At 39.1% G+C, this 141,905-nt stretch overlaps 10 protein-coding genes across 16 annotated transcripts in view; 2 read left to right on the forward strand and 8 right to left on the reverse strand.

The window, feature by feature from the left end:
- Positions 1–332: 332 nt before the first annotated feature.
- Positions 333–10,504, forward strand: LOC119784646 (plasma kallikrein-like). The gene is made up of 7 exons (XM_038286812.1): positions 333–383; positions 6,503–6,569; positions 6,687–6,837; positions 6,948–7,057; positions 7,988–8,150; positions 10,160–10,278; positions 10,356–10,504. Exons 1-7 carry the CDS (start codon positions 333–335, stop codon positions 10,502–10,504), a joined length of 810 nt encoding a protein of 269 aa, XP_038142740.1.
- Positions 10,505–14,610: 4,106 nt separating this feature from the next.
- On the forward strand, positions 14,611–28,239 carry LOC119784647 (coagulation factor XI-like). The gene is made up of 8 exons (XM_038286813.1): positions 14,611–14,644; positions 14,776–14,917; positions 15,041–15,150; positions 15,388–15,550; positions 17,666–17,799; positions 17,865–17,997; positions 18,148–18,254; positions 28,076–28,239. The coding sequence occupies exons 1-8, from the start codon at positions 14,611–14,613 to the stop codon at positions 28,237–28,239; spliced, it is 987 nt and encodes a 328-aa protein (XP_038142741.1).
- A 4,501-nt stretch (positions 28,240–32,740) lies between these two features.
- On the reverse strand, positions 32,741–33,897 carry LOC119784648 (DNA repair protein complementing XP-C cells-like). The gene is made up of 2 exons (XM_038286814.1): positions 33,537–33,897; positions 32,741–33,413 (listed from the first exon to the last, which is right to left on the reverse strand). Exons 1-2 carry the CDS (start codon positions 33,677–33,679, stop codon positions 32,741–32,743), a joined length of 816 nt encoding a protein of 271 aa, XP_038142742.1. The 5' UTR covers positions 33,680–33,897.
- A 12,540-nt stretch (positions 33,898–46,437) lies between these two features.
- On the reverse strand, positions 46,438–52,633 carry LOC119784643 (coagulation factor XI-like). The gene is made up of 9 exons (XM_038286808.1): positions 52,472–52,633; positions 52,186–52,342; positions 51,758–51,864; positions 50,772–50,934; positions 48,638–48,756; positions 48,277–48,409; positions 48,080–48,186; positions 46,727–46,886; positions 46,438–46,598 (listed from the first exon to the last, which is right to left on the reverse strand). Exons 1-9 carry the CDS (start codon positions 52,530–52,532, stop codon positions 46,484–46,486), a joined length of 1,122 nt encoding a protein of 373 aa, XP_038142736.1. The 5' UTR covers positions 52,533–52,633; the 3' UTR covers positions 46,438–46,483.
- Positions 52,634–60,907: 8,274 nt separating this feature from the next.
- LOC119784661 (glutathione S-transferase A-like) lies at positions 60,908–62,940 on the reverse strand. Its single transcript, XM_038286838.1, has 6 exons — positions 62,701–62,940; positions 62,519–62,584; positions 62,244–62,349; positions 61,534–61,649; positions 61,297–61,382; positions 60,908–61,215 (listed from the first exon to the last, which is right to left on the reverse strand). The coding sequence occupies exons 1-6, from the start codon at positions 62,866–62,868 to the stop codon at positions 61,086–61,088; spliced, it is 672 nt and encodes a 223-aa protein (XP_038142766.1). The 5' UTR covers positions 62,869–62,940; the 3' UTR covers positions 60,908–61,085.
- A 7,246-nt stretch (positions 62,941–70,186) lies between these two features.
- LOC119784662 (glutathione S-transferase A-like) lies at positions 70,187–73,894 on the reverse strand. The gene is made up of 6 exons (XM_038286839.1): positions 73,594–73,894; positions 72,594–72,659; positions 72,392–72,497; positions 70,741–70,859; positions 70,561–70,649; positions 70,187–70,465 (listed from the first exon to the last, which is right to left on the reverse strand). The coding sequence occupies exons 1-6, from the start codon at positions 73,759–73,761 to the stop codon at positions 70,333–70,335; spliced, it is 681 nt and encodes a 226-aa protein (XP_038142767.1). The 5' UTR covers positions 73,762–73,894; the 3' UTR covers positions 70,187–70,332.
- A 9,350-nt stretch (positions 73,895–83,244) lies between these two features.
- Positions 83,245–88,407, reverse strand: gstr (glutathione S-transferase rho). Its single transcript, XM_038286825.1, has 6 exons — positions 88,202–88,407; positions 84,886–84,951; positions 84,690–84,795; positions 84,428–84,546; positions 84,259–84,347; positions 83,245–84,037 (listed from the first exon to the last, which is right to left on the reverse strand). Exons 1-6 carry the CDS (start codon positions 88,367–88,369, stop codon positions 83,905–83,907), a joined length of 681 nt encoding a protein of 226 aa, XP_038142753.1. The 5' UTR covers positions 88,370–88,407; the 3' UTR covers positions 83,245–83,904.
- Positions 88,408–88,449: 42 nt separating this feature from the next.
- On the reverse strand, positions 88,450–91,663 carry LOC119784653 (glutathione S-transferase A-like). The gene is made up of 6 exons (XM_038286827.1): positions 91,380–91,663; positions 89,449–89,514; positions 89,252–89,357; positions 89,061–89,179; positions 88,885–88,970; positions 88,450–88,803 (listed from the first exon to the last, which is right to left on the reverse strand). The coding sequence occupies exons 1-6, from the start codon at positions 91,545–91,547 to the stop codon at positions 88,671–88,673; spliced, it is 678 nt and encodes a 225-aa protein (XP_038142755.1). The 5' UTR covers positions 91,548–91,663; the 3' UTR covers positions 88,450–88,670.
- A 10,933-nt stretch (positions 91,664–102,596) lies between these two features.
- On the reverse strand, positions 102,597–104,790 carry LOC119784654 (glutathione S-transferase A-like). Of its 2 annotated transcripts, XR_005280957.1 has the most exons (7): positions 104,573–104,790; positions 103,641–103,706; positions 103,445–103,550; positions 103,255–103,373; positions 103,075–103,160; positions 102,791–102,993; positions 102,597–102,749 (listed from the first exon to the last, which is right to left on the reverse strand). XR_005280957.1 is itself a non-coding variant. In XM_038286828.1 (6 exons), the coding sequence occupies exons 1-6, from the start codon at positions 104,738–104,740 to the stop codon at positions 102,861–102,863; spliced, it is 678 nt and encodes a 225-aa protein (XP_038142756.1). In that variant the 5' UTR covers positions 104,741–104,790; the 3' UTR covers positions 102,597–102,860. The 2 variants fall into 2 exon arrangements, 1 of the variants encoding a protein (XP_038142756.1); XM_038286828.1 differs by having other exon boundaries at positions 102,597–102,993.
- Positions 104,791–104,885: 95 nt separating this feature from the next.
- Positions 104,886–141,905, reverse strand: part of fhod3a (formin homology 2 domain containing 3a) — a 100,637-nt gene continuing 63,617 nt past the window's right edge. The window contains exons 9-29 of one of the 6 annotated variants that reach the window (XM_038286821.1): positions 141,193–141,336; positions 140,837–141,072; positions 138,660–138,764; positions 138,026–138,409; positions 136,474–136,530; positions 136,089–136,223; positions 132,621–132,671; positions 128,200–128,417; positions 125,356–125,667; positions 124,580–125,265; positions 124,120–124,260; positions 119,351–119,509; positions 119,070–119,252; positions 117,197–117,316; positions 115,246–115,407; positions 113,178–113,368; positions 111,429–111,633; positions 111,277–111,300; positions 110,887–111,094; positions 110,642–110,806; positions 104,886–106,075 (exon numbers count right to left, since the gene is read on the reverse strand). In XM_038286821.1, the coding sequence (XP_038142749.1) occupies positions 105,999–106,075; positions 110,642–110,806; positions 110,887–111,094; positions 111,277–111,300; positions 111,429–111,633; positions 113,178–113,368; positions 115,246–115,407; positions 117,197–117,316; positions 119,070–119,252; positions 119,351–119,509; positions 124,120–124,260; positions 124,580–125,265; positions 125,356–125,667; positions 128,200–128,417; positions 132,621–132,671; positions 136,089–136,223; positions 136,474–136,530; positions 138,026–138,409; positions 138,660–138,764; positions 140,837–141,072; positions 141,193–141,336 (3,963 nt within the window). In that variant the 3' untranslated portion in view covers positions 104,886–105,998. Of the gene's footprint in view, positions 106,076–110,641; positions 110,807–110,886; positions 111,095–111,276; positions 111,301–111,428; positions 111,634–113,177; positions 113,369–115,245; positions 115,408–117,196; positions 117,317–119,069; positions 119,253–119,350; positions 119,510–124,119; positions 124,261–124,579; positions 125,266–125,355; positions 125,668–128,199; positions 128,418–132,620; positions 132,672–136,088; positions 136,224–136,473; positions 136,531–138,025; positions 138,440–138,659; positions 138,765–140,836; positions 141,073–141,192; positions 141,337–141,905 lie in introns of all 6 variants that reach the window. The other 5 variants (XM_038286819.1, XM_038286820.1, XM_038286822.1 and 2 more) reach the window with 5 other exon arrangements.

Genomic DNA, 141,905 nt, shown 5'->3' on the forward strand with positions numbered 1-141,905 from the left:
ACTTTATTGCTATATCATTCTAGAATTTCCTGTCAGTCTGGGTTAGCTTTTAAAATTAATGTAGATTCCAGTGTGCTGTCATACAGTAACTGAGAGGTGGTATTGATCTTTAGCTTTTTATGTTTTATTGTTGCTTACTTATGTTTAAGCATCAACTGTTCTTTTTTATGAGTTTTTATGTCACATCAGCCTCTTTCAGATGCTCCTGTTTATTGGCAACCCCATCTGCCATGTGTTCCCTCACCTGATACACCCTTTTAATCACTTTAAATCACTTATACTCATAAAGCCAATGTGATATTATGAGAGTCTCTGGCTGGGGATCTTGCGCCATGCCTGGATCCCTTTTGGGATTTCTTCATCATCCTGGATACTACCTTCTGGTATGTGGGTCTGTGATCTCAAGACAAAATGATAAGAGAGATCCTTGCTGTACACTGCTGCACCACATGCAAGATGCAACTAAATAAGGGAAGCCTAGAGTCAATGTGGACTGAAAAGAAATATTTTTAAAGTACTTTCACATCTAACTTGCAAAATGGAGCTTAGTGAATCAGTCTTAACCATACTTATCTGATTTACAGCTGTGATCAAATAAATCTTAGATCTGCAAGAGTGGCATCTTGTGGTCAGAAAATAGCACTGCATTTATTATATTTTGAAACTTTGACAAACAAGGCAATGTTGCCCATCTTAAAGTATGTAAGGGCCAAGCAGCAAGCATCACTAGGTATGATTTTCTAATAACACAGAAAAAGTAGACTCTTAAGCATGGTGTGAATAAGCTGCACAAACCTTTGTACAGCCCGAATTAAACATTTTGAGTTTTATATGCACATGTAAGAGGAAACAACTTGCTTCACTCAAATTCTGAAAAGATCCATGTCTAATATTCTATTCAATGCTTTATTTCCCTCAAAAGTTGTGTTCCACTATATATTAAAGTTCAAGATTTAATAAGTGATGATTGTTTTTGCAACTTTGATATCAAATACTGCCTCACTCCCAAATATTTTTTTGTCCTGTTGTATATTTTCAGGAATACTTTAAGGAGAAGCTGATTGCCTACATGTGCAAGGGTAACTTTGCCCTGAAAAATAGATATCTCTTAACCAGGTAGTTCTGAAAAAGGAGATTTTTATTCTTCATAACATCTACCTGAATAAACATAGGTTATATATTGTACATCTGAAGATGGTACCCTAATTGCATGACTGGCTTTATTAAATGCAGAGTTTATCTTCATGTAATAGTAACCTGCATTTGTTGGACCTTGAACAATTTTAATTGGTTGTCACTTTACCAATAGAATAGAATAGAATAGAATAGAATAGAATAGACATATCCTGAATTTTCCTATAGTGGATAAAATATTAAATGAATGAAATTACATAAATTAAGAATATAAAAATCTACAATTATTAAAACCAAATTCTAGGGGTTAAAGAGATGTGCACGCACTTAGATTAAAACTTGAACAAAATATGTACATATTAGCAACAGAGTGTTTACAAGGAATAAAACTGCAGGAATTTTAAAGCGTATTGTGTTTGTTAGAAGCAGTGATAGTCATAAATTCTGTCTGCTGCTCTTTGTGCACCTAGGATACAACATTCTGTCACTAAATGAACTTTGCAGTTCTACAGCAGCTTTATACGTACGGTGGGTGGATATTATCTAAAAATGATTGTTATGGTGCTTTTGTCTCCTACCACTTACACTGAACTAGCTGGAGACCAGCTGTTTCTCCAATACATGATGTAATGAAATATGGATGATGTCAGTGAGCCTGAGGTATAAAACCTCCAACTAATATATCTCAGAGGACCTGGCATGAGGGGTTTAAAAGCACTGGAGAAATCAAAGGTTTAGTCCTAATTTACTATGGAAAAAAAAATCCATTGGACTGTGAAAGCAAACAGCACAGAAGCACCGATCATTGTAGCACAGGAGCAGGCCTGTGGCACTAGAGCAGTAGAGGCCCAGATCTACCATTGTCTGTTTGCATCTAAGGTCCCTCGGGATGTTAGCTCTCTCAATCTCCACCGCCTTGGAAGGTGGCTCCCAATTTGTGCTGGGGCTCTCCTGATTGTGTACTGCACAGATGTTTGTGTAACATTCTATGTATTCCTTTCCTGCCTGTATCTTACACCCTGCTGGATTGTCTCTGGGCCCCTTTGCATCTTTTGCCTTGGGATCTTTTAATCTATCCAGGTATGGTAGATCTGATATAATTGAGGATCATTGTCCATGCTGATATTAACTGATCATCAATCTCCAAGATGCTGCAAACCTCCTCTTCTCTCCCAGACACTCCCACAGCGGCAGGGGATTTTGCTCCCCATTATGCTTTGGGACAAAGAAATCAATTCAAAGTCTCTCTTTGAGGTCAGACACATTGAAGAGACCCCATGAATGAATGTTAGGTAGGCCACATGAACCAGAATCTGCAGGTTGCTCAAAGGCTAACTGGACCTGGTTGCTCATCTCAGAACTATATTGCTTTAAAGACAGATTGCTCTGCAACACTTCCCTTTGAGTTTACAAGAAACTTTAGATGTACGAGACTGGAGGAGTGGGGGATCTGAACAAAGGACATATTTTCCATGCTGCAGGCTTGACATGCTAAGATGCTGAAAACAGAAGAAAACTCAACCTTCTTCAATACAGGTCTGGCAAAAGGTAAGAAAATATGTTTTGAGCTTAACAATTTGGGTTTTTTGATAATGTGGATTATTTTGGATGTTTACGTTTGTTTACGGCTAGCAAAAAGCTGACGGTGACTGTTGTTTATAACAGCTCAAAACATGTCAGCAGCTGTTTATATGGCTAAAGAAATATTATTTCATTTAGAGTTTAATCACTAATATAACGTTTATCTGTTCCCTCATATGTTCATCACATCTTATTACCAAAAACTGGCCAAAGAGTAATTCAAGGTGAGTCACCTAATGTCTGCCAGCTATTAGTTCAATCACAGATGGTTAGAAATCCTACAACTAAAGGTCATTTATTTTTTATTAAGAAAATAATTCAATAAAATATTTTACCAAATGTTGTATTTAACCTTTTGGGTTTGCATTGTAAATAGATTTGAACACATTCAAATAACTCTGAAATAGTTAAAAGTTGATTCGACCTCATTCCAAGTTCTTCAAAATAAACATTGGTTGTCGAACATAAATTTAATACTGAACTTGGATCTAGTTGCATTATAATGCAGTAGCAGCTAGGTTTTAGTTTCACTAGTTGAATCATTGTTTTTTAACTGAAATATGTTTGACTTGGAGTTAATTTTCTTTTAATAAATTCCTATTTTTTGAATAGTAGTTGTGGTGAATTTATTCCAAATTAGAGGTGGGTATTGCCAAAGAAGTCACGATTCAATTCGAATCACGATTCGATTCGAATCACGATTCACAGGCCACGATGCGATTCTATCACGATGCATCACGATACTTGAATTATTGCGATGCATTGCAATATTTTCACTGAACTCTGTTAGAAAAAAATACAGCCATTACCAGTGGCTGAATGGCTGAGTATGATCTGGGTAGTGTCTTCCAATTGATAAATAACTGAAAGCAACTGCATTCATACATAGCTGTATTTATTGAAATTACTTTTGGAGGTGTTGCCATGAAAACAAATACTGGACAGAAATATTACTATTGTTGGAGTGGATACATTGACAAAAAAGTGCTTAGGATTTATAAAACTAAAAATAACAAAATAAAGATTATCATGGCGTCAGTGGTCCTTTAACTCAATAAAATGAAAACATCTTTGGCTCTTGATTTTCTGAAAGGGCGCCTCTCTGCATGTGTGTTTTTAGGTTCGTTGTGTTCCCACAGTATTTAATTCTGGTGTAGCAGTGTTTGCAAATTGCGTGCGTCATATCAACTTCATTTTTACCTTTTTTTTAAAAACCAAAATGCTTCCTAACATCGGATTTGAAATGTGATGGAGCCGGACGAAGTTTCTCAATCTCCTCCATCTTTTGTTCATGACTGACTCGCGGCCGGAAATGCTTGTGACACAAGGCAGCATGCGTCAACACATCCGCAGCGACATCTACTGGACTGGAAGTTGTATTACACTTGTTTTTGGCTGATGTTCGCTAACCATTCATGTAATTTTATTTATTAATTTTTTTAAATTAATAATCGATACTTGACGTCAAGAATCGATGCAGTAGATCACGAAAATTAGAATCACGATGCATCATCATGACGATTATTTTGCACACCCCTATTCCAAATGTGCAGCATTTTCTGTTTGACCATACATTGAGCTTAATTAACACTTTCAGTTGTTGTCCTAACAACAGTGAGTTTGCCATGTGTTCACAGAACAATCTATGGAAAGGTATTGAGAACTGCAGAGGTCAAACATAGTCTGGTCTGTAGAGAGTAATCCAATCATGAAAATGGGATCCAGATGGCATTGCCAAGCTGAGCAGAAGTGCCTTGACATTTGAGCATACATGGAGGAACTGGATCTGGAAAATACTTTCAGAGGATGAGAGAAAAAAGGTTGCTAAGTCCTCAACCCTCCAGACCACTCGGGTCTTCTGGCTCCAGCTTGCTCTGCATACCTAGAACCAGAACTAAACATGGAGAAGCAGCATTTAGTTCCTATGCTCCACTTATCTGGAACAAACTTCCAGAAAACTGTAAAAGTGTGGAAAGCCTGAGTTCCTTTAAATCAAGACTAAAAACACATTTGTTTAGGATTGCCTTCGACTGTTCTAGTTAAACAGTTCAACAGAAACATCATTAGTTCAACTTTTTTATTTTCTTTAGTCCAATTGTTTTTAATGTTCTTTTTTGTTTCTGCATTTTTTATTTTATTTTTTCTAATTGCTTTGATTCTGTTTTATTTTCCTATATTTTAATCATGTAAAGCACTTTGAATTGTCTTTGTACTGAATTGTGCTATACAAATACATTTGCCTTGCCTTGCCTAAGTTGCCTTGCCTCAGGTGAGATGATCTGGTTGATTCAGGAAAATAACCAGGAAAATGCTCAAAAGAATACTGGAGAGAAAGTTTGACATTTAGCAGTTGACAGTTAACACTGAGCGACTGGCTTCCTGCTCCTGTTATTCTGCCAGTTGATTCAGACTGATGCACTTGTTGAACCTTTGAGGAAGTGGTGGCATGCCCAGCCCAGCAGATGAAGCCCCCTGGTGGAGAATGTACAGAACTGGAACAGGCATTAACCAGGGCCAAAGCAACAGATTTCTCCTGACAGAAAATCTGTCAGAGAACCATTGGCATGACCAGAAATCACAATTTACAATGCAAAATCCTTCATAGAGTACACTACCCAGATCAACGGATGTGGAAGAAGGGTTTTGCACAGTCTGATATCTGCTTGCAATGTTCAAGTAATGCACCGGATGACTATATACCTGCACTATGGTTGTGCACGCCTGTACAGAATCTCTGGTGTCTGGTATGTGGGGATCTGTCAAAGTGTTAATATTCCACCCTCTCCATCAGTCCCTTTAGTGGGTAACTAGATGATGTCACCTTAGACAATGACTCTCGCCATGTCATCTTCACTGGCTTATGTATTACAAAGAAAACTATCCTCTTGACCTGGAAAAACAAAAACAGTCTAAATATTTACAGGTAAAAAGACATTCTGTTATATTTTATGAACCTGTTTCATCACTAAATCAATCTCTCTGGACACTTATGATCGGCTACCTTTCCTAGTAGGGTTGTGTGGCTTGTGGCTCGGTGAGAGTCAGATGTAAGGCAGGTTGCTCCAACTAGGGAAAGCATTGGGAGCCCCGGGATGGGACTTCTGGAGGCTGGGTGCATAGTCTTTCCTCTGGGGGGGTCTGGGGTCTATGGGGTGGCCTGCCCTTGGGTGGGGGTCCCTGCTTGGGGTTGAGGGTGAGCAGCTGTGCCAAGTCCTGCTGTTTTAAACCTGCATCTCAATAAAGCTTGTCAGCAAAGTGAAATATGATAAACAAATATTATTACTGGAAGCTTAGACACATCTGTATTGCAAAATAAAACTTTATTCCCATTGAGAAATGTATAATAAACCCTTAAATACATTTTCAAAGACTTTTTAAAATGCTTTCATTTGTTTTTTGGCTAATTCAGATACTTTTTGTAATCTGCACTGGATGTCACCCTGCCAATCGTTGTAGTGTCATGTCATCTTGTTAAAAAAAACAAGGATAATATGACCTGTAACTGAATATGTGGTCATATAAGTCAGCATTTTTTTAGCAGTACATGTTGGATGTATATATGATAGGTTAGATAGATTTATTATTATTGCACACTTTTACTTGGTTAGTTAGTTTTTCTTTTGAGTAATTTGCTGCACCTTGTGGAGCTTTTTTCTTTCTTTTTTTTTTACGTCCCAGTCAATGAGGGTTGCAAAACTGCCCTTTGATCAACCTGTATTTATTAAAGCTGTTATCTAACCATTGCTCAGATATAGCTGTCTGATTTTTTTCTCTTCACCATCTGCAGATGAAGATGGAGTCCAATTTTGTTTCAGTGTGCATGTTGTTAGTAAGCAGCCTTTACATCAGCCAAGGTAATATTACACACTGCATGTAGAAGTGCTTTTTATAGATATAAATTTTTCTCTTGAATGGTTTGTATTATTCGTCTTCGTTTTCTACTTGTAAGAATCCTTTCCCTATTCCCTCAGCATGTATTCGAGGTTTTCTAGAGAATGTGGATTTTCCTGGCTCCGACATAGCAAATCTGTATTCCCCATCTGCACAGCATTGTCAAGAGCTCTGCACCCAGCACCCATCGTGCCTCTTCTTCAGCTTCAATCGGCCAGACAAGTCTCTGGGGTATGAGGGAAAGACATCAATAATATTAATAATACTGATTATGGAGACACTGTACAAAATCTAATATTGAAATAGTGTTTATACATATGTTTTACTCCTCTGTTTTTCAGGACGTTTCAGTGCTTCCTTAAATCAAGCTCTTCTGGACACCCACGATCTCAAGTTTTGCTGCTGGGCGTTACTTCTGGATATTCTCTTAAACCCTGCAATCTGGACTCAAGTAGGTACACTCACATTTCTAGAGCTCACTTTTGCGATATTATAGTTGGAAATAGATTTGCCTGATATATAGCTTTTTTATGTTGCTGCTTTATATTATAGAAGCACTGTAGAATTTATCTCAAACATGCAAGAGAGAGAGGCACCTCAAAAATGCTGCTTCTTGATTTTATCGTCCACACGAAGTCAAAACGAACACGAAACGCTGATTTTTTCCAAAACGTTTGCCGTAAAGACGGAGACGTAAAATAAATGTGAGCGTCCACACGAATGCATGAAAACGCTGCAAAATGTATGCCAGGCCTGTAAGTGGCGCTGTGGTGCCAAAGCAAAAATAAGCGACGAAATGTTGGGCATGCGCACTAATATTTATACATGGTTGCTCTGCGGGTCTATTTTCGGGGTTAAGTCAAATTCAGGTGCTGAACTATGTCGTCGATATTGCTCTGTTCTTCCTGGAGATATTCCAGAAGAAGAAGATTCTGTTGTAAGCCCGACAGCAGGGTGAGTAGCATTAGCAGCAACGGCGCCATTGTTGTTGTGATACTGGTCGCGCATGCGTGTTTAGAGGCGACGCTATGACGCATGCGTGTAAAAAAAAAAATGCGGTTAGAGCGTAAAGATGGAAACGCGAAAACGGCGTTTCCAAATCTTCCCACTCTGAAGGCTGAATAAAAAAAAGATTGTTTACAGACCCCCGAAACGCCGGCTTCGTGTGGATGAGAGGCTGGTTTGGTGAAAAATTTGTGCGTTCTCCCTGTGCATGTCTGGGTTCTCTCTGGGTAACCTGGCTTCCTCCCACAGTCCAAAATTTTGTTCTTTTTTGTGTTACTGAACCTAAACCTAAATAGATTTATATTAGTTACAGAATCTTTACATGTCTACCTCTCTGAAATGTTCAGTGACCATGTTTTTGTTACCAATGTTCCAGAACCTTGCTTCCCACAGATCTTTGAGAATTTGGACTTCCATGGTGGAGATTACAGAACATTTTTCACTGTTAATTTTGAAGAATGTCAGAGAGTCTGCACAGAAGATCCAGTCTGTCAGTACTTTACTTTTGTAACCGGGAACTTTACAACCTTGGACATCAGGTAAATCACAAATGCTACTGACATTTTGTGTTACCTGGGTCTTTTCTCAGAACGTTACAAGTTTTTTCCTTAAGCATGTAAAAAATAACAGAGTCTGTAAATTGTGCCATAACTTCTTTTGAATATTCTTTTTGTATTTTATCGAGAACAAAACCTTGGAGTGTAATGTAAATTTCTTTACATTATAAAAAGTCTTTTTCAAAAGTGTTTTTAACTTTTACTCTTAACACACTTTCTTATAAAGAGATGGTTTTTGTTCCCTCTGTTTTCTCTTTTTTTTTTTTGTTCTAGTGACTCCAGTTAGAATGCATTTTATGAAAATTTCCTTGCATTGGAATTCTTTTAAAATTTTATATTTTATTGTTTTCCATCCATCCATCGATTTTCTGTCAGATGGAGGGATGCTGGTACTTATCTCTAGCTGTCTACGGACCTAAGGAGAATTTAGAGAATCCAATTAACCTTGCAGTCATGTTTATGGACTGTGGAGGAAGCCGGAGTATCCAGAGAGAACCCAAAAATGCACAAGGAGAACATGCAAACTCCATGAAGAAAGATCCCAGGCTGGGAACCAAACATGGAACGGTCTTGCTGCAAGGCAGCACTGCTATTCACTGCAACACTGAGCAGACCATTATTGTTTTCGATTGTTAAAATAACTTTTAATGTACTGTACCTCTAACTTTTTTTCTATATGAGAAGTTTTTTATGACTTTGCTCAAAAAATCTAAATGAAATATGAGTCCAGTTTCTGAATTTCCAATTCTCAGATAATGTTATTTTAAAGGTAAAAATAGATTTGTTAAAAATAAAAATCAAGTCAAGTTTAAAGCAATTGATTTATTATTTGTTGCATACAATATTGATTTTAGTGAATTTCAGTAGTTTTCTTTTATTTTATGATATAAAGACAGAGTGAAGAGAAAATACTTAGTGTAGAACAGCGTGCAACTCAATAAATACATGCCATAGTATGTTAAAGTATGTGGAAACAAGTGGAATTATATTTTTGTTGCTGGTTTTGAAAATATTGAAGCCAGGTCTATGGTTCAAACTGAAATAATTCAAAGGAAAGGGCAGAAACTTCTCTCCAAAGCTGACACGATACATGTGGACCAGACGACCAAACTCCCTTGACCGACCTTTTCAACGTTACCATAAGAGTGAAGATCGGATGTTCTATTCTATAGAGCCACCTTTTGTTTTTTTTCCCCCTAATTCTCTGTTAAACCTGGGGAGCACTTTAATCTCAGGCCCCGTCCACACGAAGACGAACCCTGGCCTAAACGCACAAATTTTTCACCAAACCAGCCTCTCATCCACACGAAGCCGGCGTTTCGGGGGTCTGTAAACAATCTTTTTTTTATTCAGCCTTCAGAGTGGGAAGATTTCGAAACGGCGTTTTCGCGTTTCCATCTTTACGCTCTAACCGCATTTTTTTTTTTACACGCATGCGTCATAGCGTCGCCTCTAAACACGCATGCGCGAGACAGTATCACAACAACAATGGCGCCGTTGCTGCTAATGCTACTCACCCTGCTGTCGGGCTTACAACAGAATCTTCTTCTTCTGGAATATCTCCAGGAAGAACAGAGCAATATCGACGACATAGTTCAGCACCTGAATTTGACTTAACCACGAAAATTGACCCGCAGGGCAACCATGTATAAATATTAGTGCGCATGCCCAACATTTCGTCGCTTATTTTTGCTTTGGCACCACAGCGCCACTTACAGGCCTGGCATACATTTTGCGGCGTTTTCATGCATTCGTGTGGACACTCACATTTATTTTACATCTCCGTCTTTACGGCAAACGTTTTGGAAAATATCAGCGTTTCGTGTTCGTTTTGACTTCGTGTGGACGGGGCCTCAGTGCTCCCCATTATTAGTTAGAGCTGAAGAAGCCTCTTGGATGATAGGAGAAACGTCTTCTAGAAAACTTCACGTCGATTTGCCTAAACTGAACTTTTCAAGGCTCTGTCTTTCTAAAACTTCCTTCTGTTCTAGGTATAAGTGCCACCTTAAATTCAGCTGGAATGTGCCAAGGCCCTCTGTTATAGTATTGAAGGCTGGAGTCATATCTGGATTCTCCAAAAAATCCCAACTGTCTCAACAGTTTGACACAGGTATGCAAACATCTGCAGCGTCTCAATGTGTTTGACGATTTTTGCTTCCTTTATAACCTTGTTTGTGTCTGATGCAGTATGTCAGAGCCAACTTTTTTCAGACACCGACTTCAGAGGAAGTGATTTTATGGAATTGAAGGCTGTTTCTCCAGAACATTGTCAGTTTCTCTGTTCTGTCCATCCACAGTGTACATACTTCTCTTTCAGCGGGTATGTCACTGTCTGAGTGCTAAACAATACATCTTGGTTTGTAAATGCATTATCATTAAAACTAAATGTTATTCAATCTTACATTTTTTTTTCATATTTCTACAGTCATGACTTCAGATGTTTTTTGAAGAACAATCCAAACAGCATGGTGGCCAAAACAAAAACTGGTGTCATATCAGGAATCCCGACACACCTGTGTCAGATTGATGAGAGTATGTATCACAACACAAAATCCGAAACACGGCACTCTTCCACTAGCAATACACTTCGAAAATAATCTAGAAATAAGCAAATAATTCCTAAATTAGGTGTATTTACCCTTAATCTGAGTACGTAAATAAGATATTTTGACAATGGAATGACCATTTTTACTCTTAGAATAAGATAATTAGATATCTACTTAAAATAAGACAATGCAAATTTTTTTTTTTCTTATATCTATTGAAAATTGTCTCATTCCATTGGCAAAGTGTCTCACTTAGCTCCGTAATTGAAGAAGAAATGCACTTATTGTTGAATGTATAGTGGAGGATTTTCGCAAATTTTTGAAGAGAGCCGCCCTCTCCACAAAAAATGCACATGTAAACCCTGTACCCGCTCCCGAGAGAGATTGCCTATTAAACGCGTGGTAGAGCCTGCACGAGCCCATTTCTCATCGTGCATGCTCTGTTTAAAATTTGCTGTTTGCAAAATATTTGCAAATTTTCCCCTCTGTCAGACTCACCACCCATAAGTGAAAATGGAGAAGAGCACATAGGATATGTAAACATAAATATAAGATTCTCAGTCATCCAGGTCATAGTCATTCCAAAAAAGTAAAAAAAAAAAAAAAAAAAGCCCACTTTAGAAACAAAGTCCAGTTGATTGTTCTTTTAACTTTTTTGGGAATATCACCAGAATGTTTACCAATTAGGAGGACCACTTATTTTTGATGCTAAACCAGAAAAAGAACATCCTCCAATATACCTTTAAGAAAAAATGACTTAGATTAATTTTTTTTAGTAGTTTACACTTTAAAAAAATAGTTGCCTTAGTTTTGTTGTATTTTCATTTAATTTAGTTGCAGTGGTGTTCAGCAAAACCAGCCTCCAGGTGCAGCTGTTTTTTTTTTTTTTTTTTATCAGGACCATAGGTTAGTTGAAAGGTTTATCAGATTAATCTAATTCATTTTATTGATATAGTGCTAATTCATATCACATGTCATCTCAAGGCAGTTTACAGAGACAATTCAGAGAGGAATATTTATCTGCTATCAGATTTTCAGCTTTTAGCAACATATTCAGAACAGGGTCATGGGGTAAGCAATCTTAGCAGTAATTTAAACAATGTCTTCAAGTTTCCTTTTAAGCAAAGTGAATTGCCTTGCATACAAATATTACAACAACAAAGCAAACCTCACCAGTTTGGTCTGACTTCCTTATGAGTTGCATTTTGGTGTCCGCTGATGTTTAGTTGACCTTGCCTCACCTTGAATTGGAAATTTTAGAAGTACAAAACATTTCAGTTCACATCACTTTCTTTTATTTCCTCATGTATATTTAATGTCCGTGCCAGGCTAGAGAAGGGGGTGAAGAAGGGAAAGTTCTTTGATATATGTTTACGGTGATATAATTTCAGAGAAACGAGATTTCAAATAAACGATTGTCTCAGTTCTTGGAAAAATAAATGTATTTTTGAGCATGTAGATTGCAGCAACTTGCAATAATTTGACCATAAACATTTTTGCTTACAGGTTGGGCGAAGCTGACTTACAAAGGAGTAGATTTTAGCGGATCTGACATTAGTTCGGAGGTGGTGAACTGTGCTGAACACTGTCAGGAGAAATGCACTGAGAACCCTAACTGCCAATTCTTCACCTACCACAATGGAAGCTTCTTTCATCCCAGCCATCGGTAACAACTTATTATTTCTACCTTCTTTAAAATATTTTTAATTAGAAAATGTGTTGAGACCTGGGTGATACACTGAAATCATGCAAATTCAACTGTCAGTAACGTTTATATCACTTGGCAACAGCAGTGAAATGTGATGTTTTTATGTTATAGGTACCGTTGCTACATGAAGAGAGTGATCACCATGCCAGCTCCTTCCAAAGTTAAAAAACTGGCCAATGTTGTGTCTGGTTTCACCTTAAGAAACTGTAGAAAAGCAGAAAAATCCCAAGATTAACCCATCAAAACATTTATATGTATGTGAAATAAATTGTCTGTTGACTTCAAACTAAAATTTGCTGATTTCTTTTTTTCTGTATGTAAGGAATAAAACAAACTATTATACTTTTAGTTTTTGTTTTTATTTTGTATAAGTTTTTGTCGGTTCATTATAAAAGAATATTCAATAGGGCCATGCACATTGTAACAACCTTTATATTTGAAAGTGACTCCGACTCCAGAAATTAAATTTGAAAAATCAAAAGTTATACAGCATAACAATACTACACCATAATAAACAATACAAAAAATGTAAGTTGATACATAATACAGTGAAAATGTGTTCTAGCCGTGCATTTCTTTAGTGTAAAATGGAGAATTAGAAATTCTGATTCACATTTTTCAGTGAGTCCCATGAAGAATAAATAACCGGAAACAGGATCTAACCTTTGCCATTTGGATCAGCCCCAATCTCAACTAAGTTAGAAAGTAACACTAGCAAATCATCTTGGAGTTTTAGATTTTACTATTATTTTTTATGGCACACTTTTCTGACAGGAAAGGGGTATCAGACATGCAGCAAAGGACCACAGGTCGGATTCGAACCTGGGTCTGCCACATCGAGGACTAAGGCCTCCATCCATCAGTCGTGCACACTATCCACTGCCCCACCTGCACGCCCATCTAGGAGTTAAAAAAAAACAACATTGTATTGTTTCATCAAGAAAAAAGAACATGGAAAATATGTTTTAGGCCTGATGGATTGGACTTTAAAAATGTATCTAGGAAAGAGATTTTAACTCAAGACCTTATTCTGGCAAACTAAAAGGCTTCGTTTCTTAGGAGACAACATATTACAGCACGCATGTGACTGAAGGGAATATCAGTAGAGTTAATATTCATTGTTGTCTTTAAGTTATCTTGTTTAGCATTGCTCTTTAAGTTTGTGACTGTATTATTGTTTCCCTATTTTATGCATTCATTATGTGTTAGTTTTAGACTGCGTAACTGTGAGGGATGTAGTTGGTAGACAGTGTGTGGGGATAAACTTTGGATAATCAAGGTTTTTTATAATAATAAATACTAACTAAATAGGGACTCACAAATATTTATCTTTGTGTCCCTATTTTCTTTATCACATAATATCAGCATTGGTGGATTTGACCAGATTTTCTTGCATATGGCTGTTTGTCTTGACTGTGTCACCACTTCATGTAGATTTATACTAACAGTTACCTTAGGCTCCAGCAGCATGGTGGGATTTTTACTTAGGTCTCACAAGAACAGCCGTTACTACAACAAAGGTTCCTTTCGTAACTTTAACTTTTGCTGTAATTAAAATGAGCTAACTTGGAATCCTTAGGTTCTCCCACTTTCACAGACTGCCACCCTGGGTCTCTGAGCAAAGACCCTTAACTCTGCACAATGGCAGCCCACTGCTCCCCTAAGGGATGGGTTAAATGCAGAGGTAAATTTCTCCAATGTGAGATCAATAAAGTTCAGCTATCAGTGATCAAATTTTATAAAACAGTATAATTGAATGAAGCTTCCCAATCTATCCTCCTCTACCTGCTTAAAAACTTGCAGCACCTCTCTGACATGTCATGTCATCCTGTCCTTTTCAAACTGATAACAGAGGTCATTGTCACACAGTGTTATTGGGTTTTGCCTACTGTAGAGCTGTTAAAAATGTGAAGCTTGTGAGCACATGATAGATTATTTACTATATTATAGTTAAACAAACTTTGTTTCCATTTGAAAATGATTACATAACATAAGTTTGGTTTTGATCTCATTGACTCACTATTAAACAAAAAAGGAATGGTTTAGACCTTTTGCAATACATGGCAGATTCTGTGATCTGCCCTTTGTCCTAATTGCATTTGACTATTTACCCCTGGCTCATATTTAGCAGTCTCATTTCTCTGAGGAACATCAGTGATACAATATGGTGAGCTATTTTTTAGCATACATGCTGTTGATAGGCCACCTTTCCTTCTGTCAAGGTAATACACACACATTGCTCTCTGTATGATCTGACGACATGCCTGGCACATTTAACAGCACAGGGATGTCCTTCTCTTTTCACCTGCGTGCCAATTTCTTTCTGCACATTTAAGAATCTTGATTTCCTTAGAATGCATTCCAGGGTTTTTGGAGAATGTGGATTTTCCTGGATCAGACATTACTTTCCTGTTCTCTCCATCTGTGGAGCACTGCCAGCAGCTGTGCACCCAGGAACCCTCGTGCCTCTTCTTCAGCTTCAATCGGGCAGACAGGTCCACAGGGTAGGAGAGATAGATACTGAAAACAAAACTATATATTTCATAGATAAAAAAAAAAAAGACTTATTAATTAAGATTTTTTTTCAATTAAATATGGTGAAAATTCCATCTTTTCAGCAACTTCCAATGCTACCTTAAATCAAGTTCTTCTGGTAAGCCTGAATCTCAAATACCACTGCAAGGTGTCACTTCTGGCTACTCTCTCAAACCCTGCAATCCAAACCCAAGTAGGTTGACACAGATATTTCTAATCGCTAATTGAATCATCTACTATTGTATTTTAAATAATATATCTTATATATTTATTGTATGTTTGACTTTGATTAAATTCTATCAAAGTAACTGTAAATTAATCAGTTTTAGCAACATGAAAACATTTCTACAGTTTCCCTTGGTTTTTTTCCTCCTGCTGCTTGAATTATTCAATGCTTTCTTTGACTATCATTCTGTTCTCTGTGTTTCAGCGCCTTGTCTTCGACAGGTGTTTAGGAATGTGGACTTCTTTGGAGCAGACTATACAAACCTATTCACAGCCAACCTGGAAGAGTGTCAAAGACTTTGCACTGGGGATCCCCGCTGTCAGTTCTATACCTTTATAACAGGAGACTTCCCGCAGTCAGATATCAGGTAATTGTGAATTATATGATGCTTTATTTTATAACAAAAACAAATGAAGTTTTAAGATTTTTGGTTCTAATTTTGATTCATATGAACAAAATAAATTTGCGGACTAAACAACATCAAGAGAAAATTCAGTTTTTTGTCAATGATGTAATCAGAGATGGCAAAAGTACTCACTTTCCATACTAGAGTTAAAGTACAGATACTTGTGTTAAAAAATACTCTGGTAAAAGTGGAAGTACTGATTAAACTTCTTTACTCAAGTAAAAGTAACAAAGTACAGGCTTGTAAATTTACTTAAAATATAAAAGTAAAAGTAGAAAAAACTTTTTTCATGCCGTTGCCTACATTTTAAATGGATGTCTGCCAATAGGACTAGATCTCCGTTGTGTTCATTTTCAATCATCTCGTCGTCCATGCTACTATGCTAACGCCACCGCCACCAAGCTGCAAGGATTTGCCGCCAATGAATACCGCCGAATCTGTCGAGTCATCTTGTAGTGGTGCGTCAAATGCAATGTAGATTCCCATCCAATTAGATTGAATTTGGTATTGATGACGTGAAAAATAATAACGGAAACTCCATTGAAATTATTCAAAACTAAAGTAACGAGCCAATTTTTTCAAATGTAAGGAGTAAAAAGTACAGATATTTGTGTAAAAATGTAAGGAGTAGAAGTAAAAAGTCACCATAAAAATAAGCAGTAAAGTAAAGTAAAAATATCAGAAAAATCTACTTGAGTACAGTAACGAAGTATTTGTACTTCATTACTTCCCATCTCTGGATGTAATCATTCACAAGTAATACAATTTTAAAAAATGAAAAAAATTTATTAAAAAGCATGCGCATATAAATAACTAGCAGAATGTGTTTAACCTAAACTGCAGCTCAGCACTAGGAAAGTATGAGACAGAAAGTTCTGAAGAACTCTGATGTGTTTGCTTTTGGCCAAATGGCAACAGAAAAGGAGAATTTGACTTTCTTCTACTTGGAAGAAATCCTGGACATATGCAAGTTAGAGCTCTACTTAATTTGGGCCCTAAAACTGGATTGGCAGTGGTGATTGACCAGCCACATCAATTGCGGGTTCGGGGCAATGCAGATGCAGTGGCAGACCAATTTTCATATTCAGCAGTTGCTGTTGGCTGGAAAATTTTGCCAGCTCTTTACACGTATGGAATTTCCAAGAGTTTTAAGGAAATTTCAAGCGTTGTTTGGTGATCATGAGACAAACTAAGGGGGTTTTAAGGCTTTATGATCCTGGTATGTCCAAAGAATAAGTGGCTTCTTTATTCTCATCAAAAAGTCAAAATTCTTTTGTGTTAATTATGTACATAATCTTTTTTTGGGTTTTAGATGTATTTCTTGCTCTTGGTTTGAGATTATCATTCACAACTGGGAAAAAAAGATTGCTCCCCTCATTAAGAATAAGTTCTTACTGTATTATGGTGTTTTAATAATAAGGGTTACTAAGATAGAGTAAGAGATCGATAGATGGGTGGGGTCCAGAGTAATTCAGGTGTCACTTTACTGCTGCTACAAAGGTCCACAAAACTACTCTTTTTTATGTGTTATATTTAAATTTTGTTTTCCTGGCAAAACATACAATTTATATAAAAGATAAACAGTGAAAAGATACATGCAACATTTGTTTCTTAGGGACATTAATTTATAAGACATGTTTAAATACAGTGGGCTGCTCAGTGGCGCAGTCAGTAGCACTGCTGCTTTGCAGCAAGAAGGTTCTGGGTTTGATTCCCTGCCTGGGGTCTTTCTGCATGGAGTTTGCATGTTCTCCCTGTGCATGTGTGGGTTCTCTCTGGGTAACCTGGCTTCCTCCCTCGGTCCAAAAACATGACATTTAGGTTCTTTGGCTTCTCTAAATTCTCCCTAGGTGTGTACGTGAAAAAGTTGTTTGTCCTGTTTGTCTCTGTGTTGCCCTGTGATTGACTTGCGACCGTTCAGGGAGTACCCTGCCCCTCACCCATTGAAAGCTGGAGATAGGCATCTAGCTGGGATATGCGTGATGGAGAATAGATGGCTGGATGTTTAAATACATGTGGCATGAAGCTATTAGCTCAAAAAGTGTAAAATTAAAAATTTAATCCATTCTATTCTAGGTACAAATGTTTCCTTAAATTCAGCTTTAATGTCCCAAGGATCCCAGCAATAGAAAGAAAGCCTGGAGTCATTTCTGGATTCTCCAGAAAACCGCAACTGACTCAACAAATTGGCTCTGGTAAATTTATAATTGGTGTCATAACTTAAATTCCCACCATCTTGCCTTTTTGCTTATCATTCTGTATATGTATTTTGCAGCATGTCAGACCCAACTGTTTCAAGACACCGACTTTCCAGGCAATGACTTCTTGGAGCTTAAGGCTGTTTCCCCTGAATACTGTCAATTCCTGTGTTCGGTCCAGCCTCTGTGCACTTACTTTTCCTTTAGCAGGTAATGCATATTGTGTATATTGTGTAAGGGACAGATTGATTTTTAGATGATACATTAGCGTTACTGTCTTAACTGGCTTGATTGGCAGAATGTGTTTATTCTGTTATGTTATCAAAAAATTATGTTTGCACATTCTTTTTGTTTCCACAGTAATAACTTTGGATGTATTTTGAAGAACAACCCAAACAGCCTTGTGGTCCAGTCAAAAAGAGGTGTCACATCAGGGATTCCATCACGTTTCTGTCGGATTGATGAGAGTATGTACCAGCAATCAACACGCAAACTGAACACACTGTTACAAGAATATCACAGATTAAAATATAACCTGACTAATTTTTCAGAAAAGCAATCTTAATAGCTGTTGATTTCAGTTTTCAAGTTTGTTAAACCCTTTCCCTATAATTTATTGGCAAGCTCTGACTGAAACTTACAATTTGCTGTTCTTACTGCATTATCATTTATTACATAATTTATTCTACAGGATATTACAGCACAATACATATATAACATTCCCATACTTAAAGCAATAGCATACTGTAAGTAGGGGATTTTAAGTATTTGGTTCTTGTTTATGAGTGATATGAATATCGAGAGATCAACAGATGAATTGGAGCCAATGCTACTGGGATGCAGATGCTGCAGTGATCACTTGGTAGAAAGGGAAAAAAAAAAAAAAATATATATATATATATATATATATATATATATATGTATATATATATATACGAAGATATGTGGAAATTTGAGCAGAACATCATTCCTGAAAGTTTTGTTTTGTGCACCTTGACAGACTATGAGAAGTGTAAGGAAAAACTGTCCCTTCCAAAGAAAGTCAACCCAATAGAAAAGAACCCTTTTTGCCATAAACATTCCTTATATGCACACTCTGTTAGTTATGAACACACACATACAAGTTCTCTTACATCCATCCTTGTGACACCTCCATCCACTCCAGACAAATACTCTTATCTGGTCATATCAAACTTTATGGTATTGATCCGAGGTTTGAATCCAAAGCTCAATACAGACAATCACTCTCTTCTTATATTACAAGTAAGCACAGAATGTAATAATGCTAACCTCATAGCATACGTTTGATCACAGCTGCAATTTAAGAAATGGAAATGTCATGAGAGCAGTACAAAACGAAATGTCCTTTTGGCAAAAAAGATTATAAAGATTGTCTAAGTCTAAGTCTAGAACAGGAAACAAGGAATAATCTCAACCCATGGGGGCTATCAAGTCATGTTTTAGTAGATCAGGATCTGCTTTGTATAGCATTGATACTTTCTAGGCATGATACATGGCAAAATTATGAGAATCAATATCGTTGACAGGCTGGCTCAGACTGACTTATGAAGGAGTGGATTTCTTTGGTTCTGATTTTCGCTCTGAGGTTGTACGTAATGCAGATGACTGCCAACAGACATGCACTCAAAACCCTAACTGCCAGTTCTACACTTACATCACTGAAAGCTTCCCTTTTCCTGACGTTTGGTACAGTATTCTATGAGCTCTATACAGATACTCACATGTAATAACTTCAACATTAATTGATTTTAACACTGAATGGTGATAACAAATTTACAAACTGTGTTTGTGTTGCAGGCGGCGGTGCTTTTTGAAACGAGTTATCACCATTCCATCTCCTCCAGAAGTGAAAAAATTGGCAAATGCAGTGTCTGGTTTTGCCCTGAAGAACTGTTAAAAAAATAGCACGTCATGTGAGGTGAAATTTGCCTTGCTTCCCCACAAAGGAATATCAAAATAATCCTAATAATTAAAGAAACTATGAACCTGATTAAAGCATTATCAGCCAACATTATAAGTGACTGCCTGGAGCAGAAAGAGGACGTGATATTGATAGTTTGGAACAGCTATATTTGTGGGTTCTATAAAATAAAATAGGTCTTTTAAAGGTTCACTATAGCTAAAACCTAACCCACTGAGCAAAAATTGGTTGAAAAGACATAAAAAAGACGAGATTATTTACGTCAAAATGATGTCTACATTTGGTTGAAAAGTGAAAGGTGTAAAGCTGTAATTTTCAGATAATTGAAAAGATGTAAAAATCCCAGCTTTCAATGTCTTTTCAACTTCTATTATTGGATTAAAGTGGGATAAAATCAAACTTACCAAAAACAGCCCAGATTTCAACAACTATTTCTTGCCTAAATTAAGACTATGACAGACCGACCAGATTTCTCATGAAAACCAACGTCCTAAATGAAGTTTGGCGTTCGGGGGGACACATATGCCCCATTTACACTACCCCTCCGTGCAGAGCTGGGACCGAACTTGGATCAGTTAACCTTGCCAAGCTTTGTTATCATGACCAATCACACCTCACCCTTGCACAGGCTCTCACCTCCTATCCACGATACTACAGCTCTCAAGGCAGAAATTATGCAAACAAAAATGCAGCACCCACAACATTCAGGAGCTTATGTGCCTGGATAGCGTCCTCAGCCCAAATTTCAATGGGAGTCTCAGTCTCTGCATCATCCCTGGTCGCACCATGCTCTTTTGGTGTAATTCATTATTAATAGGCTGAGAAGAAGTTCTTGTTGTGAACAGGTGAAGAGATCTGTGAAAATGAGTCAGTTGACTGTAAATAGGAGATAACGCGGTCTGCTCATGCACTCTTTGTTATTAGTGAACTGAGCCACAGATGAACCGTGCCGAGTCCTATGGTTGAACTAGTACTAGATTGAGCAAGATTCGGTTGTGTCAGGCACAGTCCAGTTCAATTGCGTTACATTTACGCTTAACAGTTATCTCGGTTACTGTGCTCGGTTTGGTCTCGGCACGGTTTATAAAGGGTAGTGTAAATGCGGTAACCATCCTAGGGACCTGAACAGTCACTACACATAATAGACCACACGGCTGACATGAATTCAAGATCACAGGAAAATAAAGAATGATGTTGGCTGCTTGGTGATCCGCCTGTCTGTTGCGAGAGGATGGGACCAGGGGAGTGAAAACAGGTAGCATGCCATCATGTCTGGTCCCCCATCATATAGCGATCTCTAAGAATGCAATGTTGAATAATATTCTATAGGCTTCATAGGTGTCAAGTGACGAAGTACAAATACTTCGTTACTGTACTTAAGTACTCATTTTACTTATTTTCCTCCTACTTCTACTCATTACATTTTCACACAAGTATCTGTAATTTGTATTCCTTACAGTTTCAACGTTACTCGTTACTGGCTTCGGTTTAATGCAGAGGTCATGGATTAGCGGACCCCGGTCCGGTGTTATGCCGAAAAGTGAATGCCTGCTGACATGTGAATCCCCAGTCGCAGGATCGCGCCTTGCTCTGTACAAATGCGATAAAATGGATTAAAATATGACCAGTGGAGCTACTTGTTGTTATATTAATGATATAAAAACATTTAAATAGTCCTCTTGTGGGGAAAAAAAATATGGTTATTTGGCAGATTCATTCACAAAAGTATGGGTTTTATGAGCAACATTAAATCCAAAGATTTTGTCAGAACTATATACGGCTGATTTATTTGTTGTAGTCTTGTTATTCATACATAACAATACACAGTGATAGCCGATGGGAGTTTTGAAACTGCAAAGCTTTGTCTTAAGCAGAAAATCAAATGCGCATCTACTGTACACAGCACAGCGTTCACAGACCAGCGCGATGCGTTCACATTTATAGCGTCAGTTAGCTATGGGGCATTCAGGAGCATCGGACATTTCACACTTACAAGGAAAGAGACATAAACGAAACAGAACTTAACTCATACAATAATGTATTTATTCAGAAACAGTGTGGGCTTTCTTACAATACTGAATGCTCTATAACTGTATTTCTGTTATTTTTTGATTATGCACATCTGCTAGCTTTTTATTCTAAAAAATCTGTAATATTATTTCAATTCATATAGTGGCATCTGGCTGTTTTTTTAAAGGTTACTTTATACTTTTATACTTTAAGTAGTTTTTGGAGCACATACTTTTTCACCTTTACTTGAGTAAAGAGGTCAAGTTGATACTTCAAATTTTACGAGTGTTTTTAAACTGCAGTACCTATACCTCTACTTACGTAACAAATTTGTGTACTTTTGACACCACTGATAGGTTTAGACATAACAGAGCTGTGTGGATTATGTCAGCTGAGGCCAGGAAGGATGTAGGGGGACTCAGGAGGCATTCAGGAATTAACGCCCTTTAAAAAGAAAAAAAATACAACGGACAAAGAATCTGGAATGCTGTTTTTGTGTACATTACGTACATCAAAGATGTGCAGTTTTTTGTATGCATGCTTGTTTGTTACATATTTTGGACAGTATTCACTATAATGGCTCCTGGTAGAATGTTCAGTATTTTCAACCCTGAAGTCAAATTCATGGCTGCAATTTCAGCTATAAAATTTTAAAACTGGTGATCAATCTTACTCCTTAAAAGAAGACGACGGGAAAATGTTAGTCATTTGAGAATTCCATCTATCATTAATGCCAGAATGTATGTGTCACAAGGCTTTAGAGTAGAGGACTCAAATACAGACTGCAACACAGTTGGTTTAGGTTCATGGTACTTTTGATACAGTCCTGGGGCCAAAAATATAATCAAATCAGAAGTATCAAGAAACGGAGACAGGTCCAAATTGAAGCTGCGTTTAAAAACACTTGTCTGGCACAAAGGAGAAAGGACAAAGATGAACTGGCAAATGGAAGCTGCATCACTAAGGACTACATAGACCGACAAACAAAGGAGGTGCAGAGGGCTGTACCATGAAGCAGGATGGTAATTACCATGGTAACATAAAAAAATTTGCTCCAAGGTGGGCTGGCTTTCCGGATTGATCTGAATCTTAGAAAATGCCCCACCCATCAGCCAATCTATTCAGGAAATAATAACGGCCCTTTCTTGGGTGCGGGAAGTGGGGTTGTTGGGGGTGCTGCAGCACCCCCTAGTGGCAAGAGGGAGATTTTAAAGTAATGTATTAAAATACTTTGCAGAATTTATTATTTTCTTATGAATATTTTGGGAAATTATTTGGACTTTTTTATTACACTATTATGTGTATTTGAATTTTTATTGAATTATTTTGAGGCCTAATCAACACAAGTAAAGAGGTACCCCACTCACGACAGCCGACTAGTAAATTTGCATAGTCTAATGACAAGAAAAGAGAAGTAAATATGGCACAGAAATGCATTTCTCCTCAACCTCAGAGCGCACATGAACATTTGGACACCTTTAACCAGGGCAACCTGCCTATAGCTCAAAGTAAGAGCATGGTGCTGACACCCAGTTTCATATCTTTTTGTGCAGTTTAATATAACCATAGTATTTTAGAAGGTTATTTTGATCTTCTGTTCTTTTTGTGATGGATGTGAAGGACTGTTCAATATTGTATAGTATAATAATATAATTATTTCCTTTTGGTTTGCATGAAAGGATTTTGGAGCTAATAGAATCATGTGTGACTTGGGTTCCTGCCAGCTGACCAAATCTACATTATTTTAGTGTTATTGTGAAGTTTAATTTATAGTGCAGCATATATTCACCTAAGAAGTGCTGATGTTTGAGTGTTACAGACCCTGGTTGAGTGCACTGAGGTGTATATAACAATAAAGTAGTGAATCTCTATTTACAAATGTTTTTTAAATTGTATTTTAAATAGGACTGTAGGCTCCTAGGTCTTTTGTCCAAAAAAGCACCAAAATAAATTTCACAGCACCCCCTGTTCAAAATTACTTCCAGCGGCCCAGTGCCCTTTCATTAACGATACAATCCAATTCAATGTCCAAAAAGACAATAAAACAATGTCGCAATAAAAGCACCAAAAAGCAGTTAAGACAAAGTATGATCTTAACAAATGTAATTTATTCATTTTTTTCCACTCCTTTTTTAAATACCAACCTTTTACTACTCTATCTTTGTTTTCTCCTATATAATGTCCTTAAACACCCCTGGCATTCAGTGGTTTCTTGAATATTTGATATTTGAAACTAAATACAAAAATATAATAAAATAAAAATCAGAGGACAAATTGTGAGAAGATCCAATGGATCGGCATGACAGTATGAGTGAGACAGGTTTTGACAGGCCAGGCTCACATATATAAATCCTAGAACCATGTGTTGGCTGTGTGACCTGCAGGAGATCATCGCTCACTGTATCACAGACTGTATGTATGGTCATGGGATATTACGCTATCTTCGGCTTCATACAACTCTAACCATTCTTCTCGTGTAAATGAGAACACTGGAGCTGCACCGATGGGGAAATAATGGTAAAGCCAATTTTAAAAAGCCCTACGAAGAAGGCCTAATGTTTCTGTGAAATGATTCTGCACGAGCCTGTATGAGACTAAACAAGAATCTTACAATTTTTCATATAAGTAGAAAAGACAGTAAGTTATTTCTGTACATTTAGGACTGCATTTGAAGACTTTCACTATTTTAAAAGCAGAGTAGATTTTTACCATTTACCCCCGCTGAGTACTGACACAGCTAAAAAAAAATTTCTTCCTCCTCACCCTGCGGACGGTCTCCCTTTTTTCCTCCAAGCTCGGGTCCTCTACCTGAGGCCTGGGAGCTTGAGGGTTCTGCACAGTTTCTTTGCTGTTCCTAGAACTGCACTTTTCTTGACCAAGATGTCTGATGTATTTCCAGGGATCTGGTGTAACCTCTCCTCCAGTTTGGGGTCACTTCCCCAAGTGCCCCAGTGACCACGGGTACCACTGATGCCTTGACCTTCCAGGTTTTCTTCAGCTCTTCTCTGAGCCCCTGGTATTTCCCTAGTTTTTATCATGTTCCTTTTTCCTGATGTTGCAGTCACTTGGTATTGCTATGTCAACCCCTTTCCTCTGCTTTTTGTCCACCACCACAACGTCCCGTTGGTTTGCCATTACCATTCTGTCCGTCTGTATCTGGAAGTCCCAGGGGATCTTGGCTTGGTCATCCATAACGTTATAGAACACATTAATTAACTGAAAAATGTTGCATAGTGTGCCTTTAAATTCCAGATTCCCCGCACCCACAAGCATACTATTTCAGCCACTTGGTCATGGCACAGTATATATGTATACACAGTATATATATATATATATATATATATATACTGTGCCATGACCAAGTGGCTGAAATAGTATGCTTGTGGGTGCAGGGAATCTGGAATTTAAAGGCACACTATGCAACATTTTTCAGTTAATTAATGTGTTCTATAACGTTATGGATGATTAAATGATTCATTTCAGGTTGAACAAAGGTATTCTCGGCCGCCCTGGTGGTCTGTGGGGGAAATACTGCACCTGCAATTGCAGGAGCACCGACCCGCACCCACAGGCTCAGAAGTCTCGTGAGAGTCAGTCTTGCTTTACGGCCGAGAACTGCTACACCCCCCAGTTAAAAGCATTCTCGTTGCTAGCACAGTGGCGATCCTTGTGCAGTTATGCTACGTTCACGCAGCAAAAGCAGCAAAATCGTGTCTGCTGCTTCATTTTTGCTGCTTGAACCAGTTAGTTCTGACGCGCAGCTGAAGCAGCTTTGCTGCTCTGGCTGTGCGGTGCAAAAGTGTGTCTGACGCGCGTTGGGCGGAGCTTCACTATCCTTTCTCTGCCTTGCAGCTATATTTGCTGTGATCATTTGGAATAAAGTAGTTTTAATATGTGTTTAAATGAGAAAATACACCTGAAAACGTAATCAGTGCCGTCAGTTCATTCAGATTATTATCCTGCCTTCAATATTTTTTCTGTCGGAGCCGCTCAGACCCCCACATACCAGCGGTGCGCCGACAGAAGGAACCCCTTCATCAGCAGCCTCTGGCCAGGTCACGTCCTCGCGGTTCACCGCGGCAGCTGGTAGGTGTTTTTGATCTAAATAATCCAAACTGCATATTCTGCTGGCAGATTTCTGCATTTTAAGTTAATTTAGGCGTCAATAAACTGTTTAAGAGGAGAGATCATAGCCTCTGATCATCAGCGCTGTGTCTCTCTCCCTGCTTCAGCTGTTCAGACGCGCTGGGCCTGCTGCTCAAAACGCGCCGCAGGACCTTTTGCTGCGCCATGTAAACTCGCTGCTTCTGTCGTGCCAGCTGCGGTGTGAACGCAGCATTAGTCATTCGTTGCGTTCGCCTGTCTGCTAAGCTCAAAACAACCGCGCCTGGCTTGACGGAGAAACCAGGAGAACAGCTGTGCATATTTACGACAGTGCACTTTTACTTTCGCCCTCTGGGGGGAGTCTCGCTGGAAAATCAACACCGGTTGCATAGTGTACCTTTAACACGCTTAAAAGAGGAGATGGAAACCAGAATATAAGGTATGGGCGTTCCCATTTATTGAAGTATGTTTGTATACGAACAAACTTTCTAAACAATCCGAGTGGCGGTCTTTACAACAAGTGAGATGGACAGGTAACTATGGAGAATGTGAAAATAACAGAATTTAACCGGAGGACGCAGGCTATTGTGTGCCAAAGAAAGCGGTAAAAACCGTATGACCTCCCGTCACCCAAAACCCTTTCTGCCCTCTCACGTCTTACCTATAAAGCCTTCCCCTCCACACCGCCACCAGTGGTAGAGCAGAATATAGGCCACCACCACCCAAAACAAATAACCCAGAAACAAACCATACCTAAACACCAACAACTATAAATGGCTCCTACACACTGGCCCCAATTGTGTAGACAGCACAATTCAACAAACATCAAAACAGGCCCAAGCACTTTTTTTTTTTTTTTTTTTTTATACTGGTTCAAATGGCTTCTTGAAGAAGAAATATTTTGGAGATGGGTCTTTCCAGTTGTCCTGTTTGTGTCTTCAACTGTACAGCACGCACAAGTTCATGTTTATCTGGGTAAGTATTTGTAACTCTTCCGAGGATCCAAGAACCACGAGGAGCAGAACGATCCACAACCACCACGATATCGTCAACAGCAAAACTTCACCGAGGTCTGGACCATTTCTGTCTTTCTTGCAGCAAAGGTAGATATTCCTTTGTCCATCTTTTCCAGAACAGGTCGGAGAGGTACTGCACTTGCCTCCAACGTTTCCTGAGGTAAACATCACTTTCTTGAAAAACACCAGGAGCAACAGTAGGCTTTCCTTTGAGCAGCAAAATATGATTTGGAGTTAGAGCTTCCAAATCATTTACATCATCCGAAACCTTTGTAATGGGGCGATCATTAAGGATAGCTTCCACTTCACATAGAATGGTTTGAAGACTTTCGTCATCCAAGGTCTGCTGGTGAAGAACAGAAAGTAACACCCTTTTGACCATTCTGATGAGCCGTTCCCACACTCCTCCATGATGGGACGCACCAGGTGTGTTAAAAATCCAGTCAATCTCTTTCAACAACAGGGCTTGATGGATTTTTGTATGATCTAAAGCTCCCAAAGCCTCCCTTAACTCACGCTCTGCACCTATAAAATTGGTGCCATTATCCGATCTCATTTGGCGTACTGGACCTCTGCGACATACAAAACGCCTGATGGCATTGATGCAGGAGTCAGTTGTTAATGAATGAGCCACCTACAGATGTATGGCTCGACTGGCCATGCATGTAAAGATAACACCGTATCTTTTAACCATAACACGCCCTCTCTTGACCTCAATGGGCCCAAAGTAGTCCACATCTACATTAGTAAACGGTGGGAATTCTGGACAGACTCGCTCCTGTGGCATATCAGCCATTTTCTGCTCTGCTGGTTGTCCTCTGTGGCGTCTACATACAACACATTCAGATAATATCTTTCTGCAAGCTGAGTTGGCGCAAGTAATCCAGTATCTTTCTCTGAGAGCTGACAGCATATGATTTCTACCTGCATGACCAAGCTGCTGGTGCAGGTCTCTCAGAATTAGTTTGGATACATGCTGGTCTTTAGAGAGGATCAAAGGATGTTTCTGCTCCTCAGGTAGGACTGAGCGACTAAGCCTACCCCCCACTCTCAATAAACCTTGATGTAGTACTGGATCAAGCCTGTAAATGTTGCTTGTGTTCTTAACAACAGATGCTCCACTTTGCAGATCTTTAATTTCCTCTCTGAAGCTGGCATGCTGGCTGTGTGTCAATGGCATTTATCAGTATATCCCTTTTCACCTCTGGGTCCTCAGAACAAACAGGCTGGGGTTCAAAGGGCTCTGGCCAATCCTGCTCAGGCCTTCGGAGGAAATCCGGGCCATTTATCCACCTCTTGTATGACATAAAGCTGTCTGCAGAAAGACCTCTGGAGGCCTCATCTGCTGGATTGGACTTGGAACTGATGTACCTCCACTGAAACACATTGGTAGCCTCTCTTATTGCAGCCACTCTATTTGCAACGAAGGTGTGAAATCGTTTGGTATCATTACTGATGTATCTCAACACCGTTTGACTGACTGTCCAGAAGAATGAGCTATTCAGCTGGATAGAGAGCTCCCTTTTCAACATTCTGTCCACCTTGACAGCCAACACAGCGGCAGTGAGTTCAAGGCGGGGAATTGTTGTCTGCTTTAATGGAGCTACTCTAGCCTTTCCAAGCATGAATGCCAAATGCACATTTCCTCCTTCATCTTGTACCCTCAAATAAGACACTGTCCAATATCCATGGTCACTACCATCTGCAAAATGATGCAACTGGACAAGTAAACATCCTTTAAAACTACTTGGCTTGATGCAACGCCTCACTTTAAACCCTGCTATTTTCTTCAGGTCCTGATACCATGATGACCAAAACTGTAACATAGACTGGGGAATAGGATCATAAATTTTGTCTACATGCTTCCTGTAACAACTTAGGTAGCAAAGTGTAAGGTGCCAAGAAGCCAAGAGGGTCATAGATTGAACTGACCATTGAGAGAATTCCACGCCAAGTGTGAGGCTTTTTTTCCACAGCAAGTTCAAAGCAAAATGTATCACTCTCTGCACTCCAGCTGATGCCCAGTGCTTTCTCCACAGGCAGCCTGTCTCGTTCCAGGTGAAGTTGTCTTGTTGGTTTGGAGCGCTTTTCTTTTAGAATGGTTTACAACACTGCTCGGCTGTTGCTTGTCTATTTCAACAGCTGAAATCCTCCCTTTGAGCACAAATCAGTGAGGTGCACCACCAACTGTACTGCCTCTTGCTCTGTGGCCACAGACTTCAAACAGTTGTCAACATAAAGATTTTTGTAAATGGTGTCAGTCACATACTTGTTGTAGCTGTTTGTATTATCTGCTGCTGTCTTTCTTAGAGCATAATTGGCACAGCTTGGTGATGAGACAGCTCCAAAGATATGCACTTTCATCCTGTGTTCGACTGGTTTGACTGATGTATCTCCTAATGGCCACCACAAGAAGCGGAGAAAATCCATATGTTTCTCTGACACCTTCACTTGATGAAACATAGCCTGGATGTCTGTCATCAATGCAATGTTCTCCTCTCGGAATCGGGTGAGCACACCGAACAGGGAATTTCTAAAATCCGGCCCCTGTAGCAGCTGGCTATTCAACGAGGTGCCTTTATAGCTTTCTCCACAATCGAACACCACTCGCAATGTCCTCTTCTTTGGGTGGTAAACTCCGTGGTGGGGCAGGTACCACACACCTCCATCCTTAGGTTCCAGCTGGTCATGAGGAACAACCTCAGCATAGCCTTTGTCAATTAGGTTAGTAACAAATGCTGTATATTCTTCCTTATAGGCCTTGTTCCTGTCAAATTTTCTTTTGAGACTTTGAATGCGTTGCTCCACAATAAATCGGTTATTGGGCATGATTGTTTCATCCTTATTAAAGGGCAAATCCATGCAGTAATGTCCATCTTGGATACAAGCTGATTGCTCCAATATTTTCATGAACTTCTTGTCCTCAATTGACATTTCATGCTCCTCTTGCAGTGTCTTCTCACTGAACTCCATATTGTATTGAGACACCAACAGCTCCTCCAATTTGACAATGGAAATCCGATTAGTGTAAGCAGTAGGACAGCCTTTCTGACCACCATTTCCACTCCTTAAAGGTCCGTTTATGACCCATCCTAATAGGGTTCTCACGGCATAGGGTCCATCACCTTTGCTGTTTATGATCTCCCATGGCTCCAGGAGCTTTGGTGCGTTTGTCCCAATCAAAAATTCCAACATCAGCATCCAATTCTGTGATCTTAATTTTTTTTTAAATATTCCCATTTCTCAACATCTTGCTGACGGGGAATGTTGGTCTTTGAAACAGGAATAGTTTCTTGGGTGTAGACCTCTGGAAGCTCTATGAAGTTGTTTTCTTCCAGCTCAGAAATTTCCAGTCCAGAAACACAGTGGCTAGGCACCAGTTTTTCTTGACCCATGGTGCACAGCAGAATGTTAGTCCTTTTACTTTGTAGATTTAGATGGTTCATTAGCCTACTGGTGATAAAAGTGACTGTACTCCCAGGATCTAAGAAGGCATAAGTCTTCAACACTGTATCTCCCCTCTTAGACCTAACTTTAACTGGAACAATAGACAAAGTACAGTCGTGGTCCCGGCCCCAGTACAAGAACCAACCTGGTGAGACACAAATGCACTACTTACTGATGGTTCTTCATTGTCTAAATGCAGAATAGTGGGGTGTTTTAGATAACATTTGTCGCAGGTGAGCCGACTCTTACACTCCTTACTGATGTGGCCAACTTTTAAGCATCCAAAACGTACTCCTTTACCTCTCAGGGATTCAATTTTCTCCTTGTGAGAAATTCTTTGCAGTTCTTGACACTTTGATATTAGATGAGGCTGTTCGTAGTAAAGACAGGAGAATGAAGGAGGATTGTTTTGGACAATTGGCTGCTTGTAAAATGTTGGTGCAGAGGCACTATCCAGTGCTGAAACTGATGTTACAAAGCTGCTGTCTTTGATGTTGTCCTTTAATAAGGATTTAGACTTAAATGGTCCCCTAATTACAGGGCTTGGCTTGGTGTCAGAGATGTCTCCAAACAGTGGATGGGACAGGATCTTTACTTGTTGTTCAAGAAAGTTGACCAAATCATTAAATGTGGCTCGGAAGCCTTGCCGCTCTTGTAGTTTACAAGCTGTTATTCTCCATCTTTCACAGAGCTTATAGGGCAACTTTATGATTACTTGTCTCATATGAAATAGAATGTTCAACTCCTCCATGTACTGTATTTCTAACATGGCATTACAGCAGCCACGTAAAAACAAGGCGAATTCCTGCAATGCTTCAACATCCTCAGATTTTATGACTGGCCAGGCAAACACCTTCTCCATATATGCAGAAGCAATGTGATGTTCATTTCCAAAATGCTCCATTATGAGTTCCTTTGCTCGCTGGTAGCCCTGCTGTGATGACATGTGCATGCAGCTCCTGACCAGCTCCCTTGGCTGCTCTCTGGTATATTGCTCTAAAAAGTATAGACAATCCTGATAATTGTTTGTTCTTTCTTCCACACAATGTTCAAAAGCTCTTAGGAAAGATGTGCACTCCAAAGGATTGCCATCAAAAACTGGGATCTCACGCTGAGGAAGAGTAGCTGATAACTGCTGCTGAACAAGCATTGATGTGATTTCATTCTGTTTTTGCATAATGGTACAGATTACATTATCATTTGGAATTGATGGATTATTTAATTGTTGTTGCATTTGTGCCTTGTGTGTTACTCGTAATTGTAGATCTGATGGTTGAAAGGGAAAAGTGTTTAGTATGGGGTTGACGTTTATAGAAGGTAATCCATCCAACTTTGAATCTGGTTTAACAGCGCCATACAGTGGTTGTTTTGGGTAGTGCGGCTGATCTTCTGGTTTTATACTGCTATAACCCCTTGCTCACACAGACTCCGGTGCGGTTACCGAGCCGACGGAGACCGCAACTTCCGCACACCCCCTCTCACACCGCCCTTTTGACTACGATGCGGTGCGGCTCCGCGGCTCCGGCAACAGGTCCGGAGATTGACTCGTGAGAACTGGAGTTCACGTAACTTCACGCGATAACACCACCCAAATAAGGAAGTGTCCAGTAAAGAAAGATCGCATTTGGATTTATCACGCGTGTCAGCACACTTCTCCGCATTTTTCGGCGACTTTTTTGACTTTCTACTATGAGTAAGTATGATATAGTAAAATAAAAGTAATACGTTTGTTTTTTTGAAAGTACTATTGTAATAGATGTGGCGGAAATTCCATACAAATGAATGATCAGAATTTCCTTAAGACTAGTTTTTCAACACCGCAATACATGTACTGCATGTTGTACTTATGCATGCTATCACTGTTTGTACATCTGTAGACCTTATTTAAGTGATAAATATATATGTATTTGTTTACTGCATCTTTCAGCTAGCAGAAGAAAGGTGCTTGCTGCCTGTGCTCTTCTTGCACTGCAAGAAGAGGATGAGCAGAGAGGCAGAAGTACCCGAAGACATTCATGGGTCCATCCAATAAATCTTCAAAGACAGGAGCAAGGAGATTTTCATAATCTTGTTGCAGAGCTTCAGCTCGACAGCCAGCGGCACCACCGATACTTCAGGATGAGTGCAGAGCAGATGGAGCACATACTTTCCATCATTGGAACTGAACTAACAAGGCAGGACCAACTACAGAGCTGCCATAGAGCCCAAACAACGTCTGGCGGTTGCACTGAGGTAAATATACAGATAAACCAGATGTGAGCATAACAAATATTTTTTATTCACACAAAAATACACAGCAAACGTTTAAATAGGAGATTTGTATTTATAAAAAAAAAAAAAAAAAAATCTAAATACACTCAAAATTTTAAAAGGTTATACACAAAATAAAATAAAGACAACAAAGTAAAACTATTTACAAACACACAAAGTAAACTTAAAATTGAAGATAGTCCTCGCATTCACTACTTTGAGGCATTTGGCTTGTGTCCTGCAGCATTTGAGTGAATGAGCCAAATGCCCTTTGATCCTGTGGGGACTGAAAATGTGGCTGCACTCTTGGAGTTGAGGGGGCCGTGGGGGGTGGGGGAGGGCAAAACAGAGGTGTTGGCCTCCTGATGGCTTGAGCAGCTTTTTCCTGATCCTCTATTTGGTGGAGAGTGGTCAGGATTTCCATTTTTGCCTTTCTTAGGCCATCAGAACTGAGCCTCAGCATCACTGGGACCAAACTTAAGGCAAAAAAATATGCCTCAACTTTGGGGCCTTCAGGTCTTGCAGGGGGCTCTTGCAGAACCTCCAGCAATCTGTCCTGAAAATCACCACGTGCAGCTGGACTCCTTCTCCTCCTCCCCCTGTCCTGTGCTGCACTTTGCTGTGTGGAAACGGGCTGTGGTCTTTCCCTGGGGCTTCTTGACCTTTCCACATCCCTGGAGGTTGATGGTCCGGGAATAGGGGGCACTGGAGAAGGGGCAGAGCGGGATGAAGTGGGTCGGGGTTCCGCTTCCTCATCAACTTCAAATGTGGCAGATGCTGTGGAGATAGATGGGGAGGGCGTAGTGGTGCGAGCTGGGGTGCTGGCTGGGTTTGAAAGCCGCACATTACTTTTTTGGCTATACAAGAAGATATCAGAAGAAGATAAAAATTAAAAGACAAGTACTTTAATTTACTCTACAATCAATAAAAATACAATGTTGACAACATTAATTTTACTTGAATAATATAATATTACTGACCGTCTGTGTTGGATGTGAGGCCGGAGGAACGTCAGCAAATCCGTATATTTATGCTGTGGAGGGACAGAGTCAGCATCAGCCCCGCTTGAAATTTTCTTTTCTGCCTTGACGAAGCTGTCTCGTATTAGCCTCCATCTGTTCATGCAAGTGGTCACTAGAAGGACATAACACAAATGTTAACAACAAGTAAATAACAAATGTTTTCATTTTGTGTTCCACAGATATTTGGCTTCTGGTGACTCCCTAATGAGCCTGGCGTTCAGCTATCGACTCGGCCACTCGACTGTTGTGAATTCTGTTCACATGGTCTACGCAGCGATCGAGAGCAAGATGATGGAAGAGTTCCTGCCCAGCCCAACTGAAGATATGTGGACTAAAGTGGGACGTGGCTTCTGGAGAAAATGGAACTTTCCCAACTGCCTTGGTGCAATTGATGACAAACATGTCAACATACAAGCACCAGCTCGTTCAGGGTCACAGTACTTTAACTACAAGAAAAGTTTTTCCATAGTGCTTTTGGCTGTTGTGGACCATGAGTACAGGTTCAGGGCAATTCAAGTTGGGGACTTTGGAAGGATGAGTGATGGAGGTGTTTTTTCAGCATCAAATCTGGGAAAGGGACTAGAGAGGGGAGACCTGAATGTACCGCCAAGTGCACCTTTGCCTGGTGCACCAGAACTCGGACCGCTGCCCCATGTCTTGGTGGGAGATGCTGCCTTCCCACTTAAAACCTACCTGCTGAGGCCCTACCCTGCTACTGATCTGGACCACGACAACCGTATTTTTAATTATAGACTTTCAAGAGCACGCATGGTCGTGGAAAGTGCGTTTGGAATCCTCACTGCAAGGTGGAGAATTATTCTCAGAGACATAAATTACATCCAAACCACGTGGACACACTGGTTGTGGCTGCCATCATCCTCCACAACTACTTGCTTGCCCCGTCAGAGAACCAAAGATACTTAGATGAGGCTGAAGAGCGAGGACTACGTTTGCCACAAGCTCTGAACATTGGTGGGCGCAGAGCTGCCAGACAAGCTTACTGTAGAAGCGAATTGTGTTGCCTCAGGTCATCGTGACCTTAAGCTCACAATAATTGATAACACAGAGCAAGCAGTCTGGAAGCCACGTACACATCTTGGCAATAACAAGTGTTCACAGGCTGGAAGCCACGTACATATTGGCAGTAACAGTGTGTTCACAGGCTGGAAGTCAAGTACACGTCTTGGCGGAAACAAAGTCTTTAAAGCCCACTCGCACGCAATCCGGTCACAGGCCAAGAACTTCCAGGAAATTCTTCAGAGCGTCCAGTCGTGCACATACATCCACACAGTGCAATGTTGAAACTATATAAACGCCCAGATTTGAATGAGAGTTGAGAAAAGCCAGATGTGTTCTGTTGAAATGTTCAGCGCTGTGTTACGTGTACTGAGGACAGCATGTCAATTTGATCTTTGAAATAAACGCTTCTTCTCCCGTCCTGGGGCAATCAGATGATCGACTGAAGGTGTCCTGATTTTTGACATTCTACCATTGAAAGCCACCACATTTGGTGCATTGGCCGGGAATGTGCATTGGCCGGGAATTCAAGTTTTTCCCTTTTCTTCTCTCCTCTTATAAGCCTGTCTGTGTGTGCGCTGACACACACACACACACACATGCTGGAAGCTTAAAAATGCCACGACATTCTGTATCTGTTAAATAGGACTATATATTATTATAAACGAAACTATGTTAGAAGCCGGCATGTGTCTGTCTGTCTGTGTGTCTTTATGTTCTTTGTCTGTCTGTCTGTTCTATGTTGTTTGTTCAATGTCAACTGTCTTTCTGGGGTGTAAAATATTAGTTCTATTATGTTTCAGTATAAACAGATCAATAGGAGAATTAAACAGCAGATAATTAGATTACAGTTATGTTAAAACATAGATTAATATGGCAATAAACATAAAATCCCATGAAGAACTGGATTCTCTCTATGCATCCACGTCCGGACATATGATAAGAAAGGTATGCAGGAAACCTGTTGCTGAAAAAGTCGAATTTCTGCACGTTCTTACTATTTGGATGCGTTTTGAGCAATTCAGTAATGAGTGGGACCAAAGTCATCAGAAAATACTACAAGACAAACAATGACAAAACTTTCTAAAAAGAAAATACAAATAATGAGCACAAGAAATATGATCTGGTCTAGACAATTTGTATTATAAAGTGTTTGGTTTTAGTTATATTTTGTTTATGTTGTTTTGCAAATGCTATCGATGTTTCTGTGATTTCTGGAGGTGAACCTTGAGAGAAGCTGAAATTTATGCAAAGTGTTGATCTTCTTTTTCAAATGTTTATAAATAGTGAAAAACTATGGTCGATTTTATAAGAAATATATTGAATAATACTTTTACATCTTACTATGTCTTGAAATTAACATGTTAAAGGTTAGAAAATCAATTTGTACTAAAAGTGCTGTAAACTCCCCCCCTCCCACCTCCCGCCCAAAAGTAAGGTCCAAAAATGGTTCTGAGTTCTGTCCCGAGGCAAACGAAAACTCAACACACACATTTTCTACACACACACATTATGCCTGACACACACACAGCTGCTTGTTTTCGCTGAGAGGCAGAAGGAGGAGCACAGTTAGCAGAGTGCACACAGGGGCGATCATCATAGAAATGGGGCCCAAGGATTTAGAAGCATTTTTAACTGAAAACAATGTACAGATCGTTACACTAGAATGATATTGTGTACGGCATGTAAAGTGACTGATTCTGCAGCTTATATTTGATTATGATAAACCCCACATGATTAGACGAATCCTTTCTTTGCACATAGATGACAGAATTAGATTACTCCTGAGTTAAGTTGGTCTTACTGTAGCAAAGTGAATAAATGAAACACTAATTATTCAGAATATTTAAAGGTGAATTTTCAAAAAGAGCAAGTTACATTTATGCTAAGGATTTCTTAATGTAATTAACTTTTGATGAAACTTGATAGAACAAATAAAACTCAACAATTATTAGAGGTAAGAGATAAATAAAATGAAGTCCTTTTAACACCTTGAAGCAAAAGCTGGAAAGTGGTTTTGCTATGGGAAGATTATGATTTATAAATTGTTCTTTCATAAAACAATTAACAAGGCAAATTATTTACATGGAGAATTTAATTAAACTTAAAACAGTATTGTGGTTGTCTTAAACATGGGATTTTGGAGGACGTGCATTATTATTTACATAGTAATGAAATAATCTGAAAAATGGTATGTAGACATAGGAGTTGGATGAGTTTGGCTGAAAGGTTAGGATACGGTGCCCTGAGCCCAGGGGGGCTCGGAGCGGCACGAGAGTCCTCAGACTTGTGACCAGCTGATCAATAAATGCCGAGGTGAGCCTGTTGAACTGAAGCCGTGCAGCCGAGACCGAATGAGGCGGAGACTGGAGGAATCACGGTCATCTAGCCGAAGCGGCTCGAGCAAAGAACACTGGCAGAACTAGAAAGTGCTGCGGCTGACATGAAAAGCTTGGAGGGAAGTGCTGGCCTTGTGGTTAGGGCATAGAGCTTGGAATCCTGAGGTTGCGAGTTCGAAACCCTTTTCCACAGACTGCCACTCTGGGTCTCTGAGCAAGACCCTTAACCCTGATTCCTCTCTGGTGCCCAACGATGGCAGCCACTGCTGAGATCAATAAAAACTTCAATTAATTATTAAGCTCGGCCAAAATTGGAGATGGTTTCTGTCGCTGGTTGCTGGACGTGAAGAAAACACTGCAAAAAGCCAGACACATCAGATACTCAAATTAACACAGCTTTTTGGTCAGAGTAAGTGAAATATGGTTTATTTATGTACAACAGCAGATAGCAGCTAAACATTTACATTTACATGGTGTCTAAAATAACATCTATTCTGTCTTACAAAACAACCTATAGGTTTAACTGTACTTCTAATTCTAAAGCCTGTATTGCAAACTAAATACAATCAAAATTTGTAATCAACGCCTTAGAGTAGTCGTGATTATCTTAATATAAACTTGCATTCCAAACCTTTGAATGTCATGATTTTCTTTATAGCAAAACTATTTTGTAACATCATAATGCATTACGTTCTGGTTCAGATACTTCCTAAAACAAATGCTTAACAAAATATGGTCAGTATTTAATATAGAGTGATGTGAAGTTTGCTAAGCACATTATGAGACTTAGAACCAGCATGAGGAAGAATATCTCATATCACACTTAGTAGAGACATTTTAGGACTTAGAGAAAACATGCTGATCAGTTCATGCAATTAGAATTAAGTAACACTGAGATTTAGATAAGTTAATAACATTAGAGTAAGATTTTGTCCTTTCTTTTCTTTTCTTTTTTCTGTTCATCTTAGAAAAGCTTGTTTCCAGCTTTGGGGGACAGAACTCACACTGACATTCTGTGTAAACCTGCTGATGTTTACTTTACAAAGACTGAATTAGTATTGGGAAAATTATAAGCAGTAATTAATAAGCTTCAAAATGTTCAGAATATGTTACTAATTGCCACTATGTAAATCATTACAAAGGTTACATCCTGAATCCTATGGGATGTTGTTTTAACCTTTTTTTTTTACTTTTAGTTTGTTTTTGGAACAATTAAGTTGAAAAACCACCAGCTATGATTTGTAAAGATTCAGCCAACAGTGAATCTACAGATGTTATTTCAAATATTAGAAATCAGTTTCCTTTATTATGACTATATTCTCTGTTAAGGTTGATAAACATGATGTATTAATTGATCAAAGGTTTGAATGGAAAAGATCAAACATTTCCAGATAAGTTTTATTTTAAGTACAAAGGATCAGCCTCCTTAGTGTATGACACAATGCGGACCAGGTTTTAAATGCACATTCTGCATTAACAACGTACTAATTATTCTGCTTTAAGTTTCTCTTCACAGACGCTGCTAAACCTGAAACCTTTTCTGAAGGAAGACTCACGGTTTGTGCCAAATGTTATAGTAAGGTAGGAAAACTATTAATGGATATTACATAGAGCTCAGCTGCTAATACGTTGGACCTGTTCCCAAATTCAGTGATTTAAAACAAACAGTCTATAGTATTAAGAACTAAATCAGAAGATAGAGACGTGAAAATTATGTGACTATGTTAGAAAAGGTCAGGATTCAAATTAATTAAATAGAAACATTTAACAAGAACCTCCTACTGATTATCTAGGCACAAAGTACAATGTAAGATTAACATGTTTACCTGTAATTATATGGAATATAAATATTAGAGAATGCAAAAGAAGCTGCTAAAAGTAAATAAATCCGGAAAACTAAAATTAAGACTGTTTACAACATAAAAATAAGATAAAAATTAAAGCAGCAGAAGCCTATGCAGTATTTAAAGACAATACATTTCCATGAATTAGAGATTCTATGAATCCTTAAATAATGCACTAGATGTACCTCTGAAAAACTTTAAGTAAAACTAAGAAATCAACATTCAGAGTAGTTTCACAATAATAATCCAGGATGTTTATTTAAGTTAGACTTTCTCTGCCCCAGCATCAGGACTAGCTGTTTACTCAATAAGATACAGAAATAGAGAATAATGTTTGAAAGGTTTTGTAAAAATGTTACTTGGATTTTAAATAAAACTCTTACATCCTAAAGGTAAAGAGCAACATGTATTTACTTCAATATATGAGGGAGTTATCCTTTTGAGGAAACTAACAAATAATGCTTGAAACAGAACAAAGAAGCAGATCTGGTTCAAGAAGTGAAGAACCGATTATATTAAGAGACCTAAGAAGTTAGTTATGCTTTAGATTGTATTAGATGATTCTATGTGAAGCGTATAATGAAAACTGTTTACTGCACTAAAAGATTAATAGAGACAGATCAGAATCCTAAATGCAGATGACAAAAGACCTAAAACAGATTATAGGCTAAAACAGACTAAATACAGTTCTAGCTCAAAGCCGAATAAAGTATGTTAATACTTACTCAAATATCTTTGTGTTTCGAAAGACATTTTTTCTGTCTGCCTCTCTCTTGGTTGTTTCATGGAGAGAGGAAAAAGTCACTCCACATTCCAGTCTGATTAAACAACCTCTGTGCAGTGCCGCACACACTCATTCAAAGTCCACAGGAAGACAACCTTTTATTTTTTCTAGCTTGGCAGAGAGCTACAGGAATGATTAAGGTTAAAGTGGACACACTAACTTGTTTATGAATATCCAAGACGAAACGTCTTAAAAAGGTTACATTCCTGGTTATCTGCACCGAGCCAACTAATATTTAAATAAACATTATAATTATAGCTCAAATGTATCTATGCAGGGTTTGCAAGATCTAGGATTAGTTTAATTTAGAAATCAGACTACACAAATAAGTTGAAAAGTTAATCATAATTTCTGTCTCCAATACGTAACGCAGATTGTCACACATGTTCTTAATACTTTTCTAACAGTAAAACACTGAATAAAAACAGGCTTTACAACTGGAAAAGCACCTTAAGATTTGAATTCAGGAATATTATGTAAGTGTGAGATTATGTGATCCAAGTGTATAAACTGTCCAATAAATCCTAGATCTAGATGTCTTTACAAAAGTTGTTATAAAGCACAGAAAGTCAGAATGCGGATTGTATTTACAAATAATGTAGGATGGCACTCAACTTGCTTCCAGAGGAAAAAGGATCTTGCTTTTATTCTCATTATTACTATGCTGCTAAAATCTTTAGTACTTCTTACTACTCTTGTGCATGAAAACCCTGGTTAACAAAATTGGAACAGAAGACTAAGATAATAAGAGAAAATATTTTCAGTGTTTATATTTTTAGGGCAAAGGTCACCAAATTGCCCCCAGATGATGCCTCCACCCCTTGACAAAATGGCTGAGCCTCGGTACGCTATGGAGCCTGAGAAGAACACCTGAGAGCTGAGAGCGGTTTGACTATATTATTTCTTGTCTTTTCTTTTATAATCAAATTCCCATGTAAGAGGAACCTGTTTAAGGGCTGCATTGTAAATTCAAATTATTATTTTACTGATGTTTTTCTTTCCTTGTGTCATTAACATATAATTGGGGATTGATGCATTTCGAGGAAAAGGACCCAGGAACTCTGTGATGAGAAGGACCTTACAGAGGAATAGAAAAGGTGATGAAGTTTGACTGTATTTATCTCATACTTAGCTGTGTTAATAAGTATTTAAATTACAAGATTCCTGAAATAATTGTGGAGCGATTTGAAGATGTAACACCGATTGCACAGTAGGATTGGATTGCCATTTTCTTTGAGTAAAGGTTTCTCCTGTTTTTGTTATCTTAGGAAGGTAAGACGATTGTAATTCATTTCATGTTTCTTTAAACAGGTAAGATGATTCAACAAAAGTTAGACTTTTTATTTGTTGTTTTGGCCTGAGGTCCAATCTGAAGTCCTACAATCGTGTTACATGACTTATTTCATTATTATCATAAAGGATAATTCTCTGGGATTTAAATTTTACAGTTTATTGGAGGATATTTGGAAATATTAATAATTGCAGATAAGAGAGAAGATACACCAAGAGACAATGGGACATTACTGCAACAATCAAAAGTTCTCTTATTTTAATTTGAACATTAATTACAGAAACTGGACTCATGACGAACAGGATGTGTTACATCTCTAGATTTAGTTTCAAGATACTGGTCAGTTTTTTTTTCTTTCCTCTCAGGATCACATCTGATAGTGAGATTTAAGGACACTGGGACAAGGACTGCCCTCACTCTGGATCAGCATCAGCCATGGACACATGAACGATATGCTCGGCCCAGGGGACCAGGACAACCAAGGAGTAGACTGACTGAACTCAAATATTAAGGGAGGTACATCAAAGAGTAATGAAAGGACAAGAGGACCAGCGAACTCTAGCTACACGTCAGAAAAATGCAACACCAAGGAGCCACCAGGAGATGGACGACCGACAGGATCAGATGTGATGAAAGCATCACAGGAGGGAATGGGATCGTTCTCCAATTGAATTAGATAAGTCAAACACTATGTACTACAATAGGATTGGAATAATATGAATATTATGTTCTATGATTAGTTGATATTTGCTGATAAGAACACTAATTGTGGTTTTTCTGTCTTACTCAGTTTGAGGGGATGGATTGTAAAGACCGGTGACTCCAGGCATAAGACTGCAAACCTTCAACTTCTGCCTGCAAAATACTAAGGCGGGAACCGGTGATCCTGTGTTCATGCCTTTAAAAGCCAAGGACAGAGCCCTGAAGTGAAAGAACTATATTTTTTATTTTTTCAACAGGAAAGAAGACAACACAAGTATCGATTATTCTTGTATTCTGTAAATATAAACCTGATGATTGTAACATGCCATTGCTTTGCATTATAACCTGTATTACTGTTTTATTATTTCACATTGTGAACCATCCATAGCAGGCTGTTTAGAGGACTGGGGACTCAGACTACTGACTGACTGACCTACTTAATTTTTCCTTTTCTTTCATTTACCTAGCCTTATATACTACGATACACTATAACTAAGTTCAAGTTATTTGAAAGGTTGTGAATAGTTATCTTTCACATATTAAGTAATATCAAGATTGGGTTGTAGGGTTCAAACAGTGTTGGTTTCACAGATCATCATGAGTAGCATGGTCAAGATGCGATTTGTGCTACAGCCGACGCCGGAGGAAGGATGGATGTTTGGGGGATGCTTGGGTCTATGGGATAGTTTCCTCTTACATGAGTATGAAATGAAAGAGTAAGATGCCCACAGGACGAAAAAGGGGTTTTCGATCCCATACTAATCGAATCATGGCCATGTGGAAAATGATGATCTTTCTTTGAAGGTTCAGTAATATTCACTTTGTTTTGATATTCACTTTGGTTTTGTTATTAATCATGACACTTTAATTTTCATTTAATTTGTTTTTCTCAACTTGCATCCGTACTGGGCTGCGTCGGTAACACTTAGATACCGTTTCATTTAAACTTCACATACACGTAAGTGCACTTAGTTGCGTAATATTACCATCACTATGCAAATTCTCATTGGTACTTCATTTTCAATGAACTACAGGAGGGAATGTAGAAGCGAATTGTGTTGCCTTAGGTCATCGTGACCTTAAGCTCACAATAATTGATAACACAGAGCAAGCAGTCTGGAAGCCACGTACACATCTTGGCAATAACAAGTGTTCACAGGCTGGAAGCCACGTACATATTGGCAGTAACAGTGTGTTCACAGGCTGGAAGTCAAGTACAAGTATTGAAAAACAGGGTCTTTAAGGCCCACTCGCACGCAATCCGGTCACAGGCCAAGAACTTCCAGGAAATTCTTCAGAGCGTCCAGTCGTGCACATACATCCACACAGTGCAATGTTGAAACTATATAAACGCCCAGATTTGAATGAGAGTTGAGAAAAGCTAGATGTGTTCTGTTGAAATGTTCAGCGCTGTGTTACGTGTACTGAGGACAGCATGTCAATTTGATCTATAAAATAAATGCTTCTTCTCCCGTCCTGGGGCAATCAGATGATCGACTGAAGGTGTCCTGATTTTTGACATTCTACCATTGAAAGCCACCACATTACGAGAACAGGAGGGCCTACACTACATTTTTTAACAGTCCAGCAGGTAGTGTGTCTTGGCAGGAAAAAATGATCTAGGCTGATGTGATAGGTGTTAACCTATGAAACCCAAAGACTTCTTTTTAACTGCTGTGTATGTTTTCCTTTCTTTTGACTTAAAATGCATGTGGTTAATAAAAAAGTTTTAAACAGTATGTGTTCTCTCCAGTCTCTGTAATACAAGAGTAGCTACTTGCATTCATTCACACTAACTTGTGAATGGCTGTGAGGCACACCACATTTACATAACAACACAGAGGTGTAGGTATGGCCCCTCTCCCATCCCAAGTGCACTGACTCAACACAAAACAAAATGGGACTGAATACTTTTATTATATTTGAATATAAGCTAATATTTCAATATCCTTATTAGTTTTGGTAGTGCTGTTGCTACAAACAGTACATGTATGTTTATGCCATGTAATAGCTGTAAGAACACATCAAAAACAGTACAGGGAGAGCTGGGGCCTTACATAAGACTACAAAATTTGCCTTTTGACTACACAGAAAACAAGGAATTAATGATGATTAAACATAATACCATGTAATGTGTTTTTATATATATATATATTTAAATATATATATATATATATATATAGAGATAAAAAGAACCCTAAACAAGATGGGACCGAATACTTTTATATATTATATTTGAATATAAGCTAATATTTGAATATCCTTGTAATTAATTATGATTAAACATAGTATCATGTAATGTGTTTTTTTATTTTTATATTGATAAAAAGAAATAAAACACTTTCCCAACAGTTTATGACAGTATTATTGACAAATACTTACTATCCTCTTCCATGGCAGCAGCTATTTCTTTCCACGCATTTTCTTTTTTTTGTGTTATCCTTGTAAAAAGGATTTGAAGTGTCATAAATGATGGGATGGTTTTCAACCTCGTGAATGAGCCTCTCGTCGTCCATTGCTGTAAATCAAGTGATGGGGCACAAAGTTTTGACCCCGTCTTTACCAGCAGGCGGCAGTGACGTCATATGGGTTGTACAGAGGGAAGGCGGAGAGAAAGGACAGACAATACATGCAAACGAACGTGTTTTATTTTGAAAAAAACAGGAAATCTTTTATTTTCATTGGAAAACTTCCAGTTTGTGCCGTGGTATTTGCGAGAGCTTGTTGCGGATGCCTCCGGAACGCCGCAAGGATAGCTTTCTTGCGGAATTTTCTGCAGCGCCGGAGTGTCTCGGTAACCGCAGCCGGACAGCTCAGCAGCCGGTGAGAGAGGTTTACGTCTTTTTAATGACTTGGAATCCTTGCGGCGCCGCACACACCGCACCGCAACGGTAAGACAGGAGTCTGTGTGAGCCTGGGGTAAACCTTTTTCCTCACAGCTGGCGCAGAGGGAGCAGTTGCTGTAAAACCCATCGGGTTGTTTGTGACAGCATTGGGCACAAATTCTGTCGCCCGTGGGTTGAATTCAGCGCGTCTTTGCTCTTTAAGTCCCTTATTGACATAAGAGTTCATTCCATCGGACATCGATTTAGATTTTCCTCCAACGCTACTGCTTTCCAACACAGAAAGGCGTGCTGCTGCAGCTGCTAATTGCGCATCCAGTTCCAGTTGTTCCTTTTTCTTTCTTATCTTGTCGGCTTCCAGTCTGTGTCTCTGCTCTAATTCCTCCAATTCATGTTTCCTTTTCAAAGCATCTGCCTTTGCCAGTAAAGCTGCTTGATCAGCCAGGGCTCGTTTACGAGCAGAGGATGTGCTGGACGCATGACTGCGCTTAGAAGGCTTACTTGAGACGTTTGAAGCACTATCCTCAGGGTTTATGTTATCTTCGACCGCACCACAACAGTTCTCCACTTGAACATTAGCAGCATCAAGTTCATTACAGACCTTCAAATTTTCTTTCAACCAGGTGTTCACTTTATTCATAAACTCATTATTTGCGCTTTCTTTCTCCTGAAACCAGGCATTTTGTCTTTGTTGCTCAACCTAGGGCAAATTAAAATTATTTAACAAGCTGTCGTGGGGAGATGATGCCTTTTCACACAACGTATTGAACTCTTGTATGTATTGTTTAACCTCAGAAACATTTTTATTTGACAACCACAGCTCTGTTATTTTCGACTTTATTTTACTTGCATTTTTAAACACTTCACTTCTTTCCTTTTGCACCTTTTCAAATGCAAATACAGTACCCTTTAGCGAAAGTTTCCTTTGTCTTTTTTGAGCTTGTGTGCCCATAGGCTCAGTTTCATCATTAATATCACTCATTTTCCACTGTGGCTTAATAAAGACAGTAACGTGCTGCGTTACGTTGCTCCTGCTTTACGTTGCCAGAAACGTTCCAAACTGCAGAACACCAGCGCATTTACATAAGTGGCTGTTGAATATTCACACTTTGAAACATGAATGAATGAAAGCCATCACATTAGTCCTTGGCAATAAAGAGCATTAACTCCAGAAGACGGCCCGACGCCGTTGCGCATCAAAATCCAATCCAACACGCCCAGCTTTATATTTAATAAGGATGACTTCACTCACCGGAGATGTCTTGATGGTATTCGTGCCTCATACCTTATTGTTTGATTGATCTTATTTAAGATGATAGCGATGGATGGCTGGATAAATCCTTCCTTTGTTGTGCAGGTGAGCTAGGACGGTGCGACATGACGTGCGCCCAACTTATCCAGGTGAGTCGTCCTCTTAATCCAAAAAGGTAGCGGTTTTTACTTTGTGTAGCGACTATCAACCACCTTTTTGTCGCTTGTGGGTGCGGGAAATCTGGAATTTAACACGCTTAAAAGAGGAGATGGAAACCAGGATATAAGGTATGGGCGTTCCCATTTATTGAAGTATGTTTGTAGCCTATATGAACAAACTTTCCAAACAATCTGAGTGGCGGTCTTTACAACAAGTGAGATGGACAGGTAACTATGGAGAATGTGAAGATAACAGAATTTAACCGGAGGACGCAAGCTATTGTGTGCCAAAGAAAGCGGTAAAAACCGTATGACCTCCCGTCACCCAAAACCCTTTCTGCCCTCTCACGTCTTACCTATAAAGCCTTCCCCTCCACACCACCACCAGTGGTAGAGCAGAATATAGGCCACCACCACCCAAAACAAATAACCCAGAAACAAACCATGCCTAAACACCAACAACTATAAATGGCTCCTACAATATATATATATATATATATATATATATATATATATATATATATATATATATATATATATATATATATATATATATATATATATATATATATATATATATATATATAAAATTTCACGTTCAGTGTTTTTTTTGTTTCACAAACAAGACATTTTTCTTTGTCAAACATAAGTTTATTTTCAAACCTTTTGTATTTTTCAAACAAATACTCTTTGGCAATCCCTCAGGTTGAAGCCAGACACAACTTTGTCCAATTTGTTGACTCTAGGAGGCGCTGGCATGGTGATGACTCTCTTGAGATAGCAGCGCCGCCTGCAGCCGTAAGAGCAGAAAAAACTGGTTTAGTTACAACATGACAACATTAGCGAGTGTTACATTTTCCACTCTTCTTCAAAGGTTTGATAGAATTTGTGTTATAGCATTTTAGAAAAGCAGTGTACCAATATTCACTGTCAGAGAAGGTTTGATCTACGTAGGTGAAGAACTGACAGTTGGTGTCTTCATCACATTTCCTCTGACAGAGCTCTGCATCATCCATCAACTCTTTTTCAATGTCAGAGCCCTGGAAATCAACACCTTGGTAAAGCTGCTTGACCCAGTCTGTTAGGAAAGATGTCAAATAAATGTTGAAGTTACTTTCCCCACATAAGTCTACAGCTCAAGCATAAAGTCCACAGAATGTTGGCCATTCCCATGGGGCTGCAGAATAAAGTCGTTATAGGTACCAGATCTTTTCGGGGCCCTGTCCCTGCAGATGATGTCACAATATGACAACAGCACTCGAGCAGACTGAATTGGTCCCGTTTCATATGAATCAAATCTATTCTGAGGTCTCTGTTTATCATTACCTTTATTGAAGACTAAGACTAAAGGGCTGGTTATACTCCCTGCAGCAGCGCGACACAGTGAGTTTGTCGCAGATATTTTTTGATATATGCCCAATATTGAAGGGTGGTCTTTACTATGTTATTCCACGCCACAAAGCAAGAGGGGTAATCATGAACTAGCTACGGGTCTAGATACGGCTGAGGTGGTGAGAAAGTAGAGGCAAGTTAGTCCAACAACGGAGGGACATGAGGGCGAAAAAGAGCAGGGATCCAGGTGGAAAAAGGGTCCCAGCGTTCTCACGCACCTCGCTCTTGTAGCTTGTCCAGCTTCATGAGTCGTTTTCCACAATGGTGGTCATACAAACAAAGTAAGCTGGTAAGGTACCAAACAGGAAATATGCAAAGTGTAAAGCGGATGTAGATTTAACCAATCAGAGGCCTCCTGTCTGCAGCACTGTCTGTGGTCACCTACAATTTTGGAGAGGTGCAGCAGAGTGTCTGCGGAAGGGGACATGTAGATTACCTGGTTTCTGAGTATAAACCAGCCTTAATACTAAATCTGGCTATCAAAAGCCACACTGGTTCACTAGCTCCCAACTCAGCACATGGACACTTCGTTATGTTGTTATAAATGTCAGGGCCAACAACAACAGGTTTTATGTAATTGTGGCAACGTTCAGACAATGATAGAGTGCAACATCACCGAGATGCGCAGGGCCTCAGCAGATCTTACCAACTAAGCAGATCTGGTACCTACACCATCAGCGATGGTTTGTGGATTTTACTTCAGTGCCTCTAGTCGCAGTAAAGATATGAAAAGATCCTTTCAGGGCCTCTGTAGGTAAGACATCTAGCTCACATGACTGATAATTATTTAAACCAGAAAACAAAACAGGGTGTTAAACATTTTTAATCCTCTTACAAAATTTGTTCTTGTAAGCTTTTGTGTTAATCAGTGATACCTACTATCATCAAGCTGACAGAAGCGTGCAGGTATTCCTGATGTGGTTCCTTTTTTTGGTTTAGCTGTCAAGCCGCTTTGATTATTCTTTAAATAACAACTAAAGTCGTCACTGTAGAAATACAAAGAAACAAAGAAAGAAAAACAAATTTCTTTTTAAATAATCAATTGGGACAGCTAAGATAAAAGTATGATCTATTACCTGCTGAAAGAGAAGTAGGTGCACTGTGGGTTAGCAGAACACAGGACTTGACAGTGTTCAGGAGAAACAGACTTCAGCTCCTCAAGGTCGCTTCCTGGGATATCAGTGTTTGGAAAGAGCTGTTGCTGACATGCTGTAAAAGACACATACAAAACAATTACAAAAGAAAGATGGAAACTTCAACATTACACAATTCCTGAAGGGCCTTTTCTAAAACTGGCTTAGTTTTTAAATCAAAGTAACTGTGACTGACACATTATACCTGGGTTGAATCAGAATTTGGAGTCTAAATCTGATTTCCCATTATCAGAGCAAGTTTTATGAAATACCAACCAGAAATCTACTTGCTTGATTTGCTTACTTGTGGGGAATTCTTGAGTCTGTTGAGTTTTTTGGGCAAATCCAGATGTTACTCCAGTCTTTTTTTCTACGATAGGAGTCCTTGGGATGTTCCAGCTGAATTTAAGGTGACACTTGTACCTATAAGATATAGATAATATATATATATTTTTGGTAGAGCCAAGATCTTCAGTGTCATGAGCTTAAAAAGCATGCAGAAAAATAGCTTCCTAGGATAAATCCAGAGTTTATCTTTTGCTAACTACATTCCCTATGGCAAAAAGAGTCTAAGACAAGGACACAGGGCAGTCTAAGACAAGCTAAGACTGTCATGATCTTGGTGATGATGGCTGACTAAATTACTCCTTTAATTCACCTGTCTAGCTCTGCCCTGTTTGTCATCCCTGCTAATCTAATCCACCTGCTCCTGCTACTATTTAACCCCCTTGGCCCCAGCCATCAGTGCCATCTTGAGCCTTGTGTAAGAGTTCTCTTGTGTACCCAGTTGTGTTTCTGATAACCTGATCCTGACTAGTTTTTGCCTCTGGACTCCTGAGTTTTGCCTGCCCCTGTTTGATCTATTTGCCTGGCCTGTCTTAGGACTCCTGTTGGATTCTTCTGTGGACTGAACTTAGATTTGCCTCTTGACTTTGCCCCCTGGATTATTCATAATCTTTCACAATCACCCTCCTACAGATTATCGTGGTCATTAACCAGTGCTTTTCTCCTATGGACATTCCTACTTTAGACTTCCTAGCCGCTGATACCACAGATCCATAGGCCGTCGTTTGACTAAAAGCTTTTTAAGTTATTCCACTGTCTATCTTGCCTGAATTCTCGGTCCTACTTTCTGAGCTCTTACAAAGACTTCTAAACTATTGAGTGAAGCCAATCTTAAAAACAATGTGGCTGTTTTACTAACATTTAATCCACCATCACAGCTGGATTGGTCAGCTATTTACATAAAAGCCAAGGGTTTGGCTTTTAATTTGAAAATTTTAAAAGATCACCCTCAGGTAGTCCTGAGTCCAGACTTTTTATGTCTTTAAATCAGGGTTCCTCAATCCTGGCCTTAAGCGTCCTGCTTCCTGTACCTTTTGAATATTGAAACTGAGACAAATCTAAAAGAAGCAAGACATCAGACCTCTGGGACAGGAATGAATAAACCATGCCACAGATCTTCACCTGTAAATATGGTACGAGCATTAGACTGTTCCAAGCTTTTAAAAAACACTTAAGTTGGCTAACTTGCATCCAACCACTTATGATGAAACAGCTTCAAGTTCCAATTCAGATTATTTATGGGTACTTCAGACAGGTTACAACAGCAAGTGGTCAGCGTTCTCATAGCATAGTGTTTTGTATCTTATCATTTAATTTTATTTTCAGACCTACACTCTGCCCCAAGATTGAAAGGTTCTGTTTAGGAAACTGGACCTGAAGTTTTCTAGAAGTTGTTTCGCATCTCAAAAAGGAAGCTTCTTCAGTTCTTTAAATTAATATACTATAGGTGTAAAAAAAAACAAAAAAACATTATCCACTGTTGTGAGAAAATTTATATCTTTCTCTCATTATATATTAATATTCATATTTACTCACTATAAAAGTTTTCACTCAGTCTGTTTCTCTCTCAAGGCCACACCATTCCCTGCAGAATGTTGTTTGTAGACCAGACATAGCTTCTTCCCATAACAATCCAGATTCTTTCTCAAGGTTTATTCATAACATGTTACTGTTAAGCAAAGTGTGTGTAATTTGTTATGACTCTGACTGCTTTCGATTGTTGTAACTAGGCGGGGGACGAACCCTGCCCAGATCAGAACAGAGCAGAATGCTGTGCCATGATGACTGTTCTCTCTTTGCAAAGATGATTAATAAATGTGCCGACTGAGTGAAATCCATCGATCTCCGTTTATTTAACTAGGATGAATAGTTGAATACTTTTTTCCCACGACACCCCCTTGGGGACCTCCTTGCCCAATCCAGTAGGAGGGATCATAACCACCTTTTTAGAACTGAAGAAGCCTCTTGGATGAGAGGAGAGAGACTTCCAGTGGCCTTGATGGAACCTTTGAAGCCTGACCATGACCTGGATGACTGAGAATATTCACAGATATCTGCACCAAGAATATCAAGAAACAGATAGTAGAATTTACCTGTAATCCTGGTCGGGGAAATCCTCGCTTAGAAAAGTAAAGAACTGACAGCCAGGGTCCTTTGTGCAGACTCTCTGACACTCCTGATAATCAGGCGTGAACAAGGCTCTGTAGTCTGCCCCAAGAAAGTCCACATTTTGGAACACCTGAGAAAAACAAGGCCCTGGTTCGCCATGAGCAGAAACCAAATCAAAGAAAATATTAGACGGACCATGGAAAGCACGGAGAAAAAAATAAGTTTAGTTGAATAGAAACCAAAATAACAAATTGCCATTTATAACAAAGTCACAGCTAGTTGTTTTTTTTTTTTGTTTGATGGTTTATTTAATTTTTTCTTATTAAGTTATTGCTGTTTTATAGAGAATTAACGTTGAAAAAACAAATTTTCATTTTTACAGGAATTCTGCCATCCAACACAGACATAAAACAAAGGGGCAGTTTAAACAACCAAATTTCCCATGACGGAATCACCTGGATAAATGATTAACTCTTAAAGTATCTTACGTTACAGTAGTGTAATATTTAAAGTTTGTATTACCACAAACAGCCAATTGGCCAATCAAATAGCCGCACTTTCATGCATTTATTGTTCAGACGTTGATGATGATCTAAAATTCAAAGCTTGCTAAAAAAAAAAAAATAGTTAAGCAATTAAATGTGATTTTGGTTTTGAAACTACTGATCCACTAAATTTTCTACCCACAATCATCTTGCTTGTTTGAATTGATAGTAAGAATAACTGGGGCAAAAAGAGGTCCAACCTGATACTGAGAGGACTGACAAGAAGAATATCCAGGATGCTATATCAGATTTTTAAAAAACACACACAACTATATATACATTACTGTCTTGTGAGAAACATCTTTATAAGCCTTTAAGCCTAAGTCTTTTTCTCTGACTTTACTTCTTATTTTGAAAGATATCTTTAATTTTTTTTTCTGCAATGTAAATACATTTTATTTTGACTTCTTTGATTGTTGACCTACTTGCTGGAAAAATGCAGTTCTTTAGAGAAAATCCAGAGGTGACGCCCAGAAGAGGAATTTGGGTTGCTGGATCTCCAGACGGGGTTTTAAGGTAGCAGTAAAAGTGCCTGAAGAGAAGAAGGGGATGTCATTGTTGAGAATATTTACAATCTTTAAGGAAGTTAATTCAAAAATAGACAAAGAATTGCATGACATCACATATTTTCTCATTCATTGAAATCATTATCTTATTTTATGAGTGATTTGTCTTACATAAAATTCTTGTTTTATCCATCTTTAATCCCTACATTTAATTTGCATTGTTATGTTTCAGTCATTTTAAATCAGTTCTGTATTTACTTTAAGAGTATTCATTTCAGGGATTATTTTCAATGAAAAAAAAATAAATAACTGCGTTGCTCAATCCTTTATGTATAAGTGTTTCATACCTGTTGTCTCTGGTCCAGTCGGGTCGGATAAAAGTGAAGAAGAGGCATGAGTGGTGCTCTGTGCACAGCCTCTGACAGTGCTCAACAGAAGGAGAGTAAAGGAAGGTTATGTCTGTCCCAGGAAAATCTATGTTCTCCAGAAGTCCATCCCTGCATCCTAAAGGAAAAAAGTTTGAGAGAAGAAAAGTGTAAAATTACCTTCTTAGATGTTACAAAAAGGAAACATATTAAGCAAACAAAACATTTCCATGTAAATCCAAAAACACAGAGTGTTATAGTGAATTACCTTTAATGAAGGAAAAGCTGCTGGCTATTAGCAGGCCAACTAGAATAGAATACTTTTCCATCTTTTACTGCAGATACCTTCAGAGCTCCCTCAGCTTTTAAAAGAACCAGTTCTGCAAATATATAGCAGTCTAAGGGCAATTTACCACTGCTGTTTACGTACTCTGATTGCATCAAGTCCAAAGTTTTCAGTCATGTGGCCAGCTGTTTGTATAGAAGGGGGATGCCATCCCCCCTTAACATGAGTACTGCATGATAAGTGTCATGCAGTGTCAGGGTTTACCCAGATTGCGGTTTTCCCTTGAGGAAAACCGCAATCTGGGTAAACCCTGTCCTCCCTCCAACGAGCAAGTCATTCACTGGTACAACCCACACCGACTGGCAAACATGTTCACAAGTCATTTTTTGCAAGTCCAAGTCAAGTCTCAGGTCTTGAGAGCCTAAGTCCAAGTCAAGTCTCAAGTCTTGAGAAGGCCTGTCACAATTATCAATTAATCGCACAATAAATTCTAATCACTCGATTAATTAAAATAAGTGCAATAATTTGCCTGCTTGCTTGTTTCTCCTTGTGTTTTCATCTCCGTCACTGAGACGGTATAGCTTAAAGGTCGCTATTATATCTATGGAATGATCATTATCTTGAACTGGTAAATGAAAAATACAATTTAAAAAAGCACACACGCAATTTTTTTTCCAGTTAAATTTTGCATATTTATTTTTTTCTTTCAAAAACAACAATTTTCTCACAGTATTTACCTGACATTTGTGGTTACAACTTTTTCTAGTTTTAGGAGTAAATGTCTGCTCTTTTATTTTTATGTGAAAATGAGGGCTGTGGAAAAAAAAAACAATCACAATCCTGCTTTTTATTAATACATGTGAAGTTAGCAACTACAACAGATAAAGAAAAACCCTAAATAAATACCAGGACAATAACAATTCTTTCTTAAAAGAAACATTGTGGCAATAACTTTTTGTAACTTAATGCCCTGGAACAGACAGAACCGACTTGGCGGGCAGTATTTTAAGTTCAATTCAGTTTATTTATTTAGTGCCAATTCACAACATTATTCACAACATATTTCTCCTCTACAACTGCCATGAAGTTTTTGAAGCTTGGCTTGTCGATCATGCAAGCATGGGCACGGGCGTGACGTCAGTGCTACGTGACAGTTTGACAGCCCCTCTGCCGTTTTTTTTTTTTACCTCTGCTGTGTGTGGGTAAGGCGAGCGGCGATCAGTCAAGTTAGTAAAACAAAAAACGCTTAAAAATAAAATATTGTTCACAAGTCAGAAATCACGAGTCTCAGTCGAGTCTGAAGTCCTTTAAATGCAAGTCTAAGTCGAGTCTAAAGTCATTTAATATGCGACTTAAGTGCGACTCGAGTACGAGTCACAAACTCGAGTCCCCATCTCTGCTGACTGGATTCAACAAGAGACACCTTTTTCTGGAAACGTGAGTCCGTTGCCTTAATTCCCTTCTTTAAATCTAAGACACGAATTTCCCACTGAGCCTGAACTAACCACAGAATCTTCCCCTCAACTTTTCAGTCCCGGTTCGACAGTGTCCTGAGTAGGGGTGTAAATAATAATCGTTTTGTATCGATGCATCGATCCAACAGCCGACGATCCGATGCATCGATACGTCCGCAAGAATACCGATGCATGTTTTTTTTTTTCCTCTGGTCTATTTTTATCCATTTGCTCCTGGATGTAATTCTCCCTCCCGTGCTGCGGCGGCGCTAAACCTATTTTACCATCCTACCTCACTTCCTGGTTATACTCTTACAGCAATTTGTTGCAGTGAGCTTGACACTGACATTTTTTATTTATGCTCAATATTGAAGCGTGGTCTGCTTTATACACTGTGGGTCTAGATACGGCCGAGGCGGTGAGGAAGTGGGGGCGAGTTTAGTCCGACGACGGAGGGACATGAGGGCCAAAAGGAGCGGGGATCCAGGTGGAAAAAGGGTCCCAGCGTTTTCGTGCACCTCTTCTTCTAGCGGGTCAAATTTCACAAGTTGTTTTCCGCAATTTCGCTCATAAAAACAAAGCAAGCTGGCCTCCTGTCTGCGGCACTGTTTGCGGTCAGCTACAATTTGGGAGGGGTGCAGCGGAGCGTCTGTGGGGGGGGGGGGGGGGGGGGGGGGGGGGCGTCGACACTCTGGAGCCGAGGTATTGAATTGCACTCATTGCACTGATTTTGTGCAGTATTTTTGGATGCAAGGCCTTTAAGAATCTATAACACAGGGGTATTATTATTTTTCTGTGAATGAGGTTTCAATAGGAATAGGTGGAGTACAACTTTTCTACTTCTGTTATTTGCTGTTGTTTCTAAAAAAAAAAATGCATAACGATATTACAGCTTTCATTGATTTATTTCAAATTTGAAACATTGTCTAGCCTGTAAGGTGTAAAAAAAAAAAAAAAAAAAACCATTAATCGAATCGAATGGTATCGCAGTGTTTTTTTGAGTATCTAAAATAATCGAATCGTTGGGTCAGGAAATCGATACTGAATCGAATCGCTATGATGGATGTGATTTACACCCCTAGTTCTGAGCAGCACTGGACTCCTCTCAACCAACTCTCCATAAACTCTGTTAAACTTTTCCCTGGTCTCTCTGTTTGATCTTCTGCATGTGGGTCAGAGCTTTAGATAAAATCATGACAGAACACTCTGGCCAAACCGTTGACCCCGCAGAAGCCATTCAGAGAGCCATTAACCAGCAGCAAGCTGCTTTGTCCAGACACGACAACACCCTGGTTGATCTGGTCAATCAGCAGACTGAATTGAATCGCTGTGTTACCGACCTAACCAAGGCTGTCCGTTTTTCCTTCCAGGCTTCGGGCCGAGCCGGCGAGCTAGCCCCGCAGCAAGCTAACCAAGCCGTTTTTCCTTCCCCCCATTCTGAGTGTCAGCTGGCTAATCCTCTCAGGTTTGTAAAATTGTTTGTAGAACTCTGTGAACATTAAGACTGTCAGTGTGAGGGATGGCTTTAAACTTGAAAGTGATTGTGAATATAGTCAGATACTGTTTGCAGCTGCAGATCAAAATGAACAACATAACGCCCTCTGGCTTGAGGATTCTTGCGATGATAAAGGAAGGTTTAAGAGGGGAGGATGGTTGGCCAATGTGTTTGTGAACTCTGTATCTTGAAAATAAAGAGGTATCCCAGAATGCTTCAGACTGCTTCTAAACATTTTGAGGGAAAGAGAGCGCCAGGTTTAGGCATTGCAAATTCAGAACCTCGAAGTTCAAACTTAGAAGGCTCCGGACTACTGGGGGGGGGGGGGGGTTGATTGAAAGAACAAATGTCTCATCATCGGGATTTGCTCCGTGATCAGAGGAAATATTACTTGGCGCAGAACAGTGGTGAAAATTGGAAGTTCAGCTTAATATAATACAACTATGTGAATAGTTCCGTCTGAAATGAATAAAAAACAGTTGTTTTAATGGTTATTGAGTCAGATATGTGGCGGTAGTGTTTGATTTATCTAAAGGTTTTTATCTGTTACTGTGTAAATGAGTTTGGCTGGAATTTAAGGACAGATTCTAATATATCTGCAGCGTGGGAACTATAAATCTGATAGGAGTTTAATTTTTTTATTCTTGTTTTGCACAATATGCTTAACTAAGTATTTTTTGTTGTTGAATATTAGAGATTTAGCAGATATATTTTTATACATACATTGTTTAGATTTACTTATGTATTTCTAACCCTTTTACAGTATAGAAAATCCCTTTATTGTCCCACAATGGGCAAATTTACAGCAGCAGAAAGATTATTGAAAATAGTCACACAAATGAGGACCTTAGAAAAATGTATAAGAATAACATAATAGGGAAGACTTAAAATATAAACAATAAAATACTGTAAAGTGTTTTAACAATATAAAACTGGAGAATTAATAACCAATATGCAGCTATGGACATTTTTACAGTAATGGATATTTGAAAATAGCAGCAACATCAGAGTATGCAAAATGACAGCAGCAGGTTATTTAACTGACTAAGGTTTCTATCATTACATTTGATTTGATTTGTTCCTGCTCCCGCCGGTTGGAATCTTTATTCCACTCTGGATTCTTGTGAGTGTAGTCTTTGTTCGCTTTAATTTTATTTAAAATAAATAAATAAACAAACAGTTTTGAAAACCTCGGTATTGATTCTTTTCCTGCTTTGTGTTTCAACTTTCACGGTTGCTAAGCAACAAACCATACGGCGGTAGAACCCGCCGAAGGGTAGACCTCTTCGATTTTACAGCCAAAACTTTTCCGGCCTCCTTATTTTCAAAGACTTCGAAGGATCCAGTCTAGGTAGACCGCGTCCTTGGAGGATGCAGCCCAGGTTTTCGAACAGAGCCTCTGATTAAGAACAGGGCTGCCCGCACTGATGCGGCTCAGGGATTACGTCACACGGAGCGTCGTGCGCAGTGAAATCAGGACATTTCCTCACTTTCTAAAAAAAACCCGGGACGCCCAGGACAGGACGTGAAATACGGATATGTCCCGGGAAATACGGACGTTTGGTCACCCTATATAAAACCTCACTTAACCTCTGGTGTTGAGGTGAGCAAACAATCCTCTACCTCAAATGATCTGTCTGTGGTGTAACTGCCAACGTCACTCTGTTTACTTTCCATGATTCAATATATCTAAGCCAGGCAGAGGTGGGGAGAGTACCCAAAAATTATACTGAAGTCAAAGTAGTGCTACTTCACTATATTTTTATATATTTTTTTAAAATAGCCTTTAAAGTAATTAATTATCTAAGAGTAAAACATTATTTGATAGAAAGATTTTTTTTTTAAAAACATTATTGCATCTTAGCCCTTGTAGCGGCAGCTAGAAGCAACCGTTAAGGGATTTTTATACCAGCTTTTAAAAATGCAAACAGATTTCTTAACTGAATGTAGTTGGAGGTTATTCTGCAGATAGTATTCAGATTTGTCTCTGCTTTTAACAGAACTAGTTCTACAAACACAAAATGGCCAAAAGGCGATCCACCTCTGACTCTATTTACATAGTCTGATTTCTAACAAGTCCAAAATATTTTTTTAAAGCAACAGTTTTGGGACATCTCTAGCAGCTTCAGTGAAAGGCTTATTCTATTATTTGAGGATACCCTTAAACCTGAACTGCTTTTATGCTTTCAAATAATGCCTTTTAAATTGAAAAGTGTAAAAAGGGATGTAAACACATTTTTAGTTAATTAAAAAAAGACAGCAATATCCAGCAGAGGGAGACACTGGATAATGGTTTTGTGAGAAACCATCAATCGGAAATATTACTTTTTCAGTATTACAGCCTTTTAGGTGAACTAAGCTGTTATATGATTATCAATTTGTTTGAGTGAAATAGATCATAGCTTAATGTAATTATTAATGGGCCATATTGGCATTGCCTGAAAAATGCAGGACCTTAGTGACTAAGTCCAAAGTAACTAATTAATATGGTAACATTATTGTGTAATTCATATTCATTCATATAATTCATTTATATTATTCTAAAGACCTCTCTTGTCCACTGACCTTATTGATATAGTTTCATAGCATTTTAACAGTGATTCTGAAAATACAAAATAATTATTTATCTTTCCAACAGATCTCTGAAAGTTTGGTTCAGGACTAATTGGTGTTTGGAATGTTTACCTTTTCTGTACTTAAACTGCATGAATTTTTATCATAATGTTAAAAATGTATATATAAAATTACATGCTACTGATTGGAGGGGAATTTAAAATTCATGTAGACCTTGTATAGATTAGTACAACGAAAAACAAACCTATTAGATTAAACACAAAAACAAAAGGTGTGGGGTATCTGTAAACAGTTAAATATAAAACATTAACAGTGTAATTATTTCTCATCTGATTCTATATATCTTGGATTAGTCTATGCACTAGGATTTGGTTTCTTTCATAACTAATAATTAAAAAATTTGTATTTTATTTTTCAAGGTTTCATTATTTTAACCCATGACTACATTTTCAACCTGTGTCTTATCTGGATCTCTATCTGTTGTTTTTATTGTGTTTTTATAATGTTTTTTTGTTGTTTGCATTCATGTAAATGTACAGTTGTGATAACTAAGGATAGGTTTTTGGTATATGTTTATTTTGAATTTGAAATTTCTTTTGCCCCAGATGACAAATCTGCTTGGAAAACCGTCTTCATCCCAACAGGACTTTCCTAAGAAAAAGTAATTTATTCAATCCAGGGATGTCTGGTCCTCAGATCCATTGGCAAGGTTAAACTACACTAGAGTAACAAGCTGTCTTGATCCACAGAACATCAAATTGAGGAATGAACAGTTTGTACTTCTACTAAGTGTATTCATTTTAAGTGTATTTTAAAACATGAACACAGTAAAACCCTTTGTTTTTCTTAGTGGTAAAGACTGACATTTAAAACTAATTATTTTTATTCACAACTTCCCAGAGTAAAACCCCATCTGTGCACACGTAGGATTTTATTCTTTGGTTTCTCACTTTTAACATAAACCTCCTTTCCTTCAATGCCTGAACACCGGCAATGGTCAGATCTTGTTTTATAAACCTTATAAAAATTTCTGGACTTGGGTTCCTAGACTAGGCCTCAGAAACACATTACCTCAGAACCTTAGGTGAAAACCTTTTTGGAATCATATCTTCAGTTCCTCAGAACCTCAACTTTCACTTCTTGGGATTCCTGAACTAACATTGAAAACTATCACTCTTCAACCCCTTTTTTCCCCAACCATCTTGGGTCTTCCTCTTTAACCTGCAGAACCACTGACCAAGTTTAAAACGACACTAAAGTACAATGCTGTCTTGATCCGTCATCTGTTGACTTTTAGACCGAAGAGCAACAAGAACTGGAACTTCAGCTTCGACTCTCTCATTTCAGGGAATTTCTTCTGTCTTGGTGCAGTTTCCAATCCTGGCCTGTTCCTCCTTCCGAGGATGAAAAGTTAAGCAATTTGAGGAAGGACCCAGAGATATTTATCCATTCCCAAAATGCACGCCTCTTTTTCTACTTTAACCAGTCCAAGGGGGAAACTTCATCAGGGTGTGTTAAGATTCTTTCTAACCAATCAGAAGCTTTGGTTCACTGCTGTCTGATACAAGTACTTGTGCTTGCGCTTCACAAATGTAACCAGTCTGGAACCTTCTATGACAACAATTTCCCAACCCTATTATGTACAAAGCTACTTCCCTTTTTGGAACAGAGCACCTCTGACCTTTGCATTACTCCACTGATTTTTTTTGCGAAAACTTTCAAAATGCTGATGGCCAGTTACTCTTAGATCATACTTATATAATGGGAAAACAGTTCGTTTTGAATGCCATGCCTCTTGAAACAGAAAAAAAGTCATATATTACTGATTACAGCCCTTATTACAGTAAAAAGCATGTTTATTTGGCTTATCCAATGCTGTTTAAAGTCAGGAGACTCCAAAGCACATAACCCCAAATCCAGTCATTCACTCAATCGCACACTGATTGAGGGAAACTATGTTGTAGCCACCATCTGACCACCTTTAATATGGTGAAGTGCCTTGCCCAAGTACACAACAACAAAGACAGATAGGTGAGGTTTGAAGTTGGGTTGTAGGTCAAACTTTTGTATCCTACGCTACTGTCACCCCATTGACTGAAGCTTTTCAATTAAAAAAAACATATCATAGTATGTAGATTTGCATGTGTTACACTGAGTACATGTCACAAAATTATGTATTTTTGATCATGTCTTGTGAAGTGCGCTTTGCCAGTACACTGCCTCATGTCAAGCAAAGGATTGTGGGTTTCTGTATCGCTTCTCACAGTATCTATGAACGTAACATTCTAATGTCAACTGAACAGGCAAACAAAAGCATCCTGCTTCCTCCTCCTAGCTCCGTTCTTATTTCTAGCACTACTAAGATACGGTTTATCATGGCGAGCACTGATGCACTTTGACTTTGGTATAGGTGTCCTACCAATTTCGCCATTCAGAAGGAGACAGAGACTTTCTTTTAAAAAAAATCAGTCCGTTAACATTCAAGGTCTTCCAATATCTTGATCCCTCATAGCTCTCAGATCTCCTACAGATTGCTGATCCTCCCATACTCTCAGATCTTCCTCCTCCATTCACCTTATTGAGCCTCCCACCTACCTTGTCACCATGGGAAGAAAAGCTTTCTCCTGCTCTGCTCCCAAACTCTGTAGTTCACTCCCTCCTTATAATTGTAATATTGATACTTTAGCTCTGTTTAAATCATATAAAACTCAACTATTAAATAGAGCGTATCTAATTTCCTGTCCTTTTTTAATGTCCGGTATTGTTGAGCTTCTTGTACAGTACACTTCAGTGTAATGGAAGATGCTTTAAATAAAATGTGTTATTATTATTATTATTATTGTTATATTTGGATTGATTTGTGACATGCAATTAAAATGATAAAACAAAAACAGCTGATTTTTTCTATTTATTTAATTCACATCACAAAAGACATCTTTAAAGGAAATTAGGGGAGCACTTTACAGTAAAAACTAAGTATTTGCCTTTAAAACAATATTAAACCTCTACAGTAGCGCAGCAGAGGATAAAGGGTTAATAATTCAACACAAAGAGAGCTTTTTTTGCGTGAGACTTAGAAGTCCTTCAGAGCATTTTGTCCTGGAGTGTCCTTCCAGGTAGGAGGCCAGGAGTTCTTGATGCTTGGTCTGTCCTTCACAGTGTTGTAGTAAGCTGCCAGTTTAGGGAAGTGCTCCTCATTCAAGCTGCAGACAGAAGAGGATGTTGTATCATCTTTCCTGCTATTATTCTATTCATTTTGAAGTGATTTGAAAAGATTTAGTTACCCAAAGCGGAAGAGAAAAGCGATGACTGGGAAGACGATGACGTCAGCCAGAGTAAAGCTTTTCCCTGCAAGGTATGGACCGGTTTTCTACAAGAGCACAACACAACAAAAGATATTTAAGAGTATGCATAACAGCAGTGGCTGTTAAATCATTGCAATCTTTACCATACCAGGAGTGAAAATAAAAAGATTACAAAGAATGGCAAGATCAGAGATTTTTGCAGAGGATCTTGTTTACCTGCAGGTATCCCTCCCACAGTTTGACCTCAGCCTTGAGCTCCTCTGTGTTCCTCTTCTGGGCTGAGTCATGCCTCTCGTTTTCTGGGACGAACCGAGTGTAGAAGAGTGATTGTGCTAACGAGAGAAAAAAAAAACAGTGAGCTTCAGTGAATACCTGGTATGACAAATATCAGCTCATGCAAGCTGATTGCAGCCATTTCCTCTTAAGCAACACAGATAGGGATCGGGGAGGTCAATCAAGGAAGGAGGCCAAGAATGGGGGCAAACTTAACTTTTCTTTCCTTGACCCATGACCCAGTGAAATGGGATCAAATATCTCATGATTTTAACCTTGCTTACTTTAGCTGAACTGATCATGAGAGTCGTGAGGGATTAAAATTTAACCCGGTAACATTGTGATTGTGGCATGACCTGGTTTGCTCTTAAAATCGTACAAGGCATGTGTTTTGAACAAGCTGGATCCTCACGAGGAAGGAAGGAACAGCTGATGTAACGCTGCCCCCCCAAGGATGCAGAATAAAAATCCCACTTGATTTAAGGTTGCAGGCGCAATATTTGGTGTTGCTTTAGTAACCCAGACCTAAGGGAACCAGAGCTAAATGTTTATCCATAAGAGGCATGCTTATGGACAAACATGGAACAAAATTTAAGCTTCTGCTGCACAGAAGTCAAATACCTTTAATACTTTTCACTTCAAGCTGGGCTTACCGATTTTCTGGAAAAGTGTAAGCCCCTCAAACATGCGCTGGTACATCAGTGCGCTCTCAGCTTTGTTGTCAGGCGCCAGCTTGTTTCCTTGGGACTTGAACTGCTCCTGTTATTGGAGAAAAAGAACAACAAGTTATGATAGAGGCTCTGGTTTCAGCTCCCTCCGTGGTGTATGGTTTCTCTTTGTTTGCTTCTGAATGCAAACAAGAAACACACTCCACACCACTGTCTTGTTTGTGGCATATGGCTGCATAAAACTTTAACAAGGTTCTCACCTCCAGGTAAATACAAGCACCATATGACTCGTTCAGGACAACGTCTCCATGTTTGAAGGCTGGAAGCTTCAAGACAGAAAGGATAAGGTTTAAAATCAGAGGATTGTTTCTGCAAACTTATCTGGATCCTAAATGTGTGCATTAAAGAAATTAAATTTAATTTCTGGTTCAAATAAACCTACCTGAGCCCTGGGATTGATGGCAGTGACTTCCTTCGACTTGTGCTCCCCTTTTTCAAAGGACAGCATTTTGCTGTTGTAGCCCTGCAGATTCTTCTCCTCCAGTGCGATCATGACCCTCCAGCAGGGAGGAGAGCCGGAGCCCCACAAAAGAGTCATGTCCTTGGCCATAGTTGCAGAGTGAGCAGTGAATTCCCAGCAGTAACAAAAGGGGGAGAGTGAGGAGTGAGTCTGAAAGGCTTTGCACGTCTGCTTATATAACAGCCTCCAACCCTCAAAAACCGGATTGGTGGAAGTAAGTCCCATCCCATGTTTGTGATATCATCAAAGATTAGTTACTCTAGGAAGTTAAGATAGTTCAAAATCCATTTAAACATGTTTAAGTGCTCTACTTTGTAGCGTTAGGCTGTAAGTTACACTAACTATGTCTATTTGAATTTTATTTAAATATCAAATGGGCTAAAACACGCAGGATGTTTCTAAAAGCAAGTGAGCAGGAGGGAATTATCTTGCTTTGTGTTGCAGATCATTATTTCTTATTTAAGAAGAACATTTTAAATTGAAAAGAAAAAGAACAAATATTTAAGGGTGCCAAGAATGTCACAGCATGATGTAATGACAAATGTAGGCAAATGACCATGCCTGGTGTGTTTTTTTCCATGCTGCTGCAGCAGCTGCTTTTCTGTTGCAAGGGTGTTCCCTTCTGGAACTATTACTACTTCTGAAGGCTCATTGTGACTCAGCACTTTTCATTCACCTTTGCACAGAGTGGAAATTAGCCAAATTCACAACTACATTCCTTCTGAGCGCAGCCTGCGCTAATAAAACAACTGTGTTATCCAGATAAAAACATTTGCATTCATTTTAATTGGGTAAATTTTAATCGATACTGTCAAGTAAACTTTTGTCAAATAAAAAGTGGAAGGACGCATGAAATTTTGGTTAAATGCCAATTAATTTCTCTAATATTCTTTATAAAATTAGCTGTGATTTTAATCAATAATTGTTATAATGCAGTTTTTCTGGGCTGTCTCAGTTCTTTAAAAATAAGCATTGATTTGGATTTTTAAAAAAAATTCAATCTTTCATTAAAAGTGGGATGTAAAAATTTGTCCGTTTCTAATTGTTAATTAGAGCAAAGACAATATTCATGAATCAGGAATGACTGCTTTTAAGCAAAACAGCTCAGTTTGATATAAGTTTAAGATAATAAGTTTTAATGAATTTTTTAATGAGTTTTTCAGTCTTCATAAACTACCCAAGGTTAGATATAACATTAAACTCTTGATCCAACTCCAAGAACCCCAAACCAGGAGAGACGCTCTGGATCCTTTTAAGCAAATACAACAAAATCTAAATCTCAAAATAAGACGTTCCGAATCTTCTGATAAGATGTTCTGGTCTGAGAAGCTAACTGGCAAAGAAAACTTTATTGTTTAAACCCTAATTTATCGTTTCGTCCTCTTTTTTCTCAAATAAGAAATATAACTTATAGCTATGAAGTGATGCTTTTCTATTTACTGCAGAGTGAGGTCTAAAAATATGATTTTCATATACCAGAAAAGAAACAATAAGGGAATAATAATTATCATAACCTGCATGCTACAAAGTCTGGCTGAATTGTAGCATTAGCAATGTTAAAACTGAGCTTGTTAAAACTGAAATGGCCTGCTTGTCACTCAATATAGAAAATGTCTGTATTTTCTTGTAATATTTTACAGGTGCTGGTCATAAAATTAGAATATCATGAAAAAGTAGATTGATTTCAGTAATTCCATTTAAAAAGTGAAACTTGTATATTATATTCATACATTACATACAAACTCATATATTTCAGATGTTTATTTTGTTTAACTTTGATGATTACAAATGACAACAAATGAAAATCTCAAATTTATCATATCAGAAAATTAGAATATTACTGAAGACCAATAAAAACAAAGGATTTATAGAAATGTTGGCCAACTGAAAAGTATGAACATTAAAAGTATGAGCATGTACAGCACTCAGTATTTAGTTGGGCCTCCTTTGGCCTGTATTACTGCAGCAATGCGGCGTGGCATGGAGTCGATCAGTCTGTGGCACTGCTCAGGTGTTATGATAGCCCAGGTTGCTCTAATAGTGGCTTTTAGCTCTTCTGAATTGTTGGGTCTGGTGTATTGCATCTTCTTCTTCACAATACCCCATAGATTTTCTATGGGGTTAAGGTCAGGAGAGTTTGCTGGCCAATTAAGAACAGGGATACCATGGTCCTTCAACCAGGTACTGGTAGCTTTGGCACTGTGTGCAGGTGCCAAGTCCTGTTGGAAAATGAAATCTGCATCTCCAAGAAGTTGGTCAGCTGCAGGAAGCATGAAGTGCTCTAAAACTTCCTGGTATGTGGCTGCGTTGACCCTGGACCTCAGAAAACACAATGGACCAACACCAGCAGATGACATGGCACCCCAAACCATCACTGACTGTGGAAACTTTACACTGGACTTCAAGCAACGTGGATGAAGTGCCTCTCTTCTTTTCCTCCAGACTCTGGGACCTTGATTTCCAAAGGAAATGCAAAATTTACTTTCATCAGAGAACATGACTTTGGACCACTCACCAGCAGTCCAGTCCTGTTTCTCTTTAGCCCAGGCAAGACGCTTCTGACGCTGTCTGTGGTTCAAGAGTGGCTTGACACAAGGAATGCGACAGCAGAAACCCATGTCTTTCATACGTCTGTGTGTGGTGGTTCTTGAAGCACTCACTCCAGCTGCAGTCCACTCTTTGTGAATCTCCCCCACATTTTTGAATGGGTTTTGTTTCACAATCCTCTCCAGGGTGCGGTTATCTCTCTTGCTTGTACACTTTTTTCGACCACATCTTTTCCTTCCCTTCGCCTCTCTATTAATGTGCTTGGACACTGAGCTCTGTGAACAGCCAGCCTCTTTAGCGATGACCTTTTGTGTCTTGCCCTCCTTGTGCAAGGTGTCGATGGTCGTCTTTTGGACAACTGTCAAGTCAGCAGTCTTCCCCATGATTGTGTAGCCTATAGAACTAGACTGAAAGACCATTTAAAGGCTTTTGCAGGTGGTTTGAGTTAATTAGCTGATTAGAGTGTGGCACCAGGGGCCATCAATTTTGAACCTTTTCACAATATTCTAATTTTCTGATATGATGAATTTGAGATTTTCATTTGTTGTCATTTGTCATCATCAAAATTAAACAAAATAAACATCTGAAATATATGAGTTTGTATGTAATGTATGAATATAATATACAAGTTTCACTTTTTAAATGGAATTACTGAAATCAATCTACTTTTTCATGATATTCTAATTTTATGACCAGCACCTGTAGTTTGCTTAAATAGTTTTACTTGCGTGCAAATTCCTGGGAATTGCATGCCAAAGGAAATAAACAACATTCACATTCTTTGTTCACCAGTTACTGGTTGCAGAAAGCAATGTGTGGATCAGGAAAAGAGAAATTTATCACCAATTTAACAGAGTCGGTTTTTCTAATCACTTACCCTGCTTTTTTATTTTGGTCTAACAGAGGCTGAAAATGTGAAAGAAAAACACAGGAGCGCTCACAAGACAAAAATGATTTCCTGAATTCCTTTTTTTTTCAGCAAAGCTGCCAGAGGGAGATTTCTGCTTAATCATCTACTTTAAATCTAAGAAGGTTAAAGAAAACCTGAACCTATGTGGACTTATTTTGTCTGAGAATTTTTCCCCGCCACATCTCCTGACATTTTTCCCTTTGTTACTAGGAGACAATCTGTGACTTCATCATATGCTGACTCTACCTACCAAGCCCTCTGAGAATTTGCTATGAGTGCATGACAAGGCTTTTTCTTATTTTGTTCTTCTTTTTCATTCTTTCTTGCTAAACAAAACAGGCAACATGAAGCATGTATATATTTTGTAAAAAAATAAATAAAAAAACCACATATGTAAAGTCCAAATATTATTTATGACCCTTATTTGTTTTCAGTAAGTTTGATTAATCGATGTGTAATTCAAGGCTTTTATCGTTTTATGAACAAAGTGCAGCCATAAACAGGGAGATGGAGGGTTTTGTGCACCACCCTGTTCAAATAAAAGCTGAATGAATGGGAGAATAGAGTTCATAATGTTGGTTTGTTCTCCTGTGCACACAGTAAACCTTGGCATTATTTATTTTAACCACTGAATCATGAGATTCAACAAAGTTGGAGATTAGAACGTATTTGAAAAATAAAGCTTTTGCTTAAGTGCATCACCAGAGCCAACCCAAGGTTGGTTGGAATGGATTTAGGGACGTACTTACTGATAAGCCCATTTAGGAACCAAAAGCCCACTTGACCTCCCTTTTTATTATGCATTTAACAAAACTTATAATGGACTTAAGTATAAAATAACAATTGATTAAATTTTTTTATTTAATGCAATTTTTCTGTGCTCAACAATCACACCAATCATTTGGCAAAACTAAGGAAAGAACATCTGACTCAGATATTGAGTGCAGGCTATACGTTCCCTTCTATCCACCATAGATATGGCATTAGTTTGATGTCAATATTTAGTGCAAAACATCTTAGTTTACCATTGATGTATCCATTGAGTGCTGTGAAATTTTTTTTTTTAAATAAAAAGCTTCATTACTATCAAGTGGTTATTTACTGTCAGGTGTGATTTATGGAATGAATCTCTATGTGTAGAAAACCAGACGTCTATCTTCTGTCATCTTTGGAATAATTATGTCGGTCAGAAGTGGAAATGTGAAGTCTTCCTGAAAAGCCGACTGAGTTTTAGTTTTATTTAACAGCAATTTTAATGCAAATTTTTAGCCATCACTGTGGTGAATTGCTGGAAAAGTTTCAAATCATAGGTTATTTTTCCAATTTTCTTTATAGCGCCAAATATTTTTTGGAAACACTGTTCTGTAATTCAGAATAAATGTTTAATGTCATTATTCTTCTACAACTTTTTGCTGTATCACTTACTCTACTATTTTACCCTGTTTGAGGTATTGCCTCAATTTAGGAATATAAAAGTGCGTAGTTATCATGAGTTACAAGCTCAGAAAAGGTTATAAAAGGTTTCACCTTTGCACTTCAAGTTACAAAATGCATAAAGATAAAAGTAATTAAAACTGACAGATGTACATCTGACCATAATAAACTTTAGAATTAAATAGTCATACTATCAGCATAACTTCCAAACTATGTAAGCTTTTTTTCTGTTTTTGTTTCAAAACTGAACTTGGTATGTATATGAGTCCCTTTGCGTGCTCTTAGCTGGTAGGTGGCTCTAAGCAGCTGCACATTTGGCCACCATTTAATCCTTAAGTACATATCTAGCCAACACCAATGGATCCCTGCAGGCTAAACTGTTGGGGAAATGCACTGATTAATGAGGGCAGTCTATATCATTGTGAAGAGAGGCAGAAACCAAACTATTAAAGCCAGCTTATTTCTCAAAGTGACACAGAATAAAGTGCATCAAACAGATTGACTGGAAAAAAGCAACTCATTGAACATTACATGCAAAAAAGAAAAAAACCCTCTGAGATTTATGCAAAGTCATGACAACACATGAGATTGGAGCAAACTAATGGGCCCTGCCATTTAGGTCAACGCCCACTTTCTAACCTGTCTGACCAGAAATATCACTGTTCCTCACACGCAACAGTCTCTGGGCGCACCTTACACTGCATTACTGATTGTTTTATTGCAGCAGGATGGACCAGTTTGATAAATTGATTGCCAGATAGAAAAATAAATGTAGAATACAACTTAATAACTTCTTCTTTAAATATAAGCTGATGGAGTACTGTATGATATATTTATTTAATTAGCAGAAATTACTAAGTAACACGAATAGTATGATTACACACACGCTAATATTCCTATCCATTCAAAAGGGATGCAAAACACAGATTTATCTTCACAAAGCCTCAGAAGGGCAAGATTTACGTACAAAATGTAAAGCTGTTCATGAAATTCTGTTTTGTTTTTTGTTGTTGGCATTCATATAAATATACTTGTGTGATAACTTAGTATACCAGTCAAACTACTGGTTTTTGGTGTATGTCTATTTTGAATTTATAGCCCCCCTGGAGAAAACTCCACCAACCGCCACTTGGTTAGGTGTTTCGATCAAGAACCCAGAGGGCAGGCTGTGGGGATCAAACCGAGTATTTGCAACCTTCTCAGAGCACAGCTGCATTGCTCTAACCCACCAGGCCAACACTCCCCAGGTAACCTAAGACACTGCATTTGTGTTATTGTTTTTTTGTTTTGTTTTTTTTTTAAGGTAGATGCTCTAAGTGTTGTATTATGTTCCTCGTTTGAGTCATCTTTGTGGGGTTTTTTTTTACATTAATCTCAAATTGGTTCAGAACCTGCCTTTATTATCAACACATTGACCTTTGTCGGATCATTGCTTATCTTCCAGCTGCTGATGCAATAATGACTTCACTCCTCAAAACCAACATAAAGAAGATCTGACACATTCTGCTGTTGTACGTACAGTAGGGTCTGCTGTCAAGGCAGACACTTAGGTGCTGCACATCTTTTACTGAATACCCTTTTCTTATTATCCAATGATCATTTTTTAAACTATCCAATTTTTCCTGAAAACAATTTTCTTTGGTAACATTTAAGATTAGAAAGACAATACTGTATCTGTTGCTTACCTTATAACTGTCTCAATGTCAAATAATATGAAACTTCTTCAGATAGTTAGACAAAACATAGGTTGGTTTGACACTTAACCTGCACTCCAATTTCAAATTGTTGATTGGTAAAGCTTAGATTATGATTACATAAACTCATAACCCTTCATAATGTTTGTGTTTAACAACCAGCTAATATACTGAAGAGAGAACATCCACAGATAGAGTATGCATTATAGTCTAAGTTCCGAAATGGCTAAAGGAGTCACATGCATCTTCTCAAAAGCTTTTAAACTGGTTTAATTCTATGCGAATATCCGACCAACATACCATTCTAGAAATGAATGTTTTCAGATTTTATTCTGATTGTAATATTAATCCTACAAGTTGTGGTTTATTTTTATACCAGTGACTCCGTTTGAAATGTCGATAATCCACCCATTTTCTGTCATGCTTATCCCAAGTGGGGTTGCTGGTGCCGTTTTCGAGCTGTCTATGGACGAGAGGTGGGGTACATCCTGGAAAGGTTGCCGGTCTATCACAGGGCAACACAGAGACAAACACCTAAGGAGAATTTAGAGAAGCCAATTAACCTAACAGTCACATTTTTTGGACTGTGGTAGGAAGCCGGAGTACCCGGAGAGAACCCACGCATGCACAGGGAGAACATGCAAACTCCATGCAGATAAACCCCAACCCGGGAATCAAACCCAGAACCTTCTTGCTGCAAGGCAGCAGTGCTACCCACAAATGTTTTTGTTTGTGTCTGAGTAATTGCTGTTTAGAGGGCATTTCTCCCAAATCTTAATGTTTGTTATCCTGCAATGTGTTAAAAAATCCAAATATCACGCTGATCAGAAAAGTGCATAGATTTTATTAGGAGAAACATCTAATCATGTTTGAGATGTACTTCACAAGCTCATAGAGATAAAAAATTTAGATCATCAAGGATGAGAAGCCAAAAAAATGCAACCACAACATGACTCAAGTTTCTATTTTTCAGACATCCTTCAGGGTGTCTAGTCCCTTGGTGTTCTCCAGCCAGTGAGGAGGCCAACTGGCCTTGATACTCGGCCTCTCTCTCAGCAGAGCGTAGTACTCGCCCAGTTTAGGGTAACGCTTTTCAGACAACCTGGGGAATTTAAATGGAAAGACGAAAAAAAGTTGAAAAAATTGTTGATAAATAAAAAAAGCATGATGGGATCGTCACTTGTTTGTCTCACTGACCCAAATCTAAAAAGAGTCCCTATAGTTGGAAAAACAACCACATCAGCCAGCGTAAACGACTTCCCTGCCAGATTAGAGCCAGAACCCATCTAGAGAAGAAAGAAGAGAATCACAGAAGTGTTAAAAACCGGTCATGGCTCTATTGGTTAGACTGTTTTGGTCGATGCACGCTTTACACACGTTGAACAGGTAACCCTCCCAGAGTTTGAGCTCCATGGTCAGGGCATCTTTATGTCTCTTCAGAGCTGAGTCGAGCCTCTCGCCTTCAGGGACGAAGTATTCATAGAAAATCACTGCAGCTGGAATAAAGAGGGATGATCCAATTTCAATCAAATACATGCAAATATCAATTTAAAAAAAATATGTCACAAATGCTGATATATGGAAATGTGTACCAAAATAGAATAACCTGAAACCTGAAATAAAATAAATCAGTCTTTCTTTTTTCTCAAGCCTTTAATTTGAATTGTTTGTCAGTCAGTGTTTCACACAGACAAATTAAAGGATACCCACCACCAACAACCTCTATTTCCTGTTTATTTGTCCAACGCAAATGGGACAATAGCTTAAAATAAGGGTCAGCAGTCTGTGAATTCGGAGCTCAAAGCGGCTCTAGGGAGCCTCTACATTTGCTCATAAATACTTTGACATAAAATGATGAAGAACCACCTAATGATTTGAAAAATGGGTATTATAATAAATAGGGGAATGTGAGAAAATTAATTTGGTGATATATTGCCATTTTTGGTCACTTGATATAGCATTGATCGTTCAGCTCCTGATATTAATTAAAGGAAAAATATTCCTTAAAAGAATGGGGGGAATGTGTTACTTCTGCACTGCCGCTTTGGTAGACGGGCCCTTAAGCTGTGCAGCACAGTTCCATTTCTGTACAAGAGGCAGTCACAGGGGCAAGACGTGGACTGATTCAAACCCCAAACAAGATGGCTACCAAAATAACAAAATAACTGAATGATCAACTTCATTTTTATCTTTGCATTTCATTTTGATACTAGCTGGATAGAATGTCGGCTGCACCCTGGATCAGTGGGTAGCATTGTGGCCTTGCAGCAAGAAGGTTCAGGGGTCTTTCTGCATGGAGTTTGCATGTTATCTCTGTGCATGTGTGGGTTCTCTCCGGGTACTCCAGCTTCCTCCCACATCCAAAAAAACTTGAGTGTTAGGTTAATTGGTGTTGATGGATGGATGGATGGATGGATGGATGGATGGATGGATGGATGGATGGATGGATGGATGGATGGATGGATGGATGGATGGATGGATGGATGGATGGATGGATGGATGGATGGATGGATGGATGGATGGATGGATGGATGGATGGATGGATGGATGGAATACAACAATTTATCATGATACTACAATATTTTGATAATATCACATTGTGACCCAAGAATCGTAATGCGTATCGTATCGCAACATCCTTGCCAAAACCCCTGATCATAAATGAAGGTTTTGGGCAACTTCCATTTTTTTCTCCTGAAATAATAGTAGATATTTTCCATAGCTGATTAAGACTATAAGTACCAGTAATTTTGTCTCAGGTTTAACTGTTCTTGTACCATGTATTGAATATTGTTTTGTTTTTTGTTTTTTTCTTTCTTATTTGTTTGTCTGTTTTTTAATAAGCACTGCCTCATGTTCAACTGCTACAGGAAGTTAAAAACATACATTTTGTCACTCTTCATCACACAAGCTAATTGCAATCAGAAATTGAAAGATATGTAGAAAAATGCATTTCAATGATCCAGTTTCGACGGTTTCAAAGGTAAAAACTGTGCAGCAGAAATACACCGACTTTTGATTGCCTTACTTAGTTTATCATAGAAAGCGAGGCCCTCAAACATGCGTTGGTACATCAGCGCCTGTTCTTCTTTGCTGTCTGGGATCAGTTTTGTTCCTTGAGACTTAAACTGGCTCTGGGAAACATAGAGAGAGAGAAATAAAGTCCTACAGGCAGCATGTGTATTTGTATTTGTATCAAAAAAAAATGTTTTAATAATTTTTTCCCTCACCTCCAGGTAAAAGCAGGCTGCATAAGATTCATTGACAATAATGTCTCCGTGTTTAAAAGACGGCACCTAAAAAGGAACAAATATCAAGACATTGTAAGAAAACAACAACAGCAAAGGCATTATCTGCTTCCGGTTTTAATAGCTTTTCTGTCCTTTTGTTAATTGTTTTAACCCCTTTTTTCCAGTTCATGCAGTCCTTTTAAAAAAAATGTTTTCCTTTTTACAGATTTATTTAGTTTTTCTTCACAACGATCACACAAATGTTTCATATAGTCATTTATAATACTTTTGGCATCCAGCAAAACACAGTCAGGGCTATTATCCATAAATAAGTCTGCAGGACTGCTTCTTGAGTTTTATACTCCTCATCAAGCCTTAATCACCCAAGGTCAGTGTTCTGCTGTTTGAAGTGGCCTAGTCAAAGTCTGGGCCCTGAATCCTTTAAATTGCTGAAGCAGGACCTGCACTTAATTAAAAGTCTTTGCAAAGATAAGTGGGTTAGAATTATGCAGTGTTTACTCTTTGTTTACTCAAGCTATGTTTGGCTGATATCAAAAGTTGTTTGATGGTCTGAAACTTGTTAAATAAGACAAAAACTGTCCAAATTAGAAAATGGGAAAAAAAAAAATGTAATTGCATTGTTGTGGAAAATTGTTTACCATTGTGATCCATAACTGCCGCAAACAAATCAATATATTCAGTATTTTATCTCACAGCATATTACCTGATATTGAGTTAAAATAAGCTAAGAATTGAAAGCATCAGGGTTTGTAAACAGCCATAAATTGAGGCGTTTTTTTAACAGAAGGACCTTAAAGGACTCCTGCCCCCTGAAATCATTAACACATACTGTGCTTTTATCTTCCTGACCTTTACACGCTGCATTAGCTTAGGCACTCATCCAGCTGCATACACAGTAATCTGCTACTGGCTGGTAAATCTCCATGTTTTTTGGTATGAATGTGTATTTTAGTTGTGATGTTGTTTGCTCTCTCCTCACCTGACCCCTGGGATTGATATTAAACACCTCCGTGGACTTGTGCTCCTCTTTATCAAAGGATAACAGTCTGCTGTTGTAGCCCTGCAGCTTCTTCTCCTCCAAGGCGATCATGACCCTCCAGCAGGGAGGAGAGCCGGAGCCCCAAAGCAGAGTCATGTTCCTGGCCATGGTTCCAGGGAGACCTGTTACACCAGACAACAGAAGTTGGGAAAGTGAAGCCTGTGTGTTGAGTGGTCTGCGTTTAAGTCCGGCAGCAGCCACCAGTCGGATTGGAGGGTTTCAAAAAGTCCCATCCAATCATCAATGATTAGTGATGCAACAGAGGATTAAAAAGAAGAACAAGCCCTCAGTTTGTTAAATGATAACACCAGCAGCTTTGTCTCGAAGTTCTTTGATATTCGGTGAACTTTGAACAAAAAGGCAACATAAAGTCGGTAATAAAGGTTTATTGTGGTGTACACAATGACAAAGACAGTTTTGTTCCAGCCATGCAAAAAAATATACTATTATCACTCTGCAGTTTCTCACTCTGGTTGTCTCTAAATTTTATTTTTTAGATTTTTTATGTCTAAATAAACACATTCAAGAAATGTGTTGAGAAAACTTGGAAAAAGAGAAAACAAGGGAGCTGAGTATGCAGCTGAACACAGAGCAATAATCTATGGCATTATTGTATTAATGGCCAAACCAGACAGACGAAGTGAGAACTGAAAACTTTCCACCTCAAATTTGAGCTCATTGGGCAACGTTTTACTCAACAAGTGCACAAAGCTTGAAGAAATGTTACCTGACACATTTCAAAACATTCCTTTGGTTAGCTAAACTTACCTGTAACTCATGGTAGTAGGCTGCTTGTAACAAAACTGCTATCAGAATTAAAGGTACAGCAGGAATAAGGTAGAGGTTGTAATTTATTCCTGTGTTCTGATCCTGACAGTCTAATGTCCACTTTTAGATGCATTAAACACTGCAGCAGTGAATGGAAGCAGCTGAATCAGAATCAATTTTAAAGGCCAAATAAATGGACAAGGAATTTGATTTTGATTTTCCATGGTTAACATCATAATCAAACACTCCAAATAATATCTATGGCATGTTAAAGGTATAGTGGAGTATTTTTGTACATTTTTGAAAAGACCCGCCCCTTCACTTTAAAAAAAGATAAAAATGCACATGCACAACCCTGTACCTGTTCCCAAGAGCAAATGTCTATTAAACGAGTGTGAGAGCGTGCACAAGTCTGTTTCTCCTCATGCACGCTCTGTTTAAAGGTTGCTGTTTGCATTGATCATACAAGCTTACTTTCCAAAAGAAGATTTGCAATTTTTCCAATATGTCAGACTCACTACTGGCAAGTGAAAAGGGGGATGAGCACAAAGGAAGGCCTTACATAAACATATCACCAGAATGATTGACAATTAGGAGGACAACTTATTAGGATGATCCACCAGAAAAAAGAACATCCTCCACTATACTTTTAACTCTAAAAATCCCAGAGATATGAGACTTTTCGTCAGCCTTCAGTCCCCCCAACAGTACTTCACAACTCATGAATCCCTTTTAGGGATATTTAGGAATGAAATGACAAGATAAAACTAGTACAACAGCAGCCTTCACAAGTGTGAATGTAGCCTATTTAACTTTTTTTTTTGTCTTAATATTAAAAAAAGGAAGGCAGGCTGTAATAACAAAAGAAAATACTTATTTTTTTAATGAAAGATAGGAATACTCTTGCTCTAAGGTGTTAATGTAAAAGACTGGAGAAAAAAAACAGCCTCTTTGTTGGTCAAATTTTGCCATTAGAGAAACGCTGATTAAATGCCAGCTAACTATCATTTTATGTGATGTTAGCGCATGTTATCTGCCACTGACTTGAATACATCAATTACATGGAAACATGACCAAATATAGCAACATTGTGGAGATATATATATATATAGATCTATCTATCTATCTATCTATCTATCTATCTATCTATCTATCTATCTATCTATCTATCTATCTATCTATCTATCTATCTATCTATCTATCTATCTATCTATATGTATAGATATACTGTATATATCTATATATCTCAACATCAGGTTATCTCAACATCATTTTCATTTCATTAATGTTAAGTTGTTGAATTTCTTGTTTATCCAACATGATTTTATCACATTTTTCTTTAAAACATAAAATTAATATGTTAAAAGTACATGAAATTATTTTGCTAACGTAATAATAACCCCCAAAGTTAATTGTTTTGAGTATATGATGACTTGGATGATTTAAAATATCAAAAAGTCTGTCTTGTGATTTGATTTACAGTATCCAATTGACAGGATGCCACATCAAAAAGAGTGTAAGCGTCAATATGTGCAATTGTTGCAAATTGCCCTGAAAAACCATTTAATATATCTCAAATTAAGCTTATACTTTGGTCAAACGTTACCCAGTGTTTTAACTGCTCTACAGTGATGTATCTAATGAAGTGATGTTCAAAGCAGACTGTCCTCTGTGTTGGGATCCTCAGGCTTGCCCACCAGAGGGCGCCGAGGATCCTCTTCTGCTCTCTTTTGTCTCTTTCTCTTAGGGCTGGAGTCACTGTCAGGTTCTGGAGATTACCCTCTGCCTCCAGCAGAGTGCGCCGTGGGTCCTCCTGAGCTGAGCCTCTCACACACCTGTGGCTGATCTACTAATCAGGAGGACCACAGTATTTAAGCTACCTTCAGACCTGGATTCCACGCCGCAGTGTTGATCTTAGTTGGTTAGCTTCCTGAGCCTCAGCTACTGAAGAATCTTTGTTATCTCTAGTGTGAGATCAGATTCTAATTCTTCGTTGTCTCTGTCTCACAGGAATCCTGCCTCTTCGTGAAAGCTCTGGATGAGCTTAACCTCCTGTCTCTTCGTGAAAGCTCTGGATGAGCTAATCTCCTGTCTCTTCGTGAAAGCTCTGGATGAGCTTAACCTCCTGTCTCCTTGTGAATCTCTGGATGAGCTCCACCACCCGTCTCTACGTGAAGCTCTGGAAGAGCTGTCTCTCTGGCAACCTGTCTCTGGCCTGCAACTCTGGGAGAGTTGCATCACAGGAAAACAGTTTCAAGCCTGAAACTCAAAGGAGAACTAACCAGCTAATCTGCCCTGGTGAGCCCAACCCAAGATTCCTACGTGGTAGAAACCCAAAGACTACTATGTGGAGTTTCCCTGGAGGTTCCTACATAGAATCTGTTTCCTAGAGTCCTTTGTGTATTGCCTTGTTCTCTGCAGTGAGCTGGAAGCTCAAATCAAGAACTGCCACGCTAGCCCTAGCTAGGAGCTTAGCCTCTCATGAACTCTACCTACCAACAGTCTCCAGTCCCTGTTCCATCTCCAGTGAACCCGCTCACCTGTCTGAACCAATTCCCGTACTTTAATAAACTCTTTTGGACTTTTACCCAGTTTTTCCCGTGTGTGTTCTGCATTTTGGGCTTTACTCCCAGAACCCATCATGACAGAACACTGCGGCCAAACACAAAGCCCAGCAGATCACCTCCGTCGGTGGATTGAGGAACGGGACGCTTAGCCCCAAGGACAGATACTAACCCTCCGTGAGTTTAACTCCAGTTTTTGATTGTTTAAGCTACGTTTCTGGATTCTACGGATTTTGAGTGAATCGCAAGATGGCGCCTGTTCAACTTCCGGTTCCGGGTCCGTCACTTCGGGAATTCCGCCCGTCACTTCCTGAAAGGTTTTCTGGCATTCCTAGTAGATTAAACGGTTTTCTTTTTCAGTGCAAAATATTTCTTGAGCTCTCCTCCTCTAGTTTTTCTGATGACAGGGAAAAAATAGACTTTATTATTTCACGATTACCCGGAAAAGCCCGCAAATGGGCAAAGACCTGTTTTTCTCCTGAAACCAGTATTTCTTCTACCTTTGAACGTTTTTTAAAGGAATTCTCTCTAGCCTTTTCTGATTCAACCAAATCTCAGGGTTTTGCTTACTTAAAACAGGGGAATAGAACTGTCAAAGAATTTTTAATTGATTTCGGGGTCAGAGCCGCCTCTTCCGGTTGGACAAATGCCATGCTTAAAAGTATTTTCGTCAATGCCTTAAATGTTGAGATTAAGGATGAGCTGGCAAAGGTCGATGAACCTGCAACATTGGAGGAACTCTTCAGTTTAGCAAGCTATCTGGATTACAGACTTCGAGCCAGAGTTAGGTACACATCTAGGAGTCCAGTCCAGTCCAGCTTAGCTCAGTCCGGTCCTTTCCGTTCCAGTCCAGTACAGCCCAGTTCTGTCCAGTCCAGCCCCATACAGTCTTGTACAGCCCTGTTCAGTAAACTTCCGTACTGTGCTATCCAGTTCAGCCATCACCTACATGACCATCAGTTTGTGCCGTCCACTAAGAAACTTAAAATTATACCACAGTCAGAGCACCTGAAATCCAAGAATCAGATCTCTGGAATTTTTTCTATGGGGACAGAGATGATCTCTTCTCTTTCTTGCCACCTCATTCTTCTCCCAACCAACCAGCTAGTTTCGCGTCTGAATCCACTAGCACACCTGCTTACCTTTTGTCTCAGTCAGTCTCCGAATCTATTGGTCCTGTTTCCATTACTTCTCGACGTAAGAAACGGCGTCGCTTTAAGCCAGCTCTGAGCCATCTAGAAACCCCCGAGCCAGTTCTTAGCCGTCCAGAGACCCCTGAGTTAGCTTTGTGTCGTCCAGAGACCCCTGAGTTAGCTTTGTGTCGTCCAGAGACCCCTGAGTTAGACCCGTGCCGTCCAGAGACCCCTGAGTTAGCCCTGTGCCGTCCAGAGACCCCTGAGTTAGCCCTGTGCTGTCCAGAGACCCCTGAGCCTGCCCTGTGCCGTCTTGAGACCCCTGAGCTAAAAGTTAGAAGAGTTTCAGAATTTAGTGTTGGTGAAAATGTGCCTCCAAGAGTCCCTCAGCGGAGGCCACTAATCACCAAGAACCCTCCACCGACGCCTCAAGCCACCTCAGAGACTGAACTTGAGCCTCCATGGGTGGTCCCTCCGTTTCCAGAGGTGGAACCACAGTCGGTGGTCCCACCTGCTCCTGAGGCTGAACCGCAGTCGGTGGAGTTGCCTGCCCCAGAGGTGGAACCACAGTCGGTGGTCCCACCTGCTCCTGAGGCTGAACCGCAGTCGGTGGAGTCGCCTGCCCCAGAGGTGGAACCACAGTCGGTGGCCTCCCCAGTTCCTGAGGCTGAACTACAGTCGGTGGTGTCGCCTGCTCCTGAGACGGGACCACAGTCGGTGGTCCCGCATGTTCCTGTGGTGAAGCCATTGTTGGTGGTCTCGCCTGTTCCAGAGCCGCAATCGGCGGGCTCTCCTGCTCCTGATCGGGAGCCGCAATCGGCGGGCTCTCCTGCTCCTGATCGGGAGCCGCAATCGGCGGGCTCTCCTGCTCCTGATCGGGAGCCGCAATCGGCGGGCTCCCCTGTTCCTGATCGGGAGCCGCAATCGGCGGGCTCCCCTGTTCCTGATCGGGAGCCGCAATCAGCGGGCTCCCCTGTTCCAGACCTGGAGCCGCAGTCGGCGGTCTCCCCTGGGCCTCCTCCAGAGCCGCAGTCGGCGGTCTCCCCTGGGCCTCCTCCAGAGCCGCAGTCGGCGGTCTCCCCTGGGCCTCCTCCTGAGCCGCAGTCGGCGGTCTCCCCTGGGCCTCCTCCTGAGCCGCAGTCGGCGGTCTCCCCTGGGCCTCCTCCTGAGCCGCAGTCGGCGGTCTCCTCAGAGCCACCTCCTGAGCCGCAGTCGGCGGCCGCTTCTGAGACTGTTCCTGAGCTACCGAGGAGGGGACGGGGTACCCCGTGGGGGTACTTGCTGAAGCTTGGGCGTCATCCTCCTGATAAGCTGCTTCGCCTACGGCCCCGCGGCAGACCCCCGGAGCGTCATCTTTATCGCCGATCCCGTGGCAGACCCCCAGAGTGTCAGCGTCGCCTTCGACCCCGCAGCCGGCCACCTAAGACTCTGCTCCGTAGCCGGATCCTAGGCCGGTCTTCTGAACCTCAACCGTGCCTCCGACCCAGCAGTGGTCCTCCCAAGACGCTGCTGTCGTCTGAACCAATTCCCGTGTCATATCCATGTTTGTACTTTAATAAACTCTTTTGGACTTTTACCCAGTTTTCCCCGTGTGTGTTCTGCATTTTGGGCTTTACTCCCAGAACCCATCATGACACTCTGTAACTCAAAGGTCGTAATTCATTGGTTTTATAATGAGCAGTTTGGCCTTGAAAGTAACGTTAAGCTACTGCAATATTTTGGACAGTAGGAGTTAAAATAGTGAAATAAAATGTGTAGATCATTGAACGCAGAAGAGGACGTGCAGTAGCAGCATTTTGGGTGTGGCTTTGTGTATGTTGGGTATTGGTTTTTAAAGCCAATCATTGGTAGAATACATATACTGACAAGAGGACATATAAACAGTACAAACAAAAAAACAATACCAATGCTTAAAGGACAATAAGAGTCAACAGTAATATTAAGTCCGTTACCATCTATAAAACATTACTAAAATAAAAAAAACATAGTGTCTAAACCAAACTTGGAGAGATTAATCCATGCATTTGTCTTCAGCAGGTTAGACGATTGTTAAAGCCTCTTCACTGGCCTTTCCAAACAAGCAGTTTATCCAAAATGCTGCTGCTTGAATCCTGAGCAGAACCAGGAAATATGACCATATTAGTCCTGTGCTCTAATCTCTGCACTGGCTTCCTGTGGCTCAGAGAAAAGACTTTAAAACAGATCTACTTGAGTACAAGTCTTCTAGTGTTTTAGCACCAAAGTACATCTCTGACATGTTAGAGCTGTATCAACTACCTCAGGCCATGAGATCCTGGTGGTCCCTAGAGTCACCACTAAACATGGTGAGGCTGCTTTTCACTTTCATGCTGCCAAAGTCTGGAACAGCCTCAGTGAGGAGATAAAACAAGCCTCAAACCTAACCATGTATATAACTACACATACATATATATGCATATAACTATACATAACTATGTATAAGTCCAGGTTAAAATCATTAAATTATTGTTGCCTATGGCGATTGGTTTTATTTTAACTACTTTTAATATATAATTTGTATCTTCCATACATTCGTATTGATTGAACTTGTTTTATTGTGTTCGTATGGTTGCCGTTCCTGTGCGTAATTAATAAATTTGCCTTGCCCTAAGAAAAGAAGTGTACAGTGGAGAATGTGCTTGTGTTTAAATGGTGAGCAGAAATTTGGAAAATCTCATCACTTCTTAATAATAGCTGTTATTGAGCCAGTCACCAACTTTCCCCTTCTCCAGCTCTATAAATCAGGTTGCAGATACACTATATTGCCAAAAGTATTTGCTCACCCATCCAAATTATTGGAATCAGGTGTTCCAATCACTTCCATGGCCACAGGTGTATAAATTCAAGCACCTAGGCATGCAGACTGTTTTTACAAACATTTGTGAAAGAATGGGTCGCTCTCAGGAGCTCAGTGAATTCCAGCGTGGAACTGTGATAGGATGCCACCTGTGCAACAAATCCAGTCGTGAAATTTCCTCGCTCCTAAATATTCCACAGTCAACTGTCAGCTGTATTATAAGAAAATGGAAGTGTTTGGGAACGACAGCAACTCAGCCACGAAGTGGTAGGCCACGTAAACTGACGGAGCGGGGTCAGCGGATGCTGACGCGCATAGTGCGAAGAGGTCGCCAACTTTCTGCAGAGTCAATCACTACAGACCTCCAAACTTCATGTGGCCTTCAGATTAGCTCAAGAACAGTGCGCAGAGAGCTTCATGGAATGGGTTTCCATGGTCGAGCAGCTGCATCCAAGCCATACATCACCAAGTGCAATGCAAAGCGTCGGATGCGGTGGTGTAAAGCACGCCGCCACTGGACTCTAGAGCAGTGGAGACGCGTTCTCTGGAGTGACGAATCGCGCTTCTCCATCTGGCAATCTGATGGACGGGTCTGGGTTTGGCGGTTGCCAGGAGAACGGTACTTGTCTGACTGCATTGTGCCAAGTGTAAAGTTTGGTGGAGGGGGGATTATGGTGTGAGGTTGTTTTTCAGGAGCTGGGCTTGGCCCCTTAGTTCCAGTGAAAGGAACTCTGAATGCTTCAGCATACCAAGACATTTTGGACAATTCCATGCTCCCAACTTTGTGGGAACAGTTTGGAGCTGGCCCCTTCCTCTTCCAACATGACTGTGCACCAGTGCACAAAGCAAGGTCCATAAAGACATGGATGACAGAGTCTGGTGTGGATGAACTTGACTGGCCTGCACAGAGTCCTGACCTCAACCCGATAGAACACCTTTGGGATGAATTAGAGCGGAGACTGAGAGCCAGGCCTTCTCGTCCAACATCAGTGTGCGACCTCACAAATGCGCTTCTGGAAGAATGGTCAAAAATTCCCATAAACACACTCCTAAACCTTGTGGACAGCCTTCCCAGAAGAGTTGAAGCTGTTCTAGCTGCAAAGGGTGGACCGACGTCATATTGAACCCTATGGATTAGGAACGGGATGTCACTTAAGCTCATATGTGAGTCAAGGCAGGTGAGCAAATACTTTTGGCAATATAGTGTATTTCACAGCGAAACAGAGACATGAAGGGCAAATAATCATGCACACTGGAGGAGGGCACATTAGAGAGACCAATTGATGCATCAGTCGGCGTTTGGATTCTATGAGAAGTTTGAGCATTCCAAAGAATCCAAGCAATAGCCAGGCCAGGATTCAAACCAACATGATGTTCATATGGTAGGTACCACAGCCGAAGTCTTAGTCTAATACATTAATCTAATACATTTACTGTTTAATACATCAAGAAAAGGTTTTTGAAGACTGAAACAAATATGAAAAAATTGGGTAATGTGTTCATTTTATTCATGTTTATATGGTCAATCATTGATACAGGCATCATCATCTATTAATTTAGAGACTCATTTACGTCACTAACCAAGAGATCATAGTTTGTTGATACCATGATTTTATTCTCTGGGATGATTTTTGCACTGATAAATGCAGTTTTTGCATTATTGTTTTTTTATAAACAAGATGAAGGATTTTGAATCATTCATATTATAACCAGACAATCAAACAAATAATTCAAATTGTCGCTTTAAATTACAGATGATAATGGACAGCCTTGCCAAAAAACTATCAGGTCATCAGCATACGGGGCCAGTCTATGCTCTAGATCTCATAACTGGATAAGTTAATGTTCTAATCAACACTGCCAAGGGTTGTACTGCATAGCCAGGATGAAGAACATTGGGAATAACTGGCAAATGGAACGTTCCAATGCAAAAGGCTTAGAAACAAATGTGTTTGTTAAAACACTGGCCTTGGAGTTTGTATACCGACTCATTTTAGAAAAACTATTTCTCAAGGAGTATTTAAGGCTATTATGCTGTGAAATCCTTGACATTTCTGCACAAAACCATTTTGTTACGGACAATTACACATTTCAATAGAGCGCAAACTCTTTCATTAGTGAATTTTAGGCATTGGGAATTATTTTCCTCTTTCGGAACATATTGTTAAAATAATGCACTCCATCTCCTTTTATTGCTTACCAACAAAAGCAAAGCAACAAGGGACGTCCTAAAAACATGCTAACGTGTTCATGTTCTCTTTAATATGTGCAAGATTTTAATGTTTGCAGTGGAAAAAAAAGACAATGAAGGTGATAGACACTCATTTTTAATGAGATAAACACTGACCTACATACAGCACACAGCTGGGTCTGACAGAGGCTGAGCTCAACATGAAATGCAAAATTAAACAAAGTACACAATTTAAGAACTGTAAATGTATGCAAAGACGGGACACCGCAACATTTGAGTTCCGCCTGGGAAGTGCAAACCTGTTTCAACAATCATTTTCAGATGATAAACCAGATATTTGATAACATGGATTTTCTCCATCGGGATCATTTATCTCTTAAAGTCAGACTTTGAACACATTTAGACACGCTGACCTTAGATACACTCAGTTATGGCCCCAAATTTATTTTATAGTGCAGCATTTGTGTAGCGAGCCTCTAGAAAAACCTTCTGCAGTAAACTGGAGGGAAAACTGACCTATTAGATGAAGGAAGCATTTTTATATAAGCTTCAATTGTTAGATATAAATTGTTAGTAGAAAGTCATAAGCAAAGAAAGTGCATTTTCAGTCATTTCAACATTGCATTAGAAACTAAACCATCTTCTGTCACAATGCTTCAGAAGACACCATTTGGAAATGTTACAACAGTGCAAGCTGAATTTGGTTATTTTTGATTATCAGATCTGCTTTACAGAAGGAGAGTTGCAAGGCTTCTAATGTGGGACTGGAACTGGTCCATTTCAGATGTCCTTCAGGGTGTCTTGTCCCTTGGGATTCTCCAGCCAATGAGGAGGCCAGCTGGCTTTGACGCTGGGCCTTTCCTTCATCAGAGCGTGGTACTCTCCTAGTTTGGGGTAACGCTCAGCAGACAGCCTTCAGAGAGACACAGGAGACCAATACTGAGCCATAACTGATGTTTACAAGTAAAAAATAAAATACACACACACATACATATATATATATATATATGTATATATATATGTATATATATATATATATATATATATATATATATATATATATATATATATATATATATATATATATATATATATATATATATATATATATATATATATGTTGGTTGTTCTTACCCAAATCTGAAGAGAGTAGCAACAGTTGGAAAAACGACCACGTCTGTCAGAGTGACAGACTTTCCTGCCAGGTAAGAGCCAGAGCCCAGCTGGATGGGGGACACATTTATCATGTTGGATTGCAGGAAGAAAAAAAAAAAGCTACTTTATATTCATTAATTCACCAAACCTTCTCTAGGTAACCCTCCCAGAGTTTGAGCTCAGTGACCAGGGCCTCTTTGTTCCTCTTCAGAGCTGAATCGAGCCGCTCTCCTTCAGGAACATAGTAGTCATAGAAAATAACTGCACCTGGAAAACAAAGGATTTAACAGGCTGTTAAAAGCTGTCGCCAGGAGCTGCACAGAATAAAACATACTGGAATCCAGAATTTGAAATTATAGCACTTGAAGTGTCATATTCGAACCCAGTACTCCAACTAAAGTTGATCTTACAGAGTTTATCGTAGAAGGCGAGGCCTTCAAACATGCGTTGGTACATCAGGGCTTGCTCCTCGGCTCCGTCTGGGATCAGTTTGGTGCCCTGGGATTTAAACTGACTCTGCAAAACAAAATGATCCTGACATCAGTTTTTTTTTTTTGTGGTCTTATGAAACTATTCAGAGTGTTGCTTTGACGCTGACTTCCTTACCTCAAGGTAAAAGCAGGCAGCATAGGATTCATTAACAACAATGTCTCCATGTTTGAATGATGGAACCTGGAAAATAAAGAAATATTATGAGCAACACAAAGGGTTCACAGCTTTATTTTATTGATCTAAAAGTTAGTCAAGCTTCTTAATAGATCAGTTTATCCAGGTTTGGGGAGATTTTGTTTTTGCTCTGGATTTTGACTGGGCTATTTGTTTGTTAAGCCTTTCAAATATTCTATGCTTACAATCATTGTTAATGGTCACTGTCCTACTGTGGAATTACAGCTATTCTAAAGAAAACCTGGATAGTTTCTCTTTTAGATGCACAATCTATTTCTAAAGAAATTTAAGATTAACCAAACTTTTTCTAATATTTTTTTAGGCCTAAAACATTTTTCACTAGGATGTCCAGCAGCCTTTGGAACATTAGTAACCGTTTTCAGTAAATCTCATAAAAAAATTAAACTTTATTGATCTTACATTAGAGAAATTAACTCTGCATTTAACCCATCCCCTTGGGGAGCAGTGGGCTGCCATTGTGCGGCGCCCAGGGAGCAGTGTGTGGGGATCAAACCAGGTACTTGCAACCTCCTCAGAGGAAAGGCGCACTGCTCTAATCCACCAGGCCCTGAATGTAAATATTCTCATGTTCAGATATTTTTCCCTTATTTCTCTTATTAAAAACAAAGTGGAACCTTTAATGCAGCCTCATATACTTACTGTTAGAGCTAATTTGACATAGTTTACATACTTTTGAATTAAATAGGAGCAGGAACAGCTCAAGAAATCTTATCCATATCCTCAGCTGATAACTTGCTAATAAATGTTGCCCTTGGCGACCCGTTCCTCTGCATCTCCTCCCTAAACAGTCTCTAGCTGGTTGAATGATAAGGCTCATCTATATGCTGCAATTTTTTATACTTTTTTCTGGCCCATGGTTGCCCTGATGCCTCCTCCCAGAAAATACAAAAACCTGTATTTTTTATATATATTTTTTTTTGTAAAGACAGTTCTATTAATTTTCCTGTTTGATCTTGAACACCATGTGCATGTTAACCATTTAATGTACCTTAAAGTTTAAACTCGCAATGCTCAAGTGCAGCTAAGATTGGAAACGGTGCTTATGATGTCCCTCTGATCATGACACCCTGGGCACTGAGCCATAAAGTGAATTCCAGTAGATTCCTCCTTCCTTTTTTAAAACCATTCACTGGACCCCAGATCCTGCTGATAACCAGACAGTCAGCTTAGAAATGTCCAGATAACATCTATTTAACCACTTCCTTGAAGCCCTACACCTGACAGAGGCGTAGCTAGACATTTTTTCTAAGGGTGGCCAGGCACTAACCAATGTAAACTGAGGGACAGCCGAAAGCAGATAGGCGCCAGATCCTCAGGGCCAATCTACAACAGGAAAATTAATGGGCATAACATCCATATTTTCTAAATAAAGACCAACTATACTTTTCTACAACCTTTGCTGACAAGTAGACATATAAATATTTAAACATCTGTGCTTTCTAGATAAAAGGTATAGTGGATACAATTCTTTGAGGTTGGAGTTTTGGGCGAACTTCTTTTCCATCGCCATTCTGCATAAAATTGATATTTATAAGTATTAATATCTACATAAATTGAAATATTTAATATATTTTATTAAAATAGCTATTTATCAATAATTTTACTAAAGACTCTTAGATGACTTGCAGAGATGCATCATTTTCTCATATAACACAAAATCTAGTTCTGAAAAAAGCATGAATTCTGTACTTATCTTTAATGTCAGTATATTGATGTGTATAATTTAACCTGTGTTTTTGTTGTCAAGTAAATGTTAATATATGAAAAAATTAAATGTTTTAAATATTCCACTTCACCGTATTACTGTTGCCACCATCTGTATTAGAGGGGAAAAATAGGTAGGGTAAGCCCCATCTAGCTCCGCCCCTGACAACTGACACTTATCAGCACCGTGACCAGACAAAACTGATTAGAGCAAAATGGAAGTAAAAATGCTTTACTATCAGTGGCAGTGCTAGACTAAATGTATCAGGAGGCCAGGAAGGGGCCAGCATTGTTTTCATGGGGGCCCAGAAAAGCATGAAATAAAAAACAGGTCAGGGATTCAAATATATTAAGATAGCTACATGAAGAGAATTTGTTTCTATTCAATTAGGTTTAATTAAAATGTTCTGTCTTATTAGGTCAATATACATTCATAATTTAGGAATTTTACATATTTTTGACTTAATTTAAGCAAAAATTATGTTTTCTGTAAAATTTGAATTACAACTCAAGAAAAACTGATAAATTCAGCTGCAAAAATTATTATTAATTTTTTGTGTTGTGGCCCAGCTTTGATGACAGAAAAAATTGGAAATCCACAAAGGCCACAGATGCACCATGGACTTCTATAACGCAGGCAAAAATAAAAAAATTTCCAGGTACTCCTTTAGATTTCTCTGTTTATTTTCTCCTCCGGCCAGGAAAAAAAAAAAAAAAAGACAAACATTTCCTCCAGGTTTCTCTTGCACTGGTAAAAAAACATACTCCCACCCAGATGCATGCTGGTCCTACCATTGACTGCCTATTTATAAAAAATAATTAACCTAAATTAATCATAACTAACCAAAAACAAAGGAACATGACTAAATAACCAAAAAACATAATCTCATAACAGATATCAAAAAATAAAGTAAAATAAACTTAGCTAGATTATGCACAAAATACAAAAAAACATTTTTAATTATTAACAAAAAATTATTGGCTCCTAAATTTTGTTTCAAAAAAATCATTTAGCAGATGACAACTGGGGTTCTATTTCCATATCACTGAAGCAATCACCTAATTGTTTTTAAATAATTAGCAAAACAGAAAAAAATAAATAGATCCAAAGGACCCATCAGTAACCATGTTTGTTCCAGAGCAGATCCAGTACTATGTCTTTGGTACAGGGGCCATAACAGTGGCACTGCCCCCTGTTGACCCCCGTCTAGAACCGCCCATGTTTACTATTATCAAGCTCCGAGCAAAAAACTAGAGCAATAGTAGATTTTAAACAATAAGAACATTTGACAAACATAACTGATGCTTATATTTTAGGCCCGAAACATGTTAAAAATTTATTTAATTGATATGTTTTCTATGGGTGCAGAAACCACTGCTGAAACTGATCCATTTTCTTTATTTTGTGAGAAATGTAACCTTAAAACTGATGCTCTGCAGCAGGGCCCTCGTGCACTGTTTCATTAACTTTACTCTCCATATAACAGCTTGTCCCTTTGCTATTCTTTATATATATTAAACCGATACCCACCTGTCCCCTTGGATTGATATCTAACACTTGCTGGGACTTGTGCTCCATTTTGTCAAAGGAGAGCAGTTTACTGTTGTAACCCTGCAGATTCTTCTCCTCCAGAGCGATCATCACTCTCCAGCAGGGAGGAGAGCCGGAGCCCCACAGCAGAGTCATGTCTTTAGCCATGGTTTTAGATTCAACTGCTTCAAAATATCAGCCTTTAACAAGTTTTAAGTCTGACAAAAACGCTCACGCAGCAGGATAGATTTCTTCTTGATTTTTTTATTTATACGATTCCAGAGAAATGTGATATCTGTTGCCCCCAAGTGGCTGGAGAAGGCAACTACACGACAAAAGCTTCATTTACATTGAGTAGCCTGTGCTGCAGTTTTTATTCTATATATATATGTATGTATATGTTTTTTCCGAGTTTGAAATTACAAAGAATAAACAAATGTAGAAAAGATCATGGAAATTTTTTTGTTCTTTAGATTCCCTTCAGCATCTCAGCTCTTTGTTCGTGTTGGAACCACTTTTGGGGCCAAGTAGTTTTAATGCTGGGTCTGTCCTTCAGAAGGTTCAAGTACTTGGCAATTTTGGGGTAACGTTCCGCAGACAGCCTGGAAAACAGAAAAATATATAAAGTTATAATGTTGAGAAGAAATATTTGTCCTTCAGTAAACACCAGGTTCCTTACATACCCATACTGGAAGGCATAAGCAAAGTTTGGATAGACAACCACATCAGCTAAGGAGAAGGCCCCTGCTAGGTAGGAACCTGCAGCCACCTTTATGCACAAAACAATAGAAAAAAACAGTCATCACCGAAACAAGTAACCTTTTCAACATGTTAGGTTCTGTAGTGTTCCTAAACATACATTTTCCAGGTATTTCTCCCAGAGTTGAAGTTCAGTGGTCAGATTCTCCCTGTTTCTCTTCACAGCAGAGTCGTGGCGCTCTCCTTCCGGGACAAGCATGTGGTAATACAAAACCGTAGCTGAAAAAAAAAGTGTTGATATTAGTGTTTCTTGTATGGAGATGGATGTTCAACTGCATTAGTCAAATTTACCTATTTTCTGCATGAGAGTGTTACCCTCCATCATACGCTGGTACATCAGAGCTTGCTCTGCAGGACTGTCAGGAATCAGCTTGGTGCCCTGAGACTTGTACTGATTCTTTTAACGAAGGAGACAAAAACAATAAAATCATCACAATTTTTTTTTTCAAACTCTTTATGTATTATAATCACAGTGCTCCATACTTTACCTCCAGGTATAAACATGCTCCGATGGACTCATTGATTATTTTGTCTCCATCTTTGAAGGAAGGAAGCTGGTGGAAAAATATAAATATAATGGCTTTATGTTTAACTGTTCATTTTTTAGGATTGATACCTGATCAAATGTAGACCATGATCATCAAACCGGTAATTATGGAGTACTTGTTTCCTCAGTACCACATAGTTCTAAAATAACCAATTTGCTCAGCCCTGTGCTAAAGGGATTGGGGGAGTTCAACGGCTCTCAGAGCATATTTCGAAGCATTTTTTAGATGTAAAGTTAAAAACAAATGTAGCCAAACAGGAAAAATTGCTAAATAACAAACAGAATGTGAACTGGATTATATCCAACCCAAATAAATCATAATCTAGTTAGAAGTCTGAAAACCAAAAAACATGTCCTAAATATTGCATGATCAAGGAAATGTATATTGGGTTGGTAGTATGCATATCTTTGCATTATATGCACTAAATAAGGGGTCGGCAACCCAAACTGATCAAAGAAAAGCCATATTGGACCGAAAAAAACAAAAAATAAATCTGTCTGGAGCCAAAAAAATATAAAAGTCTTATATATGCCTCGTATGGCAACACGGGCTCTAGTGTATTAGCCCACTATAGAAAAGGTGGTCGGCTGCATATTTAGCTTGCCTTCTCCATATATTGGAGATGCCTTTTATAAAATTTTCTTTTCATTTTTTGACAACCTCTTATTACAAAGCAAATATGCAGGTAAGCAAAGGATTTGCTCCATTCTTTAAATCCTCATTTCTCATCAGTTATCTTCCTTTTTTCCCTTTGGGTTCCATGGTCCAAGACAATCCTGCAGCTTTGTTTGCCTGGCACTGCGCTGCTCTGGTTGCAAGTTATGACTACGGATCTCTATGGCTATGACGCAAATTATTGTTTAAATGTATTTATTATACAAATGTTTACAGCATTGGAAAACATTATTTATTTTGTTTGACCTCCTTGATTTTTTTTATTATCAAAAAAAAGAAATAAATTTTCATAAAAAATTTTTTTAAAAGCTCCAGGCAGCCTTTAAAGGCTCCGGAGCCGCAGGTTGCCGAGCCCCGCACTAAAGGCTTATTTATACTTCGAAACTAGGTCGTCTGCGTAGGTGTCACAGTGAACAAAAAGCAGTCCCGCCCCCTCTGCAAACACTCTGCTGCACCTCTCCGGACCGCCGACAGCCCCGCAGACAGGAGGCTAGTTTTGGTTTTAACACCGAAATTGCGGAAAACGACTCGTGAAGAAGGACCAGCTAGAAGAGCGAGGTATGCGAGAACGCCGGGACGCTTTTTCCACCTGGATCCCCGCCATTTTTCGCCGCCATGTCCTTCCGTTGTCGGACAAACTAACCCCCACTTCATCACCGCCTTGGCCGTATCTAGACCCACAGCGTAAAGCGCAGACCACGCTTCAAAATTGAGCATAAATAAAAAAATGTCTGTGTCAAGCTCACTGCGATACACTGTAACCAGCCCTTAAGGGAATATATATTTGCAGCAAATTTAAGTAGTTAACCAATCAAGTTTACTTTGCAATAATCGAATGTAGCTACGATTTCAACAAACAAAAGTGAAATTACCAGAGCGTTTAAGGCGCCCCATAGGATTTGGCTCCCTGGGCAGTGTGCCATAATGTCTATAGGCTGCCCTGCACACAAGATTTCTCCTTTTCTATAACCTGGCTGCTGTTTTAGGCGTTTAATATATCTTTTTGTTCATAATGATGTGCTCAAACAGATACGTTTCTTAAACCAATCCTTGGAATTCAGATTCAGCTAATATCTACAGCTTAAACAGATCCAATAGTCTCTTCCCCTTTTTTTTTTTTACATGCAACTACCTCCGCGTGATTGAGGAAATGTTACTCTATATGGAACCGTTTGTTTTGGTTTGTTTATACCCACCTGTCCCCTTGGATTGATATCTAACACTTGCTGGGACTTGTGCTCCATTTTCTCAAAGGAGAGCAGTTTACTGTTGTAACCCTGCAGATTCTTCTCCTCCAGGACGATTATCACTCTCCAGCAGGGAGGAGAGCCGGAGCCCCACAGCAGAGTCATATCCTTAGCCATGGTTTTAGATTCAATTACTTCAAAAAAGACAGCTTTAGAAAGTTAACGGACTGAAAGAAACAACCGAGCAGCAGCAGAGTTGCGAAGTTCTGGAACGATTCGCCCCTTTTGGCGGTGCCTTCACGGTGAACGATGAGAATCGATTCGCCGCTGCGAGTTGTTCGTTAGCAGCCTATTTAATTAATATGCAAACTACCTACTCTTTCTCTGTCACCAGATGCGAGCTTGTGCACACATTTACATTATTCATGTATGTCTATGTTTTTTGTTGTTGTTTTTTACACGTATGTTTGTCTGTGCTCCACGGTTCAACGTTGTATTTCCCATGCATCTTGCGTGCACTGAAGGCAGCACGCTGATCATGTGATCGCAGACACAGAGGCTACTAGGTTGAGAGTTTGTTTTTCTTGGCGCAGAACCTGTTTTTCCAACTTTTTATCGATGGAGGCAAAAGAAACAAGAACAAAAGAGAACAAAACTAAACATCCACGGTCACGCAATGGACCAGTTGAAACGGTGTAGCATTTGGATGCACTTTCAGTACAAAGACAATTAAAAGTGATTTACATTTATTACACAATGCGAGATAAGGAGAATAAAAGCAGGAAAAATCAAATGAAGATAAAAAAAAATAAATGAATAAATAAAACATGTTAAAAGCGAGTAGTAAAGCAAATAAAACATTTGGACCATAAAGGTAACAAAAGTTCAACAGTTAAAGGCAGCTATAAACCGATGGGTTTTAACAAACTCAGGATTTCAGCTTTTTGGTCTTCTGGGAGTTATAGATCCTCCATGACTAAGTCTCCCTAACCGTTATAACCAAAAACAAGGCAAGCAATGGCGTAACTATCGGTTAGCAGAGCCTGCAATTGCTTAGGGGCCTCCGACCTCTTAGGGGCGCTGACACCTGGTTGGCCCCTATGCAATTGTGGACCAGGACGTCTCTTTGCAGATATATGGTGTGAAAAATTCTTCTTAACCCACCTGATACAAGATTAACTGACCGGACCTTATTTATACCTCAACACATGGCAGATTTCAACATGATGGTGAGCCGTTTAATCACGACACCAATAGCAAAGCAGACAGTGGTACTTTTAATTACTATGATAATAACTGTGTGTAGTTCATTAGAGGGTTATTTAAAAAATACACTCATATAATATATTTCAAACCGCAATAAATATCTTAAAAGAACAATGTATTCAAGCATTTTATTACGGCTACAACTTGGAATTATGGGTAATCCAGAGTGTTGATTAAAACCATAACCGTTACGTACAATGTGTTAGCGACGATGGATACCAAAAAGAGGTACTTAAGCGGATTCCACAAAAGAAAAAGCAAAGAAGAGCTTTTGGAAGAACTATACTTCATATTGGGCCCACCCAGATAATGTTGCTTACGGGCCTATTTTTGTGTTGTTACGCCATAGGATCAGAGGTTGTGGCCTTGCAGTAAGAAGGTTCAGGGGTCTTTCTGCATGGAGTTTGCATGTTCTCTCTGTGCATATGTGGGTTCTCTCCGGGTACTCCGGCTTCCTCCCACAATCCAAAAACTTCAGTGTTAGATTAACTGGTGTCTCTAAATCATCATAGGTGTGAGTGTGTGTGTGTGTGTGTGTGTGTGTGTGTGTGTGTGTGTGTGTGTGTGTGTGTGTGTGTGTGTGTGTGTGTGTGTATGGTTGTATCAGGTCTCTGTGTTGCCCTGCAACAGATTTGGGTTTTTGCCAGAGATAGGCATCAGCCAACCGCTGGCTGGCTGGGTGGGTGGGTGGATGGATGGATGCATGGATGGGTATACTAAAATATATCCAAAGTATATCCATGTCTAGTGAAGATGAAAAACTATGAAGTGTATATGTATGGGGCACGTTTCAGGTCGGTTGTCTATAGCAGCGGCAGGGGGGGTGGGGGGATTGTTGTACTTCATATGGGGCCCACCCAGATAAAGTTGCTTAGGGGTATATTGTTGTTTTGTTACCCTGCTGAAGGCAGGGCAACTTTTTTCATATAGCACAATTCATTATAAAGACAGTTCAAAGTATTTTGTATTAATCAAACAATACAATAAAAGTAAAGTAAAAGTATAATAAATGCAAGTAAAGATAAAAAGGTGATCAATTAATTGGTATAGCAAATGAAGCTAAGGCGGAAATTCAACTGAAGAAACTCTGATTACTTCCATTCAATCTGAGGCTGATCCGCCTCCGATGCAGCCAACCCGCTTCAAGCTTTCCTCGATGCCCAATCATCTTCCAGCACTCTACTTAAAGCCACTCCAAATCATCTCTAGGCCTGCTCTTCAACAAGCGCAAGATCCATCGCTCCTATGTCGGACTTTGATTCAGACAACCCACCTCCATCCCCTTCTCCACCATTGTAGTAAGCTCATCCGACTCCTCCTCGATGCTTCTTCAACCTCACCTCCAGTGTGTACTCCCTCCAGACTTTCATGGAGTTCCCTGTCACTTTAAACGGTCCGGCAGAGACCGCCACGTTGAGCCTGGTTCTGCCAGAGATTTCTTCCCAAAGTGGAGTTTTTTCTCTCCACAGTCGCTTCATGCTTTCTCTTCATGGACAGTTCATGGACAGTTTATGCAAACTTTGTTCATTCAGTGACATCTAACTCAAGCATCACCCTGTATACCAGCCTCCATGAATTAACCAAACTTCATCTATCTAAACTCCACCACCAGTTTCAGGCCCGGGGGGAATATCCTTATTCTCATACATCAGTTTATCTGCATTAAAGTATAAATCAGCGTTTATGTTTCCTGCCGAGGCCTGAGCGGCAAAGTTCAAACTATTGTATCAATAAACTCTTCTAATTGCATCTTTCTCTCTCTGTGAGTTTTTCAGATTGAAATAGTTGGATAACAAACTTAGATGATACCTGAGTTCAGAGTTTAACTTAAACAGTTACAGAGAGTTCTAAACAAGTGGGTTAATCTTAACTTTCGGCTTTCAGGACTTTTACAGTCTTCTGGGAGTTTGAGCCATACTGCCTGGTAGTAAAGTGCGGAATTTATCGTCTGCCTGTGAAGACGAACCACGGCCGCCGTAGGCCGAGTGGCACTGAGCTGGGGCTTTAATTTGACATTGCATTTTATAACACACAAGTAGATTCTCTTGTAGGGAAAAATTTCAAGATTTTTGTTTTGTTTCTTTTAATGACTTGCAAATTGGCTTTAAAAAAATATTTAACTGTTAATATTTTAATTATTCTGAACCATATTTTGTGTTGTATTCTCACTTAATAAAAAGCGGCACTTTTAGAGGAGCAGCTCCTTAAGATCCGGCTCCCATAGTCTCGATCTAAACACCTCAAATCGTTTAGGACACTAAACTATGGCAGAAATGTATCCGGGTCACGATAATAAGTGCTAAATCTCAGTAGTGCTGGCAGTGATGAAGGAATCAAGAAAAGGAAGAAGTATGCTTCCTACAGCCAATGCAGTTATCTTAGGGATTGCCTGACTCAGACAATCCCTAAGATCCAGGATTCTCCACAATCCTTTGTGTGACAGCACATATATGCACAAACTTCTTGAAGGGAAGTTTCAAGAGATATACTACATCTCAGGGGTACATTAAAGGAGACTTATTCTTGAAAAAGAAAACTGAAAAAAAATACAAAGGTGAGATTCAACTCAAAATGTAGGGATATGTATTGAATAATTGTGCACCAAATTTAAGATTTCAAAGTTAAATTTAAACCTAAAAATGTAGGTTGAAGTATTTGCCATCTGTCAGCGATTTTTTTTTTTTATTAAGTCAGCAAATGTCAAGAGTATTAAATAACTAACTTCTTGTTGCTACACCCAAATAAAATCAATTTCTCAAGAAGAAAAAATAGATACAACTGTCAATGTTTGAATTTCATTAACTTTAAACTTAATACATTTCTGATTATAGATGCTTAAATAGAACAGAGACCAGATGTGTTCAAAGCAACGTAAAACCATGCTTTAAACTCCAAAGGTTTTCTTCACTTTTGCTGGATTTGGAGACTGGTTAGGCTGGTTAGGCTCAATTTAATTCCGTTTATTTATATAGCATCCATTTACAATACATGTCATCTAGAGGCACTTTACAAAGACAATTCAACCAGATCATACAGTAAAACTGATTCAAAGATTTATATCTATGGAAAACCAGTTAATTGCATTGAATCATTGGCAATGTAACTTTGCAAAGCAACTCAAACAATATAAACCTTTGAAAGTTCATAATGGTAATAGTATATTCTAATGATTACCAGTATGTACTGTTAACCTGATTATTATCTGATATCTAGAATTAAGATATCAGTCATACGATAGCTAACACCATGATACAGGCTATAGGCTTAAAAAAAATCAAAAACACATTATGTCCCTATTGAAAGGAAATTAAGAAGTGATAATAAAAAAATAAGTCACTGAATCAGTTAAGGAAGGGTCAGAACGATTGTCATCATAATATGATTTATAAAGTGCTTTACTATTCAATAGAATTAATATTATAAAATTGATAAAGAATACAATGATAGTGATCTACCTACTTTGGTCTATCTATCTACAGGTTTTTAGAGTAAAATAAGTTATTTTTGTGATGAGTGGATGATTTAACATTCTAAGATATTTGGTAAAAGGAAATTTCAATGATAGTAATACTTAGATAAGCTTGCAATTATAAAGAAAACAGCAAGCTTAGAAAAGCTAGAGATGGTGTTTAAGTGTTCAGACATCTTTATGGGTTTCAGATCGTTGTTCAACTTGAAACCACTTTGGAGGCTGTAGTATTTGGCCATTTTAGGGTAACGTTCTACAGACTAGAAAAGGAAACCAAAAAAACAGACAAAAAACAGAACACACAGTCATGATGTTGAGAAAAACATCTGGGTTCCAGCAAACTCTGTACATAAGCGATGTTGGGAAAAACAATCATATCAGCTAAGGAGAATTTCCCTGCTATGATGCACAGAACAAATACATTAAATACTGTCATCTGCAAAACAAGTGACTTTTTTTCCCAAATGCCAATTTTTGTTGTGTTCCTAGACATACATTTTCCAGGTATTTCTCCTACAGTTGAATTTCAGCAGTCAGATTCTCCCTGTTTCTCTTCACAGCAGAGTCAAAGTCATAAACGAGTCTAAGACAGAAAAACCACTGTTGGTATTACTATTTCTGTCCTTCGTCTCATTCAAAGTAACATACAGATGGCTCTGCAACCTATTTATTTATAGACCTATTTTCTCAGTGAGAGCGATACCCTCCATCATCGGAGACATAGCCAGAAATGTTTTTATAAGGGTGGCCAGACAATAACCAATGTACATTGAGGGGTGGCCGAAAGAGGATAGGCACCAGAACCTCAGTGTCGATCTAAACTGTTCCAAAAGGAAAATTAATTGAGCACAACATCCAGAATTTCTAAATAAAGACAAACTATACTTTCCTACAGCCTTTGCTAAAAAAATAGACTCATATATTTAAACATTCGTAATTTCTAGATAAAAGGTATAGTGGATAAAACTCAGTTTTGAGTTTTGGGGCATAAATCAATCATCATTGTCATTACTTACCTACTTGTATCAATAAACATTCTGCATATAATTGATATTTACAAGCACTAATATCTGCATAAATTGATTATTTCATAAGTTTTTATTAAAATTGTTATTTATCTTTGATTTCACTGAAGACACCTTGATGACTCGCAGAGACACATAATTTTCTCTTTACCCCATACGAGTCAAAAGCTAGTTCACATGGCCACCCCTGGCCCCCCATCTAGCTCCGCCCCTGTCCATCATACGGTGGTACATCAGAGCTCGCTCCACAAGGACTGTCAGAAACCGGCTTGGTGCCCTGAGACTTATTCTGATTCTTTTAACAAAGGAGACAAAAACAAAAAATCATCATTGCTTACTTTTCAAACACTTTATGTATGATAGTGACAGTGCTCTATACCTTACCTCCAGGTATAAACATAATCCAGTGGACTCATTGATTATTTTGTCTCCATCTTTGAAGTGCAGGAAGCTGGTAGGAAAACATTTAGCTTTAGGTTTTAGGACTGTTTCATAGTGCTCAGAGCAGAGTTTGTTATTATCTATATTTTATAGGTGAAATATGAGGGTGTGATGAGTCAATGAATAATAAATGGCTTAGTAATGTGAACATTTAAAAATCTTTGTAACTGGGCACTTAAAGATAACATAATGCAATTTTATTTTAATGCCTGTAAATTATTTTCATTTGCGATTACACATTAGTACATTTATGTACTTTTGGACCTTGTCTTCTATGATTTATTTGTTTAGGACTGCCTTTGCATTTGGGTACCAAGTTTGCTGGCACCATCCCTGTACTGACCTCTAGAAGTTGCTCCTATGCCCACTGTTACAACCATAACAATGACTAAAACACTGTTCTACATGATATAACAAAACTCAAATGGAATGCACCATAAAATCCTGCCTCTCAGTCACACTGTTGAATAAACAGTCAGTTTATTATCTTAATTCAGAGATTTATACTATTTAATTCTATCAAAGTCATTGTGACTTTCGCTCATCCTGACCACACACCCCACTTAACCCCCGTCACACATCCCCTCCCTGGGTCGCGCACCTGAGCATTAAAAATACATAAATAAGAAAGAGGGTCCAAACAGATCTCGCAAAAACAATAAAGTGAAGTTCTGCAGTTAGGTCAATTAAACGTAAAAAAGCTTTGTTTATGTAATGCGGATTATTTAACATTAGAAAGACTACTAAAATTAATTACTAATGTTGAACGTCTCCATCGCTGCTGCTTGTTAATAATCACAACGGTGTCAGAAGCAACCAAACAGGACTTAAATGCAGGACTCAACTCGGGGAAATGAAGTCAAAAAATTAATTAATACACTACTGCACAATGAGTTGGAGCAACTGGAGAAAATTGGAAAAAAAATAAAGGCTGTTACAAAATACAAGTATAGCAACTAGCTTAGCTGCTAGGTAAGGTAGAACAAAGGCTGGAACGCTTGACAAAAGTTACAAAGACCAACTGGCAAAGAAGGCTGCAGAGGAAGAGGTTGAAATAGGTGAGGCAAAGACACAGGCGAGCACTGTCAGGGAGGCTGATTAAAGGGTAACCCGAGGAATTGAAGTAGTCTGACATGAGAACTGAAATTAGAGAAACAAAATAAAATAGGAACTTTCAAAAGTAACTGAGCTAGACTCAAAATGTCAAAAGGGAAAGAAAGAACTAATCAGCAGAGTTGCATGTGACAAACGGCCTTTTCCACAGCAGGTAGTAACTGTACCTAGTATAATACAGACATGGGAGACAGGCTTGTCAGCTAGTGTTAGCTTACGTCAGGTTCACCGTTATCACATAGCAATGGTTTTGAATGCCAAGCAACTGAAAGATATATTGTATTGAGTTACCTCCTGATCATCAGCCATGCAGTTCTTCTTCATATTCTTCTTCCTCCAATCTGATGGACCATTGCAGAGGACGGGGACTGAACTCAATCACTCGGGGTGAAGCATTGGCTGGCCATTGATATTTGATATGGTGCCAAGTTGTCGGACTTGCCCAAAAGTATCTTCGAGAGCAATTGCAGCGAGGCAAACTGCAAGTCAGCAACAGGTAAATCATAAGCGTGTGAGTAGAGAAGTTCAATGCATGCATGAGTAGAGGTGATCTACCTATGCAAGCAGAGGAGTTCTTGAGCTCTTGGGTGGTTTGTCATTTGTGCTTACTAGGGTTGTTATTCTGCGTGCATGGGTTCTTGTTTATACTCGTGGAAATTCTGGCAGGATTTAAACAGAACCAAAGAGAACCAAATACATCATTCTGCAGAGCCGGGTGGTTCACATTGGAGTAATGTCAGTCCACTCGAATTTGACTCTGACTCTCTGCCACCCCTTGGAACACCTTTGGCGGCGCTCCATGGTAGCGGCCAAGGGCAGCTCCTCTCGACAAATTTCACAAAGTATGCCGCTTTAAATTATACAAACTAGACATCAAACCCGCAGCTATGATCGCCAATGCCTGCTGGAGCTATGGTCACAGAATGTTTTAAAATACTGACACTTTTGACGGTTTAAAAAGCTGCGGAGTGCTAAGAACGGATGTTGGCGAGGCAGCAGCGGAAAATAACAGATGGAGGAGGAGATGCGCAAGACGGAAAAAGAGAGGCTGCAGAGGGGGGCTAACTGCAAAAAAAGGAGATATGTAACTGCTGCACCATCATTCTGACGGGGTCTTGGCTGCATCTAGCAGTACCGGACGGTGCTGTTGGTTTGGGGGGGTCTGATGCTGTACCATGCCGATGGAAAACAAAGAGCTCTGCGTGAATGGAGGCTCATCTGAGATTGTTCCCAGGCCATCTTCAGCATCTAGAAGGGAATCATAGCCCTCTGCAGGTGAAAATGCGGAGAGCACTCTAGATGCTTCCCTGCAAAATACTAAACCATCCCCAGCCGGCTCCTCCCAGCCCCCTCCGGCTTCCACACCTTCTCCAGCATCGTCTGTCGCTGCTAAACCTGCCGATTGCACCACTGCTGCTTCAACCACGTCAGCCTCTTCAACCCAGGGGGCTACCACCCTTACAGCATCAGCATCATTGTCCTCTTCCTCCCCTGAGCCAGGAGAAGCGAGTGTTTCAGGAGCTGGAGGCAGTTGTTGTTGAGTTGCCTCAACAACAACTGCTGCTTACTTTATCAAGGCTGCACTTTAAAAAATTTAATTGTCAAGAGAGCTGTTCTAAACGAAATTCCTTTTTGTCTACACTTGTGTATACAAAATTACACAATAAATCTGTCTAAGTCTAAGAACTCTGTCACACAAATTTGACCCAGCAGCAGATGTCAGAGTTCACAGTTTGAAAAACTACAGTAAATCCTTTAATATTGGCCTGTATTCCATTAGCGTCCGGGTCTCTAACAATGGCCGTACTCGTATACAGGCCAGGGCTATAATTAGAACCAACGATGTTCCTGGGCAGTCCTCAACAACTTGTGATAGTAACATACAAGTACCACAGGAGGGCAATGTTTGCTAACGAATCCAAGCCATTAGCATGGGATGTCCAATCCTTACACAGAGATCGTAGTGGCCTTACACAATCATTCTGATCTGAAAGACAAATGTGATTAGCGGTAGGTCTGGTGGTAACCAGGCAGCGTTAGAATGATAGAATTCCGCTGGCCTTCGTTGTTCTGAATTTCCCTTGAAATATATGATACTGGTAGCCTTCTCGCACTTAGCCTGCTTAAAATAAAATTTCGCTGTGATGGCAGAACAGTTTCCAATTATTTAAAAAAAAAAAAAACATTAGTCAGTTTGGCCAAGATTCCATTCTGTGTCTTTTTTTTTTTCGTATTGCTGCGTAGAAAAAATTGCAGCTGCTGGAAGATGTCTGAATAATGTTCTGTATACTGTTATGGTAACTGTACATTTTTAATAAATGAACCTAGTATTTTATAGGTTCAAAGAGACACAAAATCTCGTTTTTATTCATTCCATTGGTAGTCTGTTTTGATCAAATAAAAATAGAGGCCTGCCTCTAATTCTGACCTCCTTTCAATAATGGCCTGGACCAAGATGTACCTGAGTGAAGTAAAGGCCCCGTCCTATATTAGAGGATTTACGGTATATCAGATCAGGTGTCACGATTCTTGAAACTAGTGCTGGATTGATTCATCATTCAACACACCTGTCAGGTCTACTCTGCTCCCAATCAGCCTCCATCAGATTCACCTGCTCACCTGACCAGATAATCAGCTCTCACACCAGTCACTACTGCCAAAGTATGACGAGCAATCTGTGAGTTTTATCCAACTTTCCTGTATACATGTCCGCCTGATTCTGGCCTGATCGACCTCCTAATTCTCTAAGCCTAAGTGTGTTTTGGAATCTCTGTACCCTGACCTCGCTCTCAGTAGTGACGGCAATTTTGGAGCCCTGTGAACCAATTAACTAATTTGACACAAAACCCGACACCAGCTTGAAACATTTGACACAGTTTATAATGCTGGCATCTGCTGGATCGCTATCAGAACTACAATTGAGCGGGTGTCCTAATGTCCGCATTATTTCACGCCTGAACTTGTTTGTTCTGTAATAATAGTATTTTGCTTATGATTATATATATAAAAAATAAAAAAAAAACTAATGTCTGACCTGTCAAATTGTAATATGATTAACAGCACTTTTGATGTATAACAGCTATGTGCTGTTGTGGTCCTGCCACCATGGTTCCAAATTCAAATCCATCCTGGTTCCATGGTAAGTACACATTTTTGGCAGACGGGTTAACACACATGCCTCACAGCTATCAGATTTTGAGTTTTAATCCCGTTCCTGTATTGCATATCTTTATTTGATTTTTTTTGCTTACATGTTTGAGCTGTTTATGAGGCTAGAACAAGCTTTATTTTGCTAAGGGTTTAAAAACTTATATAGCATTAACTTTCATGAGTTTTCTCATATGCTCAATACTTTTTGATTACGAAATTGTGACCAAAAGTCATTTAAAGGGTCATTTGAACAAATCATTTAATCAATTTATTTACCTCTATTTACTGCTACATACTCCAATTTCCCTAAATTAGCCTAAAGCTAATTTGATAAACTCTCAAATATAAAATCCAAGCTAAACTGTGAAACTGCATAATTCATATGGTCCAGAGCAGTTTTAACTAATGTCAGGCAAAGCAGGATCTGCCAATAAGCCGTCTTCAAATAATGCTTGCTTTATTTACTAAGGGGTATTCAATCCATGGCCCAAGTTCTTCAATAAATTATGATATAGCACCTTTTTGTGGTGTGGTTTGGGGGTTAATCATCACCTGTATAATAACAAAAAAAAAAAACACTTAGAGCCTGAATGACAACATCATGTAAACTCAGAAGTGAAACAAACATTTTTTAGAAATGATAAAAAAAAGTGCAATCATTGACATATATTGGACTATAAAGTGTCATAAGGCTAATTCTAATATTGCCGACTCCAGTGAACAACTGAAACAGGAACGGAATAAAGAAACATAGAACAGGGCTTTACCAATTACGTGTTTATTTGTTGCTGTTTAAGATAAACCAACTAATGTCTGTGATTAAATGGGTAGTTCCAAAGGGTGAGCATTCAAGTTAAAGCAAATGACAGTGGAAAACAAGAATTAGACACATTAACACTACTGTATGTCAAAGTTATGAAAATGTTTAATGTGTGCACTGTGAACAAGTTATAGTTGTCGTGTTTTACTAAGTCGTAATTACAGACAAACATTGCAGAGAAGAGGTAAGTGCAATGTTTTTGTTCATCAGATTCCCTTCAGCATCTCAGCTCTTTGTTCTTGTTGGAACCACTTTTGAGGACAAGTAGCTTTAATGCTGGGTCTGTCCTTCAGAAGGTTGTAGTACTTGGCAATTTTGGGGTAACGTTCTGCAGACAGCCTGGAAAACAGAAAAATATACAAAGTTATAATGTTGAGAAGAAACATTCGTCCTCCAGTAAACACCAAGTTGCTAACATACCCATACTGGAAGGCATAAGCCAAGCTTGGATAGACAACCACATCAGCTAAGGAGAAGGCCCCTGCTAGGTAGGAACCTGCAGCCACCTTTATGCACAAAACAATAGAAAAAAAAACAGAGTCATCAGCGTAACAAGTAACCTTTTCAACATGTTAGTGTTTGTAGTGTTCCTAAACATACATTTTCCAGGTATTTCTCCCAGAGTTGAAGTTCAGCGGTCAGATTCTCCCTGTTTCTCTTCACAGCAGAGTCGTGGCGCTCTCCTTCCGGGACAAGCATGTGGTAATACAAAACCGTACCTGAAAAAAAAGTGTTGATATTAGTGTTTCTTGTATGGAGATGGATGTTCAACTGCATTAGTCAAATTTACCTATTTTCTCACTGAGAGTGTTACTCTCCATCATACGCTGGTACATCAGAGCTTGCTCTGCAGGACTGTCAGGAATCAGCTTGGTGCCCTGAGACTTGTACTGATTCTTTTAACGAAGGAGACAAAAACAATAAAATCATCACAATTTTTCTTTCATAGTCTTTATGTATTACAATCACAGTGCTCCATACTTTACCTCCAGGTATAAGCATGCTCCGATGGACTCATGGATTATGTTGTCTCCATCTTTAAAGGCAGGAAGCTGGCAGGAAAATGTCAATATAATGACTTCAGGTTTAACTATTCATTTGCTATTCCTACTTCAATTAATCATTTAGCATCAACAAACATGTAAGTATGAACTTTTCTCGTTTCTTATAATTGGTCCGAAAATCAGGCCAAACTACTGTGGTTCAGTTTATTATGAGTGTTTATTAGTGCTGAGAGCAGATTTTTAATCAACTTTTTATGCGGAAAATGGGGCGATTTAGAGGTAACTAAGAGGAAGTTAAGCTGTAATGCAGACCTAGTGAGCCCAAACAGCAAAAATAGCTGAATAAGGAACAAAATGTGGATTTTAGTTCCAGAAACCCAATTAAACCATGAACAGTTAGAGGTCAGAAAATGTATTGCATGCAGTATTTACTAAAACTAAGGTAATAGCAATGTATATTTTTTACATTACAAATATCACTAACACTAAAGCAAAATTAGTGTAAGCTAAATATATAGTGAAACAAAGTGCTAAAATGCTTTCTGATGTGGATCTAGCTGTGGATTAGATGGAGAAAATTAACAGAAACAAATGCCAGCGATATACATGTCAAACAATTGGAACTGAATTGAGGAAATGGTTGAATTTTTAATTACAAAAATCTCACCAAACTCACATTGAGTATAAAGTCAACACTTATGCGTATTATGCTTTGTCATTGTACCCACAACTATGCACTGGAGGAAAGGTTATGACTGCACTCCTCCCCCTACACACCCCTTTTAACCTGGAATGAACTTGTCTGTTAGAAGTGCACCATGCACAAATTGAACAACTGCAGAAATTTTCAGCAGCTTCGTCTTAAATTTTGAAATTAAATGTTTTTTTCTACCAATTGTTAGATGAAAACATACCTGCCCTCTGGGGTTTATATCCATAACCTCCTGGGACTTATGCTCCCCTTTCTCAAAAGAAAGCAGCTTGTGTTTGTAGCCCTGCAGTTTCTTCTCCTCCAGGGTGATCATAACGCGCCAGCAGGGAGGGGATCCGGACCCCCAAAGCAGATACATTGACTTAGCCATAGATAGACTCAGACCTCACTTCTTTGAATCTGAAATGTGGTCAGGTGAGCATCAGCAGCTGCCTTTTATTGAGAGGCTGGTGCTCAGAGCCACACCTCTTAGTTTATGTGCAACTCAGAAGTGAAAAAAGACAAGACAGTGAACATTCATTTCTTCATTTATTGCAGAATGTGTTTAACACAGCATTTCAAGTGAAAGCGTCTGCCGGCGCTCCTTTGTGTTCATTTCACAGAAAGGAGCGCACCCTTTGAACCGCTCCATGTCCTTTATTCAAGTTCAGACCAAGTAAAAATGTAACCACAACCTCAGAAACAACGATTTCTGGGATAGACGCGTTTTTTCATGGGTTTTCTTTACAATTCCAATCCACAGAAATGGTACCTTTCTCACAGACTATAATACAAGTTTCTACAACAAAATTACGCCACCTCACTAAACGTGCACACACTGTGGAACTACAGGATGTTCTACCTGATGAGGGCATTTACACATTTAATGCAGAGTAACAATGACACAGCATGTTATCGCTGCTTTGTTTTTACACTTTACAAAAAGGTTCCTCTGAGATTAAAAAACCCCTCCGTTTCAGTCACTCGTTTTCAGCATAAGAGACAATAAATGTCAGTTGAGGTGCAAGATGTCAGAGCTTTGCTAAATAAATACTGTAAATGTAACACCTTTGAGCCACCGAAGCTTGGACAGTGATCGTGAAGTTACGGCATTGTCCCTTTAAAAAAATACAATAAAAGGCACTCATCAGACTAAAAACCTTCCGTATTCCTATTTTATATGTACATTTTCTTCTTCGTTAAGGGAGATCATCTGGAATCTGGTTTAAAAACTAATTATAATGCCAACTTACCCTTTACAGCAAAATTCACAGCTTCAATGAATCAGAAATGATCCCTTTGGATTTCTTTAAAAGAACTTTGGATAAATCCAAGATGTTTAATTCATTATAGTACCTAGGACTCTGAGAGAGATTTTTAAACAAGTCTAAAGGAGAATGACATTTTTTAACCTTATGTTTCTGCTTCTATACTTAATACAAATAGAGAACAAACACACAATCAGGTTGGCAGCATCTTCACTCAAACACATTAGTAGCAGCTGGTGAAAACCCTGAAGAGGCTTGTGGCTGGAGGGCTAAAACTCTAAAGGCTGATCCAGACGCCTGACGCCAACATGGTCGCCGGGGCCGCCTTTCCACACCGGTAGGGACAGGTGAGGGGGTCAGGGTGTAGAGGGGTGACTATGTCTATGTGTCTGGAGAATCAGTCAATCCCAAAGCGAGAGCTTCTTCCGGTGTCAGGCCGTTTTTGAGAGTTCGCCTCACTGCACAAAAGACAACAGAGAAGGTGGAAGTTCATTTATCACAGGGCAAAACTTTAAAAATCCTCTCAGATGACATTATGTCGGGTTGCATTTATGAACCCTATAGGAATGGGAATCCAATGATTTTCATCTCGACAAATCCGATTAATTTAGGCTGATCAGAAACCCAAATAGGTTTTTTCTTATAGTCTATGTACACTTCATAGTGCTACCAGGCAATTTTTATGTCTAAGGAAAACATATTCCAGGAGATTGCAATTTTTTTCTATGCTTTTTTGTACTATATACACTCTTTTTATATTAACTGTGTTATTTTTATCTTTAATGGCATCTTGCTTTAACTCTTTGTACTCTATATAAACTACTGGAAACAGAATTTCCCTGAAGGAATAATCTCAATGGATACATAAAGTTAAGTCTAAGTCTAGCAGGAGAACACATTAGTAAGAATGTTTTTACTGAATGAATAGGAATCAAAGCACTATTTGAGCTTTAGAAAATTACCATTCTTGCCTTTGAGAAAGATGCCAATAACTGCTTGCTAAAAAACTCCAAAATACGTTGAGTTCCTCAATGAATTTGTAGACCATTGTTATTTTTCTGTCTTATTGATTTGTTTTAGAATTTAAAACTTCATTAGCAATCAGCCAAAATGATCAGAATAAAAAAAAATAACTCTTTCAATAAGTCACTAATTTTCAATATATAAATATATTTGTAAACACTTTTTTTAATTATGCAGAGGCATCTGAATACTGTATTTCCAGAAATGTCAAAAAAGTGAATAGAAAATTTAATGATTAATCTGAATAATAAATAATTTACTTTCAGTTGGACATGATTAGCTTGTAACATCTCTACTTTAAAACAGATAACAAAGAGTAATCAGCTCCTTTATTAGGGTGAGATTAGAGTTCAAAGTCAGCCCATATATTATGCTTTGTCATTGTACCTATGACTAGGTACTGGAGGAGAGGTTGTGATTTCAGCCGCGCCCCCTAAAAAGTAAATAATGTCTACTTTTAATGAACCAAAGGTGAAAGCCAAAGGTTCTTTTTGAAAAGTTTCTTTAAATTGTGAGGTTTAGCAAATAAAAAAAGCAACATTTTGTTTTTATCCTTACAAATCAGTGGTCTCATTCTCTTATTCTCAAAGGAATGAGTCCTGTAATATTTAGGTGTGTCCCTAGCTTTACAATGGCTGCAGTTCCTCACTAAAATGCTATGAAGCTATTGAAGCCTCTGCAACTGAACTAATATTTAACAAAGGTGTGTTAAGGCAGAGACGTGTCTGGCGGTTGCAGGGGATCAGCCCTCCAGGAATTTGACACGACAAGTGTAGCAATATGGCTTGCACTTGTTTCATGCAAATAATTTGCTTTATTATAATTATGCAGGGAGTTTTACAGTTTATATGGACACTGCAATGTAAATAGAACAGAAGAGGAAAAACAGAAGAAGAAAAAGAAAAAAAAAGGTGAAAAGATGAAAGAAAGAGGAGATAGAAACGAGACAATGACAAAACATTTGATATTGGGATGACCCAATAAGTGAGACCCAAAAACAACCCATCTCGTTGTTGCTTCGAGCCCGGCTTACTGCACTCCCAGGGAGCCAGCTCCCCCGCTGACTCCAATAGGCACCCCCATTCCACGAGAGCCCCCCCGACTTTCTAAAGTGTCCATTTCTGTTGATGTGCGGCATGCAGAATCTGAAACCAATTTTACTAAAAGCTAAATACTGTAAATTCTCTAATATTGGCCTGTATTCCATTAGCGGCCGGGACGCTTACAATGACCGCTGTCAGCGAAGGTAAATAATGGCCGGACTCGTATAGAGGCCGGGCTATAATTAGAACCATCGATGTTGGTTGTGGAGGAGGATTAAACAGAATTGGAGGATTTTGTTGTTGTTGTTTTACTTAAAACTAAACAAGACAATTTGAGTGAGCGGCAAGGTGTCTAAACCTGTAAGTTGCCTTTTGTTATGAATAATTATCACCATGCTTACAATGCACTACGTTTGCTTTGTGGTTAACAGCGTTAAAATGACGTAATTTCGTTGGCCTTCATTGTTCTGACTTTCCCTTGAGATATTGGTAGCCTACTTCGGTTTGGCCAAGATTCCATTCTGTTTAAGCTTTTTTTTCGTATAGCCGTGCAGAAAAATTGCAGCTGGTGGAAAATTTCTGAATTACCGGTATTTGTTGATAATTTTCTGGATAACGTTATAGTAACTGTACTTTTTCAATAAATGACCCTAGTATTTTATTGGTTCAAAGAGACACAAAATCTGCTGTAGTCTATTTTACTCAAATACAAATAGATAGATAATATATAATTCTAGCCTCCTTCCAATGATGGCCTGGACCAAGATGCACCCGAGTGAAATAAAGGCCCCGTCCTATATTAGAGGATTTACGGTATACTATATTTGCAAATTTCTACTTTCTTTATGATATAGGATTCTAAAGACAATTCTAGATTGGGAAATACAATAATATCTTTGATTATTTATCATCCATCCATCCATCCATCCATCCATCCATCCATCCATCCATCCATCCATCCATCCATCCATCCATCCATCCATCCATCCATCCATCCATCCATCCATCCATCCATCCATCCATCCATCCATCCATCCATCCATCTACACATATATAGATACACTATATTGCCAAAAGTATTTGCTCACCCATCCAAATTATTGGAATCAGGTGTTCCAATCACTTCCATGGCCACAGGTGTATAAATTCAAGCACCTAGGCATGCAGACTGTTTTTACAAACATTTGTGAAAGAATGGGTCGCTCTCAGGAGCTCAGTGAATTCCAGCGTGGAACTGTGATAGGATGCCACCTGTGCAACAAATCCAGTCGTGAAATTTCCTCGCTCCTAAATATTCCACAGTCAACTGTCAGCTGTATTATAAGAAAATGGAAGTGTTTGGGAACGACAGCAACTCAGCCACTAAGTGGTAGGCCACGTAAACTGACGGAGCGGGGTCAGCGGATGCTGACGCGCATAGTGCGAAGAGGTCGCCAACTTTCTGCAGAGTCAATCACTACAGACCTCCAAACTTCATGTGGCCTTCAGATTAGCTCAAGAACAGTGCGCAGAGAGCTTCATGGAATGGGTTTCCATGGTCGAGCAGCTGCATCCAAGCCATACATCACCAAGTGCAATGCAAAGCGTCGGATGCGGTGGTGTAAAGCACGCCGCCACTGGACTCTAGAGCAGTGGAGACGCGTTCTCTGGAGTGACGAATCGCGCTTCTCCATCTGGCAATCTGATGGACGGGTCTGGGTTTGGCGGTTGCCAGGAGAACGGTACTTGTCTGACTGCATTGTGCCAAGTGTAAAGTTTGGTGGAGGGGGGATTATGGTGTGGGGTTGTTTTTCAGGAGCTGGGCTTGGCCCCTTAGTTCCAGTGAAAGGAACTCTGAATGCTTCAGCATACCAAGACATTTTGGACAATTCCATGCTCCCAACTTTGTGGGAACAGTTTGGAGCTGGCCCCTTCCTCTTCCAACATGACTGTGCACCAGTGCACAAAGCAAGGTCCATAAAGACATGGATGACAGAGTCTGGTGTGGATGAACTTGACTGGCCTGCACAGAGTCCTGACCTCAACCCGATAGAACACCTTTGGGATGAATTAGAGCGGAGACTGAGAGCCAGGCCTTCTCGTCCAACATCAGTGTGCGACCTCACAAATGCGCTTCTGGAAGAATGGTCAAAAATTCCCATAAACACACTCCTAAACCTTGTGGACAGCCTTCCCAGAAGAGTTGAAGCTGTTCTAGCTGCAAAGGGTGGACCGACGTCATATTGAACCCTATGGATTAGGAACGGGATGTCACTTAAGCTCATATGTGAGTCAAGGCAGGTGAGCAAATACTTTTGGCAATATAGTGTATATTCAAGTTTAGTAAAACTCTGTTCAACAGAGACTCTCCTATGACACATGGTTCACCTTAAACCGTAATATAAATAATTGATGAATGCTCATTACAAGAAGACTCAAGTACAGTTACATTAATCCAAATAGTCAATTATATGGGATCTTTTATCCGTAACAGAATTAGGTTTGACGCAGCTGTTGTATGTTTAGAATAAATGCTGTAGTTGAAAAAGAATATTTCCTCAATGTGCTGTAATATTTAAGTACTATGGTAAAATATGCTGGGGGTGAAAAAGGGGCTACAAGCTGTTCTACACTAAAGACATGCTGGATTTTTTTACTTGGTTAATTGTTAAGATTAAATGTTTTCAACAAAAGTTTCACTAAAAGCAGAAAATACGTTTTCCTGTTATTTACAGATGGAGCCACTTAAAGCCATCCCAGTAATTCAAACGAATGCCAGTTTCCAGTCACTGTCCATTACTCGCCATTTCATATAGTAGTTATGCTGAATTATAAAGCATATTAAAATTGTGATTTGTTATTCTGTAAATGACTAAAAATAGAACCATTAGGCCACTGAATCTCATATTAGTGCTTTTAAACAATAACTTATGTTGAAAGCTTTGAGTCAGACTTGTGGACTTGTTCTTTAAGTCATACATGATTTTCTGTTGGCTCTGGATCTCCTCCTCTCTCTGGGTTGTGTTCTGGTTCCTGGACCTTGGGTGGCTGACCGCACAATACGCTCCATGATCTCATCTGCAGCATCGTCGCCACAAGCCTGCATATCCTCCACAGCGGACGTTCTTGTCGACATGGTTCGACCTGCATGAAGAGATAATAAGAGCTAAACCAGCCGTATAAATGGTGTTCGGTCTGATGAGGAATCTCCAGAATCCACTTACCTCCCCGTCCTGGGCGAGACCTGGTCCGCGTCGTGAGTCCCGGCACTACCACACCCTCTTTGTCGTTGCCCGTCAGGCTTGTTCTCAGCACAGCCTTCATCTGCTCATGCTCTGCAGCATCTTCACTGTGGCCCAGACCTTGGGGCTGATCACCGTCCTGACCAATAGGGGCGCTGTTGTTACTGCAGCTCGAACCATTGCGACCACCCTGCAGTGAGTAGGAGTTTCAAACAAGATCAGTGTTTTGCAACGTTAAAAAGAGAATTAAAACATTTTTTTGTGATGTTTGATTCACTCAGATGTTAGGGAAAGACTTTGAAAAGTGATCAAATCAATGTTAATGTATCAATGCACGCAAACATGCATACAGGCTTGCAAACATTGTAATACCTCTCGCTCTTCTTCATCATCAGACTACAGGAGGATTTAAGGTCAGAGAAAAGCAGGGGGAAATAAGAAAATCAGAGCTTGAAAGAACAAGAAAGGGAGCAAAGAGAGCTGAGATTCTTTGATGGGGGTTCATGTGTGTGCATGATGCTCACAGGTGCGTTCATGTCCATGATCATCTTGCCCCGGGTCTTGTTGCGCTCCCGGTGGTCAGCTCGTTTCTGTTTCTGCTGCAGCACGCGATCCCTGGTCGTTCTGTACTCCAGAGCGAACTCGCTGAGGATTTTGCTGAAGCGGTTGACGCTGATCTCCCTCACGCTGTAGGCTGGGTGACCCAGGTACAGCAGGAAGGAGTGGAACCTGATCAGAGGAAAGTAACACAACCAGCAATAATTTACAACAATGAATGTAGGAAAACACATCAGTCAGGTTACAAGTCCAAAACTACAATATATGTTATTGTGATTTTGGGTCATAGATCAACACAAAGTAATGAATCATTATGACGGGAGAGGAAAATGCAGAAAGGTTAATATATTTTTTTCCTTTTTTTTTTAGATGAAAATCTGGAAATTGTGGCTTGCATTTCTTTTTAGGCCATTGTGTTGATAGCCTTAAATAACACTTTGCCTTTCAAAGTTACTTAAGAACTAAGGGGATTTTTCAGCTTCTAAAGCCATAGAGGAAATACAGCAAACAGTGGAACATGTGACTGGATAAAATCAGAATGATCCCCACTATTATGCATCCAAAACTCAGCAGGAGACATGGTGGTGGTAGCATTATGGTGTGGGATCAGAGTGGATGGATGTTAATAAAGAGGAATCCTGGGAGTAAAACATAGCCATGATATGAAGGTTAACATTCTAACTGAAAAGTGATCATTCTAACTGATCAAAGCACCTTGCTGTGCTTCTATATGTTGGGATCTGGGGATGTACCACCTTCCTCCAGCAGAGTGCGCCGTGGGTCTCCTGGGCTGGAGCCCTCCAGCACACCTGAGACGCATCTACTCATCAGGAGACCTTCCCTTCATAAGCAGCTGCCAGACCTTCCTTCAACGCCGCAGTGCTGACCTTAGTTTGGTTAGCAACCTGAGCCTCTGATACCTGAAAGAATCTCAGTAGTCTCAAGTGAGAGAACTGATTCTAACCCTCCTCTGTTTTTGCTCATAGGAAACCTGTCTCAAGCCTGAAGCTCTGTGTGAGCTTAACCTGCCTTCCAGCCCTGGTGAGCCAAACCTGAAGATTCCTATTTGGATTCCCCCTGCTGCTCTCTGTGAAGAGCTGGAAACTCTAATCGAGGTCTGCCATTCAAAGTCAGAAGTTAGACGCTGCAGCTGCTTGTGCACTCTGCTGAACCAACAGTTTCTGGACCCAACGGTTCCCCCTCTCACAAGAGAAGCCTGGACCCCGTCAAGGTAGACTCTGAATAATCTTAAAGGACTCATTGATCATCTGTCTGCCCAGCTAATGAAACTATCCATCTCTACAGACTTCAGTGAACCCAACCCGGACCAGTTCCTGATCCTGTTCATGTTTTTGTGTCAACAACATAAATAAACTCTGTTAAACTTTTACCCAGCCTCCGTTGTGTTCTGCATGTGGGTTTGAATTAAAACCAATCATGACACTATAGGCAAATCAAAGCTCAGACCTACATCCCTAAATCTCTGACAAGACTTGAAATCTGATGTTCAAAAATGCTCTGAATCTGACCAATTCAAATATGTGAAACTAAGCAACAATAAACATTTTCAGTCTCTAGATGTGCAAATCCAGTTTAGGGTTTATAATTCATATATTAGTGATTGCAGAGACGAATGCATACATTTTGTTTTCAGAGATATTGAACATGCAGGGTTTAGTGGAACTTATTTGACATATTCTGACGTGAGAGGCTACCTGTTGATTAGCCTGCGGTGAACGATCTTGAGGATGATGATTCTCTCGGCACAATCTTTGAGGAAGTCGGACATCTTTTGCTTCAGCTGGGGCTTCATCTCATGCTTAGCGATCACCTTCAGGTGGTCCCATGAAGCTTTGCAGCGACGTTCCATCTGACACAGGTTCTCCTGCAGCTGATCAAAGTCCACCTTTTTTGACAGAAATGACCCGATTAGAAACAACTTATAAAAGTTTTGACTTTGATATATTAGAACAACAGTAATACACAATAAAATCTTAGACATTATAGACATTTCTCCTTGGCTCTACATTGGCCACACTGTGGTTCTACCTTTCTTATACCTCATCCTAAATACTTACGTTATCCTCAGCTATTTTCTCCATTTGTGCTGCTATAGACTTAGACTGCTGGAGACATAGGGACCTCCTATTCTGCAGTATTTTGTTAGTTTAAGCACTAATGTTATGCTCTCTCTGTCTTTTCTCATCATAGTATCTTTATACGGTGTGTTCATTTTTGGCTGTGACATGATCCTGGAGAGAGGTGTCAGCTGTGTTGCTTCCATCAACGCCTTTGTTTTTAGATGTTGGAGCTCAGCCTGTTTTTCAGTGTAGTCCTGTTTCGCTGACAGTCACTTACTGTATGCGCTCTCTTTCATCCTCTCACATTGGAGCTGGCTCGGAGCGTGTCTGCCTGGCTGTGTTTTTCCTGGACGGGGCCGCCTGGGGAGGTGGTTGACAGCTGCCTTTTGTATCTATGCTTCTTTTTCTTTGTCTGAATCTGTCTGGCCGCTCACACTGAGCCTGATTTTGCTGGAGGTTTCTTCCAGTTAAAAGGAAGTTTTTCCTTTCCACTGTCACTACAAGAACCCTTGTTGTGAGGGATTGCTTTTTAGTCAATGAGTCGATGCAATCAGCTGGTTTTCCTTATATAGAAAACTTTGAAGCAATCTGACTGTGTGATCTGGTTGAATTGTCTCTGTAAAGTGCCTTCAGATGACGTGTTTTGAGAATTGGCGCTATATAAATAAACTGAATTGATTTGAACTAAAACTCAGCTTGTTAGAATTTCTGATTCAAACTTTTTTGCCAAAACAATGATAAGTAACGCAGGAATATGGTACAAAACCAAAGTTAAAAGTTTGTTATTTTCAACATCCTCATATGACATTGTTTCACCTCAGGTTCATAACTTCATCTATATTCATCTTTCCACAGCCACTGGAAACATACATTTACTTCAAACCAACTGAGAATCAGGATTTTACTACTTTGCCCTGCTCCTCATAGGAAATGCCATCTTCCTTCAAGCAGAACATTACAGCATTTGTCCACTTGGGGGAACCAAACTCCACCAAACCTGAAAGTTCTTTAGAACTGCTTTAAATATGGATCTGTTCTTTTCTAAGACCTACAGGTGCACTGCAGGAGACTTTAGGACATGCCTGCTTTGTCGTTTGCATGAGCAAAAAGGTCATTCTCATGGACATCCAAGCATCATATATCTCCTTGTGTGATAAACCAGTAGAAGCAACAAACTTCATTCTTAACGGGTTATTTTCCTGCAGAGAAACTTGGAAACAGGTTCCAAAATGGGGACCCTTACAGGTAGATTTTGCTTGCTCAAACCTCCTTTAAAAACCAACAGGATTATATTTTATTTTATAAAATGAGGCAAGAATTAAAATAATTTTGCCTCGGCATTGCTAACATCTTAAAATGAACACGCCTGTTTTCAGTCTAGGGTTTTGTGTATATATATTTAAATTGATCTTATGCAGGGTAATGAGTACTTAAAACATTTGTGGAAACCTTTTTTATTCGAAAAAAAAAAAACAAACTATTGGAGCTTTTTAAATGTCTTTAAATGTTTAAAATATATTTCCTAGTTAGGCAAATTAATTTGACGGGTCCAAGCAAAATATTAAACTATAAAACTTTTTTTTTTAAAACCATCAAGGAAACTAAATAGGATTCAACTTGGTTGCAAATCTATTTATGACATTTCTGTGCTTAAATCCTAAAATTGCAGGCCAGTATCTAAAGAGCAGAAACTGAAGCATACTTTTGCAGAACGTGTGATGGCTCCAATCTCAGAGTAGAGGTCGGTGCTTTCTGGGAAGTTCTCCACCACCACGGAGCAGGCGTGATGGAGCAGAGACTGCTTATGCACCGTGTCCTTTACCTCTGGAACCTTCTCCAAGTATGTCAGCTCAAAGCCTTTGGCCTAAAAAGTTAATTGGAAAACACGTTATCAGTAAAAAAAACATAAAAAGCATGAAAGAATGTAACACAGATGGCTTTTTTTCTTCAAAATTGATCAGTAAAATTTAGGGATGCACGATATTGGGATTTTGGCCGATATCCGATATGCCGATAGTTTAAAACTCATGTAGCCGATAACCGATATCGATACTGGTGTTAAAGCTGGACAAAAATAATTAGTCATTGAAAATAGCAGTTTTGTTATCCATTTCTGACACTTTGAAAAATAATATACTCAAATATATTTTCATATGCTGATATCAAATTGATTTTTAAAACACGGTATCGATCTATTTTACTTTCAAAATCTTGTGAAATTTCATCGTTCTGTTACAAACTCTTGTGATAATTTGCAAATTCTTGTGAGATTTTGTTAGTAAAATAGATCGATACCGCGTCAATATATCAACATATAAAAATATGGCAAAATTTCGTGAATTTTCGGGGGATTTCGTAGCATAACGATGACATATAGCAATATTTCATTAGTAAAAGAGATTGATATGGTGTTTTTAAATGGCAATATATCAGCATATGAAGATATTGTGATATTTTAATGTATCAATATTTTTTCCCTCGTCTTTAGAAGTTTTTAAGTCTGTAAAAAAGACATTTTTGAGGAAGAAGAAGAAGTAATATTTTTTATTTTTTTTTTAGACTTTAGAAACTCAGAAGCTGATCAAATATCGGGTTAAATATCGGTGGGGTGGCCGATGTCCGATATTCAGTTTTAAGGCCGATACAGGCCGATACCGATAGGGGGCCGATTATATCATGCATCGCTAGTAAAATTTTAATCATACTTTACTTTGGGTGCTCTGTTTACAAGTACTATGTATAAATGATGTTGATATATCAGTTTAATGCAAATTGTAAATTAAAATTAGATAGTTGAGTACTTTTCTTGAAAAAAATAAGTAATATGAGAAATATATCTTATATTATAACTAAGTGGGTAAAACTCACTATGTCACTATGTAGGAAATATTTACATCTGGTACTATAAAATAACTGGTGCCTGCAGCACAGGTCAAGCCACATCCAGCAGTGAGTCAGCAGCCAGACCATGATGAAACACTATAAAGTTTTCAGGTAAAAAGTACCCTGTTATTTGTGTTTTTTAACTTATGTTTGTTAATAGTGTCTCTAGACATTTGTGGATATAAATACATGAATAACTTCTATGTTTAAATGTTCCCACTGCTAATTATCTGCTAATTACCTGCCTAAACAATTTTTTTTTTCTTTGTTTCTGTGCCAAATAAATTTAATATTTACGTTCCAACAAGAGCATGTCTAACATTAGCTTGAAGAACAATTTAAAGTGAAAAACATGTTGTAGGTCAGACAAATGGAGTTTGATTCATGTAAGTTTTTAGCAAATCACGGATTGTTTATGACAAAAAAAGTGAGAATTACACCTTCTTCCAATCATTGCTATTGTGTTTTATAGAAGCACTGCACAGTTTGGCTAATATGAAATATTCCGGTCATACAGTTACAGTATGTAGACATATGGAGGTGTAAATCAGTAGTGATAATGATGAAATGAAATAGTAACGTTAATACATTTTTGCCCTAGATAGCAGTCATGCACTGATTCATGAGTTCAGAGTTAAATAAGTCTTTCAAATGTTTCTTGATCTGAAATTAAAGTTGTTTAATCATGGTTAACTGAACATCAAAACACAAATCACACAGTGAAAAAAAAAAAAAAAAAAAAAAATGCATTTTGCCAGCAGATGACTCACATTGACGCCATTGAGGAAATTTCCAATAGAGAGCAGAGTAGAGAGGATGTATCTGAGAGTTTTATTCTTCACCAGCTGCTCCATTCCCTCCTTCAGATCCTGGAGTGGCTCTGCGACTTCCTGTCAGGAGTCCAATATATCAACAGTTGAGCTTAATGTGTTTTTATCAGTCCGCTGCAAACAGGTGCAACCTGCCACAAATCATCTGCCCTTCTTTAAGGTCATGAGAGGATGCTGAAAGGTTGTTCGTTCGCTGTAAAATCTGCTTCCTATTAGTTAAACCTGCTGTTGTTCTAAGCAGCAGCAGCAGCCTGTGAGCCTGTGTTTGTTTTCCCTGGACGGTACGCTGCTCTAAATAAAACCTTCCGGCAGCTAAACTGTTTCATACCGCAGGGTCAAGCAGGGAACGTCGCTCCAACAGATATGCTGTTACGTTTTGTACCTTTTAAGAAGAGATGAAAAAGGGCAAGCATCCCGCTGACAGCTGTTAAATTCACATGTGTCTCTTTCTCATGGATCTGGCTTTGAACTTTTCCTCCTGGATGCATTTTAGCCGGAATAATCGGCGTGCATGTAAAGATGAAGGCAGGGTGCTGCTAATAAACGGGCCTATTCTGTCATGATGTAACTATTCTGATGCTCTACGGATGTTTTTGCCTCTTCCATGCTGTGCACCTTCTCAAAAACGTTCACATCAGACTTCAGTTAGAGAAGCTTTATCATCTGATGGCAGTCTTTGAAATTTTTAATCAGTTTTTCCTCACATACGCTGCCTTGCTAAAGTATTCACACCCTTTTTGAGCACATTGGCACCGTTCTGTGAATTGTGGGCATGCTGTCCCAACTGCGAAACGTAGCATAGAGGAATATAGGTGGTGTTTTTTTTTTTTCTGTGGGATACTTTTAATCAGCTGATCACAGAAAAGCTGTTTATATTTGGTGAAAAAGATGGCACTAAATACCTGACAATACTGGAAGAAATCCTGATGCAATAGAATGGTTTGGAATATTGTATACTGATCTACAAAAACTGATCAGTCAATATCCAGATGTAAATAAAGTTGAGAATTCAAAGCAAGTCTTAAAGTTGCTGTTTGCATATAATCAATGTCTAATCTGACTGAGCTTAAAAACCTCAGTCCATGCAGACAGCGGTACAGATTAGGTCAAAATTATTATGGCATGATTTGTATAAAAGTTACATAGAACCATTTTTTCATTCAACATTTTTCATACAAAAATGTATGAAAATGGAAAAAAAATGATTTCCCTTTTTTTGTTTGTTTTAATATAGTGTGCACTGTGCAGGAGGTTAAACAAATATCATGTTTCCATTGCTGTAAAATTGTGCATAATAAAAAAAAATGTTAAAAATAAATTTTAAGATTTCTGTCAACGAAGATTTGCGTCATAGCATGCAACACGTTTCAGCACAACGCCATGTCAGGCAAAAATCTGATTACTTTATTGTATTTTCTATAATTTCATCAATGCAACAAAACCTAAACATTTAGAATTGTAATGGAATTTAAACTTAAAGCACCAAATATCGTACAGAAGACCAGTGGCATCATGTGACATTTGCTCCAGGATAAACATTTAATCATAAATTCTTATTATATATTTAAACGCACATAGTGCTTTTTTATAGTGGGCCAATATTTTTTGAGTCCGTGTTGCCATATAAGGCTTATATAAGACTTTTACATTTTTGCAGCTCAAGAAAGATTTGTTTTTGGGGCTTTTGGTCCAATATGGCTCTTTAAGCAGTTTGGGTTGTGACCCCTGTTCTAACGTATGTAACTGGGGTAAGAGGAAGAAACAACAATGAACATTTTACCTGCCTACTGTAATACTTTATTATCAGACTAACCTTCTCTGTTGCTTCATAGTCCATCTTGAAGGCCCAGAGCTGGAGCCGGGCAGAGAGCTCGCTGATGGAGGACAGAGTGAGGAGGAACTGCTCTGCAGAGCCTAGAGGGACATCTGGATTGGCCAGCTGGGCTTCCTGGATCTTCTGCTTCTCTTCCTCTGTGGGAATCATTGTCAGGAGTTTCTGTAGGAGAAGCGATACTTCGATTGGTCAGAGGGTGTTTTTTTTCCCCTTCTTTTTATGTAAGTTTAGCTTTTTTTTAAATCATCCTTAGTTCTCACCTCTATCCCCTCCTTATTGAGCGCATACTCATCGAAGTTCAGGATGGCTGTTTTGATGGTGCGGGGCGGAGGCAGGACGGTGAGGCCGATGTTGATGGCGTTGCTTCTCTTTGAATCCAGAACGATGATCTCCTGGCGTTTGCCATCTGCTGCCGTTTTCTTAAAGAAGGAAAGATTCACAAAGGGTCAGTTTCTGTCCTTCCCCCATCCGTTTCTGCTTCCTCTCTCACTGTGGTCCACTTAATAGGCCTGTAAGGATTCAACAAGTCTTTATTGCTGAGCAGCTGCAGAGGCTATATGGGTACTGGAAGCAGGAAATACCGTGCGAGACTAGGTTTATGTGAGCGTTTGCATCAATTTATAGGCATTTGCATGACCATGTATGACCTTTACCAGTGCTGGAGAAGCTTAAGCTGCATTGTAATTACATTGTAACTCTACATTACTGTGTGTTATGGGACGGTCAAAAGTATGCTGGTAATTAATAATATAATGAATCATAGGTTTAAATTCTTTTACTTATCATTTTATTGATTACTCAGGGTGATATGATAGAGCACATAACCAATTACAGACTTAGACAGATTTATTTTGTCATTTTGTATACAAGAGTGCATACAAAAATAAATTTAGTTTAAAACAGCTCTAGACAATTTCATTTTTTTGAAATGCAGCCTTGAAAACAGCAATAAATACAAAAAAGTTATATAAACATGACTGTATATTTACAGTTCTAACATTAGTTTTTTTTTTTTTTTACAAAATTACATGATGATAACTAGAATATTGAAAAAACGTTTGAATTGATGTAACATTTCTTTCTCATTAAATACAAACAAGCTCAGTCATTATCTAAGATTATCTTCTTCAACGCACTGTAGTAAGTTGCAGAGAAACTACATGATTATCTAGTATAATACTGGCTGCATATTTGGCCACTGTCTGTACAGCTCATTCATTTTTGTATAAGATTTTTTCATTGTATGTGTGCAGATAGTAGTTATGCTTTAAGTTGAACTTGAAGGTGTTTATTCTATAAAAGAATAGAATAGAATAGAAAAGAATAGAAAATCCATCTATTGTTTCACAATGGGGAAATTCTGGTGTCTACTGCAGAAAATTATACAAAAAAAGGGGGTCACACAAATGTGGACCTTAGCAAAGTGTATAAAAATAACACAGTAGTGAAGAGTTAAAAAACAGCAAAGGTGTCAAGTGACAAAGTACAAAAACTTCATTATTAAGAAGAATATTTGGCTACCCATACTTTATTAGAGTAGTTATTTTTTAAAAACATTTTACTTGTAATCCTTACTTTTTTTTTTGCACTTTTCTCTATTTTGTTTTCATTTAAGCTAATTTTCATTATGACTTGATGGTATAAAAAAAAAATAAAAACCATCAAAATAATTTGTTTCATCCATACAATAAATTTCTTTCCGTTAGACTTCTTGCATACCAAAATAAATCATTTTTCAAGATGATGCAAAGTTAAGTTTGACATTGTTCTCATTGGTTAAAACTAAGAAAATTAAGTATAGTGCAGTAAAGCGATGTCCTTAACATTTTTTCCTGCATTAGTGCATTTTCCTGCAAGTGTTTTTAAAAAGTAGGATTTTTACTTTTACTTGAGTAAAAAACATTGGTACTTTCGACACCTCTGTGTAAAATCCTTCTTGGTCATTAACATTTTAGCACAGATATTGGCATCCCAAGAGTTTCCAGTTCACTGCCTCTTTGCCCTCAGGGGTTCTTCAGATGCTCTTTAACATCCTCAGCAGCTGTATCCATTAAAGAAAGCAACCTTTGCCCCTTGGTTTTATGAGCACCGACTGCATAAAAGGCTCATGTTTTATAGTTAAATTAAATAACTAAATGTGTACCCAACTTTAGGATTTGGAACAAAGATAATTGCCAAACTTCTACAAGAAGATGATCAATCCACTTTTTTATGTTTTAAATGAATGGGAAAAAATAGAAGGAACAAAAGGACAACAACGATTGCTTGCATTCTTGCAATTCCTTGCATCATTCATGTCATTCTGCCTGGTGGATTCTATGGATATATAGCATGAGACAAAATAGATAAATAAAACAGGATTTTTTAAAGTTTATATTAAAACATAGTTTTCAGGAAAACTATGAAGCGCTATCGTAGAATGCTATACAGAGACTTAAGGCTCTAGAGCTGCAGGTTGCAGACTCCTGGGCCATGATTTACCCAGAATTATACCAAAGACTGTTACTGTAGTTATAAACATAATTTTTTCTTTATCCTTATTGAAAGACACTTGCCCACATTTGAGTAGGGGTGTGCTCAAAAAGTTAATCTTACAATTTCAACCTTATATGGATTAAAGAAAGTCCTGAATTTAATTAGTGGCTTTGCAGCTTTTTCTCCGCTGCCATTAGACGGTTGAATTGTTGAAAAAACTCAAAATCAGGTCACAAAACGAGACTTTGCATCAAACCAATAATGTAATACCTAATCGAACTCAACTCAAATGTTTTCTTTTGCATTTTTGCATTATATTGATGTATTTTTGCACTGCTCTGAACTTCCACATCAATGCCTTTTTTGCACCATGTCTCTCCTACACTGTTTACATTTGATCACTGCTGCACTTTATGAATGGAAATGTTCCTTTTCACTGCTAAGCTGCTGCTCATTCACTATCTGAAAGCTGTAAAAATGAAATCTTGTTTCGTATAAACTCTGTGTGTACAAACTGAAAATGAAGTTTGCTCTGCGTTCTTCGGTGGGGCAGTGGTTAGCACACACAACCCACGTATGGAGGCCTGTAGTCCTCGACGCGGCCGACCCGGGTTAGAATCCGGCCTGTGGTCCTTTGTCGCATCTCTACCCCTCTCTCATTTACCCTTTCCTGTCAGCCTACTGTCCAAAAAAAATAAGCCACTAGTGCCATAAACCCCCCCAAAAAGTTTGTGTAAGTCTGTTGGATCATTATAATATCTCCAAAGAAAGAAAAGTGTAACTGCATTGTTTGACGCCCCAGTAAATACTGGGCTTGTTCTGATCCGATCCACGTATCGGATCGGACGCCGATATTGGCAAAAGAATGCGTATCGGCAAAGAATGTAAAAATGCCGATCCAGACTGCCGATCCAGTTTTAAAAAAAACATCCGGTCCGTATTTTCCAGTTTCGCCGATTGAAACGATCCATTCCACTATTTTGCGCCAGTGTTCCCCGAATCCGGTCCGCATTTTCCAGAACACCTTCAACACACCCACAGGTCTTTTTGGGTCTGTCTCCCAGCCTAACCATTAAAATAGGTGAATTGGAAGATAGCGGGGAAAATGTCAGCCGTGTGGGATTATTTTATCCTGCACGATGTGTAGATGGAGACTAGGTGTGGAGGAGATTGGGGAGTATAAGGCATTTTTGTGTAATAGTTCACTGTTATTTGCACTGATTTTTTTTTAAGCAGTGTCTTTTTTCAAGAGTAGAGTCGTGATTCTAAGTTAATAGAATATTTTCCACTCTTGTCTGTTTTGCATTTTTATTAAAACTTACAGTAATACTTGCACCTTTAACTGTTTACGCTTTTACTGCTCACTGTGCAATTTCAGATTGTTATTCATAATTTTGTCCAGTTTGTGTTTATCTCTTAATAACCAGGTAAGTTTGTTGTTACCAATCATTGTGTTTTATTCAATCTCACCTAATTCTGCTGGCTAGATGTTATCAAGAGTACTAAAACCCTTTTCAACATGAGTCTTACAACTAAGGCTAAATACTTTAACTTAAATTTAAATACATGCTTGAATAGGCTGGTATCGGCCAGTATTGGTATCGGATCGGAAGTCCAAAAACAATATCGGATCGGATCGGAAGTGCAAAAACCTGGATCGGGACATCTCTAGTAAATACCATAATGGTTAGAGTATTTAACATGATTTTAAATATTTATCTGTTATTTTTATATAATCTGTTGCACATTTCATATAGGATTAAAAGTTAAATAAAGTGCAAAAAGAATAGTAGTCAACTAAACTCTCTTGGTGCTTGAGAGGCAAAAAAAAATGTTTTTTTGTGCTCCAGTAGTCCAATAAAGTGGTTTCTGTGTATTTCTTTTAACCAGTTCAGCACACTAGCTATAAACCCCCATCATACTTATCACATTATAGAGCAGAGCCCTGAGCCGATCGGGCTTAAACCTAAATTGCAGGTTCTGAAGCGAAGGCTCAGAAGTTCAGAGGGTGAGAGTCCTGGCTTTTGCTCTACATCTTTGAACCCCAGACGTTCCTTATTTAACGACTTTGTGAGAATTACAAAGGGATCAAAACCTTCTCTGTGTGATCAGGATCAAACACTTCAAACCTCATTTAACCTCAGAAGATGAAACATAGAAGAAATGAATGTAGAAAGTGTCTCCTGTGTGTTATTTCTGTTTTAAAACAGTTGAACCACCTCATAAAAACTATATGTAGAGTCCTCATGTTTAATCCGCCATATTTACTAACAATAGTGTAGGTCTCATTTTTCAGTCAATGTCAGGGCACCCAGTCGTACAAAACCGGACATTTACGGGGATTTTTAAAGTATTTTATGGGTTGGAAGGTTAAAAAAAAAGTTTTATTTTAAAAACCAAAGTCTTTGATTCTTCTCAATTTGACCGACCGAATGATGAGAACGTAACACTTTAAGCAGACTTATCTTAATTAAGCAGGAAGATGCCAAAATGTAAAACAAACTGGACACAAAAGCTGACTCATAAGGTCAATATTCTGTGTTTTTTTTTTTACCTTTGTTACTGATATTTCCTTTGATTTGGATTCAAACAGGTGTTCCAGTTTGGCTGTATCCAACTTTACTGGTTCCACTTTGGACCAGAAGGAGTCTCCGCTCCATTTTTGGTCCCGGTATTGAGAGTCTATTGGACGCACCTGAGGACAAACAATGAACATGAATCGGACTAAAGAATAAAAAAAAGCAGAGCAGAATGTGGGAAAAGCTATAAAGAAGAAAACAGGATTTATTTCATGTAAGCAGGTCTGCTGGTCGATTTTTCTGCTGGTTAAATTCAGGGATATGCCGTTTCTTAGGCTAATAACGGTAATTCTTACAATCGGATTTTTAAAAATATATTATTTTATGAAAAATTTTCTCTTGCAGTCACAGTTTCATGATGCCTAAGTTTTTTGTTCACATCAGAAAGGCCAAAATAAGAAAAAAATCAGCATGTTAGAACTTCTTCTGTCTCACCTCGCTCCAGAAGAGCCTGATTGTCTTCTTCTTTTTGTTAAAGAGGGGGGGTTCTGAAGGAGGGGGCGCTGTTGGCGGAGTGGGAAAGGAAGGAGGAGGAGGGGGCCTGAAAATACCAATTAAAGGAGGAGGTGGAGGGCAGCAACCCAGAATGGGTGGCGGTGGAGGGAAGCGTGGGATGAAGGGTGGAGGAGGAGGTGGAGGAGGGAGGTCGCCGCACCCCCCCATCAGAACGGCGTCCAAAATGTCCTTGTCGTCGTCTTCCGTCAGGTCGGTGAAGTTGATGTCCCTGATGCGTAGCTCCCGGGGACAGGACAGGAGCTGGTCCCAGATGGAGTCCGATTCCTTTTTGGGAGGGGGAGGAGGGGGCTCGTTGGCCGGGTCGTCCAGAGGAGCCTGGGACGAGCCGAGGTCTTTGACCAGATCTCCAAACCGCTCGGCCAGAGGACGGATACTCCTCCGATGCTCGGATTTGTCCTCCTTATTGTTCTCCTCCGGGTGGTCCTCCTGATTGGTCTCCCTGTCCTCCTCCTCTCCCTCTCCCTTCTCCTTTGCCCTCTCCACATCCTCCTCTTCCTCCTCCTCAGCGCTGGGCTTTGTGCTCTGAGAGTACAGCATGTCCAGCATGAAGAGTTTACTATCGAGGAGTTTATTGCAATTTTCATTCACTTCTCCCTCCTTAAAGCCTGAAAAAGAAAGTAACAGTTTTAAAAGTTTGAACTTTTTATTATTTCTTATTATTTTAAGGATATTTTTACAGGCTACCTTATACCTACCATTCTCGGTGCTCCCTCTCTCCTCTCTCTCCAAGGTGCTGCTGGCAGAGGAGATGCTGGAGGCCGAGCAGTTGTCCTTCTCGTTTACCTCCTCATTTTGTCGCTCCTTGTCACTAAGGATGCCAGTATCCTCCTCCTCTCTCTGTTGCTCCGCTTCGTGCTCAGGCTCCTTCACAGCTTCCTCCTTGTCCTCTGCTACTTCCTCCTGCTCGTCTTTGTTCTCCTCTTCTTTCTGCTCTTCCACTTCCTCTGCTGCAGCTTTTGCCTGTTTCTCTTCTGTTTCTACACTTGCACTGGAGATGTCAGCTACTCCTGCATTAAGGAAATAGAACTTTTAATGAGTACAGTTTCTCATATAGCTTTCAATAGCGTTTTAAAGATTAGAAATATTTGAGGTGCGTCTCAAAAAACCACGGCCTGCTATTTAAAGCCAGTTCTGAATGGTCGCCTCATTTATCCGTTCAGAAAAACAAAAATACGCCGCCATGGCGTAATGTAAACAATACTGCCAGGGCACAAAGCAGGGTTGTTGCGGGAGCACGATATGAGCAGGAAATAAGGAGCTGGGTTCCTGTTTACATCGCGTCCCGCCCGTGTACACAGTACACAGGAGTAAATCAGCTGCACAGTCGGCGCAGTGATGCAGGCAGGTTTTAGAAAAACACGGCAGCGAGAGGCCTCAGACTCTCGCCTCTGTGACCTACAGTTCCTCGGCTCGTTGCTTCGCTTGTGCTCCCAAAACAAGGCAGTTTTTTTCTTGCATGAGATGTTGGGGCATCAGTCTTTCAAAAGGTTCTTTCAAAAAGGAAAGTGACCCTTGCACACAGATCCTACCTGTCATTCAAAACCCCTTCCAACCCCCCATTTCCTCTCCCTTCCTTTACTGCATTCACAATCTCTCTTCTTTTCTCCTCCACGGCACACAGCAGCATGATAGGAGAGTTTTTTGGTTAGGACCGACTGCTCAGGGCCAAACAGATGTTTGGGGATTGAACAGATGATCCTCTGGTTTTCATTATAGCTTTGAAACCTATTAAGACACAAAGATACTGTAAAACAAGCTAAAGCTATGATAACCAACCAACACTGACATATGGAGCCAATGGGCAATGAAGGTAACATGTTACAGTGATTTCTTGAAGGGGCAACAGATGGCTTCTGGTTGACATTATGACTCAATTTATCAACATTTGAACAATGGCTGCAACTACTTCAGTTTTCTTTCTTTTGTTTTTGCTGCATTTTGCACCATATTTATTTAGCATTGCACGGAACTTTTTCATATTAATGCACTTTTGCAAACTGGTTTTCTTGTACATTGTTACATTTAGATCACTGCTCCAAGGTTTATCTTACTCCAACTGCGATATCATTACACTGCTCTAAGCTTTATGCAATGAAATTTAGTTTCTTTATACACTCTGTGCATTCAAATTGTCAATAAAGTTTGTCTAAGTCTTACTAACGATTATTTTGCTAATCGATTAATCTGTTGATTATTTTTTCGATTAATCGCTAAATAATCGGAAAGCAAAAAGTTCCTTAGAGAAGATTGCAGAAGAAAAAATGCAAAATACTGTTGTTGTTTTTTTTTTTTTATATAATTACTGATCTAAGTGGGTCGCTCTATCATCTAGTTTCATGTTTTGCAGTCCTTATTCCCCAGTTAACGATTAATCGATTACTGAATTAGTTGACGATTATTTAGATAATTGATTAATCACAAATAGCCTTATTAATTGTTTCAGCCGTACTGTGAACATAAACATGTATAAGGTTTCCTCCTGTCTGTAACATAATAACATTAGCTTATCGTCTTAGCTAAGTAGCAAACTTGTTAGTTTTAAAAATAGTTTTCAACTAGCTAAATGATGATAGCTAGTTTTTTCCTCATCTCACATTAAATGCTAATTATATACAGAAAAGCTATATATGTATATATTTTTTTCTTTTTTCTTTTTATCTTTCCCTCGTGGATTATTAAAGTATTTCTGATTCTGATATGTAAAGATAAAATGATGAGTAAGGAGTGGAAACCACATGGATTCTTAAATGTTTGGTTATTTTTAACTGGTTTACTTTTCACCATTTGAGAGCCAGATGCCACCTGGAGAAGACAATTTCTTAACCCATATTAGAAGTATTTTAATCAACCCAAACTGGCTCAATAAGAAAAATGAACTTGAGACCTGCATAAACTAAATAAACAGCTGATTAATGAGCAACATCCACATGAAATCAGGTGTATTTCACCGCATATTTAATGCAGTTTAATGACTAGATTTATGAAGTATGACAATGCATATTTAACCATTAATTTTACAAAATTTAAAGGGGAGATTTAGGCTCTCTATTATTCAACGAGAAATCGTCTCACTAATTTCTATTACTGTAAAAATTATAAACAAATGCTGCTCATAACATTAACTAAATGTACAATAGAGATTTATGGATGAAATGTGAAACCTTTACTCAGCTGACGTAACTTGGTTTATTGGTGAGGCAGACAGCTTTATAAGACCTGACAACTTTCAAGTTTGCCCACATTATTTTTAGTTTAACCCAATAAAGTAAATGTGATGAATGGAAGGTGACCATTTTGTTTCAGAACCATGACTCTCCATGTTATTCTTGACTGAAAATTCTCTCTTTCATCAGCTCAGATAAGTTTCCCTTTAGACAGCTGACTTCAGAAATAAATCGGCCAGGGTTTCCTGGCATTTAACTCAAATAGTTTTGAACTGCAAGAAGAATCTGATGGTTCACAAGCACTGGTCAACCAGGACATACCATCAATATCAAAAATACGACCAGTTGACTCTGTTAAAATGCAAATCTTCCTACCAGCATCAATGGGGGTGCCGGCAGTGGATGATGTCTCATGTTCCAGATCAGCCTCTGCTTCCTCCTGGGAAGCGAAAGATGATGGCGTGCTGCTACGTGATGATGATGGCCAAGCTTCTGAGGGTTCAAAGGGCAGGCTGAGGTCAGGGCGAGTCCTCGAAACCCGAACGCGGTCTCTGTCGTACTCCTCCGCTGCCAGACGCTCTACGTTCTTATACCTGAGGCCGAGCAAGAGATGCATTGTCAATATTGGTCACTGCAAAGCTGGTGAAAGCAAAACCACTTGTTTCCAATTTCTCTCAGGGAAGTTAAATTGATTATCAAACAATACGATGAATATACAATGTTTAAATTCTGAAAAGGACAAAAGTCTCGCCACAGCTCCAATTCCTCTGCAACACACGAGTAAACCTCCTCTGCCATCCCGATTTAAGCAACTTATCTTTCAGCATCCATCCTGTTAGCCTTAAAGCTTTGAAACAAGTTAATTGGAAATAAAGGAACAACTAAAGAGAAAATTGAGAGTTAAAGACCTGTTTAAAATCAGCTACCTTCCCTCCTTTTCCCATTTTTCCTTCTTTCCTTCCACTCCTGCCCGGACCACAGAGCTTCCCAATTCAACCTGCCGGCCAGCGAGGAAATTTAGGGCACCGAGTCAAACCTCTCTCTCTCTTTGAGCCTTTCTTCTTTCTCTAACCCCTCCTCTTTCCCACCACACTGTGAATGTGTGCAGCTTCTGTTGAGGCTTCATTAGCATCAGGACACTCTAGATGTCTGAAGAAACCAGACACGAATGCTCTTCTGTGTATCGGGTTGCCTATATGCATAGGATTAAGCATCAACTGCAGCTAGAGGCAGCCAAGTGTGTATTGTCGGCTTCATCGCACTGTATGGACACACAGGCAGACTCACACATGAGCAGAATGGATGTTTGTGAAAACACACCGCTCCTGCTGTGAGAGCTGATTGGGAGCTAATCCCTCCTTCAAAACCGAGCATTGTTTGTCTGCAGGATTTTTCTAGACCAATTAAAGCATATACTGTTGTTACAATTTGCTCATGTTTATCAAAGCTTAAAAACTGAAGTGGTGCATCAAACAAAAAACAAATAAATGAATGAAAATTGCAACATTATAGACATTCTGCACAGAAAACTAGGCCTTCTACATCTTTATCAAAGCCTCTTCATGCCTTTCGAGAGCCACATTTCTTTCATGGTGTTTTTTCCAGAATCTGTTGATGTATTGATACTTATTTAAAGGCTATATCACAGGATTTCTCTAAATGTTTTGCAAACCCTCAGCAGCAGGAGCTGTTGCTCCCTCACCATATTTTCTACAATGATCGTAAGCTTTGTTTATGCTTGATACGTCCACAAAGGGACATTTTTAACTAGGCAGACAGATAAGCATGGAAATCATGGCGAGCAAGCACCAGCTCAAAACGATGTCATTTTGCTGTGCGGACGCTTGAAGCATAAACCAAGCTTAGGGTCTGGTATTTGTTTAAAAAGTAATAAATGACGAGGGAACATACAGAGGAAACTCAAAACAACTGGCAACATGCACATATCTGGCAACCCATTTAGTGTCTAAAAAATATCATGGTAGCTAGATTACCTTCTGGTGTAGAAAAATTACAATCAGACTGCACATGTTTATCTTCAATGGAAAGATAAACTAAAGAATATGAGGGTCAGGCTGAACTTTGCCATGGAAATTGTATTGAAAGATTAGTATAAAAGTTTATTTCTATAAAATCAGAAAAGAATAAAATATATAAATCAAATACAGCATTCAGAAGAGGCATAGAAGAGGAAGTAACATGGTTGGGGATGCTTTGTTGCAGAAGGACCTGACCAGCTTACTATAATAGACTTCAACCTCAAAAGGTATTTAAAGCTACAGTGTGTAATTTTCAGCGACATCTAACGTCCAGACTGCAGACCGCAGCAACATGAACATCTCCCCCCCACCGCTTCTCCCCCCCAACAGTACGGCGAGCGTTACGGGACAAAATGTCTTCCACGACGTCCGAATCAGTTCATCTCTCTCAACTTGCCGTAGTTACTTTCGAGCGTAATGGGCGATCTCGCAATCGCTAGTTTGTTGGCTCTGCGCTGCTGTAGCGCAAAGATGTCTGCCTCCATGGCTGCGAGACCCGCTCCTATGTAATTATAAATGACGAATTCTAAGGCAACACAAATATTAAGGTTCAGAGGCTGAGCTCGTAGATGATGATAAATAACATAGTTATGTATAATATATTACATTTCTGACTGTATATCCCTGTAATTATTACACACTGTAGCTTTAAGGAAAATATGAGAGAATTTGTTTAAAAAAGAAGCAGGATTAGCTTAAATCTTGAGAAATTGAGATAATGTGGGTTGACTTGAAATAAGCTCTGCTTGGAAGAAAACGTCTCTCTCATAACTCAGATAACATTAAGAACTTTTTTTAGCCAATGCCAAATATTAGTAGGAAGAGTTTTACTTAAGAAATGAAAAAAAGCTAGTTAATGACATGTAAACCTTTCTTTAAAAATAACTTGAGTGTTGTTTAATAAAAAGATTTTATGTAAAATAGTTTAACTATTTTGTAGTGTGTCGTTCAACTAACATAAAGGCATGCCCTGAGAGATTGTCAGGCTCGGCATATGGTAGAAAACATGTTAATAAATTTATGAGGTGAGGGGAAAAACCAAGGTTGTATGTCAAGTTCCCACTCTCCCCCTTTAAAATGATTTTAACCATAAGGTAGAGTCGTCCTCTGGGCAAAGTACGCCTGGTTTAGCCTTTAAACCTTCCAATGCTCTGAGGAATGTTTCATGTTTTTTCTGTCAACTACATGTAAATAATCTAGTAATGATTATACGTTTCTTGAAGTCGCACCAAAAAGTGGAAACTACCCTTTAGTTTATACCTACAAATAAAAAAAAGACCATGAAGGAGAGAAGCAGTCTGCAGTAAAACAAAGCACAAAAAGAATAAGATTGTTAGTTGCGTGGCTAATTTAGTTAAACATAAATGAAATGTTGATTTTATAAAATTGATTCAATACTGATCTTTAGAGGCTTTCTGATTAGTTTGTTTCCTTTTTAACTTGTCACTGCGTTTTACATTAACTGCTCATTTATTAGTGGTGATCACAGCTCACTGTGTCTTTGCTCAGCCCAGAAGACATGTGTCAGCCTTTTTTGAAAAGAAGCTGTGTGTGAGTTGGAGAAAACCAAACACAAACCAACCCCCAAGTGCTGGAGCCACTGACGAGTTGACAAGTCATCACTCTAGTTTGAATAAAAACTTCCCAACAAGTGACCCCAAGCCTGGGGGGTAACCTCCCAGCACAGGGCCTTCTGTGTTCTGGGGGGGTTCTGGGAATTTGCGACAAGCCACAGAGGGGAGAGATGAGGAGCATTTGCATATTCAATGATCCCACAAATCTAAAGAGACAATCGTTTGGCATCTAACTGATGGCAGAACGTTTTTCCTCTGTTTCCTCATGCCTTTGCTTCGTCCTTTCCTTTTATTACAAATAACTGCCTTATAAACATTCCCTCTTTAAATTACTCCTTCCCTTTTGCCATTTTCTCCTTCATTAATCTTTTAGATTTTCCCTTAATTTATTGTTCATATCCTTATTTCCTTCCCTACCCGTAACCTTTCCCACTTCCCTTAACTTATTTTTTTTTGTTTACTTTTCTATCTTCTGCATTTGGTTTCCTTTTATCGACCTCTTCCCTACCATTCCTCCTTGTCTCCTCCATGTGGTTTTGTCTTTTAATTTGACTCCAGCAATGAGTGCAGTTTGAATATGTAAAACATGTACAAACCTTTTTTGAAATAAAATCCAATATGAGCAAAATATACACGACAGGGATATTAGGAAAGACAAAAAAGTGCACTTTAATAATAAAAATTGCACCTAATTTCATCATAAGAGTAATATTCTGTGTACTTAAAATTAAAAGAAATATTAATGTGATGAACTGCTGAAAATGGGGTTAAACAATTAGATGTAGCTTTTAAACAGTTAACTTTCTAATAAAGTCCCCAAAAAATGGGACTGACCTTTTTTACCCCTTTTTTCTGAATCATTTGCTTCCTGATTCCCGTCTGCACACAGATTTATAAGCCTCATGAAAATTCTTTCCGTGTGTAAAGAGAGGAGTGGTGCATGACATGTGCATTTGGGATGAAGAGCTCAACAAATCTATGGATCGAATTTTCTCAAGGTAGCCAAAACAATCAGTCCATTAAAAGGGAGGAGAATCAAGAAAAGAGGCAAACTCAGATCTCACTAACCCTTCCATAAGGCAATGACAGCTAATTTAACCTGAAAACAATTATACCATTACTATGTTTTCCAAAGAACTTCCCAGTGGGTTCAGATGTTTTGATTTAGTGTTTAGGCACTTACCGCTCCTCCCTCGCAAGCCTGGCCTCCTCCATTTTATCCACATAGTCACGGCTGGGGGAGACAAACAAACAGAAAGTTTCAAAAGATAACGACCATGTTCAGTTCCACCACTTAGATGATCAAAATACATGCAGTAAAGAAATTTCAACCCATGTCTTCTGACATAAACCAGTTATCTATTTTTTAACTCATATAGGGATTGTATTTTATGAGGTCCCAGAAGAAATAGGACATAAATGACCCCTGAAGGAAGTCAGAGGTTGCAGAGCAGTCCTAAGTTTACAACCCAATATGGCTGCTATAGAACATATGGAAGACGTGAAAAGTGCAGGTATAAACTTTTTATTTTCACTTCTGAACTTTTCTTTTCCTTCTTAGATTATTTTCTAGTGGCCTTTATTTTTCTATTTTTCGAAAGTAGGCAAACAAAAACCAGAGGTGTCAAGTAACAAAGTACAAATACTTTGTTACTGTACTTAAGTACACTTTTTAGGTATCTGTACTTTACTCCATTCCTTTTTTTCCTTCCTACTCATTACATTTTCACACAATTATCTGTACTTTCTATTCCTTACATTTTCAAAACAAACGTTACTCGTTACTCTTGGCTTCGGTTTAATGCAGAGGTCACGGATTAGCGGACTGCTGAAATGTTATGCTGAAAAGTGCATCCCTGCAGAGATATGCATCCGCAGTTGCAGAATCGCACCTCGCTCTGTACAACTGCGACCATCGGTGAGGAAAACGGATTAAAATATGACCAATGGAGCTACTTGTTGTTATGTTAATGATATAAAAACTTTTAAATGTGATGCATTCATGGGCGTCACATAGCTATGGTGCATTCAGGAGCATAGGACATTTCATATATACAAGGAAAGAGGCATAAACGGAACAGAACTTAACTCATATAATAATGTATTTATTCAGAAACAGTGTGGGCTTTCTCACAATACCGAATGCTCTATAATTGTATTTCTGTTGTTTTTTGATTATGCACATCTTCTAGCTTTTTATTTTCTAAAAAATCTATCATTTACAGCAGCAAATTATCAAAGTTTTTCAAAAGCCTGTTTAAAAGCTCCAAATGAGGCTTCAGATCAGACAGCGATAATTACGCAGTTTTACAGGCAGAATTAGCATTTGCTGACCCTTGTCCTTTAACTACTGATGGATACAGGAATACAAGTGTCAACTCCTCTGAGATAGCACTGGATGCAATTTTCGGCAATTTCTATTTTTTATTTATTTTTTTATTCAATGTAAAGCATGATTGTATAAATACCTAATTTTATTTCAGTGTTAAATTCTGTTTAAAGTAACGGATTATAATAAAAAATGTCTCAGGACCTTTACTGGTTGATGATTTTCTTTATTCGGACCCCAATGATTTTTAATTGGTTACCCCTGGTTTAATGTTACTAAATATTTATTTCTCGTCATGTGCGCCATCCAATGCAGATCATGGCGCCATCCACATCTAGTGAAAACTAGTGTAATTGGATGAGTCATATAACGCAAACACTCATTGGTCAGCTAAAGGAAATAATCAGAAGCAAGCAGGTGTTCTTCAAACCTCAAACGTGAATTGTCTATGCCATGCTACAATGTCGGATTCAGAAAAAGATGTTGAAATCTCAAAGAATTTTTCTGAAATAGTCGAAAAATTGAGCTTTCAATTCATTTAGCGGCATCTGGCTGTTTTCTTTAAAGGTTACTTTATACTTTATACAGATGATAACTTAAAGAAGTGTTTAAAAAATTTGTAAAAAAAAAACATTTTAATTATAAAAAATGTAACTGTAATTAGTTTAAAATGGATTCAGGAATGATTTTTTTTGTCCTTTTTGGGCCGATTGTTCAATTGTGCAAGAATTTTTCGATCAGGCTGACTTTGAGCCTGATCGTGCATCGTGAGTGTACAGGAGGTAACAAGCGGCAATCAGCCTCTCACGACCACATCCCGATCAGGAATCGTAAGGTTGGAAAAAAATCAAACATTTTTGAAAATCAGTCGACCGTCGTGGAAAAAATCGCTCAGTGGGAATGTTTAAACAAGAAAGCTTCTTCTTCTTCCTCCTCTCAGTTGTAAACACAGAAGCATGGCGGGGGTGCGAGTGAAATGTCATTCTGTCTGTAAAATTGTCAGACCATAGTAGCCACGTTTGCTCAGCCATGTCTTTGTCCAAATACGTCATCGCCTTTTCTTTTTAGGGCTTTCAGCACAAAAATGCACTAATTGCAAAAGCAGCGCTTTTCACTCTAGTGAGCTTCATATCCATCTTCTAGTCATTTAGCTTCCAGATAGACAAGTCCTAGCCCTGAGTCAGACGTGGTTTTTAGACATACAGTGTGAGCAGATAGATCACATCAGAGCGTCGGGCAGCACAAAAATCGTAAGCTGTGAACTCACACTGTACGACGAAACCCTGCGGATTGAAAAAAATCGTACATTATATGCCTGACCTAAGTAGAAATGGTTTTGTAGACCAACACAAGATGTGTGTCAAGCAACGCCTCTCTAGCTCCTTCCTCCACTCCAGCTATGACCCCTCCCTGCCTCCCTCCTTATATGCAGAAATTTGCAATGGAAAAATGCCTCAACTTTCAGAGGAGCATGTCAAAGGAAGAAGAAACTGTCTCTCCCTAACCTAATAAGACTGTTTAAATCCACAAGATGTGCTTTCCACCATTTTGCTCCTACACGACTACACTGCTTTCTCTGGGCAGGGAATTCATACATGCAAGTGCAAATGACCCGACTTGCAAACAGCAGACTAGAGAGCAACACTAAGAGGTGATGGATGATGTCACACTATATATTAATTTTAAAAAGATTCCTCTACTTCATCACTTCCATATTTTCTTTCTTTCCATCTAAAATAATAAATTATCACTTATTGCTCTATTAAAAGTTCCAGAGTGAACAAAGTTTTCTCCAGCTGTTTATACCATAAGATAATACTGCCTGTAGCTGCCGACTATCAGTGTGCTGGATCACAGGAGTGATAAGAACCAAACAGAGTAACAAGAAGGAATATTTCGCACAATGCTTACCAGAAAACCCTGGCTACATTTCAAAGTCTGAATTACAATAACTCCATGCCATGTGTAACACAAATGTAGGGTTTTATTACATGCCTCAAATTTCCATTTATAATTTAAAAACAAGCAAACGTATAATATAACAAATGCACTTGCTTTATGTAATAACTGTTAAGCTATTGCATTATTTCTCAAAGTTATTATGCCATGATAAATTGTTACCAGCCCATGCCTGTCAACCTTTAGATAAACTAGACTGAGCTCAATGGAAAATACATAAAAATCTCTAAACCTGCATGTGATGCTTAATGTTTTATATGATTTTTTTCTGATTAAAGCTGATTAACATCCTGTTTAATGTCCTCATACCTAAAGAAAAGAATCCTAACAATTTCCAGTGCAAAAGTGGCAACATTGCCTGACCTGTGCTTGTTCCTCTCCTCCCGCTCTATCCTCTGCAGCCTCTCTTCTCTCTCCAGACGGCGGCGCTCTCGCTCTGCAGCCAGAGACTCCTGGTGCTGTCGGTAGGAGGATGAAAGGAGTCCACTTAATGCTACCCTAAAAGCAGAAAGCAAATGCTTGTATTGGGAGAACTGCAGCCGCTATCCCACATTTATATGTTCATGTATTTTAAAAGAAGTCAACATAAATTAACAACCATGCACACATTCCTGATCACCTAACCATGTGTTGCTGCAAACACGTGAATATTTATCAACATGTTTACTCCACACTCCAGTTCACTTTTGAGCTTTTTTTCCAGGAAGTGTAATAAAATGAAGTAGATGTTGTTGAAGTTGCCCCTCACCTTGATGTTGTGGGTGTACTGGGAGTGCTGAGGGAGGAGTAGGATGTGACTCCGTTCCTAAAGGAGAAAAACAACAGTCAAAAAAGGAGGGGAACTCTAAGAGGACCCATTAGTCACCCAGTTACCTGAAACCTGATACGTTAGCCTCATGGCATGAACAGCGAGCAGTACCCTCTTAAGTAAGACTGCAGGTGCAACACATGACTGATCCTAATTAAAGACATCTGTGGAATTCATGCAATTATGAAACAGCCGTTTGTTTTATTTTGATTATTTTAAGCTTTAATCCTAATATTAAAACATATATATGGAAATCTGCAAACTTAAATATCTGCCTTGATGCTCTTCCCCCTGTAAAACGTTGCACTATTCCTCTCTTTTGTCATATAATTATATATTTCCACATGTATTCATGTCAGATATATGTTTTGCTTGCCTATATGTAGCAACTTATAAACAAAGCAAATTCCTAAAAAAAAAAACACTACTCCGCAACTAAGCTTTTTCTGATTCTGAAATGACATAATGCCTTGAAAACACGTCTGCACCGCTTGAATGTTTCCAAATTGAACCACGTTGCGGCCACAAACCTCAGTGTGTTTTCTATGAATCTATGCAGTAGAACACCAGAAAGCAGTGATGGGGAAAGGACATAAAAGATGCATGAAATGTTTTTAGTGTTTATATCTGAAAGGACACAGAAAAAAAATGAACTGCCAGCATTTACCTAAGTTTCAAACAGAATCTAATTCAATCTGGTAAAATAAAGCTGTTTTTTTTAAGGCCTTGTATAAGTGGACGCGTTAAACACTTGTTAACAGATGTTTCGACCAGACAGAATAAACTGAAACTGAAAAAAAAAGATAAATAAGGGTAATTCTGATAGAGAAGCTTACAGAGGCTGCATTAGAAAAAATGCAAGTGGTGTGAAAATGTTGTTTGTTAAAAAACTTATTATACTAAGACATCTCCCAAAGCAGAAGAGCGTAGCCAAACTCAGACACAATCAACCTTTCCCTTTTTATCCTTTCCTCATATAGAGAGAAAACTGATTGTCCCATAACTAACAAATCGGATGGTTTTGGATGTGTTGTTACACAAAGTAAAGGAAAATATCAAAGCAGAGCAGTGGCACAGAAAGAAAAGATGAAGTACTGCAAAAAGGTATGAAGGAGGCAATAAGAAGGGATTAATAGACCTGCTACTGTGATTGTGCTGAAAAAAAAAGCATAGAGCTGGAAAACCAAAGTGAGAACTGCAAATAAGTGCAGATTATCAGTCTAGAAGAGCTAAAGAGAAGTAAGGAGAGCTACATGAGGAGGGGGAAATTATAACTGGATTAGAGCCGGGGTGCAGAGCTGTGAAGGGAAGGAAGTGAAAAGAACTGGTGAAAAAAGGAAGGTGATGAGCAAGAAAAGTGGTGCTGAAAGAAATCCAAGTTGGTGGGAAAAATAAAAATACAAAAACAAGAAACGGAAGAGAAAAAAAAGTGATGGTAAGAAAAGATGAAGAAGAAGCCGGAAGTCGTGAGGAGCTCTGCTCGCCGTCTGACCTGGGAGGTGTTGCTTTTGGTGACTCTTCACTGCGTTTAGCCTGAGCAGACTGTGCCGTATCTTCGTCGAGATCATATGAGAAGAGGTGGAAGGGCGAGTGGGGCAGGTAGGGCAAACGGTCGGGGGACGGACGGGAGCTGCCGCGCAGCGGGGGGCTGACTTCCTTGGTTGCAGGGACGGTGACAGTTGACCTTTTCCTGGCCAGCAGGGTGGCTAGGACGGAAGGCTGGGACTGGGGGCTCAGGCTATGGGGCTCTGGAGGAGGGGGCTTGGGGCTCGAGGGGAGTGATGAAGATGTTTGGATTATTTCTGCCCGATTCTTCCGGTCACTGTCGCTTCTAGTCGCTTTTCTGGAGGTGATGGTGATGGACTGAAGCGTGGTCCTGTGAACAGTGGATGTAGGGCACGCAGCCCTGGAATAGAGGATTACAACGAAAGGGAAAGTCTCAGAAAACATAGCTAGAGAGATTTAAGATGGGGACATTATCACCAAAACTACCACAAAGGCTGACTAACTGTAAATCAAACACACATTTACGATAATTTCATTTACTTCATTCATGACACCCCTACACAAAAACATGAAAACTGCTCTATGTTACACTTCTATGTTGCCACCAAGTCCTAAAATACCTGGAGGTGGTCTGATAAGCCCCCTCCCTCTCATCCGAATCAGATTCAGTCACAGGAGTCTCTTCTTCCTCCTCCTCCTCTTCCTCCAGGCCACATTCCTCCTCTCTATAGAGGTCAGTGGGTGGTCCAGGAGGGAAATGCATACATGACGGAAACATTGAGGGGAGAGATTGAGGAAGAGATGATGTGATACACGAGAACGTCATGCAAACGGACATCTCAAAGGAGATTAATGAGGTGGATGCATAGAAATGATGGTTAGATGTGTTCTAATGACCTTATTGGCTTAGAGACAATGAACCAGGATGTGACAAATCATTTGATTCAGAAGGTTAGAAACAAATCTTATAGTGGGAAAACAGTTTATGATAAGAGTTTCCATTAAGATGCACATGAAGACAAGTTATGAGGAAAGGGAAGAATGAATGGAAGACTGACTGGAGACCAGTTTGGGCACTAATCTGCCACCGGATTAGCCTTGTTGCCGTCGAATTGATGCATGCAGCCACACCATCGGATCCATCTGTTTGACCAATGGGATGACCAATCGCTGAGGTTTATTTTCTCAAAGGTATTCACAGCTCTTGAACTTTTTCCATCCTTTGTCACGTTACAACTACAGACTCCAATGTAATTAATCAGCAGAAGGTAGTGGACATTTTGAAGTGTCGCAATGTCCATGTAATAATTTATGCTATAACAGCTTTCATAATCTAGAGCCTGAAATCTATACTCATTTTCTTTGCAAAATAGCTCAGACTCAGACAGATTTTATGAACATCAGTTTCTATGTCTTCCCTTACATTCCACTGGAGCGTGTGGTTATCGTCCTGCTGGAATAAAAACCTCCACCCTAATTTTCAGCAGCCTCTAGAAGGTTTTTTTTTTTTTTTTTAGCATTGCCTTATATTTAAGCTTTAACATTTTTCCCATCATCTGTGACCAACTTGTTTATTCTTGTAAAAAAAAAAAAGCTTCCCCAAAGCATTATGCTGCCACTACCATGCATTATGGGGTTCAGTTTAAGGTGGCGTTTAAGTTCATTTTAAAAAGATCTATATTTATATGTTTAGGATGTCCATCACTGTGTTAACTCTGACTGGCTGCAATGAAATTTAGATTTTGGTTTACAGCACATATTTGCAAGGCCATCTAGTGGGTTGTGGCAAACCCCAACCAGAAATATTTTTGTTTTTCCTATTAATTTTTTTTTTTTTTTTTTTGGACATCCTTCCAGAAAAGTCTGATTTGTGTTCAGTCCAGTATTTTCCTCCTGATTCTCCCTCCTCAGCTGTGCATTTTACTTTGGTGCAGAGGAGCACAACTGACTTGTTTTCTATTTGATTTGATTTCTATTTCGAAAACAAACAAAAAAAAATATGACAATAATGCTCCTTCTCTTATGAAATGTTCAATTGGTTTGTGGCAATTTATGCAGATATATCCTAGAATCCAATCAAAATACACTCAGGTTTGAAGTTTTAATGTGATAAAATGTGTAAAAGTTCAGGAGACACGAGTAATTTTGTGTATAATATTACATAATTAAGTCATAAACATAAACTCAAACACATAAGATACCAAAAAAAGAGAAAAAACACTGAAATTGATGTCATCAGGATTTTCCCTTCATTTTTTTTTTAGATCGACGTTAATCCTCGTGTGCCGAGTTTACATTTTCAAAATATTTGTGGTTTGGACCATAATCTTCTTTGGTCATGTGACTGGTTGAAAGAGGATGAATAGATGGGTGGGAGATATTTACTGAGACTGGAAAAAGGCTACAGAGGGTGAGGTGTGGCAGAGTGAAATTTGATAAACCAGCCAGAATCCCATCAGAACTGCATGTATGGAGGAAAAAGTGCACAGCACTGCAGTAACACTGCACTGGTTTAAAGGAGTGAAGACTGGGGTTAGATTCACCAGAAGAAGGAGATCCACACCGTTAATGTGGTGCTGGAGGGAAGGGGAGGACTCTGTTACGTCATCTATGTGAGGAGCAGCTGATGTGGTTCCTAGGAATGTTTGAACTTACATGGATGGAAGGAAACCTGACAGTGCTCTGGGGTGGAAAGTGGTCAAACTATCAGATCTCATCCTTGGATTCACATTTGTCTTTAAAAGACCATCTTTCACTATCTGTAACTCTTCCGCCCTCCTGTTTAGAGTGCTCTCACCTCTCGCTCAGGTCCTCTGCTCGGTGTCCGCTGAAAGGCTGGAAGCCAGCCCTCTGAGGAGATGCGGGGCTGCAGGGGGAGGCCTGTCCCGATCTCCCCAGAGAGGCCCGACGGCTCCGACGCCTCTCCAGGCCTCTATGCTTCTCCGCTCCCCCCAGGCTGATGGGTCGACGTTCCCGGCATCCTGTGGGTGGCGGCTGGCTGTCGTCATCGCCATCCTCATGTCGTAAAGTCATCTGGGAGAGAGGTTGTTGTTAAAGGAGGAGTGAAAAAAACATTCCCCTCCTCTGGATCACAGGGTTGGATCGACTGCAATACACACAGCTTAAGGCAGATGTAACTGATTTGTTTCGTACCTCATAAATGTTGAGCTGCTCCACCAAGTCCAGATCGGTGCCTTTCCTTCCCAGGTGTCTTTGGGATACCGTCTCCATGCCTTGTTCCTCCAGACTATCCACCATATCGTAGAAGGAGTCCTGGTCAGGCAGTGCAGCAAGCGTCTGGAGCAGACGAGAGCAGAAGTCACAAGATAAAAAGATATCGGAATTTCCGAACTATAGAGCGCACCTCACTATAAGCTGCGCCCACTACATAAAAAAAAATGGAAACTCTAATTTAATGCTCTTTTAATGCTCTTAGAAAAAAATGGAATGCCCTCAACAAGTACCCATGACTCTCATATATATCACAGCAAAATCCTTTGTTATCTTTACTGCCGATAGGCTATTCCTCGTTTTCCAGCCACTTTTGTTGAAATGTGGATTTTCCCATTGTCTAGCTTTTTCTTGAGCTTCTTTTCCGAACATACGGCTTTACGATGAACCGGAAATCCACGCAAATATATCGCGGTATAATATATCGGACAAAATTTTTTTCAAATAAAGAATTTTAAATGCCACAATAATCACATTTAATGATTTTTAATGCCAATTAAGGCCTTCACAACTATGTTTATTAATTCATTTCAAGTAAATAAATTAAAATAAACAATGGGGAACTAACAGGCAATTACTGGATTACTGCCGCTAATACAGGAACCAGTTCAATCAAATCCTGTGCAAACCACTCT

Source organism: Cyprinodon tularosa, unplaced genomic scaffold (genome assembly GCF_016077235.1).
Source record: "Cyprinodon tularosa strain WSP-4 unplaced genomic scaffold, ASM1607723v1 ctg230, whole genome shotgun sequence".
NCBI lineage: Eukaryota > Metazoa > Chordata > Actinopteri > Cyprinodontiformes > Cyprinodontidae > Cyprinodon > Cyprinodon tularosa.

What these genes read in the sequence shown, in the direction of transcription:
- LOC119784646 (XM_038286812.1), top strand. Translation starts at nt 333, where the DNA reads ATGCCTGGATCCCTTTTGGGATTTCTTCATCATCCTGGATACTACCTT. An exon ending in CAGCCTTTACATCAGCCAAG is followed by an intron (nt 6,570 to 6,686) that starts GTAATATTACAC and finishes CTATTCCCTCAG; the next exon opens with CATGTATTCGAGGTTTTCTA. An exon ending in ACCCTGCAATCTGGACTCAA is followed by an intron (nt 7,058 to 7,987) that starts GTAGGTACACTC and finishes CCAATGTTCCAG; the next exon opens with AACCTTGCTTCCCACAGATC.
- LOC119784647 (XM_038286813.1), top strand. Translation starts at nt 14,611, where the DNA reads ATGCTGTTGATAGGCCACCTTTCCTTCTGTCAAG. An exon ending in CTCTGGTAAATTTATAATTG is followed by an intron (nt 17,800 to 17,864) that starts GTGTCATAACTT and finishes TGTATTTTGCAG; the next exon opens with CATGTCAGACCCAACTGTTT. An exon ending in TTTCTGTCGGATTGATGAGA is followed by an intron (nt 18,255 to 28,075) that starts GTATGTACCAGC and finishes CTGGGTCCTCAG; the next exon opens with AACAAACAGGCTGGGGTTCA.
- LOC119784648 (XM_038286814.1), bottom strand. Translation starts at nt 33,679, where the DNA reads ATGAACAGATGGAGGCTAATACGAGACAGCTTCGTCAAGGCAGAAAAG. An exon ending in CCTCACATCCAACACAGACG is followed by an intron (nt 33,414 to 33,536) that starts GTCAGTAATATT and finishes CTTCTTGTATAG; the next exon opens with CCAAAAAAGTAATGTGCGGC.
- LOC119784643 (XM_038286808.1), bottom strand. Translation starts at nt 52,532, where the DNA reads ATGGAAAAGTATTCTATTCTAGTTGGCCTGCTAATAGCCAGCAGCTTT. An exon ending in GAACTGCATTTTTCCAGCAA is followed by an intron (nt 50,935 to 51,757) that starts GTAGGTCAACAA and finishes ATGGCGAACCAG; the next exon opens with GGCCTTGTTTTTCTCAGGTG. An exon ending in CTTCTGTCAGCTTGATGATA is followed by an intron (nt 46,887 to 48,079) that starts GTAGGTATCACT and finishes CTTTCCTAACAG; the next exon opens with ACTGGGTCAAGCAGCTTTAC.
- LOC119784661 (XM_038286838.1), bottom strand. Translation starts at nt 62,868, where the DNA reads ATGGCCAAGGACATGACTCTTTTGTGGGGCTCCGGCTCTCCTCCCTGC. An exon ending in TACACTTTTCCAGAAAATCG is followed by an intron (nt 61,650 to 62,243) that starts GTAAGCCCAGCT and finishes TTCTCTCGTTAG; the next exon opens with CACAATCACTCTTCTACACT. An exon ending in TGTGGGAGGGATACCTGCAG is followed by an intron (nt 61,383 to 61,533) that starts GTAAACAAGATC and finishes GTGCTCTTGTAG; the next exon opens with AAAACCGGTCCATACCTTGC.
- LOC119784662 (XM_038286839.1), bottom strand. Translation starts at nt 73,761, where the DNA reads ATGGCCAGGAACATGACTCTGCTTTGGGGCTCCGGCTCTCCTCCCTGC. An exon ending in GGGAGGGTTACCTGTTCAAC is followed by an intron (nt 70,650 to 70,740) that starts GTGTGTAAAGCG and finishes TTTCTTCTCTAG; the next exon opens with ATGGGTTCTGGCTCTAATCT. An exon ending in GGGACTCTTTTTAGATTTGG is followed by an intron (nt 70,466 to 70,560) that starts GTCAGTGAGACA and finishes TAAATTCCCCAG; the next exon opens with GTTGTCTGAAAAGCGTTACC.
- gstr (XM_038286825.1), bottom strand. Translation starts at nt 88,369, where the DNA reads ATGGCTAAAGACATGACTCTGCTGTGGGGCTCCGGCTCTCCTCCCTGC. An exon ending in GGGAGGGTTACCTAGAGAAG is followed by an intron (nt 84,348 to 84,427) that starts GTTTGGTGAATT and finishes TCCCCCATCCAG; the next exon opens with CTGGGCTCTGGCTCTTACCT. An exon ending in GCTACTCTCTTCAGATTTGG is followed by an intron (nt 84,038 to 84,258) that starts GTAAGAACAACC and finishes GTCTCTCTGAAG; the next exon opens with GCTGTCTGCTGAGCGTTACC.
- LOC119784653 (XM_038286827.1), bottom strand. Translation starts at nt 91,547, where the DNA reads ATGGCTAAGGATATGACTCTGCTGTGGGGCTCCGGCTCTCCTCCCTGC. An exon ending in CACTCTCATGCAGAAAATAG is followed by an intron (nt 89,180 to 89,251) that starts GTAAATTTGACT and finishes TTTTTTTTTCAG; the next exon opens with CTACGGTTTTGTATTACCAC. An exon ending in GGGAGAAATACCTGGAAAAT is followed by an intron (nt 88,971 to 89,060) that starts GTATGTTTAGGA and finishes TTGTGCATAAAG; the next exon opens with GTGGCTGCAGGTTCCTACCT.
- LOC119784654 (XM_038286828.1), bottom strand. Translation starts at nt 104,740, where the DNA reads ATGGCTAAGTCAATGTATCTGCTTTGGGGGTCCGGATCCCCTCCCTGC. An exon ending in ATATAAACCCCAGAGGGCAG is followed by an intron (nt 103,707 to 104,572) that starts GTATGTTTTCAT and finishes TTTTCCTGCCAG; the next exon opens with CTTCCTGCCTTTAAAGATGG. An exon ending in CACTCTCAGTGAGAAAATAG is followed by an intron (nt 103,374 to 103,444) that starts GTAAATTTGACT and finishes CTTTTTTTTCAG; the next exon opens with GTACGGTTTTGTATTACCAC.